At 43.0% G+C, this 144,179-nt stretch overlaps 2 protein-coding genes, 1 non-coding gene and 1 pseudogene across 9 annotated transcripts; 2 read left to right on the top strand and 2 right to left on the bottom strand.

Moving 5' to 3' along the window:
* LOC111168930 (cell division control protein 42 homolog pseudogene) overlaps positions 1-131 on the bottom strand; it is a 1,147-nt pseudogene extending 1,016 nt beyond the window's left edge.
* A 16,022-nt stretch (positions 132-16,153) lies between these two features.
* Positions 16,154-16,226, top strand: TRNAG-ACC (transfer RNA glycine (anticodon ACC)). The gene has a single exon. It is a non-coding gene; the product is annotated as a tRNA-Gly (tRNA).
* An 11,276-nt stretch (positions 16,227-27,502) lies between these two features.
* On the bottom strand, positions 27,503-139,959 carry CTPS2 (CTP synthase 2). Of its 7 annotated transcripts, none has more exons than XM_022562725.3 (19): positions 139,780-139,959; positions 133,152-133,356; positions 127,866-128,036; positions 125,634-125,734; positions 117,569-117,685; positions 117,208-117,291; positions 116,284-116,364; positions 112,828-112,979; positions 108,770-108,902; positions 106,444-106,532; positions 105,218-105,312; positions 103,175-103,237; positions 103,025-103,068; positions 63,592-63,688; positions 52,158-52,213; positions 50,175-50,271; positions 45,223-45,367; positions 33,017-33,127; positions 27,503-32,107 (listed from the first exon to the last, which is right to left on the bottom strand). In XM_022562725.3, exons 2-18 carry the CDS (start codon positions 133,315-133,317, stop codon positions 33,058-33,060), a joined length of 1,761 nt encoding a protein of 586 aa, XP_022418433.1. In that variant the 5' UTR covers positions 133,318-133,356; positions 139,780-139,959; the 3' UTR covers positions 27,503-32,107; positions 33,017-33,057. The 7 variants fall into 7 exon arrangements, 6 of the variants coding, with proteins under 6 accessions (XP_022418433.1, XP_022418430.2, XP_022418439.1 ...); XM_022562722.3 differs by lacking the exon at positions 139,780-139,959 and adding an exon at positions 139,550-139,749; XM_022562731.2 differs by lacking the exons at positions 133,152-133,356; positions 139,780-139,959 and adding an exon at positions 131,506-133,124.
* S100G (S100 calcium binding protein G) lies at positions 75,794-79,813 on the top strand. Its single transcript, XM_022562732.3, has 2 exons — positions 75,794-76,087; positions 79,539-79,813. The coding sequence occupies exons 1-2, from the start codon at positions 75,953-75,955 to the stop codon at positions 79,641-79,643; spliced, it is 240 nt and encodes a 79-aa protein (XP_022418440.1). The 5' UTR covers positions 75,794-75,952; the 3' UTR covers positions 79,644-79,813.
* Positions 139,960-144,179: the final 4,220 nt, after the last annotated feature.

The raw sequence follows: 144,179 nt of genomic DNA, 5'->3' as shown, positions 1-144,179 counted from the left end.
TTATTCTTTTTGTTGCAAATATCACTCATGATATACTAAAAGCAATGTTTAAATCAAACTAAAGATTAAAAAATTAAAATTCATTTTTGCAATAATGACAAATGCCCTGCACCTACCCACATGCACTCGTGTGAGACAAGGCCCATAGCTATGGCCCCCTTCCCCCCTCAATACTAGCTAATTTTGAGTAATAGTGTATTGTCAGAAAAGTGATCAGTAGTAGTTTTTATTTTGTTGTTTCAAAAAAATTATTTTTTGTTTAAAAGCAAGGCATGCTTGTGATGACTCTGTAACAGACTAATTTGGGTTGTTGAAGCTGTTCCTGGGTTCCACTTTGGCGAGTAATCTGGAACATCTAATTTTTGGTTTTTTTTTTTTTTTCCTTTTTCTGGGTGGGGGACTGTGTGTGGGATTTGTTTTTATTTAGTCATGTTTTTTAATTCATTAACCATTGGACAGCCCTTAAGGGGAGGAGGATAGATTGATTCCACATCCCACTTCCTAGATCTAGTTTACAAAACGTGTTCCCCACCTGGTGCTCTTAGGAAGGAGTATAGTAAATGCCTCATTTAATAATAATAAGTCCGTGCGCCACAACTACTGAGCCTGCGCTCTACAGCCCGCATGCCGCAACTACTGAAGCCCACGTGCCTGGAGCCCGTGCTCCACAAGGAGAAGCCACTGCAATGAGAAGCCCGCGCACCGCAAGGAAGAGCAGCCCCCACTCGCCGCAACTAGAGAAAGCCCGCGCACAGCAATGAAGACCCAATGCAGCCAAAAATAAATAGATTAATTAATTAAAAAATAATAATAATGGGCTCTGGTTCCACTCAAGCTGGAGTAAGGACACTCCACCCCATCTAAGACAGGATGAAAAGAGCACAGCCATTTTGGAAAAGGACTAGGGAATGGCCTTGGGCAAAACAGGCCTTGCAAGCTAAAGAACAAAGGCCCTGGAGGCCTGAGCCCCAGAGACAAAAACCAGGCTCCCGGGAATAGAAAATTAACTTTGTCTCTGTTGCACTAGCAAGTATACCTAGTTGCCATAAGACAAGAAGCTCAACTATAATTTTTTTTTTTTTTTTTTTTTTTTTTGCGGTACGCGGGCCTCTCACTGTTGTGGCCTCTCCCGTTGCGGAGCACAGGCTCCGGACGCGCAGGCTCAGCGGCCATGGCTCACGGGCCCAGCCGCTCCGCGGCATGTGGGATCTTCCCGGACCGGGGCACGAACCCGTGTCCCCTGCATCGGCAGGCTGACTCTCAACCACTGTGCCACCAGGGAAGCCCTCAACTATAAATTTTAACCTTACCTACTCCTGTGCTTTCTTGAAGAAAATTCTGAGGCACGCCTTTCCCCTCCCAGAAGCGCTCCCTATTCCCGATAGCCATCTGCTGCTGATCAAACAGTTTGACGACTTCTCAAAACTATCAGTTATAATGAGACAAACCCTCCCTTTTGTTATAAAAGCAACTTGCCCCTTCTACTCCGGGAGCTGGCATTTTTTTCCTGCCTTCTCCCTTGTGCACAAGCTCTTTCTTTTAATAAAAAGCTTTGCTTGCCTAAGAGTCTTGTGGAAGCGATATTCATTTATATCTATCGTAACGCTGTCCAAGAATCTAGAAAGGGCCCGGTAACACATCTCTCCCTCTGATTGTAACAAGGAGCCCTAGACAAAATCCATAAAGCAACTACCAGATGACTCCGAAAGGTGGATGAATTAGTTTTCTTTTGCTGCTTAAACAAATTATCACAAATTTAGTGGTTTAAAATAACACAGATAAGTTCTCTTACAGTTCTAGAGGTCAGAAACGTAAAATGGGTCTGCAAGGCTGTGTTCCTTCCGGAGGCTCTAGAGAATCTTCTGTTTCCTTATCTCCAGCTTCCAAAGGCTGCCTGCATTCCTTGACTCACAGCACTCCGAATTCTGCTTCTGTTATCACAGCTCCACTACCTCTGACTCTCTTGCCTGTTTCTTATAAGGGCCCTTGTGATTTCATTGGCCCACCCAGATAACCCAGGTTAATCTCATCGCAAAATCATTAAGTTAATTAAGTTTGCAAAATCCCTTTTGCCAGGTAAGGTAATATATTCACAGGTGCCAGGAATTTGAATATTGACATCTTTTTGTGTGGGAAGGCATTATTCTGCCTACTACAGTGAATAAAGAGCAGCAGGACTGGGTAAGGAACCCAGGTCTTAAATGATGACCTGGAAGAGAGTTCCTAGGTTTTCTTCTCTCTGTATATCTCAGCTCAAGCTCGAGGGTAGCCCGCAACTCAGGAGAGAGGGAGAGGGCACAGACACAGGGAGCTCTAGGAAAAGCCTGCTTTCTCCAGCCATGGGTGAAGTTGGGGGGGCGGGGGTGTATGGTGGGGCTGTCCTGCAGGACAGAGCACTTGGGACTTTTCCTACTCTATGTCAGGGGAGAACCAGCCATGAAGCAGCATCAGGAAATCTCCAAATTTCTAAACATAAATGCTTTTTTGGAGTCCAGGGTCAAATCAATCCAAAACAACACCGATAGATAAGAGAACACCATTGAGTCCTATAGCAATGGTCTTAGAGGACCAACATAAATTGTTGGGATATCAGGGGTGGATAAAAATCGAGTTCTAAGAAGCCTCTTGGGAAATTAAAAACAAGAAAGAAAAGGAAAGACTCTTCAGGCTGAAAACAAGGATCAATCATGGAAAATGCAGAACAATATCACTCATGAATTTCAGATACAGGCAGAAAATGAATATTTAACAATTATACAGAAGACAAAATAGAATTACGCAGTAGCTGAATAAGATGCTGAAAACAGAACCCCTAGTCAGCTAAGGCCTTGCCCATTTCCTTAGAATTTTTCAAGAAAAATTTTCAAGTAACCAACAACTGCACAATTTCAGGCTCCTTTTGAAACAGGAGGGAAGGGGGCAGGGCACAACCCTTAAAGAATGACATAGCCGTTGAGGATATGACATAACTGGTTAGAACTAACCAGGTCCAAGATGGTGAAAGATTCGACTTCCAGTAGACCTTGAGCCTCATTATACGCTCATTGTAATACATTAGCTAAAAGACACACCCACAGCTGCCATGACAGTTCCAAGGCCAACCATAAAAGGGCAAAAAGTGGGCAGTGGCCCAATTCCTTGAAACCCCAGCCCTTCTCCAAAATGGTTGGAATAATCCTCCCACTCATTAGCCTATGAAATTACCCAGCCCCTAAAAACTAACCACCCCGTGTTTTGGAGCCTCTCGCTTTCTGAGATGCCCCACACTGTCTGTGGAATGTGTTTCTCCCAGGGCCACTCTTGCCTTTTGAGATGGACCACATTCTATGGAATGTGTATCTCTCTAAATAAATCTACTTACCTATCACTTTGCCACTGGCTGAATTCCTTCTATGTTGAAATATAAAGAACCTGAGCTTCATTAAGTCCTGAGACCAGGTGTGTGATTTCAATTAAAAGACAGTGGGTTCAAGACCCAGTCTGGGTTTTGGCTGGGTTCAAGTCCCATCCAAGTTGTGCAGTTTCACTTTCACGGTCATAAATCAAACCAGAGAACATTCCAAAAACCACTTAAACCAGTTATCTGTTCCAGGAAGGAGTAACACTTAACTGACTCAAAAGGAAATTTTAAAGGCATTTTGGAAGGTCAAGATACGACTTCAAACAATGACAAATGTGAGGGAATGATGTTCATTTGATGGAAATATTATTTCAGTATGAAAAGTCCAACTTAGAAAAAATAGCCCCCCAAAGTTAACTAGCAGGACACTGGTTGTTCCCTAATAAATAAGCTAAAATAGAGGTTTACTATTATACTTTCTATTGGCATGTCACTTTGCAATCTCCTGCCAAATCTGCAGCGATTTTGTTTCACACATTGTTAAAAAAAAAAAACGGATCCTCCCAAACCCTTGGTAATTTCTCCAAAACAGTGTTCTTATCACTGGCTCCACATTAGGACTTACTAGGAGTTTTAAAAAAGACCCACGCCCAGGCCCATCCTAGGCCAATTGAGTAAGAACTAGTTGAGGGCTGAGCTGAGGCACTAGCAGTTTCCATATCACCTCAGGTGATTCTAATGTGTAGCCTGGGTTGCGATCCACTGCCACAAAGGAGCCCCACTCCACCTGTGTGACTAGAGCCAACTCACGTCTTGCTTCAATTAAAATATGCTGAAAAGTAACCCTGTCATCCCTTCCCCCCAAAATACCATATTTAGATTTTCCCCTTGTATTCTCATGGCTGCTTCATTTTTGATAAAGGCAACAAGAAAAATATTTTCCCAAAATAGTTCCCTTTCACAGTTTTGCAGTTTCTGGTTTGGGCACTGTCTTCACTAAATAAGAACGGATTTGGAACTTCCCTGGCAGTCTAGTGGTTGAGACTCCGACCTTCCACTGCAGGGGTATGGCCAAAAAAAAGGGCTTCCCTGGTGGCGCAGTGGTTGAGAGTCCGCCTGCTGATGCAGGGGACACGGGTTCGTGCCCCGGTCCGGGAAGATCCCACATGCCGCGGAGCAGCTGGGCCCGTGAGCCATGGCCGCTGAGCCTGCGCGTCCGGAGCCTGTGCTCCGCAATGGGTGAGGCCACAACAGTGAGAGGCCCGCGAACCGCAAAAAAAAGGATTTGTCTTTGGCAAGAGAAAGGAGAGTGTTGATTAGTTCCCCTTCACTTACCTTCTATGTCCATCTCCAAAGATCCTCTGCCTCACGTAAGGATGCAAGCCTGTTGGTGTTTCCAGAATCATTTCTGTAGGGAAACCCAAGCCAAGTAATAAGTAGGGGCTGCATCTGTCATCTTACTCTGCTAGACGAGAATCTCACTGAAACATAAAAGAAAAATAACTGCTCGTGTTGATAACGCCTTTTGATCATTCCTACTCATTGGGAGTCTTGCTATTTGAAAGTAGTCTCTTTCCTCTCTAAGCATCACGGTGGTGGTTACAGGGGGAGTGGAGGATGTTAGATGTCCGTGCACCTTCTTTATTGACTGTTGAATAATTCTGGATGAACTTGTAAACCTGATTCACCCAGAAACTATGAAGATAACTTGATTCAAATCCCAAACTAATCCCCTGTGTCTTTGCTACATGATGAAATGAAAAGCTGCAAAGAGGCATCTGTAAAAGAGACAATGGTGCATAACATATTCAAAAGTTACACATGACTGTCTGTTACGTTATATTAAGTTGATTAATCTAATTCTATTATTTTTAATAATTTTTATTGGAGTATAGTTGATTTACAATGTTGTGTTAATTTCAGGTGTACAGCAAAGCAAATCAGTTATACATATACATATATCCACTCTTTTTTAGATTCTTTTCCCATATAGGTCATTACAGAGTATTGAGTAGAGTTCCCTGTGCTATAATTAGATGCTTATTAGTTATCTATTTTATACATGGTATTGTGTATGTATCGATCCCAACCTCCCAATTTATCCCTCACCCCTACTGATTAATCTAAATTTAATACTTTTCCTTCTCTTCAACCTAATCATGAATCAGAGGTTTTCAGTAATTCTCAGAGCAAGAAGAATTTCCATATTCAAAATGACATACTTGAAAGGTTGGAAGTGTTTAGACTATTAAGGGATTAACTAAATGAGCACTATTTGCTTGTTAAACTGCATAATGTAAAATGAATATTACTTTCAAATATTCAAGTGAAAGACATAAAATGCTGAACATAATTACAGTCAAGTTCTGAAATCTATATTCATGGCAAAGAAAAGGTGACCTGAATAAACGGAAAGTTAGAACATGTTTCTGGAAGGGAAGACGAGTGTCAATTCTTCTAAAATTAAAATACAAACGCCATTCCAATCAGTGTGAATATCAGAATTTTTTAAAGGGTAAAATTATTTTAAAGCTTATATAGAAGAATAAATGTAACAAAATAAAACCAAGGAAAGATAAAAGAAAAATTCTGAGGGGAGTAATTTATCTTCCCAGATATTAAGACTTACTGTAAAACCTGCTGTATAGTATCTGCATATGAAGAGACAAATTCATGGTAGAACAAAGAATGCAGAATTCAGAAACAGATTCAAGTAAATACAGAAACTTAATTTACAAGGGTGGTATTTCAATTTATTTTTAAACGAGTTGTATTACGTTAAATGGTTTTGCATCTGAAAATAAACACTATCGCTCTACCTCCTACTATGTATTTTTAAATTCCAGATGAAGATTACAGTTTTAAGTGTAAAAATAAAACAATAAAAATATTAGAAGGCGGGCTTCCCTGGTGGCACAGTGGTTGAGAGTCCACCTGCCGACGCAGGGGACATGGGTTCGTGCCCTGGTCCGGGAAGATCCCACATGCCACGGAGCGGCTAGGCCCGTGACCATGGCCACTGAGCCTGTGCGTCCAGAGCCCGTGCTCCGCAACGGGAGAGGCCACAACAGTGAGAGGCCCACGTACTGCAAAAAAAAGATAATAATAATAAATAAATAAATAAATATATATATATATATATATATATATATATATATATTAGAAGAAAATTTAAGACAGTAAATGGATAACCTTAGAATGTGAGTGTCATCCCTAAGCAAGACTCTAGTCCCAATAAGAGCTACATTACATCTTACCTGGATTACAGCAATAAACTCTTAACTACTCTGTTTGCATTCACTCAAGTTCCTCTATAATACATTCCCCAAGCAGGGTGATCTTTGGAAAACAAAATCTGTACAGGTAGACATGGTTGGACTTCTTGTAGCTATGTCCTCCTTTTTCATCCTTAAAGTTGTTTATATGTGCTTTTTCCCTTTTTTTGTTTTCTTGACTCAACTTTTGGTCTTTGTTGAGTTTTTTAAATTGTGTCTGTTTTCTATTCCATTTATTGTTATTTCTTTCTTTATCCTTCTTTTAGAAAAGGTTTTATTGCTATATTTGGACACGACACATATTTATAAGCTTTTCTTCTTTTCCAGTGTAAACATGTAAGACTACAAATTTCCCTTATAGTACCACTTAACCTGCAAGTATTGATATGCAGTATTGTCATTATTAAATTTCCATCATGATTTCTTTTCTTACTCATGATCATTTAGACATGTGTTTGTTAATTTCCAAACATATGGCATTTTCAAGATAGTTCTTTTTTTTTTAATATTTATTTATTTGGCTGTGCCAGGTCTTAGTTGTGGCACATGGGATCTTTAGTTGTGGCACGCAAGATCTTTTTTAGTTGCAGCATGTGGCATCTTTAGTTGCGACATGCAGAGTCTTAGTTGCAGCATGCAAGCAGGATCTAGTTCCCTGACCAGGGATCAAACCCAGGCCCCTGCATTGGGAGCTCAGAGTCTTAACCACTGGACCACCAGGGAAGTCCCCTCAAGATAGTTCTTACTGAAGTGTACATAAGTACCAGAAGTACAGAAACCATAAGTACATAATTCATTGAACTCCCACAAAATGAATTTACCCATGTACTCATTCTCAGGACAAGATAAAGAATATTAGTCCTGGATGCCCCCAGTATGTCCACTCCAAGTCATCACCTTCCCCGAAGCTAACTAATCGTCCTTACTTCTATTACCATCAGTCAGTTCTGTCCATTGGGGGATTTTATATATATACTAAAAAAATACAGAATGTTCTTTTTTGTATCTAGTATCTTTCATTCTTCCCCACAGTTGTGAGATGCATCCATTTTGTTGCAAGTATATACAACTTTTGATGGACATGTGGGCTATTTTCAGTGTTTGATTCTGATGAATAATGCTATTACTGACATTTTGTAGGAATTTCTTTTGGGAATGGAATTGTGTGTTATAGCTATGCCTATGTTCAGCTTTAGTAGATACTACCAATTTTCCAGTGTGGTTGTACGGAGATACATGACCACCAGTAGAGAAAAAGAGTTTTTGGTACTCCACATCATTGCCAACACTTAGCAAGATCAGTTTTCCTAGTGCTAGGATTTGGGGAGTACAGAGGAGGCTTCTCATTGTGTCTTAAATGTGCATTTCCCTGAAGAACTAATGAGTGAAACACCTTTTCATAAGTTTATCGGCAACTCAGAAATCCTTTTTTATGAAGTATCTGTTCAAGTCTTTTGCTCACTTTTAAAAGTTGAAATGTCTGTATTTCTCTCACTGATAAACTGAATATTAGTCCTTTGTTCAATATATGTGTTGAAAATTTTCTTCTTATATTATGTGTCTTGCCTTTTCACTCTATTAATGTTATGTTTTCATGATTAAAGGTGTTTAGATACGGAGCAACAAAACTAATACACTGGCGATGGGGAGTGAATATTCGAACAACAACTTTGGAATGTAATACGGTATTACCTTGTAAAGTTGAAGGTAATCGCCATCACCCAGTTTCTTTCCTTCCAGGTATCTGGCCTAGAGAATCTCTGGCACAAATGCACACAGAAATTGGATAGCAATACTATAAAAAGGTAAAAATGACAAATGTCCATTGACAGTAAAATAAACAAATTCTAGTATATACACACAATGGAACAATATACAGCATCAAAAATTAAATAATATACATCTACTTGGATGAATCACAAAATTATAATGTTAAGTATAAAAATCGATTCTCAGAAGTCTGCATGCAAACTACACAAATACATTTGAAACTACATAAATGCCAAAGTCATACAAAGTGTGACAATATATTGTTTAGGAATACATATATATTCTGAAATATTATAATGAAATTATTATCACAAAGGAATGATAATACAGTTTAAAATAATGGTTAGCCTTCATTCAATGGGACTGGGAAGGCACCCACAGCAGTCCTGAAGTTTGGGCAGTGTTCTAGTTCTTAAGCAGGATGATGGGATACACAGGAGTTTCATTCATTAATATATTTATATTAGATAAGTGTAACATCTATGTAAGACTATTTCATAGTAAAAGGCTTTTAATATTATGCAGCCATCAAAGTGATATTTTTGGAAGAGTTTGAAATATCATGGAAATTACCAAGAGCACCATATATGCTTTTGTATGCATAGCATATCTCTGGGAGGCTATATAAGAAAGTGGTAACAATAGTCGTTTTAGATACATTATATGGAAAGGCTCCATTAGCCCTTCTAGACCCACTTTTCACCTTTCTCCATCCTGCTCTGTATCCCAGACTCTTTAAAGACTGCCTCCACTGACTCCCTTGCTCTAGAACTTCCAGGCGAGTTCAACCAATTGGAGGCACCAGGGAGAAGGGTGAGATTTAAGTATTTATCCCTTCAGCTCCTTCCCTGCCTATGATGTGTTCCCTGCCAGGATGTCTATATGTCTAAGAAAGGCCACAGCACCAGTTGCCTTGGCCTTTGTATTAGTCAGCGTCCTCCAGAGAAACAGAACCAATAGGATGTGTGTGTGTGACAAAGAGAGAGACGAATAGAGATTTATTATAAGGAATTGGCTCACATGATTATGGGGCTGAGAAGTCCCAAGATTTGCAGGGTGAGTTGGCAACCTGGAGACCCAGAAGAGTTCCAGTGTGAGTCTGAAGGCTTGAGAACAAGGAGAGCCAATGAAGTAAGTTCCAGTCCAAAAGCCAATAGGCTCAAGACCCAGGAAGAGCTGATGTGTTAGGCCGAGTCCAAGCCCAGAAAAGACTTGTCCCAGCTCAGCAGTCAAACGGGAGGAGTTCCCTCTTACTCAGCCCCTTTATTCTACTCAGGTCTTCAACAGATTGGATGACGCCCACCCACATCAGGGAGGCCAAATGTCTGGCTATCCTATGGCCCAGTCACTCTCTCCTATACCTGTAGCTGCTCTCTGGGTCTCCTCCCTCTTGCTCATTCAAGTCTAGAATATTACTTCACTGAACCTTGTTTTCCTTAACCCATGCTATTGGAAATAGTCCCTTAAGGAACCATTCCTCAATTATCCTATTTGAATATACCATCTCTCTCCTGCTGGGCCCCTGACTGATACTCGTATTTTTAAAGATTACTACCTGTGGTCAAAATTCCTAACATATAATAGATTCTGTGGGCTTATTGGTAAAGAGTCTTTTCAAACACACTGCAATCACAGGCCAGCTGAGTGGTTCAGAAGGCCTTTGACACCCAGTCTCTCTCTCTCTGGCCTTCCACTCTGAATTCCCAAGTGAAACCAAGGGCCAGAAGAAACCTCAAATGCTAACACCTTGACAGCGCTTACTGTCCACAGTATCTGACCCAGGATCTTTCAACTACGGTCTGGCCTTATCTCCTCCTCCAGGACACAGCTGGCCGCTAACAAGCAGTCCAATGTGAAATCTAAAATTCAAAATGTGAAACACAGAATAATGAAGCCATCTGGTTCATATTATGTTGTCCAACAATTATACGTAATGTGAGCTATAAATACAACAAGCAAAAGGAAGCAAACAAGAGACCATTAATCAATACAGACAATTTGCATGAGATATGATGACACAAGTGTATTTACACAAACACAGAAAATCCTTTTTCAGGAGAACCTTTACAAATGGTGCACTAAAGCAGGTCTACATTGAAAAATATGACCTGCTAATGCCCTTCAGTCATATAACTTCTCTGAAGTCAACAAAATCTGCATGGGAATTTCACGCAGAGAACCTTGATGTTGATGTTTAATAACCCACAGCGTTATATATGAAAGGTAAGAGGACCAGTCTTGGTTCAGAATACAGAAAAACTTAAGAGTTACAGCATAAGGACAACTTAGTGGCCGTCACTCGAAGAAATTAGTAACACTTGTCATCAGCTCCACTCATAAAACCTGTAGGAACTTGAGTGAGAAAATAACCACAAAAGTTTCGATTTGGATCTATATAGTCAACAGTCTCCTCATGTCTCTGACTATCCCATAGTCAGCTCAAACTCAATATATCTAAAACTGAACAAACGCTCCTTCCTTCCCAATCTGGAACTTCTCTTATACCCTAGGCTTCTAACATGAGCAACTGAACAGATAACAATGTAATCTGTGGAGAGAGAAAACACATTGAAATCACATGGTGGATTTCTCAAAAGAAGAGGGAGTGTAGAAGAATGGATTATTTGTTCTCAATTCTTCCTTCCTTCCCTTCCGTTACCAGGGTTTACTGTGGGCAGAGAATAAGTCCCAACCCTCGCTGATTTAGCCAATGGCATTACAGCAGAGGCTTTAGTTGTGTTCGCAGGGTTTGGCTTGGCCTCTTTTGCACTTCTGCCACTGGCCATGAGAACAGGCCTTGAGTAGCCGCTGGGGATATATGGAGCAGACCAGAAGCCAACCTGCAGCCAGAAGCCAAGTGCTGCAAAGCCACAACTACTTGCAGACCCATGAGTAAGAAATAAGTGCTTGTTTCTGTGAGCCACTGAGATTTGGGGGTGTTAGTTGTTATGTAGCTTTATCACACCAGAAACCTGACTACAGGTTTCTTCACTGGGAAGACAAAACAACAGGTGTATATACCACAGTCTATCCTTGGTAGTTTATTGTGCGTATACACACACACACACACGCCTTTATTCCTATGCATATTTTTAAATGCTACCACCTACTACAGCTAATCCAAATACAACCAAAAATGAACTGACCCCCTTCCCAATATGAGGCGACTCAAAATCAGTCTCCCCATCCAGCTTCCAAGTCAAGTATCACTTGGTGATGTCCATGACTCAAGCAGGATGAGATGTGACGTCTCAAGGTCTTGCAACTTGTGGCCTGAATGATATCCGTTATACAACATGAGCAGGGAGGGACCAAAAATGTTCAATAAAAAGGAAAAAAGAAAAGCAACGTGTCAAGCATGGACATCATCCTCCTGGAACGTCCTTAGAGTCTCCTTGTCAATTCACCTCCCTGGCCGTGGAGAGACGTCCTTGATCACCTCAGGTTGTGTCCCCTGGATTTCCTTTACCCAGTGTCTTCCAAGGCCCCACCTGAGCGATGTGGCAGGAGGGTTCCCCTGCCGCACATGACACCATCTTAGCAGACTGCTTCCTAAGGGAGCATGACTGACAGACGCTTGGTATGTCAGATCATCAGCCAGGGTATATGCTTTCTTAATGATGCTGTACACCAAAGCTTAGTGCTTTCTGGAAGCACCTTGAGAAAGGCAGAAAAGTAGCCCACCCTGGGAAACATCCAGACATTTTACACGTAAGGTGCACAGTCCCAGGAAAAAAAAATGAAGCACAGTCTGATCAGCAGTTTTGCTGCCCTTTATTATAAAAAACAGGGCAGGCTTTGCCATTCTCAATCAGTTTCACATTCTAGGGTCTGTTCCTTGCAAAAATCCCTCCTGTATGTACAAATTTATGACTTAGTTTTCTTTTGGTTGTAAGCAAACAGAAACCAATGCTGGCAATAAGCACAAAGCGAGGGTGTGGGCTGTGGGAGAATTCATCGGAAGGACACACACTCAAAAGCAAGCTGAACAACCAAGCTGTGGAAGGCAGAAACCAGGGCCTCAGCAACCAGAGTCCCACGGACCTTTCGTTCAGGCCTGTGGGATCAGCAAGGTCACAGGGAGTGCCCAACCTAAACAGGTCTCCTGGAGCTCAAGGAACAGCCACTTTTGGAGCTGACGAAAATGTTCTAAAATGGATCATGGTGATGGCTGCACAACACTGTGAGTATACTAAAAAGCAATGAATGCTTTTTAAGTGGGTAGATTGTATGATGTGTGAATTATATCTCAATGAAGCTAGCATAGATATAGATAGATTTGTTTTTAAGTCAGGAAATCAGAGAAACAAAAACAAAGATTAAGAAGAGGCAATGCACAAAGGTGGAAGTCAGAATGCTAACATCACCAGCAATCAGAGAAATGTCAAAACAGCAAGATACCACTTTGCACCCATCAGACAGAGAAAACTTAGAAAGGTGGGTAATACTTAGCAGGTGGGGGTGGGGGACCTGGCCCATGCCTGACCTGCTGATGGAAATGTGCACAGGCTGCTGCAGCCACTTTCCAGAAAAGCAACCTGGCTGCCTGTGTCTCAGTTAAGTGTGCCTGTTTCCTATGGCCCAGCGATTCTGCTCCTGGATCTCCTGGTACTCCAGAGAAACTCGCAGATAGCTCCACTAGGGCACAAGTTCAAAGATAATCTTTGCAGCACTGTTTGTGGTAGCAGGAAAGTGGATGCAACTCAAGAAATACAAAAGGAAACGTAATGAATGCAGACTGAGGAATACTACACAGCAACCCAAAGCAACGAACTAAACGTACAAATGGCAGTGGGGATAGACTTTAAAATCATGGTGCTGAAAGATAGCAGTAAAAAAACAAAATAAGAATTGTAGCACAATGCCATTTATAGAAATGAGACATAAACACGTGCATAAAACAACACTGTCAATGTTTCAGGGATTTGTACCTTTTCAAGAACATGGTGGGGAGAGGGGATACCAAAAAAAAAAAAAAAAACTGGGGCCTTGGACTGACCACGGAGGATAGCGAGCCGTGAATGGAGATTCATGATGAACTAAGCTCTCTGTCAGAGATCTTTTTTAATTAAATAAACAAAAGTCAAATGTTTCACTGACTCGTTCCAGATGACTCTTTAAAAATAAAGGAAATTAGAACAAGGAAAAAATTCACCTATATTTCCCATCACCCAAAGATAACCACTGTTAATATTCCCAATGTTTTCTCAAAGAATTGCTTCTTTTAAAGTGATTTCATACAGCTATTTTACATATTAACAATTTATACTTTTCCAACTTTTCATGAGCTCTATTACACATAAGTGATTTATAATTTTACCACTTTGATTACTATCATAAAATAGGATTTCCAATGCTTAAATAAGGTATGGCAAATGTGCTTTACAAGATTTCAACAGCCAGATTTGCTCCCTTGCATAATAAGGTCACTATTAGGTATGTCTCTTAAGGGAAAAAAGAGATATAAAAGAAAAAAGACATTTTCAGTTACATGATGAGTATATGCCACCATATTTACCTACTTTGCTATTTTCTTTGCACATCAAATGACTTAGCGCTAAAGAAAACCTCAGGTGTGGACAATAAATAAATTATCTTGATTTGGTTGTCAATTTGTAGGCACTCCACATTTTCTCACAGCTGTGGAATCCCACCAAAGGGAGTTTTGCCTTCACAATAAACCTTATTTCTGGGGTTTAAATTCTAAGTGATTTAACCCCTGAAGTACTATCGTAGTTGCCTTGCTGACTTTCTATGAGCGGCGTATAAGACCGAAGTTGCAGTCAAGGAGTCAAAGAAAATAAGACAAAAAATAAACAGACCTGGGCTTGCCTGGTGGCGCAGTGGTTGAGAGTCCGCCTGCCGATGCAGGGAACACGGGTTCGTGCCCCGGTCCGGGAAGTTCCCACATGCCGTGGAGTGGCTGGGCCCGTGAGCCATGGCCGCTGAGCCTGTGCGTCCGGAGCCTGTGCTCCGCAACGGGAGAGGCCACAACAGTGAGAGGCCCGCGTACCAAAAAAAAAAAAAAAATCAAAATAGATAAATAAACAGACCTCAACAGTTTCCCTGACTTGTACTGTATTTCCATTTGGTATCCTAGGTAACATGTTACTTTTCCTTTGACGCTCTTTCTGAATGCTTTCTGCCTGGGACCAGAATTGAGATTAAACTGGGCTTTTCTATAAGACCAGAAACATATCAAGAGCGAATAACTGCCATTCCCAAACTAGCCAATCCACATTGTATGGCTACCAATTAAACGCAGAGAAAATGGGGGTCGGAAAATGCTACCACACGCTGATTGACAGGTAGTTCGCCAGGGCTGCCACCTTGGCCAGGCCCTTTACCCTTGTCTAGACCAGCGGTATTCTGTGTGAGAATTCAGCCCCATTTCTCTTACATAGAAAAGTAGTACTTCTCCATGAAGGGGCTTTGGCTGTTTGGTGAATCCCAGCTCTGCATGATACAAACTGGAAGTTCAGGTTAGTCTTGACCTCAATTTCCTCTGGCTCATAAACGTGGAAGTAACATTACACATACATTTTTACTAAGGATTATTCTGGACACCAAGCTTCTTGTTTCTGTGTGGCCAGCCACAGAGTCTGGCATACCACAGAGAACCACTGCTGAGCACTGGAAATGTGGCTAGTCTGCACTGAAACATGCTGTCGAGATCAACAGACCCAGAGTATATGCTAAATTTAAAACAAATGCCCAATAAACACAAATCTCACTTCTAAATTAAGAAAGACATCATTTATGCAGCCACTTGAAAAATTTTCTAGTCCAAAATCATAGTTTTCCTTTATTAACTGCCATTTTAAAACTTTGATTGGGTCAATAGCATTAGGGGTTCCCTTCCCTCGACAGGCTTCCTAGCTTGCTTTCATTCTGTTTTAGATTAGAAAAGAATTGTACTAAGATGCAATTATTTATTATCAAGCTAGAAACAGACAGGAATCATGAGAGCCATGGAAAGGGATTCTAGTGCAATTTATAAATTTAATAATTTCCAACTGCAGAGTATGACTGCATTTCCAAATGTTTATCATTCAACAGCTGAAAGCCCCATTATTGTTATTATAAAACCCCTTCACAAAACATGTCACAATCCCATAAATCTACCCAACTCTACCCTAGGTTGGAGGAAATCATCCTTGTGCATGTTCACATGTGTGTACAGCTTCTCTGAGTAAAGCAGAAAGCCTCACATACATGTCATCACCTCCCAAGTAATATGCCATGACACGATTCTATCCCTCCATTAAAGAACTCTTGAAAGACTCAGATGTTACTCACGTGTAAATCTCTTCCTATCTGCCCTAACATCAGACTGAATTATCTGAACATAGGACTTGAAGTCTACTGTCTAGCACCCTACTGGCAAAGTTGACTCAAAAAAATGTTTGATGAATTGAATTATCCATGTGTCTCAAACTTTCTTTCTTAAGAACTCCATTTTCTTCAGTCCTAACGATTAGAAGGGCCAAACTTGCTGATCAACAGTAACTTCCACCCGAAGCTTTGACAGGGGGTCTGGCTATTTTCTAACCTATACCCAAATCAAGGGCAAAATGCAGAAGTACAACACTGGCAATAGGTAGATTTTGCTGTAAATGTTTATTTTCCTTTGAATGCAGAAAATACTCATTACTTACAAGTGTTATTAAGGGGAATCCGAAAGAACCTGCCAAATAAATTTCCCCTACGATGGTCCTGGGTAGAGAGTGGAAAACGCTAGAAAAGCAAAACCAACTAACCTGGGACTTCCCTGGTGGTCCAGTGGGTAAGACTCCGCCCTACCAATGCAGGGGGCCCAGGTTCGATCCCTGGTTGGGGAACTAGATTCCGCCTGCCGCAACTAAAAGAATCTCACATGCCGCGACTAAGATCCAGTGCAGCCAAAATAAATAAATATTAAAAAACAACAACAACAACAACTAACCTGCATTTTTCCTCTCTTTAAGAACACTATTCAGTATCTGGAGACTTCTAAGGAAGAGAGAAGCAAGCACTTCCTCAAAAAACGGAGGCAGGGGTAGGACTCGGGTACCTGGGGAGCCATCAGAAGAAACCAGCCAGATGACCAACTGCCAAACCCAATAGCAAGCCTCACACGTGGCTATACTATACTCGTTTCACCCCAAACACAAAACTATGCATAACTAAATAGGAGATGCTTTATGATTTTAATATGTATACTTGTTCTCTCTGAATTACACCCAGGGATTCCACCATGAGCAAGTAGTGGATGTGCACGTCCCCTTTATACAGCATCCAGAGCTGTGCTATCCAATACCAAAGCTACTCCTACATGTGGCTACTGAGCACGTGAAATGTGGCTAGTCTGAATTAAGATGTGCTTGTAAATGTAAAATCCACACCAAATTCCAAAGACTTCACATAACAAAAAAATATAAAATATCTCATTAACAATTTTATATTGACTACATGTTGAAATTATATATTACTTATATATTGTACTAAAATATATTACTAAAATTAATTTCACCCGTTCCTTTTCACTTTAATATGGCTACTAGAAATTTTCAAATGTGGCTCACATTTTTTGGACAGCACTGGCTAATATTTGCTTTATGTATTTACGTGCTCCTATGTTGGCTTCATATATATTTACAATTGTTATATCTTCTTGCTGGATTTATCCATTTATCATTATAAAATGTCTTTCTTTTAAAGTCGATTTTGTCTGATAGAAGTATTGCTACTCCAGCTTTCTTTTCATTTCCATGGAATACTTTTTTGTATCCCCTCACTTTCAGTCTGTGTGTGTCTTTAGATCTGAAGTGAGTCCCCTGTGGGCAGGATATATGGATCTTGTTGTTGTTTTCGTTTTTTTGTTTGTTTTTTGCAGTACGCGGGCCTCTCACTGTTGTGGCCTCTCCCATTGCGGAGCACAGACTCCGGACGCGCAGGCTCAGTGGCCATGGCTCACGGGCCTAGCCACTCCACGGCATGTGGGATCTTCCCGGACCGGGGCACGAACCCGTGTCCCCTGCGTCGGCAGGCGGACTCTCAACCACTGTGCCACCAGGGAAGCCCTGGATCTTGTTTTTGTATCCTTTCAGCCAGTCTATGTCTTTTGATTGGAGCACTTAGTCCATTTACATTTAAAGTAATTATTGATAGGTATGTACTTATTGCCATTTTGTTCATTATTTTCTGGTTGTTTCTGTAGTTCTTCTTTGTTCCTTCCTTCTTTTGTGCTCTTTCTTTGTAATTTGATGACTACCTTTAGTTTCATCTTTGGATTCCTTTCTGTTTTTGTGTGTATATTATAGGTTTTTGATTTCTGGTTACCATAACGTTCATATATAACAACACACACACACACACACACACACACACACACACAGAGTTATTTTCAATTGACAATTTCTTAAGTTCAAACACACTCTAACAACTCTACACTTTTACTCCCCCCACGCACCTTTAATGTTTTTGACATCATATTTTATAACTTTCTGTTTTGTGTATCCCTTAACTACTTATTGTGGATACAGATGATTTTACTACTTTTGTCTTTTAACCTTCCTACTAGATTTATAAGTGGTTGATTAATTACCTTTACTGAATGTTTGCCTATACCAATAAGATTTTTCCTTTCACAAGTTTCATATTTCTAGTGTGGTCTTTTCTGCTTAGAGAAGTCCCTTTAACATTTCTTGTGAAGCTGCTTTAGTGGTGCTGAAGTCTTTTAGCTTTTGCTTGTCTGTGAAACTCTATCTCTCCTTCAAATCTGAATGATAGCCTTGACAGGTATTCCTGATTGTAGGGTTTTTTCTTTCATCACTTTGAATATATCATGCCAGTCCCTCTGGCCTGCAGAGTTTCCGCTGAAAAGTCAGCTGACAGTCTTATGGGAGTTCCCTTGTACATAACTAGCTGCTTTTCTACTTGCTGCTTTTAAGATTCTCCATCTTTAATTTTTGCCATTTTAGTTACTAAGTGTCTTGGTGTGGACCTCCTGGGTTCATCTTGTTTGGAACCCTCTGTGCTTCCTGAACCTGGATATCTGTTTCCTTTCCCAGGTTAGGGAAGTTTTCAGTCTTGGCAGTATTTATAATACAAAGATGCATTTACTCAACTCCTACTCATGCATCAGGATTTGGTTCAAGCACTGTAGTAGGCCACTCCTCAGCTAGACCACATCTTACAGGTTTTTCCATATTCTCTGCTGCATCAATTCAGGGTGGGCCCACAGCATGTACACAATATCTGTGACAAGCTGAACTAAGAATTGACCTTTCCCTTGTATATTTTTTCTCATAATTACTCTTTCTTTAAAAAATTTATTTATTTTTGGCTGTGTTGGGTCTTCGTTGCTGTGCGCGGCCTTTCTCTAGTTGTGGCGAGCAGAGGCCACTCCTCGCCACAGTGCACGGGCCTCTCACCACGGTGGCCTCTCCCGTTGTGGAGCATGGGTTCCAGGCACGCAGGCCTCAGTAGCTGCAGCATGTGGGCTTCAGTAGCTGTGGCTCACAGGCTCCAGAGCGCAGGTTCAGCAGTTGTGGTGCACGGGCCTAGTTGCTCCACGGCATGTGGGATCCTCCCAGACCTGGGCTCAAACCCATGTCCCCTGCACTGGCAGGTGGACTTTCAACTACTGTGCCACCAGGGAAGCCCCATCTTTTTTTTCTTACTAAATAGAGAAATATAACCACAACTGAAATAAGAATGCTGCTTCAACATAGTAAAACAATAATCTTTGCATGATATGTCTCTGGAAGAACCCAGAACCATTTGATAATATGGTCTCCAGGGAAGGGAACAAGGTGGCTGAGGACAGAGGTTGAAGAGAGATTTTTCTGTAAACTTTCAATTTGTAACCTCATGTCAAGAATTCTTTTAAAATCTTTTTAAGAGAATATCTTCACTATATAGAAAAAAGAGTTTTTTAAACTTAGGTTCCATTGGAGACTTGCAAATATTTTTTCTTGCATTGTACCTTTTAGATCAGCAGTCAACAAACTTTTTCTGTAAAGTCCCAGATAGTAAATATTGTAGGCTTTGTGGGTCTCTGTAGCAACCACTCAGCTCTGCTGCAGTAGCATGAAAACAACCATAGACAATATGTAAAGGAACATGTGTGGCTGTGGGTCAATAAAACTTTAATTTAAAAAATAGGCAGGACTTCCCTCATAGCACAGTGGTTAAGAATCTGCCTGCCAATGCAGGGGACACAGGTTCGAGCCCTGGTCCAGGAAGATCCGACATGCTGCGGAGCAGCTAAGCCCGTGCACCACAACTACTGAGCCTGCGCTCTAGAGCCCGCAAGCCACAACTACTGAGCCCATGTGCCACAATTACTGAGCCTACGCTCTACAGCCCACAAGCCACAACTACTGAGCGCACATGCCACAACTACTGAACCAGTGCTCTAGAGCCCGTGAGCCACAACTACTGACCCACCTGCCACAACTACTGAAGCCTGTGCAACCAGAGCCCGCGCTCCGCAACAAGAGAAGCCACCACAATGAGAAGCCCATATGCTGCAACGAAGACCCAACGCAGCCAAAAATAAATAAATTTTAAAATAAATAAATAAATAATAAAAACAGGCAGAATTTAGCCTGTGGCCAGTTTGCCACTCCCCCTACAACCACCCTGCTTTAGAGAGTGCCTCCTTTGAACAATAAAGAATGTGTAATCATATTCTTTACTTTTTCATTCTTAAACATGTTAAAACAAATCTCCCTTCAACTCAAGTTAAGAATTATGCTAGGAATGTTGGAACAAAAAGATAAAGATAATGCGGAACAGAAGAAAAACATATAGTTTATGATATAAAACCATAAAGTTGTAATACTCACTCGGAAAAACAAAGGTGTTTCAAAAGTCATGAATAACTCTCATCCTATCAGAAATCTTCTGGGTAAGAATCAATGGTGGCAACAAAGAAGTCACATTCTGGGTTGAAAATTACTTCTGAGTCTTCATACGTCTCAAGTTGGACACTAAAATAATATATACTTATGCAAATAAATTCAGAAATTGCTACTCCAGAAATGTAGATAATCTAAATTAACTAAATATTGACTGCTTATCATTAGATTCTCTACAGAAGCGACCATTATAACAAGTAGTCTCGGACCTTCAGGACGGAAGAGGAGCAAGACATAGAGGTGACCTTCCTCCCCACAAATACATCTACATGTGGAACAACTCCTACAGAACACCTACTGAACACTGGCAGAAGACCTCAGACCTCCCAAAAGGCAAGACACTCCCCACGTACCTGGGTACGGCAAAAGAAAAAAGAATAACAGAGACAAAAGAATAGGGACGGGACCTGCACAAGTGGGAGGGAGCTGTGAGGAAGGAAAAGTTTCCACACACTAGAGAACCCCTTCACTGATGGGGATGGGGGGTGGCGGCGGGGAAGCTTCGGAGCCACGGAGGAGAGCGCCGCAACAGGGGTGCAGAGGGCAAAGCAGAAAGATTCCTGCACGGAGGATCGCTGCCAACCAGCACTCACCAGCCCGAGAGGCTTGTCTGCTCACCCACCGGGGCAGGCGGGGCTGGGAGCTGAGGCTCGGGCTTCGGTGGGAGCGCAGGGAGAGGACTGGGGTTGGCTGCGTGAACACAGCCTGAAGGGGGCTAGTGCGCCACAGCTAGCCGGGAGGGAGTCAGGGAAAATGTCTGTGCCTATAGAAGACGCAAGAGACCATTGTTTCAGGGTGCACAAGGAGCAGGGATTCCTGCTCCGTGTGCCCACAGAAGGCAGAACACCGCCTAAGCGAGTTCCAGAAACAGGTGCGAGCCATGGCTATCAGCTCAGACCCCAGAGATGGGCATGAACCGCTAACGCTGCCGCCGCTGCCACCAATAATCCTGTGTGCAAGCACAGGTCACACTACCACACACCCTCGGAGCCTGTGCAGCACACCCCCACCAGGGTCCCGTGATCCAGGGACAACTTCACCAGGAGTAAACGCGGCGTGCCTCAGGCTGTTGCATCTCACGCCAGCCTCTGGCACTGCAGGCTCACCCCGGATTCCAATTATGACCACCGTACACCTCCCTGTCCCTGGCCTGAGTGAGCAAGAGAGCCCTCATCAGCTGCGGCTTTAATCCCCTCCTGTCTGGGCGGGAACAGAAGCCTGAGGGCAGCCTACATGCAGAGGCGGGGCCAAAACCAAACGTGAATTCCAAGAGCTGTTCGAACAAAGAAGAGAAAGGGAAATCTCTCCCAGCAGCCTCAGAATCAGCAGATTAAATCCCCACAATCAACTTGATAAACCCTGCACCTGTGGAATACCTGAATAGACAATGAATGTTCCCAAAATTGAGGTGGTGGACTTTGGGAGCAACTGTAGACATGGGGTTTTCTTTCCGCGTCTCACTTGTTTCTGGTTTTATGTTTATCTTAGTTTAGTTTTTAGTGCTTGTTATCATTGGTGGATTTGGTTATTGGTTTGTTTGCTTTCTTAATTTTTTAAAATTTTTTTATTTTTTAATTACTTTTTCCTTTTTTCTCTTTTTGTGAGTGTGTATGTGTATGTTTCTTTGTGTGATTTTGTCTGTTCAGGTTTGCTTTTGCTATGTGTCCGAGGGTTCTGTCTGTTCATTTTCTTTGTTTTTTGTTCTGCTTTTCTTTCTTTTCTTCTGAGCCATGTGGCTGGCAGGGTCTTGGTGCTCCGGCCGGGTGTTGGGCCTGAGCCTCTGAGGTGGGAGAGCCGAGTCCAGGACACTGAACCAACAGAGACCTCCTGGCCCCACGTAATATCAATTGCCAAGAGCTCTGCTGGAGACCTCCATCTCAACGCTAAGACCCAGCTCCACCCAACGGCCAGCAAGCTCCAGTGCTGGACGCCGCATGCCAATCAACTAGCAAGATAGAAACAAGCCCACCCATTAGCAGAGAGGCTGCCTAAAGTCATACTAAGTTCACAGACACCTCAAAACACACCACCAGACGTGGCCCTGCCCACCAGAAGGACAAGATCCAGCCCTACCCACCAGAACACAGGAACAAGTCCCCTCCACCAGGAAGCCTACACAAGCAACTGAACCAACCTCACCCACTGGAGGTAGACACCAAAAATAATGGGAACTACGAACCTGCCACCTGCACAAAGGAGACCCCAAACACAGTAATTTAAACCAAATGAGAAGACAGAGAAGTATGCAGCAGATGAAGGAGCAAGATAAAAAACCCACCAGACGAAACAAATGAAGAGAAAGTAAGCAGTCTACCTGAAAAAGAATTCAGAGTAATGATAGTAAAGATGATCAAAATCTTGGAAATAAAATGGAGAAAATAAAAGAAACGTTTAACAAGGACCTAGAAGAACTAAAGAGCAAACAAACAAGGATGAACAACACAAAAAATGAAATTAAAAATTCTTTAGAAGGAATCAATAGCAGAAGAATGGATAAGTGACCTGGAAGACAAAATAGAGGAAATAACTGCTGTAGAGGAGAATAAAGGAAAAAGAATGAAAAGAATTGAGGACAGTCTCAGAGACCTCTGGGACAACATTAAACACACCAACAATCGAATCATAGCAGTCCCAGAAAAAGAAAGGGTCTGAGGAAATATTTGAAGAGATTAGAGTTGAAAACTTCCCTAACATGGGAAAGGAAATAGTCAATCAAGTCCAGGAAGCAAGAGAGTCCCATACAGGATAAATCCAAGGAAAAACACGCCAAAACACATATTAATCAAACTATCAAAAATTAAAGACGAAGAAAAATATTAAAAGCAGCAAGGGAAAAGCCACAAAAAAACATACAAGGGAATCCCCATAAGGTTAACAGCTGATCTTTCAGCAGAAACTCTGCAAGCCAGAAGGGAGTGCCAGGACATATTTAAAGTGATGAAAGGGGAAAACCTACAATCAAGATTACTCTACCCAGCAAGGATCTCATTCAGATTTGGTGGGGAAATTAGAACCTTTACAGACAAGCAAAAGCTAAGAGAATTCAGCACCACCAAACCAGCTTTACAACAAATACTAAAGGAATTTCTCTAGGCAGAAAACGCAAGAGAAGGAAAAGACCTACACTAACAAACCCAAAACAATTAAGAAAATGGTAATAGGACCATACATATCGATAATTACCTTAAATGTAAATGGATTAAATGCTCCAACCAAAAGACACAGACTGGCTGAATGGATACAAAAACAAGACCCGTATACATGCTGTCTACAAGAGATGCACTTCAGACCTACAGACACATACAGACTGAAAGTGAGGAGATGGAAAAAGATATTCCATGCAAATGGAAATCAAAAGAAAGCTGGAGTAGTAATTCTCATATCAGACAAAATAGACTTTAAAACAAAGACTATTACAAGAGACAAAGAGGGACACTACATAATGATCAAGGGATCAATCCAAGAAGAAGATATAACAATTGTAAATATTGATGCACCCAACACAGGAGCACCTCAATACATAAGGCAAATACTAACAGCCATAAAACGGGAAATCGACAGTAACACAATCATAGTAGGGGACTTCAACACCCCACTTCCACCAATGGACAGATCATTCAAAATGAAAATAAATAAGGAAACACAAGCTTTAAATGATACATTAAACAAGATGGACTTAATTGATATTTATAGGACATTCCATCCAAAAACAACAGAATATACTTTCTTCTCAAGTGCTCATGGAACATTCTCCAGGATAGATCACACCTTGGGTCACAAATCAAGCCTCAGTAAATTTAAGAAAATTGAAATCGCATAAAGTATCTTTTCCGACCACAACACTATGAGACTAGATATCAAATACAGGAAAAACACTGTAAAAGATACAAACACATGGATGCTAAACAATACACTACTAAATAACCAAGAGATCACTGAAGAAATCAAAGAGGAAATCAAAAAATACCTAGAAACAAATGACAAGAAAAACACGAGGACCCAAAACTATGGTATGCAGCAAACGCAGTTCTAAGAGGGAAGTTTACAGCAAAACAATCCTACCTCAAGAAACAAGAAGAATCTCAAACAAACAACCTAACCTTACACCTAAAGCAATCAGAGAAAGACGAACAAAAAAAACCCCCAAAGTTAGCAGAAGGAAAGAAATCATAAAGATCAGATCAGAAATAAATGAAAAAGAACTGAAGGAAACGATAGCAAAGATCAATAAAACTAAAAGTTGGTTCTTTAGAAGATAAACAAAATTGATAAACCATTAGCCAGACTCATCAAGAAAAACAGGGAGAAGACTCAAATCAACAGACTTAGTAATGAAAAAGAAGAAGTAACAACTGACACTGCAGAAATACAAAGGATCATGAGAGATTACTACAAGCAACTATATGCCAGTAAAATGGACAACCTGGAAGAAATGGACAAATTCTTAGAAATGCACAACCTGCCAAGACCGAACCAGGAAGAAACAGAAAACATGAACAGACCAATCACAAGCACTGAAATTGAAACTGTGATTAAAAATCTTCCAACAAACAAAATTCCAGAACCAGATGGCTTCACAGGTGAATTCTATCAAACATTTAGAGAAGAGCTAACACCTATCCTGCTCAAACTCTTCCAAAATATAGCAGAGGGAGGAACACTCCCAAGCTCATTCTATGAGGCCACCATCACCCTGATACCAAAACCAGACAAGGACGTTACAAAGAAAGAAAACTACAGGCCAATATCACTGATGAACATAGATGCTAAAATCCTCAACAAAATACTAGCAAACAGAATCCAACAGCACATTAAAAGGATCATACACCATGATCAAGTGGGGTTTATTCCAGGAATGCAAGGATTCTTCAATATATGCAAATCAATCAACGTGATACACCATATTAACAAATTGAAGGAGAAACACCATATGATCATCTAAATAGAGGCAGAGAAAGCTTTTGACAAAATTCAACACTCATTTGTGATAAAAACCCTCCAGAAAGTAGGCATAGAGGGAACTTTCCTCAACATAATAAAGGCCATATATGACAAACCCACAGCCAACATCGTCCTCAATGGTGAAAAACTGAAACCATTTCCACTAAGATCAGGAACAAGACAAGGTTGCCCACTCTCACCACTCTTATTCAACATAGTTTTGGAAGTTTTAGCCACAGCAATCAGAGAAGAAAAGGAAATAAAAGGAATCCAAATCGGAAAAGAAGAAGTGAAGCTGTCACTGTTTGCAGATGACATGATACTATACATAGAGAATCCTAAAGATGCTACCAGAAAACTACTAGAGCTAATCAATGAGTTTGGTAAAGTTGCAGGATACAAAATTAATGCACAGAAATCTCTTGCATTCCTATACACTAATGATGAAAAATCTGAAAGTGAAATCAAGAAAACACTCCCATTTACCATTGCAACAAAAAGAATAAAATATCTAGGAATAAACCTACCTAAGGAGACAAAAGACCTGTATGCAGAAAATTATAAGACACTGATGAAAGAAATTAAAGATGATACAAATCGATGGAGAGATATACCATGTTCTTGGATTGGAAGAATCAACACGGTGAAAATGACTCTACTATCCAAAGCAGTCTACAGATTCAATGCAATCCCTATCAAACTACCACTGGCATTTTTCACAGAACTAGAACAAAAAATTTCACAATTTGTATGGAAACGCAAAAGACCCCGAATAGCCAAAGCAATCTTGAGAATGAAAAACGGAGCTGGAGGAATCAGGCTCCCTGACTTCAGACTCTACTACAAAGCTACAGTAATCAAGACAGTATGGTACTGGCACAAAAACAGAAAGATAGATCAATGGAACAGGATAGAAAGCCCAGAGATAAACTCACGCACATATGGTCACCTTTTCTTTGATAAAGGAGGCAGGAATATACAGTGGAGAAAGGACAGCCTCTTCAATCAGTGGTGCTGGGAAAACTGGACAGGTACATGTCAAAGTATGAGATTAATCACTCCCTAACACCATACACAAAAATAAGCTCAAAATGGATTAAAGACCTAAATGTAAGGCCAGACACTATCAAACTCTTAGAGGAAAACATAGGCAGAACACTCTATGACATAAATCACAGCAAGATCCTTTTTGACCCACCTCCTAGAGAAATGGAAATAAAGACAAAAATAAACAAATGGGACCTAATGATACTTAAAAGCTTTTGCACAGCAAAGGAAACCATAAACAAGACCAAAAGACAACCCTCAGAATGGGAGAAAGTATTTGCAAATGAAGCAACTGACAAAGGATTAATCTCCAAAATTTATAAGCAGCTCATGCAGCTCAATAACAAAAAAACAAACAACCCAATCCAAAAATGGGCAGAAGACCTAAATAGACATTTCTCCAAAGAAGATATACAAACTACCAACAAACACATGAAAGAATGCTCAACATTATTAATCATTAGAGAAATGCAAATCAAAACTACAATGAGATATCATCTCACACCAGTCAGAATGGCCATCATCAAAAAATCTAGAAACAATAAATGCTGGAGAGGGTGTGGAGAAAAGGGAACCCTCTTACACTGTTGGTGGGAATGTAAATGGATACAGCCACTATGGAGAACAGCATGGAGGTTCCTTAAAAAACTACAAATAGAACTACCATATGACCCAGCAATCCCACTACTGGGCATATACCCTGAGAAAACCATAATTCGAAAAGAGTCATATACCAAAATATTCACTGCAGCTCTATTTACAATAGCCAGGACATGGAAGCAACTTAAGTGTCCATCATCGGATGAATGGATAAAGAAGATGTGGCACATATATACAGTGAAATATTACTCAGCCATAAAAAGAATCAAAATTGAGCTATTTGTAATGAGGTGGACAGACCTAGAGTCTGTCATACAGAGTGAAGTAAGTCAGAAAGAGAAAAACAAATACCGTATGCTAACACATATATATGGAATTTAAGAAAAAAAATGTCATGAAGAACCTAGGGCCAGGACGGGAATAGAGACGCAGATCTAGAGAATAGACTTGAGGATACGGGGAGGGAGAAGGGTAAGCTGGGACGAAGTGAGAAAGAGGCATGGACATATATACACTACCAAATGTAAAATCCATAGGTAGTGGGAAGCAGCCGCATAGCACAGGGCGATTAGCTCAGTACTTTGTGACCACCTAGAGGGGTGGGATAGGGAGGGTGGGAGGGAGGGAGACGCAAGAGGGAAGAGATATGGGAACATATGTATATGTAAAACTGATTCACTTCGTTATAAAGCAGAAACTAACACACCATTGTAAAGCAATTATACTCCAATAAAGATGTAAAAAAAAAACCCAAAGAAAGATGGCAATACAATGGTTTTGTTCAAGTGCAGTGTGAGTCACAATAGAATGAGCTGTTTTTCAATATGGCTCACGTATTGATTATGACTGATAATAGAAGAAGCAGTGACATGCAGAATGGCAGTTCATCATTGTATCTGGCTTATTAATAAACCCATATTCAAATGTAAACACAAATCAAATAATGGTATCACACACGAAAAGCCTACCTCTGAAAGAACTAAGAGGCTGGTCACTTCCCCAAAGTTCACTTTCTGGCTAGCACTGACTGTGCTGCTCAGATTAACGATGAGTGTAGAGCCTGCTTCCCTACCACTGACCTTGAGAACACAAGTGTGATTCTATTTTGCAGACTTGAAAGAACCCCACATCTCCTCATCCACAAGTGAAACAAAGGAGTTAGAAGGGAGACTCTGAGAAGGGCTTGACGGCCTAGGGAGAGAGCGATGCAGACCTGTTGCTGCTACACCATCTTGAGCTCTTTCTTGCTCCATTCAAGAAATTCAATCAAACCCCAAAGACACTAGCACAGAAAAGAACCCACAGGCAACATTTCACTAACTCTGGATTTCTGGTGTTGTTTCTGCGCATCTCCCCTCATCTTGTACGGCATCTTCGGGGTGCAGAACTTCAACTCTAGGGGAAAACTGTGATGAGTGTCAATGTCTGGCACGGACCTTATCAGAGCACAGATGTGCATATAACTGGTACTTTTTACTTCAACAAAATATAAAGTCCAAGTAAGAAGTACAGCAACAAAAGTGACAATTGGGAATGGAGCTGGAGAGCTTATGGAGAAAACAAAAAAGCTGAGTCCCTTCAGCTTTAGTCCAAATTTCAACCAAGGAAAGGTGTGGGCTGATACCAAGCAGGTGATGACGCCAGTGAAACAGTGTCACCACTCACCCAATTGCCAGCCAGTCTGGAAAACCACAGCCCACTGGTTCTCGGAGCTCTCTGCTCACCATCTTTGCGTTGTGTGACCACAGGCACAAATCTGTGTGAAACATTTACCAGCTTTGCTCAGAAGGCCTTCCTTGGCGGCCCAGTTTGTCATAGGATCCCACTTTACACTCTCTCATAGTCTCTTTGTCCTTCTTCTTTAACACTCATAGCTCCCTGAACAACTCACAATTATGATTAAATGCTTATTTTCCTACAGATTTGTTTAAAGCCTGCCTTCCCCCGAGAGAAGGTCAGGTGCAAGAAGGTAGGTTGCTTCTGTAGGGGAAGAAAAATCATTTTCCCTCTACCCTTCCAGGTTCTTGGCTGACACCTTTCTGTAATAAAAGACAGATTAACAGGAGAAAAACAAACAAGTTTTGTTGTTGAACCCAAGATTGTGTGCCTGTGTGTCCTGAAGCCAAACAAACCGAAATGTTGGAGTTCTGAGTAGAGAAAGGTTATTGATTGAGAGGGCGCCAGCCGAGAAGATGGGAAATGTAGGCTGATCTCAGATCCATTTTACTGGCTGGCCTGGGGGTAAGGTTTTTAAAGGCAAAAGGGGCAAAAGGGTGTGTGACCGGTTCGCGCACAGTTCTCTATTGGTGCGTGGGGAGGTGACGGTAATGTTTTGGGAGTCAACATCATCTACCCTGGTTCCAACCAGTCTGGGGTCTACTGCTTGTGCTCAGCACGTAGTCACCATCCATCACCAGGGTGCGGGTTGTAGTTCCTGCAGAACAACTCAAAGATATGCATCAGACTCATATATATCCCTTGAGGAGGAACTAGGGCTATGTATTATCACTGAACTATTGTTTCTTGACTGCTTCTCCTTTGTTTCTGCATCTGCTCACTTTCCCAATTAGTAACTGCTTGAGTCTACTCTTTGGAACTCAGGGAAAGCTTAGGAGACTAAAGCCTTTTTCTACAAACAAGAAACAGAGGACATGGAAAGGCTTTTGTACCCAGGAGGGCCCTGCAGGGTCCTGCTTGGTTTCAGTTTAATAACGTGTGTACCTGCTGTATACATGGGAGAGACGCAGGAAAACTGAGTAACTCTTCAAAATGGCCCAAGCCACCACCTTCAATACCATCTCCAGCGAAAGACAGAAGATGTTTTTGTGGGGGAGGCAGTTATGGAAGGTGACCAGGCGAAACACAGTAATCAAGGGTGAGGTTGTTATACAGATTTAAGTCCCTGCCTTCTCCACTGAGAAGAGGTTCCAGAGATGTAGAGCCCTCGGTATCTCCCTGGTACAAAGAAGGACTCAACTTTACAAACAAAGGTTTCCCTTATAAATGTAAATGTCTCTTAAAAAGGGCAACTTCTATTCAGTTTTCAGAGCTTTTCCTGTATCTGCTGTTTCTTTAAAATAATCCTTATGCCAAAGAGACATATTTGGGGGGCAAATTCTGCTCCCCTTCACTTCCCCCAGCACCTGACACCATGTGTCGCTCATCCTGGGGGCTCAAGATACATTTGTCGAATGACTGATTTATAATACCTTTCTATGTGCCACTACCACTAAGCAGCCATGCTATTACCATTCCGCACTTCGCTGAATTCCAAGTTCAACAGGTGTCTCCAAAAGAGGAAATCTCGTGTAGCAACAACAAAGAGGCTGCTTTGCTGCTTCTTAATCATTAGCCCGAAGGTAAGCACTCTGTTATAAGTAACTTTACAAGTCATAATTACTACGATTGAAAACTCCCATTTAAGCCAGATTACCTCTTTGTGCTGTTCAAGCATCCCCTCTGTGCTTATATACCTCTCTCTAGGAGGCCTATACCAGCTTTTAGCCTATCTTGTGGGCTTTTCATTTGGAGCCTCCTGTGATCTTCAAGCTGTAATTTTCACAAGTGGAGCCCTGGCGTTCTTTAATATTTTTGTTTACCAGAATTATTCATTTCATTTCTGCATGTGTTTGGTAGATAAATTTTCTGTAGCAGCTCACAAAATAATGCTTTACAGCATTAAGAGAGAACAGTTAAAGGCCAAAGACAACCACAAAAAAATTAACCGAGCAGTTAAAATATTTAAATCAGTTTCAGAAGGCTCAAATGTAAGCAACCACTAAGTCATCTCAAGTACATTCAACAGGGAAATCAGGAAGCATACTGGATGAGAACGTTGTACAACTGGCCCGGGACTACGGCAGGTGAGGGAGGGGCAGGGCTGGATCCTGTCCTTATTTTAAAATTTGCTATTTTGCTCTTTGTAAATTTTTTTAATGAATTTTGGTTTTTTAAAAATCTTATATTAAAATATTACTGATGTTTCCGCCAAAAGTCAAACAGAATTACCACGTGACCGAGCAATTCCACTCCTAGGTGTAACCATTTACCAAAAGAGTTAAAAACAGATACTCAAACAGTTATTTACAGGAATTCCCTGGCAGTCCAGCGGTTAAGGACTCTGTGCTCTCACTACCAAGGGCCCGGGTTGGATCCCTGGTCAGGGAACTAAGATCCCACAAGCTGAGGCACGGTGTGGCAAAAACAAAAACAAACAATCAAACAAAATTTATTTACACATGAATGTTCACAGCAGCGCTATCCAAAAAAGCCAAAAGGTAGAAACAACTCAAATGTCCATCAACGGATGAATGAATAAACAAATTGTAGTCTAATCCATACCAGGAAATTCTATTCAGCCACAACAAGGAAGAACTGACATAGGCCACAACATGGATGAACCTTGAAAACATCAAGCTCAGTGAAAGAAGCCAGACACGAGAGGCCACGTATTATATGATTCCACTAATATGAAATATCCAGGATAGGCCAATCCACAGAAATAGAAAGGAGATAAGTGGTTGCGGGGGCGGCTGGGAAGAGGGATGGAACCAGATGAAGGTGGTGGTTGCACAGCACTGCGAATGGACCCAATGCTCCTGCATTGTTCACTCTGAAATGGTTAATCTATGTTATGTGATATTTCACCTCAAGTAAATATATATACATATGTTACCGATCTTGATTCCTGAGTTTTTTATGCCCCCTTATATTCTGTGCCTGAGGCCAGGACCTTACTTACCAACCCCAGTCTTGGACCTGTTTCATTTTACTTTTTACTACAAATAAACAGAGTGACAAACTGAAATAAACTTGGGCCACATGCAAATCTGTGGCTGAATTCCAGGTGACAGAATGACTCATTTTTGACACAAAATTAGTTGTTGCGTGTGCCCTGCCGGCCTTCCCATATAGCCCAGAGAAGGCTCAGTTACCTGGATCCTTCCTCACCACCTGGACGTCTCCATACACCAGACAAGACACCAACACACTTTCTGCCCACTGAAGTTGCTGGGAAAAGTTTAATTGGCTACAGAAATTTGCAAGAACCAAAGGTCACCTCTGGAGGAAAAAGAAAACTACCCCTTTGATTCTGGTTCATGGAAGTGCATATTATTAGATTCCCCTCGAGGCTGTACATCCCATGTTTGGTGGAGAAAAGAGTGATTCTATGAGTGTGGTGATTTCCTTAGATACTTCCTTCATCTTGGCTTCGGTTACTTCAGAGCCTTAAAAAAAAAAAAAGAAAAAATAAGTATTAGCCACATCGAAAGCTGAATAATATGTCTTGCAAGTGCCTCCAACTAATCTTTGCACCATTTTGGTTTGCTTCTGAAGGTCTCCATGTCTGAGGCAAATCTAAATAGACCCGGATGTGCCTTCCCTGGTGAACAGGAATGTTCTGCCCCTAAGTGAAATAAGAAGAGAAATCACACTGGAGACATTGACTCCGTACGAATTTTCCAAAAGCTGCTGTCCCTGCTAAAGGGCAGGGTTGTCCAGGCAGCAGCTGCCCCTGAGCATGAATGGAATAAAGCCATCCAGGCTGCTACCTTCTCTAATAAAACCTCCAGGAGCCGTGAGGGACATAAGCTGCCCTTGGAAGCCAAGCCAGTCTCTGGCATCTCCCTACAAAGAAAGAAGACACTATTTTATTTTCTACAAATCCAAGGAACTCTGCTTTTCCATGAGTGACCTAGACCAGGGGTCGGCACACTGTGTTTGGAAATCAAGTTTTACTGGGACACAGCCCTGCCCATTTATGTACATACTGTCCAAGCCTGCCCTCCCTCTCCAACGCACTGGAGGGCCCACAAAGCCGAAAACAGTCACTGTCTGGCCCTTTACAGAACAAGTTTGCTGACCCCTCAGCTACACTATCAGCCTCCACGCATCCATTCAGAGGCGCCCGGATATATTTATTCCTGGCCTCAGGCGCATTCCTAACTGCCTGCTTTCTCAGGTGCATTCCAGATTCCCAGAAGCACCATCAGCTGTCAAGTCTGTCCTGCTAACTATGCAAACAGGAGCGTCCCAGGGGAGCAGGATCCTGCGAGACAAGTCCTGTGATGCTCCCTTCTACACCAAGAAGACAGCCTGTCTGTGAAACAAACAAGAACTTAAAGGTTCCATCTCACCCTCTCAGGCAGTCCTGGTGATTCCAAGTCACGTATCACTTTCAGCTGATTTCCAACTCAGCTATCCTTTGCTCTGAAAAGCTGTCATCACTGGCATCGCTGTATCTATCACTAGAGCAAAAGACGAATTAACTTAGCAAGGTGTAAAAAAACTCTGGGCAATTATCCTATTTACAATCCTAAACGCTTTCCATAATTAACCCCCACTAAGAGAAGATACTAAGGAATATTCTATTATTACTTCCTAGTCACTCCAGGAAGACGTGAGTCCAACCACAACCAACGGTCTCCTTCTTTTGTCAGAGGAACTGATCATTTGCTTGTGTCTTAAATTGGAAGTACCTTATTCAGAAAATTTATAAAAGCATTTCAATTTAGACTGAAATTTATAACCTTCTGAAGACCACTAATATAGGTCAACAGCATGAAAGTTTTCCATTCCAATAAACATTCTCGTAGGTCCAAGGGTTTGAGAAATAATTTGCACAATTTTGCTATTCTCAAATTAGAAACTTTATGTGATGCTCCAACTACCTCAAGTTACATGTAGTATTCAAAGTAGGACTGATTATTGACATAGATGCCGCCATCTTGGGTTCCCGAAGAAATACACCTTCTCCATGAGATGGGCCTGTAATTGTACTTTCACTTTGAGCCACAGACTCAGTTTGGGGTTCCTCTTGCTTGGTTCCAATAAGTCAGCAGGTTGATCAACCCCTCAAGAGTTCTACTGATCTACGAAGATGACATTGTCAGGAAGTAAGTGTTTTATGACTGACCCAATCCTAGCCTTGGCCAAGTTTTTGCTGACTTATAGCAATAGAAGTCTGAATTCCATAAGAGGTGAAAATCCACTTATTTTAAAGAGAGGAGAGGGAACAATTGGAAAAACCCTAAGCTGACAGGCTAGAAAACAAAGATTTACCCTAAACATATGGAGTAAATATCAATAAATACATAAACAAAATCATAACAGACAACCTCACTCTCCTCCCTGACTTTTGGAAAAAATACTGGAAAGGGGGAGGGTGGGGCTAGAGTATGGAGAAGACACAGAAAAAGATCAAGAATTGGCAGAAAAGACAAGATTACTTAGGTGAACAAAGAAATCAACATATCCTTAAAGCCAATCAAGTAGAAGATACCTCCTAGTTAGATTTTAATTCAGGAAAACCACTTCTACTGTTACAAAAGGGTTTCTAATAAAGAAAACACAGGAATAACCAAAGAAAATATATTTTTAAAAAACAACCCCCCAAAATTGATATATCCTTATCCATGCACTCTTACTACGCAAACGTTGAGTCCCTCCTGGTTCTCTGCAACTAAAGGGGATTTGGAACATGCACTCAACTCCCTATGTGAGAAGAAATGAAGGTCAAGGATGTTCAAGTGACTCGCTAGGCACACAGCTCGTTCAAGGTGGGACCAGGATCCCCATCGTGCTAACCCAGGCCACAGGCTCAAGTCGAAGCTGTGTGCTGCAGTGGGCCCCACAGGGCATGTACCCTGACACCACAAGTGAGAAGGTCCAAAGGGCCAAGGGAACTCCATTTTCTCAAGTATCTCAAGCTTCCTTCCCCACCTCCGAGCCCATGGAGAAGTGGGGTGGGCCCACATCCTCGCCCCCACACTCCTGGTTGTACTGGTTATTAGCCACATGCCTGAGAGTCTAGAAAAAAGTAGTAACAATACCTACCACCTCATCAAAATGTTATGAGGGCCGAAAGAGAATGCATAAACGCGCTCTGAAATTATATGAAAATATGAGCTGTTGCTGTTTATGGGGGCTATGTGTTTACAACATGGCATCTCTCAAAAAGTCATGGAAATATAAAGAAGCGGCGAAAACTGCCAAGCGCATGATTTTCAGAAGTCTTTCCTGTACCAAGAATAATTCCCTACCCACTTCAGCAAGTGGACTTGGGTGGGTCTAACCTAATGGCTCTCATTTCCTGTCTGCTGGCTGTCAGCCCCAAACTCTGCCAAGGCATCAAAATGGTACAGGTTGAGTCTAACAAAGGGGAGCTCCAAGGCGAATGACGGTTCACTAACTTTCTTCCATATGTGTTCAGGGGCGGAGGTGGAACAACCACATAAACCACAACACTCAAGAACGGAATTCTCAAAATAGGCAATGCTGCGAAATAAACATGCTGCTTTTATGGCATTCATGCTCCAGCAAAACACAAGTGCTAGAAACACAATTCCACATGCAGGACAGCAGTGGTTCCTGCACATCCAATAAAATGTGGGTGCTGCTCTGTGCCATGTAAGACTCAGGGCTTCATTTTCGTTTCACACAGAACGGACTTAAGTCATAAGATACTTATCGGGGCATATTTTCACTTAATTCGAGACATCTCAGCTCTATCTTAAGACAACCTGTCTTTTAAAATAACCTCTGTACATACACACACACACACACACACACACACACACACACACACTTCTCAGTGGGGAGAGTTATTAGATATTAGGGTCTTACGTGTTAAATTTTTTGAAATGCCGCAGAATACAGAACTATTCGTGTGTGCCTTGTTACCTTTGAGGAGCAGAAAATTTTAAACCTGCACTGTCCGATGTGGTAGCCACGAGCCACAGTAGCTATCTAAATTTTTTTTTTTTGTAGCTATCTAAATTTAAATCAACTAAAACCAAATAAAATTTAAAATTCCATTCCTCGCGTGTACACACTGAGCCACACTTCAACTGCTCAACAGCCATATGTGGTTGGCAGCTGCCATATTGGACAGTGCAGATTATAGAACATTTCCATCACTGCAAAAAGTTCTATTGGATAGCATTGATTTAAAAACAAATGAATGATGATTTTAAAAAAAACAAAAAACCATAATCACCATGCAGTGGTTCTCCTTATCACTCCCTAAGAAAGGTTTTTTTTAAGGTCTGGCTATGTACAGTCAAAATCACAGCAACTCTCTCTCATACATGCATGTACCCCCCAAATAACGGAAGCACTCTTTTAAAAAAAGTTTTTTACTGTACTATTTCTTACAAGACAAAATCAAAATCACCAGCAGCAACGCAAGGGAATCGCTATCCTTAAACACTGGCTGGACTTACAAGACTTGACCGCTATGGTCTACATGTGGTTCTTTGACAAACAAAAGGCTTGTCATAGTCAAGTTTGTTTGTCCAAGACTCCTGGTTCCTAATAAATTCCCAATATAAGAAAACATATATTCCAAGGCACCAGGGCAAGGGGTAGAGTAATGTCTCATATAGTCCACCTTCTTTGCTACCCTGATGAAGCCATTAAACCATTTCTTCTCCATTAACAAAAAGAGGTGGTCGGAATTTAAAAAAAATTTAATAGCATACTTAAGATTCCCAGCATGCATACATTCCTATAACACTTTATATCAAAATCCATCTCATATGGAGAAAGCATGTTTTAAAACAGGTTTCCATGCACACAGTTTCCCCCAAAGCATTGTTATTGCTATGCTTCCTTCCTTCTCAAAGAGCCCCCGGAAGCCATAAAATATAAGAGCAATGGAATAAAAACTTAGTATGCTGTGAATGAGTTTTGCGTTGAATAGTAAACGGTAGAACACAACCCTAGCAGGGCGTTGAAAGCACAGGAGTCTATATCTCTATTGACTCCGTCCCTGGCTGGCACCACATCATCTACCGGCAGTGAATCACGATCAATAAAGAGCACCTTTTAAGCAACGTTTAATCCCTGACGGAAGGCATACTCAAATGGGGTTTATCAGCAGTACTTTACAAGAAAAAGTCTCCAGGTGTGGTTTTGGAGTCCAACAATAAGGGAGGGGGGCTGTTTTAAAGATGTTTAAAAGAACTGGCAAAAAAGAAAGCAAAAAAGAATATTTTTTTCCAGTTCACTTTTGCTTGAAATGTAACGAAGGAGGAAAAGTAGTATTTTTATATCAGTTGAAAGTTTACAAAGCACCATCTCAACTGTTCCTCACAGCAACCCTAAAGGATGAAGATCCTGAGGTTTAGGACTGGGGACTTGGAAAAAAATTACCCAGTAAGTGGCAGATCCAGAAAATAAACCCAGAGCACCCGCTCTACTTGCCCACACTGTCCCCACAAAAATAAAATATTTGCACCTTATACTGCAAGAATGGCCCCTGGCAACATCAACCACGTAGCCCAAGAGTTAAAATAAAAAGGAAGGTGATTCCAAGTTTAGAACAGTGCTGGAAAATGCACATTAGATTCACACAGGAGAAAAGGAGTATCTTACTCTCCTAGTCAAATAGAAAGAGACACCCAAAGTGGGATAAGGATGCCTTAGAGGGAGAAATGCACACTCTATATATAATCAGCGGAGAGGCCACACCCACCTCTGATGCCCACCATCAGTAACAATTTGGGGAACCAGCATCCTAACAGGCTACAGATTGGCATTCCCTTCTCGCTAAGCACTTCAGGAATGTATAACAGGAGCCAAGGGAGACGTGAGAGCTGAAGCCAAAGCACTAAACCCTCTGGGGGAGTTCAGGCTGTTCCGTAGGGATTTGTGGGCATTTTATGTTGTGTGAGTCAAGAGAAGCCATTTAGAGATTCAAGCTCCAAAATAATGCAGGAAGAGCATTCTGCCAGCAGAAGATGGACTGAGAAGAGGAAAGCTGGAGGCCTGGAGACCAGCTAGGAGGCTTTGAGTAGGCAAGAGATGAAGGAGACGGGAACTAAGGTGAAATTAATAATAGCACAATAATAATTCCCATTTAATTTCCTACCATAGACCAGGCACTGTGCTAAGTGCTTTCCATTTAGAATAAAACGTACCCTTCATCACTACCATGTGAAGTGAGTACTATTACCATCCCCTTTTTATAAAGACTATCCTAGCTGGGGGTCTGTATCTGAGGACCCCTAGAAGAATATCGATGGATTCGATGGATGGGAGGCTTCTGGGATATGAATACCGTTCCAATTGCTATGTGTGTGCAGTCTTCCAGGAAGTGGGTCCACAGCTTTCATCACTTTCTTGGAAGGTGATTTGTCAGCCTCAAAATGTAGAGAACCATTATACTACCCGATGAGTCCCCCAGGACAGGGTGTGTGTTCTTATTGGACTTGCAGTTGATTCTCCTGCACCCAGCACCATGGTTGGGATGGCGTGAGCTCCAGCACATGTGGCGCATTGAGTGGATGCTGAAGCACGCAGCCACCAAACAGCAAGAGCATCATGCAACTTGGAAAAGTGTGTACGAGGTGTTCAGTTCAAAAGACAGGCTTTTGTAATTAATAAAGACTCTGTGGTGATGCTTTGAGAACATATGAATATCCTGTTTTCCGAAACCTTTCATCCAATGGTTTTGGCATCCACTGATGATCCTTATTTGACTCAGTTATTACATTGGGGGTTGCATCTACATTTCTTTTAATTGGCCTTCTGGTTTTTTTTGAGTATTATTATGGAATTTTTAAAAAATGTAATGTGTTATAATCCAATTTTGTCATTATTGTTTTTGATGTTCAAACTGTCCAAAGTGAGCCCCTTTCAAGTGGCTTCTTTGATCTTATACAAAATCTCCCCCTTGGTTTTTGAACTCTCCCTTCCTTTAAGTCTAGCAATACATTCTGGGCTCATCTTGTACTTTCCCTGACCCAGACCTGAAACCAAGCATTTCTTCCAGGAACCCTAGTTCATTTCAGTGGGGGATGGTATTTTAGAAACTAAAATGGAAAAAAATGTTTCTTTACAAAAGAGACGTCCACACAGTCACTACCTTAACCAGGTGATAAACTCAGCACCATCCACCGTGTGACAACAGAGGGAAGGTTATGTGCCTTACATGTCTCCTGACGTGTCTGTATAAAGTCTAAAACAGCCCCAATGAAATATTCTTCCCAAAATGTCTAACCTGATTCTAATCATGAGAAAACAATCAGATGAATCCAAATTCTGGTCATTGCTACAAGACAATTGGCCTGGCCTCTTTATTAAAGTCAATGTTATGCAGAACTGAAAACGAGAGGGTGATTTACCCAGATTAAAAGAAACTAAGGAAACATAACCAAATGAACCTCAAATTGAGCACTGATTACATTTTTTTGATTTCAAAAAAAAGCTAAAGATACATTTGGGGATAAATGGAGAAATTTAAATATGGACTGGAGGGCTTCCCTGGTGGCGCAGTGGTTGAGAGTCCGCCTGCCGATGCAGGGGACACGGGTTCGTGCCTCAGTCCGGGAAGATCCCACATGCCGCGGAGCGGCTGGGCCCGTGAGCCATGGCCGCTGAGCCTGCGCGTCCGGAGCCTGTGCTCCGCAACGGGAGAGGCCACAACAGTGAGAGGCCCGCGTACCGTAATGGAACGAATATAATGGAAAAGAATATATATATAAAACTGAATCACCTTACTGTACACCAGAAACTAACACAACACTGTAAATCAACTATACTGCTATTTTAAAAAAAAATGGAATTCTGGACAGGGATCCTGTGCTTTGTTTCTAGATACTGAAAAACCTGCAATTATAAGAACCTTTGGATATCCTATTTAGTATAAATCTACAATTTTTTATTACAATTACATGAAGCAGTCTCATTCTATTACATCATACACCGCAAAGCCACGCAAATTTGTGGATACCGTTTAAACATGGGACAAATTATATTTAGACACCAGGGGAGAGACCTCAGCAAGGAATTACAATGATTTATTTAATGGACCATAATTTCCCATTGGATTTCTTTATTCTAAAAATGGTTTATTAGACTTGTGCAAAAGAGTTAACACAGCAGGCCTGAGGCTGCTATCTTTAGAAGGGCCTGCTTGCTGGGGAACTTAGCTTTCAGAACGTTTTCTCCATTACTAACTGATAAGGTCATTTCACTGGGCCTAGGCTGTTTGTACAAGCAAGGTGATTTGTGGTGAGCGCTTGCTATCCTTCTGGGAGCCTGGAATTTGGGTGGTTGCTAGACAGAGAATGCCCATGTGACCAGTCTCCTATAGAAACTCTAAACTCTTAAGTGTCAAATGGGCTTCTCTGGGCATAAACATTACACACTGCATTTTTACTGCTGGAGGGAGGGTGAGCTCTGTGTGACCTCTCACAGGAGGGAGAGAACATAGGAAACCTGCAGATAGATTTCTCCAGACTCTACTTATGCCTCTTTCCCTTACTGAGCCAGCTGTATATGCTTACTCTGTCACTGAAATGAATTTTAGCCATGAGTACAACTATATTCTGATTCCTTCTAGTCAATCATCGAATGTGTGGGTGGTCTTGGGGGACCCCCAAAACAAGACTTAGTTTGATTTTGCAAGTACTTCTGAGTAACTTATAAAAACCTAAAAAAAAACTTTAAATACTATCCTAAAACTACTATGCCTGGGGGCTTCCCTGGTGGCGCAGTGGTTGAGAATCCGCCTGCCGATGCAGGGAACACGGGTTCGTGCCCCAGTACAGGAAGATCCCACGTGCCGAGGAGCAGCTGGGCCCGTGAGCCATGGCCGCTGAGCCTGCGCGTCTGGAGCCTGTGCTCCGCAACGGGAGAGGCCACAGCAGTGAGAGGCCCGCGTACCGCCAAAAAAAAAAAAAAAGAAAAAACTATTATGCCTCTTGAACAGACCACCACAGGTGGTGGACCTGGTCTTCATAACTGCTGCCATTCTATAGATACCAGAGTAGCTGAGAGTTCAGCTCACCAGCTCTAGATCCCAAAATAATATTCTTACTGCAACTTCCCAGGCAATAAAAGATAAATGTTCTCCACGAAGCGGAAAGCAAAGGTTAGAGCCCAGGTGTATTTGCTCAAAGCCAAGGATTTTTTTTTTTTTTCATTGTGGGTTTTAAAGACATCAGCGGCACACGTGCCATACATTTAAATAATATCAGCCAATTTCTGGGAAAGGAAGTCATTAGTCTAGTGTTCATATTTCTTGACACATTTGTTTAGGATTGATTACAGACAGTAATCTTGTTTGACAGAAATACAGTCCCAACTCAGCTCACATTAGAGCCTGGCCATCAAAGCAGTTATTTGCTTTTCAGTGCTCACTAACACCATGGAACCAGGCAGAGAGGAGCTGAAGTGCAAGGTTCCTCTGGAATCCTAGGGTCTGCCACTGGATTAATTATGGGCACCATTCTTAGTTGGAAAACCCCCTGCAAGGTGTCAAGATTATACTAGACTATATCCTCCCCTGCTACCTACATTTAGTACTGTAATGGGTAGTAAGCAACCACTGCATGCTAGGGAGCCAGGGAGACCAAGATAAATAAGATGCTGGCTGCTCTTAAGGACCACACCAGTTGGTGGCTGATAGACAGGAATTCTCTGACCACCATGGAAGCCTGCTAGTCAGCTGTGATCCCAATCCCAGCATCAGAGTCTTGTTAAGAGATCTTTCCTTTCTTTCTGAGACACTGTGCCTCGCTCAGCAGTTGCTGGCAAGCAGTCACTTTTCTCAGAAACTACTGGTGAGCTTTACCCAGAGACCACCAGGCCCCAGGCAAGAACTGGCGGGCCAGCCAGCACACAGGTGGGCGGACCACACAAACCAGACGCCATTTCTATATTAGTTGATGCTTGCAAACAACCAGATAGTTATGCATGAACGATTTTGTGTGCGTTATTTCTCCCAGCCATCTCACTTGTTCCACCGTCATCCTCCTTTCACGTGTGAGCACCTGAAATAATGGAGACAATAAAGTGTTTGGGAAGGGACAGAGCATATATCCAACATGGGACCACACTGGAATGTCCAATCTGCTGTGTAAGCCATGCAGCCTCACAGCACAGGAAGCTCATCTTCATTTGCAATCTCATGCAGAACCAGGCCACGTGAGCCAGGAAAAGTGGAGCTGAAGCTCCACTGAAGTAGGGAAGCTGAAGCAGGGAAGAGCCTGGAAACATCCCCCCCTCCCCGCCCCAATCCCAGTCTACTCCTCATGGCAGCCTGGATTCCAGCTCCACAGGCACGGTGTGAAAACCACTGCACTCGTTCAAGAGTGCAGGGAGTGATCATTAATTCATTAAGAGACCCAACATGCAAAATATGTAAAGCTATTCCCATCTGAACACACAGTTAAAGGAAATGCTAGAGAGCTGTGAGTCTCTCCTAGCAGGTAATATCGCAAACAAGCAGGCTTGTGTAACAAAGCACATGTAGACACACCACACAGCGATCCTGGCAGTCCTCAAATGCAATATCGCCAGGCTCATTTGCTAGGATGAGGGTCCACAATGGTAATCTTCTAAACAAGATGTATCCAGTTATTGTGGTAATAACCCCTACCTAAGAACATGATTCCGGCTAGTTCCTTTCACTTTGAAAGTTATTACATACAATATTCTTAGATGAGAGGAAGTAAAGATGTAAATTCTCCCCAAATCAGTATTTAAATATAAAGAAATATATATATATATATATATATATATATATATATATTTTTTTTTGCGGTACGCAGGCCTCTCACTGTTGTGGCCTCTCCCGTTGCGGAGCACAGGCTCCAGACGCGCAGGCCCAGCGGCCATGGCTCACGGGCACAGCCGCTCCACGGCATATGGGATCCTCCCGGACCGGGGCACGAACCCGCGTCCCCTGCATCGGCAGGCGGACTCTCAACCACTGCGCCACCAGGGAAGCCCCTAAATATAAAGAAATTTTAACGAAAATCCCTAAGGGATTTTTTTATTCAAACTTGGCTCTAAAAATCATTATACAGGTCCTCCAGAAGAGAACAAAACACATTTTTTAAAATGTTGAATAAAAATGAGAGTAGGGTAGATAAGGGCTTGATTTACAATAATCCTATGATAATGAAAAGGGTGGTAAGGATTCAGAAAAAAGAGATGAAATCACCAATGGAACAAAACAGAAATCCCTGAAACAAATCTAAATTACTTCATTGGCAGGGTGGGGCCGGGGGGCAGTGTAAGGGGGATGCAGATTCCCTGCCTCACACAATACACCAAAACTAAAGTCCATATAGATTACAAATTGAAAATATAAAATTGAAACCATATCAGTCTCCCAAGGCAATAGAAATAAAAACAAAAATAAACAAATGGGACCTAATCAAACTTACAAGCTTTTACACAGCAAAGGAAACCATAAAAAAAACCAAAAAGACAGCCTACAGAATGGTAGAAAATATTTGCAAATCATGCCACGGACAAGGGCTTAATCCCCAAAGTATACTAACAACTCATATAAGTCAACCAAAAAAAAAAAAAACAAACAACCCAATTGAAAAATGGGCAGAAGACCTAAATAGACATTTCTCCAAAGAACACATACAGATTGCCAACAAACACATGAAAAGATGCTCAACATCACTAATCATTAGAGAAATGCAAACTGAAACTACCATGAGCTATCACCTCACACCAGTCAGAATGGCCATCATTTAAAAGTCTACAAATAACAAATGCTGGAGAGTGTGTGGAGAAAAGGGAACTCTCCTACACTGTTGGTGGGAATGTAAATTGGTGCAGCCACTAGGAAAAACAGTATGGAGGTTCCTCAGAAAACTAAAAATAGAGTTACTATATGATCCAGCAATCCCAGTCCTGGGTGTATACTTGGACAAAACTATAATTCAAAAAGATACCCACACCTCTATGTTCATAGCAGCGTTATTCACAATAGCCAAGACATGGAAACAACATAAATGTGCACTGACAGATGAATGGATAAAGAAGATGTGGTACATAAGTACAATGGAATATTACTCAGCCATAAAAAAGAACAAAATAATGCCATTTGCAGCAACAAGGAGGCAACTAGAGATTATCATACTAAGTGAAGTAAGTCAGAAAGAGAGAGACAAATACCACAGGATATCACTTATATGTGGAATCTAAAATATAGTACAAATGAACCTATCTACAAAACAGAAACAGACTCACAGACATAGAGAACAGACTTGTGGTTGCCACGGGTGAGGGGTGGGGGGATGGAGAAGGGTGGATTAGGAGTTTGGGGTTGTTAGGTGCAAACTATTACATTTAGAATGGATAAACAACGAGGTCCTACTGTATAGCACAGGGAACTATATCCCATCTCCTGGAATAAACCATAATGGAAAAGAAAATTTAAAAAAGAATGTATATACATGTATAACTGAGTCACTTAGCTGTACAGCAGAAATTAGCACAACATTGTAAATAAACTATACTTCAATTCAAAAAATTTTTTAAAAGAGAAACCATAAAAGTGCTAGTGGAAAACAAATGGGTAATTATTTATATAATAATCTTTTGATAGGGAAAGACTTTAGGCAGGATACTAAAGACATAATCCACAAAAGTAAAAGATTTGACCACATATAAATAAAAAATACATGAATAAGGACTACATAAAGTCTTTATTTAAAACTTTAGGGAAAATAAAAACTAAGATAAAACTAACAAAAAGTAATGAAAGCTATTAACAACTTAGAAAAAAAACAAAATCACTTTGAAAAAGTATGTGTAACCTAACAAAGGATTAATGTCCTTTATATATAAAGAGCTTACCAATCATTAAGAAAAAAGGAGGGGATTTCCCTGGTGGCACAGTGGTTAAAAATCCTCCTGCAAATGCAGGGGACACAGGTTCGAGCCCTGGTCCGGGAAGATCCCACATGCCGCAGAGTAACTAAGCCTGTGTGCCACAACTACTGAGCCTGCGCCCTAGAGCCCGCGAGCCACAACTACTGAAGCCCGCGCGCCCAGAGCCCGTGCTCCGCAAGAGAAGCCACCGCAATGAGAAACCCACACACCGCAACGAAGAGCAGCACCTGCTCGCCACAACTAGAGAAAGCCCAAGCACAGCAACGAAGACCCAACGCAGCCAAAAATTAATTAATTATTTTTAAAAAAGAAAAAGGATAATAGCAAAAGGAAAAATAGGGCAAAGGATATGAACAGGCTATTCATAAAACAAAAGGCCAATAAACATATAAAATATTCATATATATTTATTAATCAAAAAGTCAACAAAAGAAAATCCCTTTTTTAACCTATCAAAATGACAAAAATCTCTAAAACAATACTTAGCATCAGGCTGATTTTGAAAGCTGACACATTACCACTGTAGATGTGATTAAATCATTTTCACTAAGAGAAAAAAGTATGCTTGTTAAGAGGGGAAAAAAATGATTCTCCACTTTTTAAAAAAATCCTACAATGATATTAAATTTTATGAGAAACCTAACATGTTGATAACTGCATCTCAAGTCACTGCTAAGAACTGTAAGCTGGTTACCTGGAAGACAGCTTGCATCCCTGAAGGAGGTAGGCATTCAGAGTCCCAGTTGCCGCAAGTAATAGCCCCAGGTATGGAGGGGAAGGCTTCATTGGCCTCGAAGAAAACTCAGGATGGAATTGGACACCGACAAAATAGGGGTGATCTGAAATGAGAATAATCATAATGCAATTGAAGCAGATAAATGTGAGAACAGCTTTAAAGGTCTTCTTATCTTTACATAAGAAAACTCATTAAACGGTAAGATGATTATTTAACTTGTTACCATCATAGCCAGTTATTTCCATGATCCAACTTGGTAGCAGAATTTCACATTGCAAAACACATCACATTAATAAGAGATCCAGCATTTTATTTGTGCAAGGTGTTAGAGAGTGAGCAAAGTTAAGCAAAAGTTTTTGAATGGGAAGATGATCGGCTTTCTCCAAATCTGCCCGCTATCTAGACCCTTCACAGAGGTACAGTGGTTCCATTTCCATGGGTGGGGCCCAGGGCAGGCCACCCTAAAATATGCCTAAATGGCATATTGATTATTTTGAATTAAAGTTACTTAAGATTGAGCTGATGGGGACTTCCCTGGTGGAACAGTGGTTAAGAACCCGCCTGCCAGTGCAGGGGACATGGGTTCGAGCCCTGGTCCGGGAAGATCCCACATGCCGCGGAGCAACTGAGCCCGTGAGCCACAACTACTGAGCCTGCGCTCTAGAGCCCGCGAGCCACAGCTACTGAGCCCACGTGCCACAGCTACCGAGCCCACGTGCCACAGCTACTGAAGCCCGCGCACCTAGAGCCCGTGCTCACCAACAAGAGAAGCCACCGCAATGAGAAGCCTGCGCACCACAACGAAGACCCAACGCAGCCAAAAATAAGTAAATGAATTAATTAAAAAAAAAAAATTGAGCTGATGCAAGAGGGACGCTTTGACACATACCCCACCTAGTCTCCTGAAAGCAGGAAGTAAATCTCTCTTGTGAAAGGTGTACTTCCTGCCTCTGAAGTGGAAGGATACCCTTATCACCAGAGACAGGGAATTTGGGCAGAGAAGCCTATAGAAACACATCTTGTGACTTCTTAATTTACTACCCAAGCCCAAACTTTGTTTAGATTCTTCACTAATTAAGCACCCAAAGCCGAAGTTTCTTTGTCCTGTTAATTCCTCACATATTTATTGTTTCTTTGTCTAAAAAGTATAAAGGCTGCCTGCTGTGGCTGCTTCTTAGGTCCCATTTCTATGAGACCTCCGTCTGCATGCGTTAAAATTTATTTTTCTCCTGCTTATCTGTCTTGGGTCAATTTTATTATTAGTCTAGCCACAAGAACTCAAGAGGGTAGGGGGGAAAGGTCCCCTCCCAGCACCCTGGTATCCTCATACTTAAGGCTAACTGTAAGTCACTCTTTCTCTTAGATGGCTTCAGGCCACTTTCCACAAGGTCTCCTTTCCCAAGGGATGGGTCCCATGGGAATGCACCATGTATAACTGCTTTTCTAGTCACAGCTCTGGGCTGGATATTAATCATGGATAGCACCATGAAGCTGAACAGGCACTCATGTTTCAGCCGATGCCAACGTATCTCTTGGGATGAAGAGTCTCCAAGTGATAAAAGGATGCCCTTTCAAGATGTTAATGGTGGTTATGGCTCAAGGGGTGAGAGTTCAAGATATTTTTATTTTCTCCCTTATATTGATACTTCTCTGTATCGTGTGAACCTTTACAGTGAACACATATTTCTTACATTATCAGAGGGCAAATAAAGCTATTATACATTGAGGGTTGTAAGAAGTCCCTATATGAGCAATTCAAGTTCTCCTAGACGTAATAGGAACAGAAAAGTAGCTTTTCTCAGGTATCAGAAATCCCTTGTTTGGGAATGGGAAAAATTAAAGGGCAACATTTCCAAATCTGGGTAGAAATTTTCTAGGATTACAAATTCCTCTCCCCACTCAGAACTCTCAAAAACTATGTTTATTCCCAGATTAGGAAGCAACTCCTAATTAGAGATTGGGCAACTCTCTAATCCCATAATTGCTATAGTCAAAGCATGGTCAGTACGTATTCCTTACTTTAAAAATCGTTTTAATGGCCATATACATATCAAACTGAAGATGATAAAATACAAGTTTTATAGGAGGAAGTAAATATAACTTTAAATCTTTCAATGAGATGCTTTATCAAGTGATCTGAAAGTCTAGTACGGAATTCAAAATCACAAATCCCCATCACTTACTACTGAAGACCCAAAGCTACTGCTCAGTAGTAAGGAAATGATGATTGAACGGCAATGTCCACTCTCTTAAGGTTATCATTTAAAGCTTATCCCTCATCCTAATAAAATAGGTAGCAGGCTAGCAGAGTGTTCTCATCTAATGGTTATGGAACTTTAGAACAGGAAAGGACTTCAGAAGTAGGGTAAATGTCCAGGTATAGACGCAGAAGCCGGGAGAAGCTTTGTCCTGTTCCTGGTCGGCTAGCTGGGGTTTCAGCTTCCATCGTCTGACTAGCTCACGCCTCCATTTGCACCCGTGGGGCCAGGCGTGTCCTGGGGCGCTCACTGCCCGCTTCAGAAGCTTTGATGTAAGATCACCATTTGTTCTCTTCTGCAAAGGATTGATCTTTCAATTCTCAAATGATGATAATGATGATCCTTCTCCTATTTTGAGTCTTCTTTATAAAATAGTGGCAGTATCAGAGAGTAGTTTTTCATGTTTGTTTTAATTTTTACTCCTCACTTAACTAAATAAAAGTGGGAAACCTGAAAAAAAATAATAAAGCTTTGCTACACAAAATGGTAGCCCCTGGCCACAGGTGACCATTTAATAAACTCACTCAAATTAACTGAGCACATTTCAAGTGCTAAATAGCCACACACAGCTAGTGGCTACCATACTGAACAGGGCAGAATACTCCCTTATTGCAGCAGATTCTACTGGACAGCTCTGAATCCAGAAAAATCCAGTGTAGAAATCCTCTACATCATATCCAAGAAGAAGCCTCCTTGAATTAGAATAACATTCAGGTATGAAAGCTTGGTGAGAGGAATGCCACCTTCTCCCAGGAAAGTGTCCCCTCAAGAAAAGAAGAAGAGAAACCATCTGCCCTTAGAAAGGAAAACAATACCTCTTTAAATTAAAGATGTGATGAATCTTGCAGCACAGCATCTAGGGATGTCTCTGAAAGAAGCCGACAATAATTGTGTTTTTGTACCACTAGAGACAGAAACTAAGCAACGGATCGTGTCATAGCCAGGGAAAGAATATTTGAACGAACGGATCGTTGCTCTGAATCACTTTACCCAAAAAATCCAATATGAGGAAAGAGACTAAAACTTTTTATTTTGATGATGCTCTATCAGTCAAAGTATCTTTTAAATAATGCTCTTAATTGCTTTGAAACAAATTCTGACATTATACTAATCTCAAGCTTTGTTGTTCCTTTTAGAACTCCTTCAGGAATGTAGTGATTCATGGATGTGATAAGGGTAGCTAAGATCAAAATCTTCTGGGAACTTTTCCTTAATAAAATGAATTCCCTTGCAGTCAGCTTTTTAAAAACTGCAAGGTTTTACAGCAGGTCTCATTTCCTTTCCAACCCACATGAAATTTGAAAGTGTCAGTGGGAAACTAAATCCTTGCGATGAAGAAGCTTCTAAATGCTTGCTGGTAATAATGAGAGACAGGAGAATTAAAGAGAATAAGTACTTGAACAAAGTAAACAAATAGTCATTTGCATAAGAAATTTCTCTGCCCTCTCACATGCCAGCCTTAAGAGACTTCAACACCAAACAGTGATCCACACTATAACAATTGTAAATGATGGGCATTTCCATCAGAAGGACTACAGAAAATACATCCTCATATTCTAATTTAAAACTTCAGGCATGGATTGATAATCTTAAGTGGAATGTCCAATGAAAACAAGAAGAACAATAAAATCCCACAGAGGTGGTGGCAGAAGGAGGCTCCCACCTGGTTTAGCTCCAGCCCCGCCAGGGACTGGCTGGACGGCCCTGGCAGGTTGCTTAACCTCTCTGCACTCGGGCCTCCTTCTCCATAAAGCAGGAATAACATCACCTGCCTTGTAAGTTACATAAGGCACGTAGAGTCCCTAGCAAGGGGTCTGGTGAGAAGTATCTAGTGAGTGCACACTCAATGTCCACTGCTTGCCTTCTTTCTGGGCCCAGGTAACATGCTACAGTGGTCAAAGAAGCCTTTCCCAACTTCAGTACTCCTCCCTGCTCGGGACTTCTGAAATACCTGAACAGTTGAGAGACAGAAAAGGAAAGGGACAGAGAAAAGGAATTTGAAGTAGAAGAACAGTGACGTGGACTAAAATGGAAAAAACAGTAGGAAAGTTAGAAGAAGAGTAAGTAGTTCGGGCTATCTGGAGCCTAAAGTATACAGATTGGAAAAGGTAGGTTCTAGAAAATGATGCTACCATTTTTAGAGTACCCTGTACACACTAAGCATCCAATAACGAGGATGGTTTATCTAACAAACTATTGTCACATGTGCTGCACAGTCAGTCACCAGTAGTGAGGGGGGCACTGGGCCATTCTTCCTCAGAGGAGGGAGAAAGCAGAATGCTACTCAACAGTGGGCTGCCTGCCTTTCCCAGAGCGTCTAACCCAGAAGCTGCAACAAGAGACACCCCAGGGAGGGGGCAAGGACGCTAGGAAGCATACTACTGGTAGATCTGGTAGGCTCCGAACACTACATCATTTTATGGCAGGTTCACTCTAATAGGCCCCAAAATGATTAGTATTATAAGCAATCTAGCTTTTCATGCACTTTATATTTAGTGCATATTATTTCTATTTAGCTGCATATTTATTTCAAAGGAGAGAGGAAAAGGAGAGCAAATAAAATGGGTCTCAAGTTATATCTTTGTATGCTTACAGTCGACAAAGAGACAATAGCTCACCACAAAAATTTTCAAAAATGAAGAGCCCACTTACTTGCCAGTTCAATGATCTCCATCCTCTCCCCGTCGACATCCTGGCCTACAAAACTTAAGTCATTATGCTCAAGTTGGTTGATCAGGCTAGGATTCACCTGGAAAAACAAGAAATTAAGTGTCTTTGGACAGCAGAGCAATACAGACGTATCAGCTTATGAAAATGTCCTCCACCAACTGGGTGGATTTTCCATTTCGGTGATGCTCTAACTAGGAGTTAATTTCTATTTATATTCAAATCTCAAAGCCTATTTTTAAATTCATGATGAACCTGAGAAATAGTTGGATCACAGCCCTTAAATTTGGGAGGCCCATCTTCTACTGTCCAAAGATGAGTTTCAAAAAGTAGGACTGTGAGACTACATCAAACTAAAAACTTTCTACACAGCGAAGGAAACCATCATCAAAACAAAAAGGTGGGGAATTCCCTGGCAGTCCAGTGCTTAGGACTCCACACTTCCACTGCAGGGGGCATGGGTTCAATCTCTGCTTGGGGAACTAAAGTCCCGCAAGCCATGCAGCATGACCAAAACAAACAAACAAACAAAACAAGGCAACCTACTGAATAGGAGAAGATATTTGCAAATCACATATCTGATAAGGGGTTAATATCCAAAATATATAAGGAACTCATACACCTCAACACCAAAAAAAAAAAAAAAAAAATTAAAAAATGGGCAGAGGATCTGAATGGACCTTTTTCCAAAGAAGACATACAGATGGCCAAAAGGTACATGAAAAGATGCTCAACATCGCTAATTATCAAGAAAATGTAAATCAAAACCACAATGAGCTATCACCTCATATCTGTGAGAAAGGCTATCATCAAAAATACAAGGAATAACAAATGTGGGAAAGGATGTAGAGAAAAGTCCTACAATGCTGGTGGGACTGTAAATTGGTACAGCCACTAAGGAAAACAGTATGGAGACTCCTCAAAAAATTAAGAGTAGAACTACCATATGACCTAGCTATTCCACTTCTGGGTACCTATCCAAAGAACATGAAAACACTAATTCAAAAAGATGTTCACTGCAGCATTATTTACAATAGCCATGATATGGAAACAACATAAGTGTCCACTGATGGATAAAGAAGATGTGAGATTATATATATATATATATAGCAGTTGAACTGTTACTGGTTCACAAGTGGGCAGGTAATCTAAATTGACCCAATCAGGTTTAGGAGAGATGCATGTTGCCTCACTTGCCACTGGCAGCCATCTTACAACTATGAGGGAGACCAGCCTAAAGACAAAGCAGACACACAGAAAAGGGTAGGGCCAAGGGACTCCTAGACAAAGCAAGAGCCCTGATTGTACCATGCCTGGAGCCCGCCAAGCCTCTGGACTACCTATTACCTGAGATAACAAATTTCCTTATTGCTTAGGCTGGTATCAGTGAATAATGAGCAGGAATTTTGACTCTTCACAGTCAAAAGCAATGTAATTGGTACACCAATTAATCCCTGAACAGACAATTTGCATTTTGGGGGACGTAGGCTTCTCACGCGGCAATCTCAACAATAACTCCTCTTCATCATGCGACGCTAAGCTTCATGCTCAATGTAGCTTCCAAGAGGCTCCCAAACCAAGAGTCCATCATGTGATACCCAGAGCCACATCCCTAGCCCGAGAGGCATTTGGTTCAGAAGATGCAAGTACCCTTTTCCCAACTCTGCCAAAATAAAGGGCAGGAGGTTCAGGATAAGGATAACAACTTTATCTCGGTCTAAGAGACAGCAGTTAGGGTAACAGAGAGTCCTGAAATGTCCCATGTGCAGATACTTAAAGATTTTGCCTTTGGAAAGCCAAGACCAGAGTCTCCCCACCCCTACCCGCCTCCTCTGGGAAATCTGGCACTTCTCCCCTGAGCCCTATGGACACCAGGCCGGACAGCTTCTCCAGAGGCCCGCTTGTGATCACTGGGGTTCGTCACACTAAGCATCTATATTCCACAGTAATTCAGTGTAACAGCCATACCTCATACCGATGTCTGTGTCTTTCTTCTATAAAAGGAACGTCACCATAAAGTTTCCCTGCAAAGATATGAAAGTGAAATGAATATTGTAGTAATCAGCTTTGGAACCACATCCATGGCATCTGTGTGGGGGAAATCTCTTTGATCTCTCTCCGTCTATCAGAGGCCTAAAAATGAACCAGACTCTAGATAGTAATCTCGATTTTCTTTTCCTATAGGACAGCCATAGCTTCTTTGAAACCCTGAAGCAATTCTCAAGTAAGCCGTCAGCAGTGCACAGAGGGAAGCCCACCATGGACTCCAGCAGAGGCCCTCCTTTCATACGCCTGCCTGCAGAACGGAGAGCCCCAGTGACATCTGCACCATCACCACTGTGCAGATTCACAGCGGGGCTCATGTTACAAAAGAAGAAAATGAAACCAAGGGAAGGGAAACGAAACCAAAGGACTTGCCCAAAGCCCCGCCCCGCTGGCCATGCCGTCCTGTCTGGAGCCCAGGCCTCCTCACTCCCGGCCCAACGCTTTCTCCACTACACCAGCCGCCTCTTCTTTCGCACGTGTGGTACTGGCCACACTGGTTTACACCCCACCTTAAAAATATGACTATCCTTTGACTAAAATTTGACCTCTAAGAATTTACTCCAGTAAACAAAAACGAGGACAGGGATGTAACCACTAAGATGTGACCTGCTGCGTTATTAGCAGGGGACAATCGGAAACCAGCATCACCTCAGGAACGGAGGGCTGCTGGCAGGAATGAGAGCACATCTCCACCCACAGTTCTCAACCAGGGGTGTGTGGCAGAGAATCACACGCGCGGCTGCTTAGACAGGCCCGTGTCGCAGCGGGGGCCACAGCCCAGGGCAGCATCTCGGGCACAGCCTGTCTGGCGATGGACACGGGGGCCAGTGGGACGCCCAGTGACCCCAGTGTGAGGTGGAGAGGAGCGGGGTCTGTCACCAGACACCTCTCAAGAACACAGGGCCCATAGAGCACGTAGAGAAGCAGGATGGCCAAGTAGGTCACAGCACTGGAGCAGGCACAGGGGCCGACGACTATTCCCTCCGCACCGGCTCTCAGCACGCAGACCCCAGGCTCACAGCCAGGGGACGGGAAGACCTGCTGACAGCGCTGGGACACATCGCCGAACCCCAGCAGAATCAGGAGCAGGGCTCGAGTCCACAGGCAGGGGATTGCCAGACTCTCCAAGGTGTCATCAGGCCGCGGAACAGGATGTTTCAACCAAGAGACCGAATGTCTCACATCTCGCTTGAGCTTTTGACTTGGATACAGAAAACTCAAACTGGCTGTATTCTCTATGACTAAGTGTGATCAATTATCATGACTGAACTTCTACTTGCAATTCTGTGCATACAAACTGAGTTCCCTGGTGGCGATGTTAATGACAGTGAGTGTTTAGGTATGTGCCTTGGAAGAAAAATGGGCATAGTGGGGGCAGGGAGCTCCTCTGAGAGAACTCCAACATGCCACTGCCAGGGGGTCATTCAAGACAGAGCCCTTTGTACTCAAACTATCAGTTCATAAAAATGAAAGAAAAAATGGAAGATGAAAGCACAATAATGCCCAGTTGGAAAGAATGGAAACACTGATACCCTGAAGTTACAAGAAAAAGCAGTTGAAACATCTGGACCTAACTTTGAGAGGATTCTGATTCTCCTCTGACCTCTAATTTTGTCATTGATCTTTTCCTCCTAGAGTCCAAAATGTCTTCTCTCCTTCCTTCATTAGGACAGATGACTAAGCAAATCCAATAACAGAGCCTGCCAATACTAACAGAGATGGTGACAGAAATGGCCAAAACCTCCAAATTAGGATATAAGGAATTATATCTGAGTCATCGGGACTAGCAGGATATTGCACGAACTTTTGAACCTGCGTGGCTTGTGCCTGCTGCCTGGCTTAAGGCAAACTTTGTGTTTGCTATGAAATCCCAGAAGTGACAGGAAGAGGGGAGGTATAGTGACTCTGGAGCCAGAATGCCTGGCTTTAAATTCCACTATACCATGTAATGGATGTGTGACTTGGGCAAATTACTGCACGTCTCTGCCTCAGCTTCCTCATCTGTAAAATGGGGGTGATGACAGCCTCTACTTCATAGCGCTGTCGTGAGGACTGAATAAATCAAAACATGTGAAACACTTAAAACAGTAAGTAAACCATGTGACTGGTATTCTTATCTCTAGACTATGAAATCCAAACAGAAAGAATGGAAGCTAGAACACAAGTTGTACAAGGTAGTAGACAAGATAGGGACCCATCCCCTCAATTCTCGAGACCAGTGTCTAGCATATAAGCAGGTACTCGATACATATTTGTTTAATGAATGAAGCATATATATGGGGCAGGGGGTGTACGTGGTACACGATGAAACATGTTTTCAGAACTTTGGAAATGCTGTTTTGTGCATTCAAAATCTTTCTTAATCACTGACAAATCTATCAAGAATGAATTTATGAAATTAATCCATTGCCATATCCATGAAAAAAGAAAAAAATTTAAATTTCCATTAAAACTACATGTTGAGAATCAGCTCAGAGTGTTACCAGATGAAAACACCTTAAAATCGAAAACTAAGAATTCTCACTGCAGGGTCGCCCTGGCACCAGGAATTCTGATTTCGATGCTCTCAGGAGAGTGCCCAGGCACGTGGGTTTTTACAAAGCACCGAGTGACTCCCTGTGCAGTCCTCGTCAGTAACCACTGAACCACAGTATCACTGAACGTGCTGTTGGGGGGACAATCAATGACAAGCGACATGCTGGATGCTGCTGGACGCAGACTGTATCCAGCTGTGGACTGAAAAGACTAAGGGGTAGATATGCCATGTTGTTAGGAGCGCTTCTCTGGACGGATTTATTGAGCACACATGCCATGTGGTAAGCCTAGGCACAGGGGACATCCTCAACGATGACAAAGTGACATGGTCTTCCTTCCTGTCCTAGTCTTTTTGGAGACAAAATAAAATGCAACAGAGATTAACTGCACATAAGCTTAATGTTCACTTAAGAAGCACGTAGCAGCAAAGCTTTAGAGAAAGACCCCTGATAAGGTCTTAGGACCTACAAAATACTCTCAGTGTAGGCAGCAAGACACCAACAACGCATATAATAGCATCGTCGGAAACAAAAACCCTGCCGAATTACACCTTCTCCTTCTCTAATTCGCTACTGGGTAGATTCTGTCTCATATATAATATATATTTAACCCACTAACGGTCCTGCCAATCCCCACCTCCTGTTAATAATCCTAGCGTCTGAACCTGAACCTTTCTCTTTCCTTTTCAGAGCAAAAACTTCCCCCACAAAAAGCTATACAAGCTAGAAGGTGGAAACAACCCAAATGTCCATGGACAGGTGAATGGATAAACAAAAATGGTATATACATGCAATGGAATATTATGCAGCCTTAAAAAGGAAGGAAACCCTGACACATGCTACCATATGGATGAACCTTAAGGACTTTATGCTAAATGAAATAAGTCAGCCACAAAAAGCAAATGCTACATGACTCCACGTATATGAGGCACCCGGAGTCATCAAATTCTTGGAGAGAGAAAGCAGAATGGTGGTTTCCAGGGGCTGGGGGAAGAGGAATCAGGAGTTGTCGTTTAATGGGTAAAATGTCTTAGTTTCGCAAGACGAAAAAGTTCTGGAGGTCAGCTCCACGACAATGTGAATATACCTAACACTTCTGAACTGTACACATAGAAACGGTTAAGATCACAAATTTTATGTTATGTGTGTTTTACAACTAAAATTTTTAAAAGTAAAAGGTAAACAGCCCCATGCTTGCCGCCACCACTCCCTCTTCCTCTGACTCCCCCTTTATCCAACACCCCCATCCCCGCCCTTTGCAACCCAGCTTTCATTCCTGTCATTTTACTGAACTACTCTCTAAAACCCAGCAGATCTGTCCTCAGTGAGGGCTGGAGTAACGCCCCCATCCCCCATCTGTGACCTCTGCTCCTCTCTGGATTCCCCTTGCCCCGCCTCCCTGACCTGCGGCCTCCACTGGGGACAGCCGCCCACGCTTACACCCTCCCTTCCTCTCCCACCTTCACTCCCCGGGAAGCCGTCAGCCTTACGCTCCCATTCTACACCTCTCGATCCTTACCTTTCACCGGGCCTCCACATTTCCTATTTCCAGGGGGCCAGAAGAGATCACCCGTAGTGTGCAATAAAGCTAAAATCACTACCTGATGGCCTTCATTACCTCTCTCTCAGAATACCTGCTGTGCTTTTGCACAAATATCTTTTAACTGCTGCACCAGTGTCTTAATTTGACTCACTTTTAAGACTGCCCAGAACCTTGCCCTGTACTAATTAGGTATTATAGGAGCTAGAGCTCTCTTTGTCTGTGCAAGGATTTGCTGGTGTTTGTCTAGAGATCCCAAGAGGCTGCCCAGAGAGCAGATTTTTGGTGTATTTGGCTTGCACAGTGTCGGCAGACACACACTTTTTTTTTTTTTTTTTTTTTTTTTTTTTTTTGTGGTACGCGGGCCTCTCACTGTTGTGGCCTCTCCCGTTGCAGAGCACAGGCTCCGGATGCGCAGGTTCAGCGGCCACGGCTCATGGGCCCAGCCGCTCCGCGGCATGCGGGATCCTCCCGGACCGGGGCACGAACCCGTGTCCCCTGCATCGGCAGGCGGACTCTCAACCACTGCGCCACCAGGGAAGCCCTAGACACACACTTTTTAATTTTTAAATAAGTTGCCAACATTTAAGAATCAGAAGATTTCTCATAAAACTCTGGATTTCCAGATTCTCTTAAAAATTTAGAAGACTGGCAACAGTGAATCCACAGTCCTTCATGCAACTATGAGCTATAGCAGTTACTCCTTTGATGGGTCAAGTGCTTGTCAATTTGCCCCAGGCCCCACCACTCCCTATGGCCTCTCTAACTCTGAGGCCCACCGTAACTGCCATTGATTGTTGAGCTTAAGCCATGGCATTTCTCACACTTGGCTGTGTAACTCGTTGACATTCCCAACCGGGGCCTACTGGCCCAGCTGCTCAGTCCAGGGTTGATTCAGGGTCCTTCCTCAAGCCAAGCACCCGATTTCAACTGGCTTTCAGAAGCCAGGGGTGGGCTCTTCACTCCCTGTTCTCCTCCACAAGACACTCCTCCTGAAACCTGCGGAAGCCTGTCTTGGGGCTCTCAGTGCGAGGAGGCTCAGCTCTGGGAGCTGTTTGGGGGTTTCTGTCCCCTCTTGATTAAGGTCCAGCCATTTGGCAGAGTGAGGTGGTCAGGAGTTCGGGCTCTGAAATCAGCTCAGTGACTGTCTAACAAGTGACTTCGCCATGCTACGACACGGTTCTCGCGTGCAAAATGCGGCTGGGTCCCAGGGGTGTTGACAGGCATAACTGAAAAGATGCCCATCGTGTCCTAGTGACCGATACTTAGAAAGTGCACGGTCCGGTATCTTTCTCCTTCTCCATTTTTTACTTTTGGATTTTAGCAGATCATTCCTTTAATTTTTAGAAAACATCTCATTTCTTTTAAGTATCTAAACTCCTCCCCTTACCCTAATTTTATTTTTCATGTTCTGCTTTTATCTCAATTTTCTATTATGAAAATGTTAATTTTCTAGTTTAAAAATGCTAGTCCTTCCCTTTAACTCTGCACTGCAGGGTCACATGCTTTTCCATTGCTTGTATCTCCTTTTATTCCCACCCACCCACCCACCCACCCCCTTTTAGTATTCTCATCGCATTTTTTTAAACTCTTTTCTTAGATTTTCTGCATTCTTCTGCTAGACCATATTAGCAGGTTGGGGAGCCAGGAAACCAGAAGGGAGGGGCTTGAGAGAACCTGCAAGACAAAGGGGCTGCCTGCCCCCCACCCTTCGGCTCACCTCTCCTCCCCAGCCACTGGCCCCGTGAGAGCCCATTCTTAACACAGGCCACTAACTGAAGTTTATCCCGAGCTCTGAGAGAATCACAGGTCAATACAATAAACCCTCCCCATTCACGATCCCAGCATCGCACTGGAATAGTGCTTTCCTGTGCCAGGTGCTGTTCTAAGGACCCACATGCATAGCTGATTTAGCCCTCACAAGGCCCCCACAAGGTAGCAGCTCTTCTGATGTCCATTTTCTAGATGCATAACTGAGGGTGAGCAGCTACACAGCCAGCGACTGAGAGCTGGGGATGGGGCGGTGTGACTCCAGGGGCTGGGTTGTAACCACCTCCCGAGTTCCCACAGGTGAAGTGCTCAGGACAGAGCTGGTCCAGTAAGGGGGATATAAATGCTTTAACCCCTTACAATTAAAGGACCTATGTCCCAGACCTGTGAGCCCCCATATCCACGAATACACTTTGCTGGGAAAGCCCCAGCAAAAGGCAAGAAGCAGCCGGGGAGAGAGGGACCCCCAGTGTGGGCTGTCCACGGGGAGGCTGGCCCACTCCTCTCCCGAAGCCCACCACGCTCCTTTCAAACTCCTGTCTCAGCGCAACATGTTACCGTGGCACGGACCTTCTGGGTCCCTAACTCCCTGGTGATCTCTTTCAAACCGTTTTATAAATCACCTCATTAACCCAGCCAAGGTTTTTTGTGCGGCTGGTTTTTTCCTCAAACTTCCTAACAATCTAATCACACACACAAGGAACTAGAAGCTGTTTCTATCAACGCTTGGATAAGAGATAAGAAAGCACAAGCAGTTTTTCTAGCCTGAAAATTTCTTCCCCTTATCCGCCTGTCTTTCAGTTCTTTCAAACGTGAGATTAAACCACTCTGCATTTCCAATGCCATGAATTTTACCCAGATCCTTAATACAGGGACTCACTCAATACCTTCCTAATTGGCCTCTTGCCTCTGTTCTCTCAAAACAAAAACCTCTTTCTCTTACAGTAAAGCAGAACCAAGCCAAGTCCTTCTCCTTGTTATGAGGAAATGCAGACAAGGTCCCCAAAAGGAACTAAGTCTTTTCCTAAACTATTCAATTTTCACCTGCTGCGTCCAGACAGCATCAACTCACTGTCCCCATGTCGCCTGCCCTGAGGATGAGGGTCACGTCAGAACTCTGATGGGAAATCACCAGGACCTGCTCTCCAGCCGCGCGCGCACTGCACAGCAGGGGGCTCCTAATTCCTTCCAAAACATCATGCTGCGTCCGCCACTGGACCGGGCACCCCTGGAGGGCAAAACAGCATCCACTCACCTTTAACGACCCCACGGCCCAGCCCCACCGTGCTCAGGGGCTGGCCCTCTCCCTCCTCTGCTTCCCCGAGTGCAAGGGTGCTGGTTTGGAGGGCAGAGTCACGCGGATTGCATACACAGTTTGGGACTGCTTTAAACTGGGTTTACTCTAGCGTTCCTACCAGCGCACACCCACACCAGACTGTGCAGTATTCAAACACGCTACCTGAATGGTCCCAATAATGTGTTCCTGCTGCTGGTGGCAGTTCGGTTCAAAGACCACACTTGGCACAGACAAAACAGGCTTCTTTTCCTGGATGTCTTAGCAACATACTTGGGACCTGACCAAAAAAATTAAGCCAGGGACCTATAATATTTTGGACACACTATCCAACAGGCTGTCAGCTGTCCCCTGAATGAACTCTGAACCTTGTCTGTATTGCTTTGTACTTCAGTATGTTCCCAGCTCTCACACTCAGTTGAGAGCCACAAGCAAAACAATAAAGTTTCTGAAGTCTTAAAACCCTCTCATACCAAAGTTCCTCGGTGCTCTCCCTGGCTCCCCTCTCACCTGAGCCTGACCCCCTCCATCTCTAGCCACACCTCAATCTAGATTTCTCACTCTTCAAAGCACCCCATTTAAGACTTAACTGCTAATGTAAAACAGATAGCTAGTGGCAAGCAGCGGCATAGCACAGGGAGATCAGCTCGGTGCTTTGTGACCACCTAGAGGGGTGGGATAAGGAGGGTGGGAGGGAGGGAGACGCAGGAGGGAGGGGATATGGGGATATATGTATATGTACAGCTGATTCACTTTGTTATACAGCAGAAACTAACACACCATTGTAAAGCAACTATACTCCAATAAAGATGTTTAAAAAAAAAAAAAAAAAAGACTTAACTGCTTTGTACCATATCCCCCTGCTTTTCAAAAGTCATCTAATGAGTTAATCAACCAAGTAATGGTATCACTATAAGTAGACAAGTCCTACCATGTACATTCCCAGATAAAATGTGTGTGGTTTGTAAACTGAGGTATAATTTACATGCAATAAAATATACACATCTGAAGTGTTTGACAAGTTTCACAATCCTGAAATGTGTGTTTAAAGAGTCACGTTTTGGAGAGTGATCGTAACGGTGGGCTGTGGAGCCAGGGCCACGTGTTCCAGTAGAAGACTAAAAACAACGTGAGAAGAGCAGCCGAGGCCTGTCCCCCCCACCCACCCATGGCGAGCTGTTCCACCTGTGGGCCCTCCGCTTGCTCAGGTGCACAGTACAAAGGCTGGACCAAACAGCTTCTGAAAGCCGTCTTGGCCTTACTCTGTCACTAAATAGGGTATTTAGGCAGGCAAGTGGACAAGTGGGGAGATGTCCTTGAACGCTCCCCAGGAGGGTAGCAGCCTTGCAGCCTTGGCCGCTTGCTTCAGCCTGTGCTTCTTTTGTTTAGACGGGGGTTTCTGTAAGCCGTGGCAACCCAAGGCAGGACAGGATTCCCCTTTGTTCAGCTCTCGAACTGAGAACGGTTTTTACATTTTCAGATGGTTAAAAAAAAAACAAAAGAAAAAGAATGTTTCATGATGCATGAAAATTACATGAAATTCACATTTCAGTGTCCATAAATAAAGGTTCATTGGAACACAACCATGCTCGTTCACTTGCATATTTGCCTATTGCTGCTTTCACGCTACAACACAGAGTTGAGTAGTTGTATCAGAGACCATATGGCTCCAAAACTGAAAATATTTACTATCTGGCCCCTTACAGAAAAAGCTTACCAACCCTTGCTTTAGACCATCTAGGTAAGAGACTCTGGGCTGGTATACCTCTCTCTTCCCATATTAAGTGCTGGTGGAGACTTCAGACATGGGTGGTATACAATCAAGTAAACCAACATCTGGAAAGGGGAAATTTCCACTTTGTAGAAATGAAAACAAATGCAAATTAAAGGACAATAATACAAGGCCCTTTTTGTTCTTGTTAATAGAAAAAGAAGAAAAATAATAAAAATATTAGCCAAAAGACTAGAGAAAGCAAGGACACGACAGTACAGTTAACATCATTATGAACTGGTTCACCTTTTCTTTCAAACAATCCAGCAGAATTATCAGTTGTAAAAGTGTTCATACCCTTTGACATAATAGTCTGACTCCTGGAAATCTATCCTAAAGAAACAATCAAAAGAACAAAAGAACACTGGGTCAAAATGTTCACATCAGCATTTTTCTAACAAAATGACAGAAACAACCTGAAATGCTTAGCAAATGGAAATGAATCAGTATATTATGGTTCCTTAACTCAATTAAATATATGTCCAAATAATAGACATGAAGACTAAACACATGAAAAAGTTTGCTACTATAACAGACTATATAAAAACTAAGGATGATAGGGACTTCCCTGGTGGACCCGTGGTTAAGACTCCACGCTTCCATGGCAGGGGGGCCCGGGGTTCAATCCCCGGTCGGGAAACTAAGATCCCGCATGCCACGTGGTGTGGCAAAAAAAAAACAAAAAAAAAACAACTAAGGTTGATAGATAAAGTTTAGAAAAGACCATGAAAACTTAAAAAGAAAAAGTTTAGAAAAACAAGGAATGGAGTACTGACACACGCTATAATGTACACATACGTTTAAACATTATGCTAAATGAAAGAAGCCAAACACAAATGCCAGAGATCATACCATTCTATCTATATGAAATATCCAGAAAAGGCAAAACTATAGATTAAGGTAATGGGCTCAGGGCTGGAGGGGGCGGTGGTGATAGCTAAAGGGAACAGGGTTTCTTTTCGAGGTGATAAAAATGTTCAAAACTTGACTGTGGTGATGGTTGCATAACTCTGTGAGTTGTACACTTTTAACAGATGAATTGTATCGTATGTAAATGACATCTTAATAGAGCTGTTTAAAATTTTTTTTCAAGGCAGGCAAAAGATGTTAATTAAGCAACAAACTTTGGTGTTATGTTTAAGATTCATAAAAATCATCAATGCTACTTTTAGGTCTACTGTAAAGAAAAACAAATCCTAAATCAGTCTTATTTCCATCAAGACAGGTAAAAAATTTAAATATATTGAACACAATGCTCTTTTTAATAAGCTTAGTACGATTATAACTGAATCTTTTACAGTAGATAACAATTTTAAAAGATGAAATTTCTCACTAACCATTTTTGCCTCTTAGACCACTATTTGAACAAAGTTTCAAAGTATTTAGAAACATCTGAAAGCCAAATAATTGCTGCTAATACCCACAAAGAGAAAAAATTCTTATATTCTTAAAGAAAAAAGTCACTTAAAGAACACTGGCTTCTCACCCAGAGAGAGTAGGGAAATATGTGCACTTTAAAACTTTTCCTTTTTCAATTTCCTTCTTGATAGGAAGCTTTATATTCCTTAGAAGCTGTTTATCAGCCTTAAAGGAGAACCTCATATTTCTAGTCTTATCCTTCTTTGAGTGAAGAAGGCATTTTTCTAAGGTATTCTTATAACTTCACAGGAATGATGCTGGACGCCCGAGATACCTGGGTTCCCTCCTGTGCATCCGGGACGGGCGGGGTGGGGGTGGAGGGGGGAAGGTGAGCAGCGCAGGCATCTGTCCTGGCCACTGCTGTAGTATCTCCAGAATCGAGCACAGTGCATATGGCGCAGAGCAGGCACTGAGATACATTTATCAAATTGAATTAAGGGTTTTGGGGTTACATTAAGTTATTCTCATATCATATGTTAATCTATGGAAAAAAGTTCCACAGAAATTAGAATAACCTTATCGGGACTAGAAGATCAGCAAATATCAGACAGTGAAGCACATCATATTTTCCTTACCCCATGCTGGAGCTACGCGGGGAACAGAGAAATAGACTTCTGAGACATAACTGGCCCCCTTCTCAAGAAGTTCAAAAATCAGCGGCTCAAAGCAGTCAGACATGAAACAGTTAAACAGGGAGCTGGTTTCGATGCAGTGGAGAAAACAGTGGATTGGAAAGAACTGAGCTGGAATCAGAGCTATCCTGGTACAGGGTCAACCCCAGGAGCATCGGTAAAGCACAAAGCAGCCCACTGGCCAGGGTGTGGTGGAGGGCAAATGAGAAGGGGCATCCATGTGTGTTCTACCAACCCTTTCAGGGAGAGGAATGGGGAAGCAGGAGGACCAGCGAGTGCAGAGGCAGGGAAGGGGCGACAGGGACGGGACGGGAGAGCTCCAGGAGGGCTGTGGCCAGGCACGGCCATGTAAATGATGCCTGCCATGTTATAAAACAAATGATCTGAGAAACTTACTTAATATTGAATTTTCAGTTTTGAAAACAGTTCTTCTTATTCCCAGCCTCATCGTTCCTCCCAAACTGCCAGGGTTGTGTTCCGGCATATCAATCACCTTAGAAAACAAAACAAGTCCGGTTTTGCCATCTTGTAAAAACGTAATTTCCCACATTTCAAGCTTTGCTTTTAGGGGATGCTCACTGGGTAAGGATGTTCCTTAAACAAGCAAATCCGATCGTTCCTTCCAACCTTCCTATTCAAACACGGTCATGCTTTTATACACTCCTCACAGTATGCCGCCTTTTCATCTCTGCTTCTCATCTTTCATTCAAATCACAGGTAAAAAACTTATCAGGAGCATCTTTATAAGCTCCCTCCTGTCATTAGTCAAAGTGTCAGTTCCAGGCGATGTTCACACTTCACCTTCTGGGACCTTCCGCTTTGGTCTTCACGTCCCTTATAATAACAACCCTCTCCCACCGCCCACTCCACTCCCTAAAGATTTTCCATAAGCAAATCTGTCCATTTTGGAAAAGGATACCAGAAGTACAGTGGTCCCTCAGTCACCAGGGGGACAGGTTCCAGGACCCCTCTGGATAACAAAATCCTTGGACGCTCCAATCCCTTATATAAAATGGTATAACACAGTCAGCTATCGGTATCTGCGGATGCCGAACCCATGGATACGGAGAGCCAACTGAACTTATTTGCAGAAAATCATTTAGAAGGATTCTTTTTTTTTTTTGGCTATGCCATGCGGCATGCAGGATCTTAGTTCCCCAACCAGGAATCGAACCTGTGTCCCCTGCAGTGGAAGCATGGAGTCTTTAACCACTGGACCACCAGGGAAGCCCCGTAGAAGGGTTACTCTTATTTAAAAAATTAAAGAAAAAAAATATATATATAATCCATTCTACCACATTCCATAGGTAGAAACCTAAGTGCCACCCTGGATCTCTCCCTCTCCCTCATCTCCAATGTGTCAAGTCCTATCCACTTACCGGCTCTAGACTTCCTGCATCCATCCACAGCTCCCACCACCACCCAAACCACAGCCCCTCACCTGGACTGCGGCCAGAGCTCACCAACTAGACATGCCCCACATTCACATGTCCCCCCAACCCTGCGCACTGCAGGCAGAGTGGTCGTGGTGTTTCTCCTGCTTGAAATCCTTGACTGCCTGGTACTGGCCCAACCTAGCCCTTCAGCCTCACTTCCGGTGACTTTCCCCTCCTACCCTGAGCTCTGGTCGCTGAGCCTTCCTTCAGTTCCTCAAGTGCATCTTCCTTCCTCCCACCATGGAGACTTTGAACATCTCCCTCTCCCCTACCCTCTTTTCCTAAATTAATCCGTCCCTAACCTTAAGATCTTAGCTCAACTATCCAATATGAGCTTCCGCAGGAGTTGATATTAACAGGCGCCATACCCTAGTCAGGGTCCTCTATCAACATGCTCCCCGTCACCGTGCTCCCCTCCGTTTGTGTGTAGAGTGCTTTGTGCGCTAGACTGTGAATCGCTAAGAGCTGGGGCACTTTTTGCTTTTACCATCGCATTCCCAGCCCCTAGCACACATGGAACTGGCATCTGGTATGCACTGAACGAATGCAGGGATGATTGAATGAACTCAGACCGAATAATTTCAGATTTATCTTTAGGATTAACTCACAGGAATGCAGACATGTGATTTTTAATGAAAAGTCTGTTCTTGTTAGCCAATGGTCTATTTTCGCAATTCTGTTCACTACAATCTCATGGTTTTATTTCATCTTTAAGTGGTTAGAACAGACTACAGTTGGGTGAGTTAACCTGTTCTAATGGAATTGCTCAAGTTTCCTCTCATAAAACCTTTCTCTCCTTGTTTTTTCTATACCCTAACTGCCACATGTTGCTCTACAGGAATCCTTGACAACTAGGATTTTCCAAGAACTTGTATGATCTTATCAGCGCTCCAGAAGAACTTTCTGAGCCATTTGAACCCTGTGGCCCGGGTACACTCTAAGAGTCACTGAGAGGAAGGGGTGGAGAGAAAACTTGACTACACCCCTTGGCAGATGGAGCGCTTGGTTCTGAAGTGCTTTTGGCCTTGGCGTGTCTTTCCTATCTTCTTGGGTCGGCTAATTACGGCTAGATTAAGTATTACAGGAGTGAGGTGAGGAGAGGGCATCAGCTTCCAGTTCAGAAAGCTGAGCTGTTTAGCTTTCAGCCCCTTGGGTGTTTTCTAGGAAAGGACAGATAAGACTACATTACCTGCCACAGACTCGTAAGAAGTCCTAGGTTGATTCACAGCTACAATTTCCGCTTCAGTTGAAGACAACCTGAACCCTTTAGGAAGACCACAGCAATAAACTCCCCTGGTTTCTTCTTATAAGTGTGCTGTGGTGCTTCAAGTCAGCCTTGCTTCCGGCATTGGGTTTCTCCACTCAGGAAGAGTCTTTTAATGTAGTTTGTTCAGTTATTGGCATGTTTGCAATTCAAGGAATGTTCTGGTATAAACCACTGAAAATGGAGTCAAATGACCCAACGAAGAACAGGAATCCTCCCTTACTGCTTACTTGGGTTGAATCTGACAAACAGAAGGCCAGAAAATATTTCCAAAAGAAATATTTCCAAAAGCTAAATGCAGTGGGCACAGGGCTGCCTAAGGGTCTTAAACACTCCTCCAACATAGAGGGAAGTCTGGAAATTCCTGAAAGAGCAATATGAGAACATTGTTTAAAAACATGAAATATCAGGAGAAACAGCTATAAGAGTTGAGTGTGGTAGACAGGAGGTGAGGATTACTGAATTTTTTCATTATAGGCTTTTTGGAATTGTTGGGTTTTTTCTTTTTTTGGAATTGTTGAACACTTAATTACTTTAATGAAAATACAAATTGAAGGCCCCAATAGTGAAATATATTGTGTAGGCCTTCCACTAGGGTATTAGTTCACATTATCCCTGCTGTTTTCAAAAGCAATAAATCAGACCTTCTCCTGATATGATAGCACAGAAAGAAATCCCAAGGTGTAACTGCCACGGTGACCCTCCGATTAAAATACGCTCCCATAGAAACCACTGGAGAGGCAAAGAAAACGGTAGACAAAAGATGGGGGAGGGCTTCCCTGGTGGCGCAGTGGTTGAGAGTCCGCCTGCCGATGCAGGGGACACAGGTTCGTGCCCCGGTCCGGGAGGATCCCGCATGCCGTGGAGCAGCTGGGCCTGTGAGCCATGGCCAATGAGCCTGCGCGTCCGGAGCCTGTGCTCCGCAACGGGAGAGACCACAACAGTGAGAGGCCCGCGTACGGCAAAAAAAAAAAAAAAAAAAAAAAAGATGGGGGAGCAGATGGAAGTAGCTTTCCAACTCTAAATGATGCCCTGGACAGCAGTGAAAGGAGAAAAGCAGAGCAAGAACTGACAGGGGGCTTCATCCGGGGATGCCCATCACACACTCAGTGGAAGGACGTCCAGGCCATGAAGACCTTCAACATGGCAGAAGAGTAAGACATGGAGATCACCTTCCTCCCCACAGATACATCAGAAATACATCTACACGTGGAACAACCCCTACAGAACAACTACTGAACGCTGGCAGAAGACCTCAGACCTCCCAAAAGGCAAGAAACTCCCCCACGTACCTGGGTAGGGCAAAAGAAAAAAGAATAAACAGAGACAAAAGGATAGGGACGGGACCTGCACCAGTGGGAGGGAGCAGTGAAGGAGGAAAGGTTTCCACACACTAGGAGCCCCTTCGCGGGCGGAGACTGAGGGTGGCGGAGGGGGAAAGCTTCAGAGCCGCGGAGGAGAGCACAGCAACAGGGGTGCGGGAGGCAAAGCGGAGAGATTCCCGCACAGAGGATCGGCGCCGACCAGCACTCACTAGCCCGAGAGGCTTGTCTGCTCACCCGCCGGGACGGGCAGGGTCTGGGAGCTGAGGCTCGGGCTTCAGTCGGATCCCAGGGAGAGGACTGGGGTTGGCGGCGTGAACACAGCCTGCAGGGGGTTAGTGCACCACGGCTGGCCGGGAGGGAGTCCAGGAAAAAGTCTGGGGCTGCCGAAGAGGCAAGAGACCGTTGTTTTTGGGGGCGCAAGGAGAGGGGATTCAGAGCACCGCCTAAACGAGCTCCAGAGACGGGCGCGAAGCTGCGTCTATCAGCGCGGACACCAGAGACGGGCATGAGATGCTAAGGCTGCTACTGCCGCCACCAAGAAGCCTGTGAACAAGCACAGGTCACTCTGTCCACACCTCCCCTCCCGGGAGCCTGTGCAGCCCGCCACTGCCAGGGTCCCATGATCCAAGGACAACTTCCCCAGGAGAACACATGGCGGCCTCAGGCTGGTGCAACGTCCCGCTGGCCTCTGCCGCCGCAGGCTCGCCCCGCATCGTGCCCCTCCCTCCCCCCGGCCTGAGTGAGCCAGAGCCCCCGAATCAGCTGCTCCTTTAACCCCGTCCTGTGGAGAAAAGGGAACCCTCTTGCACTGTAGGTGGGAATGTAAATTGATACAGCCACTATGGAGAACAGTATGGAGGTTCCTCAAAAAACTAAAAATAGAACTACCATACGACCCAGCAATCCCACTACTGGGCATATACCCTGAGAAAACCATAATTCAGAAAGAGTCATGTACCACAACGTTCACTGCAGCTCTGTTTACAATAGCCAGGACATGGAAGCAACCTAAGTGTCCGTCGACAGATGAATGGATAAAGAAGATGTGGCACATATATACAATGGAATATTACTTAGCCATAAAAAGAAACGAAATTGAGATATATTTGTAGTGAGCTGGATGGACCTAGAGTCTGTCATACAGAGTGAAGTAAGTCAGAAAGAGAAAAACAAATACCATATGCTAACACATATATATGGAATCTAAGAAAAAAAAAGGTTCTGAGGAACCTATGGGCAGGACAGGAATAAAGACGCAGACCTACTAGAGAATGGACTTGAGGACACGGGGAGGGGGAAGGGTAAGCTGGGACAAAGTGAGACAGTGGCATGGACATATATACACTCCCAAATGTAAAATCCATAGCTAGTGGGAAGCAGCCGCATAGCACAGGGAGATCAGCTCGGTGCTTTGTGACCACCTTGAGGGGTGGGATAGGGAGGGTGGGAGGGAGACGCAAGAGGGAGGGGATAAGGGGATATATATATATATATGTAGAGCTGATCCAGTTTGTTATACAGCAGAAAGTAACACACCATTGTAAAGCAATTATACTCCATTAAATATGTTAAAAAACAAAGAACGTCCAGGCCAGGCTCCAGCTGGGAGAACAGAAACACTCCAGAAGGGGACAGCTGGGGAAGGCAGAGAACACAGGGTACTTCTGGTCAAGCCTGGCCAAACCAGTTGCCTTGCAGAGTTATCAGGCCATCCTACCAGCTCTAAAGATGACAGTATGACTGCCTCTCGAGTTACGAACAACCTGATTGAGCAACAAAATTAAGGAAACGTCTTTGTTCTTGGCATTTCTTCTGCAAAAAGCCTGAGAGACAGGAGAACATCACAGTTTTAAAACATACCTTTTATCATTACTGGGGTGGTTAAAGAACTTCAGATATGCTTTAGTTTTAATCCCAACATTTTCAAAATATCCTAGATTTTGCATCTAAGAGGAAAATGCCTCTTCCATTGCAAAAGGGTCGCCTCGGCCCATTCCGAGTTTGCCTAAATACAAGCTGTCATCTGATCCCCACTACAGATCTGTCGTTTCTTGCAACCGAGCCATAGCGCAGAAGAAAAATAAAAAAGGATCAATAAGTAACGAATATTGGTGGTGATAAAGCTTTAGGAGATGTAAATGTACCATGTAAGGATAAACACGGCCCTAATTAACCTTTACCAAAGTTTCTGCAGCCCATGATAAAAGTGTAATGGGTTCAAGACTTCAGGAGTCCTGGGTGCCTTAAACAACAAAGTCTAGGGAACTTAGGTTCTCTTATCAAAGATGAAATTCCCCCCCCCTTTTTTTTTTTTGGCCACGGAGCGCGGCTTGCAGGATCTTAGTTCCCCAATCAGGGAACTAAGCCTGAGCCTCGGCAGTGAAAGTGCAGAGTCCTAACCATTAGACTGCCAAGGAATTCCCAAAGATGAAATTCCTAAATGGCAGTGTGGGAAAGAGTGCAAGCCTTCTGACCTACCTGACAGAACCCTGGTAAGGCCAGCTTCTGTCCAGTCCCTTGCCTTTGGACATTTCATTTGGGGACACTAGAGGAGCCTACCTCCCAGCAGACCATCTTCAGTAGCTGGGCAGCTACAGCAGCCTCCATCGTTGCAGACCAAATCTAAACCCTTCCATGTGGCACGCAGGTTCCACCTCATTCAGGAACCATCTATGCTCTCCCCACATATTCTGACCCGTGGTTTCTACCTCAGCTGGATAGGTCCATCACCGATGGCGCCTCTGCTCCCCTCCCCTCAACGCCACTACATACATACCGCCTCTTCACTACTTTCCCTGAGATGGCTTCGCCCCACCATCCCACGAGGGCTTGCGCTTTAGGGGCACCCTCCAGTTCTCCTTACCGTGCCATACTTAATACCAGTGTTATGCTCACCCTACCAAACAAATGACCTACACAGTGTTAATTCATTTCCAATAAGTGGTAGGCTGAATAACAGCCCCCCCAAAGATGTCCTAGTCCCCAGAAACCGTAAATATGCTGCCTTCCATGGCAAAAGGGACTTTGCAGGCCTGATTAAGCCTCTTGAGATGGTAAAATTATCTGGGGGTTATCAGGGTGGGCCCAACGTAACCACGGGGTCTTCATAAGAAGCAGCAGGAGGGTCAGAATCAGAGATGGAGATGTGACAACGAAGCAGAGGTCAGAGAGAGAAGGAGAGAGAGAGACTGGAAGAGGCCACATGGCTGGCTTTAAAGATGGAGGAAAGGGCCATGAGCAGGCAGTCTCTAGAAGCTGGAAAAGGCAAAGAAATAGATTCTCCCCTAGAGCCTCCAGAAGAAATGCTTCTGAGCTCCAGACCTGTAAAAAAATAAATTTGTCACTAAGTTGGTGGTAATTTGTTACAGCAGCAATAGGAAACTAATACAGTCCTTTAACGTATACAACTTTAACCTCCTCCATCATTTCGTATATGCATCTCCTCTCAGAAACTAAAGTGTGGGCTCCTCACGCACAAGGACTAGATCTTCTTCTCTAGCACCATCAGAGTTCAGCACAATGGCAGGTTTGGATCAAGCACTCCATCATTAAATCTCCCTGGATTTTAATCAGAAACTAACAGAGGAGACCCAGGGACTGGTCAGTGGGCCTACAAGAAGTAGAGGGTCTCTGAGACCAAGTCGCAGACGGAAGGGGAGAGGGGCAGTTGCCTGCTCTGAGGCCAAGGTACGCTGTGCCCAAGCTCACCTCTCACCTGATACAGGGCCGGTACTTCTCTGCAGCATCAGGGCAGCGTGAGGACGGAATCTACAATGGTGAAAGCATTAAGCAGTCCTAGAAATATGTAGATATTTTCTAGTTTTTTTGTTTGTTTGTTTGTTTGTTTGTTTTTGCGGTACGCGGGCCTCTCACTGTTGTGGCCTCTCCCATTGCGGAGCACAGGCTCTGGATGTGCAGGCTCAGCGGCCATGGCTCACGGGCCCAGCCGCTCCGCAGCAATGTGGGATCTTCCCGGACCGGGACATGAACCCGTGTCCCCTGCATCGGCAGGCGGACTCTCAACCATTGTGCCACCAGGGAAGCCCCTCTAATTTTTTTAACTTGGTTTTTTCCACCAGTAAAATAAGGTCTATATTACTTCCACTAGGAAAAGAACATTCTTATACCTTCAGGTGTGATCATGACACTTAAGTCCTGCCTCTGAGCCTCACACTAACATTGACCAGCTCTCCTCACAGAAGCCCTACTCCTGAGACGGGGCAGGTGGCATGGTGGCTGACGGTGCGGGCTGGCTCTGGACTTGAATCCCAGCTCTGCCAGTCCCCAGGGACGTGACCTTGAACGGGTCCTTGACTGTCTCTGTAGACTGGAGGTAACAGCGGCATCCACTTCACACGGGTACTGCGGGATTTCTGGAGCTAACGGGTCGGGTAGGGGGGCAGCACACAGCCCATGGTAAAAAAAAGCAGCCCTCGATAGTCCCAGGCTCTGATAAAGAGGCCTCTGCGAACTCTGGCACCCAGGGCAGAGGCTGGAAGCGAAAGGTGAACTCTGTCATGGGCGGGGGGGCTCCCTTTTAGGGACAGCTGCTCTTTAATAGTCACGGTCTCTCCCAAACCTCAGCATCAAAGACAACACAAGCCCACAAACAGCGTTTTACACCCATTTTGCTTCGCAGGGCCTGGCTGCTGACACTACCCTCTTCCCGAGGTGCTTTTTGAGGCACTGCTGCTGTGGCCTTCGAGCACAGTAACCCGGCCACGGAGACCTGTGGTACCCCAAGCTTGTAAAATAAGTTACTCTTGCCTTTCCCAGGAAAAACTGAAGTCTGTCCAAAGATCAAGCAATTGAGCGGTGAGGTGAAATAACCTTTGCCTCTCCATTTTTCCATTACCCATCTTGTGCCTGTCATGTTTTCCCCCTTCTCTGGTTTCAAAATGCACTCTTTTGAACACACCCTGTATTTATCGCCCATCTCCATATATTTTTAGTTAATGTTTCATGAGAGTATCTATTGGTGGATTTCATGTTTCCCACTGCAGGTTTACCCTCACGCTTGAGTCCACAGGTAAAGAGAAAAATAAGAGGCGAGAGATGTGACTTGCAGAGGTGAGCAAGTGAAAACATAAGAGGACCAACGGGGTGTTTTTCCCGTTCTGTTAGCGTTTACCACAAGCCTAAGTTCTGACAACAAGCAGCACTGGGCCTGTTTTAATCAGAGGTCTTCCCTTGAAACTAGAGATTTGTAGCCTAAAAGACTGTTAACCAATACTGTTCCAAACGTTTTTCTTAGGGTTCATTTTATATACACACATGCTCACACACACATGTGTTCATATATACATTTCATGTGTTGTATACAACATATATTATCTCATACAATATATACTTGTTAAAATCATATAGTTATATATTATATTGTTATTAAGATCACATGTAGTTATTAAAATCATTTCTTCAGTAGACTCAAGAAATAAAACAACTGCCATGTTGATTTTAGCTCACAAGCGGTAATTTGAGAGAACAGATAATTTAAGATGCTATTTCAACAACTGGGGAGATGTGAGTACGGGCTGTGATCATGGCATTGTGGTTGTGTAAGAGAATATCCTTGTCCTTACAAGATAAGATGCTGAGGTATTTAGGGGGTTAGTGTCTGGATGTCTGTAACTGATTCTCAAATGGTTGGGGTTGGGGGGGTCATCCATAGAAAGAGAAAGCAAATGTGGAAATGTTACCGATTAGTGAATCTGGGCAAAAGGTGGGTTGGTATTCATTGACTCTTCCTGCAAATTTTCTGTAGACTTGAAATTTTTTTTAAAAGATGTTGGCGGAAAAAGATATTTTCATGACTGTTCAACAAAAGCCTCCTTCCCCCCAGGTAAGACAGAGCATAAGTATAAAAACCCGAGAAATTCTCTAAAATCTTGATTAAAATACATTGCCAAAATCAGAACATTTTTGTGTAAATCTTACAGCTAAAAGCAAAATGCCTGTCTTTACTCTAAGAAGTGAGTTAATACATAGTCAGTACTGATGCATACCAATGTCAAATAATCTGCAATAAAAGTGAGAATAACATACACAAGACAGCTAAGGTGCATGGAATGATCAGGACTCAGGACTGGTGGCAGCTTTTAAGGAACTCTATATATAAGATCTCACATTTGTTCTCCAAGGTGAATAAGGCCTTAGAATTTTAGAATTGAAAAGCCTCAGAGAGGGGCTTCCCTGGTGGCGCAGTGGTTGAGAATCTGCCTGCTAATGCAGAGGACACGGGTTCGAGCCCTGGTCTGGGAGGATCCCACATGCCACGGAGCAACTAGGCCTGTGAGCCACAACTACTGAGCCTGCGCGTCTGGAGCTTGTGCTCCGCAACAAGAGAGGCCGCGATAGTGAGAGGTCCGCGCACCGTGATGAAGAGTGGCCCCCGCTTGCCACAACTAGAGAAAGCCCTCGCACAGAAACGAAGACCTGACACAGCAAAAATAAATTAATTAATTAATAAATTCGTACCCCCAACATCTAAAAAAAAAAAAAAAAAAAAAGATTTTTAAAAAAAAAAAAAAAAAAAAAGAAAAGCCTCAGAGAGAAATACAGTCCAATATTTTAATCCTGAATTTGTCTGCAATATAACAAAGGGCCATAGAAAACTAAATATAGAAAAGGTCCATAAAAAGTGTGGACATATACAAGTATTTAAAAGCTGATAAGTGCTTTTAAAGTTGATCTGGAACCCCCTTTTGTGAGTTACAATCAGTATCGGATCAATGTTCCCAGGAAATGTCCTAATTCTTTCATAGAACTCTTTCTAAGAGAAATAAATTTAGTCTCCAATTTTAAATCCTGGCAGTTCCAAAAGTTTGAAGTAATTCCAATTGAATAAAAGTAAGTCAAGTGTTTTCACGAGTTTTTAGAATGATTAACAAAATAGATTTGGCAAGGAAAAGAAATAAAAAGCACATATGCGAACAACAAATAATGAAAAAGTTGAAAAATGACCATGCTATTTGGCAATCTTGCTTTGCCAAATGAAACCACAAATTATTGTGTATCTTCCCCCGACTTCTTAAACCTGCTTCTCAATGATATTTTATTCATTCATTCAGTTATTCAAAAATTTAACCACCTAGGGACTTCCCTGGTGGCACAGTAGTTAAGAATCCACCTGCCAATGCAGGGGACACGGGTTCGAGCCCTGGCCTGGGAAGATCCCACATGCCGCAGAGCAACCAAGCCCGTGCACCACAAGTACTGAGCCAGCACTCTAGACCCCACGAGCCACAACTACTAAGCCCGCATGCCACAACTACTGAAGCCCGTACACCTAGAGCCCATGTTCCGCAACAAGAGAAGCCACCACAATGAGAAGACTGTGCACCGCAACGAAGAGTAGCCCCCGCTCACCACAGCTAGAGAAAAGCCCGCGCGCAGCAACTAAGACTCAACACAGCCAAATTATTTATTTATTTATTTATTTATTTATTTTTAAAAAGTGGATGTTTATTAAAAAAAAATTTAACCACCTTATATGTACAAAACATCAGAGGGACTTCAAAGGCTATAAGGCAATTCTTTAAACTACGTAGTATTTGATTATCTATTTCAGCATTTTTTTCTTGATGTGCAGAAAATTATTTTTTTCAAGCCTAAATATGCAACTAAATTGAAAAACAACAACCCTCCATATTTGAGCTTTCTGAAATGTGAACAGTGAGCAAATATCCTAGTTCCACATTGTAGGGAAAATGTAATCTAAGGGGTAAAGAATCCAAGCTTATACTTGGGACTCTGAACCATTAAGCAACTGTTGAGGTGGCCCTTTATTGGATCTTGCCCTTAATTATGAAGCTCATGCAGTCTTAGGCTTGGGTTTCAAAAATCATTAATAATTACCCTTAAATGGCAAACAAAAGGAAAATTTCATAATCAGGGTGGTGTAGGTGTAAAGACTATAAATGTCGCAGGATCCTGCTCAGCTTCTCACACTCCTATTTGATTCTTCCAGCTGCCTCACTGCTGGACGACCAGGTAAGTGTGATTTTAGTACTACCTGTAGCTGCTTCTGCTTCCTTTCAGAATGGTGTGAAAGATCACGGTCTAGAGAAAAAGTGGGTTTGTGCCATCTAAAGATATTACCAGTAACTTAAGAGGCTAGAAGCTGTGGTCAGGTTTCTTCAAGACCACAGCCTACAAAGTGCAGAGCAGGTACCTAAAAAGTGAAAAATGTCATAATTACTAGTAAAAGTATTTGGCTCCAAAGACTATCTTCTAACAGATGTACTCCAAAAACAGACATTTAACAACCTATCTAAGATGATTATTTTTATTTTATTTTATTTTTTTGCGGTACGCGGGCCTCTCACTGTTGTGGCCTCTCCCATTGCGGAGCACAGGCTCCGGACGCGCAGGCTCAGCGGCCATGGCTCACGGGCCCAGCCGCTCCGCGGCATGTGGGATCTTCCCGGACCGGGGCACGAACCCGCATCCGCTGCATCGGCAGGCGGACTCTCAACCACTGCGCCACCAGGGAAGCCTGATGATTATTTTTAAAACATGTTTTCAGTCACTGGTACATTGTGATTCCCACAGTTCCCGCCCCCTCTCTCCTCCTCCTCCTCTTTATCTTCCCCTCTCCCCTTTTCTTTATTCTCTCTCACCTATGCCAAGGAAACAGCCCCACAGCACTCAACTCCTGCTGGAAATCATCAGTATAAAACACGTCACCTTTTTGGTAAGTTCATTTCTTTCCCAATTTACAGGACACCAAAATGAGTACAAACAAGTTTCCTGAAGAACTGAAGAGCATTTTTGAAAAATACGCAGCCAAAGAAGGTGATCCAGACCAGCTGTCGAAGGAGGAGCTGAAGCTGTTGATTCAGACTGAATTCCCCAGTTTGCTGAAAGTGAGTATGCCACCACAGAGCCCGCTGATGGGGCGGCGATGGTGGGAAGGGAGGAGAGAAGAGAGGAAAGGACGCGGGGAGAGGCTGAGGTCCACGACGAGACGGATCGGAGCTCCATCTGAGGCGGAGCGCCCAGCAGCCTAGGCATGGGCATCACCGGAGGGAGGGCGCTTGAATGTGTGCTTTCCTCCCCTGAGGGCAGGCCACATTTCAGAAGGCAAGCTCCTAGAAAGCACGGACTACGCCTCCTATTGCCCACAGCCTTGACTCAGAACTCCCCAGGACCAGCCATAGTAAACGGAAGCCATGATAGCACTCTTACCGAGCTAGGCCTGGAAGACCCGCAGGTTGCCAAGCAAACACGCTAAGGCCTTCAGCCTGGATTCAGCGCCCCTGTGCCAGGCTTTAGGAAAACAACGAGGCCTGTATGGTTATAGGAGCTGGACTTGGATGTGCTCCTCTGTAATAGGTAGGATCTCTCAACTAGACCAACACTTACTTGGCAGTCTGTTAAGAAAACCGGCCTCATGCTGATAAATTGCCCTCTGGCGACACCCATTTCTATTTCAAAAGCATTTACATTTGTGTTAAGCACCTAAATTTGTGCTAATGAGCAACCACAAGTTTCTAAACAACTTTCAGGAAAGGATTACATTTCCTCAGCCATAAAGTTTCTGATCAGAACCATCCCAGAGTTATCAACATCAAAATGCATCTAGAGGCAATAAAGAATAGGGGAAGGTTGATTCTCTTTGCTCCAATACACTTTCTTTCCCTTGGAACTAAAAACCATCTTCAAAATGGAAGCAACTGTGCAACTACCTATTACATTTGACTTGGTCCCTACTTAGCTCTAACTTCAGAATTTGGTTCTCAGTTTTTAACCAGAAATGTCCCTTCTGTCAATATGACATATGAGAAGGTTTCTAGTTTTAGTTGTTGAGGTTTCTGTTTTTAGTACTAAAAAGTGAAGTAGCTGAATTCGATGACCTTATAATCGATATTGTCTTATAGTTAAAATGTGAAATAACTTAAAAAGTTAAAGGTACTAGCAGAAAAAGAGACTTTCTAATTAAAAATAAAAACCAGTGTTTCTGAGAAAGATTCAACTTTTCAAAAAAAAAACAAAAGGAAGAAAAATAATAGTAGGAATAATAGAAAATAATAAAAAGAAGAAAAATAATAATCTGACAGGAAAGCCTAGGCAATCTATTCAAACAAGTTGTTTTTAAATAAGGTAAGATTGGTGAATTTTTCTGTATTTTTCTATATTTTATGTATTTCCTATAAAAAGCACATATGGGGCTTACCTGGTGGCGCAGTGGTTGAGAGTCCGCCTGCTGATGCAGGGGACACGAGTTCGTGCCCCGGTCCGGGAAGATCCCACATGCCGCGGAGCGGCTAAGCCCGTGAGCCATGGCCGCTGAGCCTGCGCGTCCGGAGCCTGTGCTCCGCAACGGGAGAGGCCACAACGGTGAGAGGCCCACGTACGGCAAAAAAAAAAAAAAAAAAAAAAAGCACATATGACTTTTCTAATTTGGATAAAGGTAGGAAGACTAATGGTAAGTTGTGAAAAATCTACTTATCAAGTCATGTACTGATTATATTTCCATATGGATTTCTAAGGTTTTCTAAGCTATACTCTGTTTACATCACATCACCTTGTACGGTTTAGAATGTAGCAAATGCTTCAGGAAAACAGTCCTTGGTATTTATAAAACAGATGCTAAATAACTAACACAGTTTGGTCTTGTGAGCATAGCTAAGTGCCAAGTGTCTTCACAGGAATCTCAGGGATTAAAGCATACCTTGATATAGAGATTTGTTGCACAACAGTGTGAACATACTTAACATTACTGAACCGTATACTTAAAAATAGTTAAGATGGGGAATGTTATCTTATGCGTTTTTTACCACAATTTAAAAAAAACGTTTGAAGCTGACTTATAAACTAAACTGTTATTTCAATAGGTTTCCTGGGTACTATTTTGCCACAGAGACTCCTAACCTGAAAGTCAGAGATGTGGCTCAGAACAAGTCTCCCTGAAATATGCCACTTTAGCATGAAGATTACTAAAAAAAATCAAAACCCAAAGATTCAGGGAAAGCTCTTTACCTCCCACTCAGCTGCCTAAATTTATACTGCAAAGAAGAGAGCTCTTCTTTTACCAGGAAGAGAGGTCTTGCTAGAGATTCCTTTTGTCCTAAGAAATTTATCTGTATAACAGGCCAAACTTTTGTTTTCCAAACATCTCTGCCTACATCTCTGCCTACATCTGAATGGCCTTCCTTCCTTTTGTAGCCTTAGCCCAGGATGTTATATAAGCCTCAGTTACCTGGCTGCCCTTTGGGTATCATACTTTTATGGGGTACCCTGTACGTATGTAATTAAACTTGTTTTTCTCCTGTTGATCTGTCTATGTCACTTTAATTAATAGACCAGCCAAAGAACCCAGAAGGGATGAAGGGAAAATTTTCCACCCCTACAGCAGAGACAAAAATTAATTCTGCTTAATTCACTACAGGAATACCAGTAGTCAAAAGGGAGTTGAGCTGAACATGACCTGATGTAACAAGCAGTGGTTCTCTGAGTAGTCAGTCCTGGACCAGCAGCATCCACACCGCCCAGGAAACTGTTGGAAATACAGATTCTCAGGTCCCACCCCAAGCCTAGTGAATCGGAAGCTCTGGGAGTAGGACCACCCATCAGTTTGGGTTTACTAAGGTCAGCAAGCCCACCTGGTGATTCTGACGCATGCCAAAGTGTGAGAACCACTGAGCCAAAGTCATCCTGCATAGCATAGCAGTGGGCTGCAACCCGGGGTTTGGGAAAAAACTAGGGTGGTTGCTAATTAAGGGGTTGAGCTCTGGAGTCAGTGTTTGAACCCCAAGCCCTCTACTTACCAGCTGGGGGCGCTGAGCAAGTCAGCGGGTGTCTCAAAGCCTCAGTTTCCTCATCTGTAAAGTGGATCTCCCCCACACGGCAGCTGGGAGAATTGCACAGGGTAAGGAAAAGCTCTGGCACGGGGCTGGCCCATGGCAAGCCTAGGATCACATGCTGGTCCAGCTCTGGGGCTGGATGCCAAACCAGCTACCAGGGAAATCTTGGAGCAGGGCCCCTCGGCAGTCAAGTAAAGCCCTGGGACTTCTTCTCAAAAGAATAATTTAGATTTAGTTTACATAGGAAACCAATTATTTTAAAATACACATTAGCAATTTTAAAATAATAAATGTATGATATAGTTTTTTTTAAAAAAAGGGTAGGCAGTTCTGTGACATGAAGCAATACTACAATTAAGTTGGTTTTTTCATCTCTATCAGTAACATACGACTGAAAACTCGGTTGCCTTCTAGGAACGCAGACCCAGTGTCTCTAATTCGGAGAATGTGCAGCAGTAACTGAATCATTTTCTCTCCTCTCTTCTATCCCATCCTTTTTGTCTAAAACCAGGGTCCAAGCACCCTAGATGACCTCTTTCAAGAACTGGACAGGAATGGAGATGGAGAAGTTAGTTTCGAAGAATTCCAGGTGTTAGTAAAAAAGATATCCCAGTGAAGGAGAAAACAAAACAGATCATTCTAAGAACCGAAAGAAGAGTGCCTGGGATGTGGCCCTACTCTGTACGAAACCACCATTGTCTCCACTTAATTCTTTGCAATTGTAATGATCAAGCAGTGAGGTCTAATTACTGAATAAAGAAATCCTTAGACATGTCTCACCTTGTCAAGTACTGACCCCTGTAGCTTACTAGATTTGAAAGTAACCTTAATTTGATGCATCTAATTTATGGATTTATAAAGAAAAAAAAAAAAGGCCCAGAATAGTTCCACGATCTTGACCAAGACCACAAAGATGGTGGCGGAGAGTTAGGAAGAATTTTGACGAGTCAAACCACCTCCCTCCCTCCACTCGTCCACCAGAATAACCCCCTCCCTGCTGTCCCTCCGCAGCCACGCAGGGCTCACATCATTCCCAACATCAACTCGTATTTCACTCTAGTCAATGGCTATGGAGAAACAGACTTCATAAAACAGACACTTGTCTTTAAAGTCATCTCCCAGCACCGGCTGAGCCTCTTGAATCAATGACCTTTTGGGGGAGCAAAAGGAATGTATGTCCAGAGAGTCAGTTCCATTCCATCACTGAGGGGATGGCCTTGGTTCTAGTATGTGATGTGGAAAATAAAAGGGACAGGAAGGCATAGGGCCCTCCAGCTCTGGCATCCTGCGATGCTGGGACGCTGGGTATCTGAGAAACAGCTAGTCCTCAGGTTCTACTAGTTGAATCCAGCTGGGGGGAGGGAAAGAGGGAGGAGCGTGGGAGAGGAGTAACTTTCTTCTGCCCCTTACCAGACAGTTAAAATGGCAAAGTCAAATCAGTCTAAGTTGGCCACGGCAGCCCACCACAGCAGTGCCCTGGAAGCCAGGTCTTTATCCTGACCACCACTCTCCCCTCCTCGGAAACACCCACAAATCATCAGCACTGCACCCATTCCCTTTGACCAGCATCTCAACCTTTCTGTTCATTATCACCCTCCTAATGAGCCTTGTTAGACATTCTTTTCCCAAGTGCCCCTCCAACAAAATTTTAATTCCACATATACATTGTGTGTATACCTGTTTATGTACCACATTCATATCTGCGCTTTAGACATGGTGCAAGATGGTTTTTTGACCCACCACCGCCCCCTCAAAAGCAATTTTAACCCCTGTGGTGTAAGCACATAGGGTAGCACGTCCCCAGAGGAAGAAAACCAGGCATGGCTGGTTTTTTTGACATAAGAGAACCCATTTTTGGCCTAAGCCATTTTGTGATCTAAGCCTGGCCATAATGCTTGTCCTTGAACAGGTCTCAGTAATTAATTACCTTAAGGAAACAATGAAGGAACAAATGACAGTTATCAGGCAAGAGAAGTAACAAGAGCAAAGATAATATATCACTTGTAAAGACCCCCAGTTCTGTTTCAGCAGTAAAGACTAGCCTGAAGCACTCAACCACCAGATCAACTGGAACCTAAGGGATGATAATGTTGACCTTTTCTGACCCTTGTGACTTCAATCAACTAAAGCTTGGACTGTGTGGACCACCCAAACCCCTTCGTGAATATGCATGTACCCTTAGCTTAAAACTTCCCCAGTTTTCAGGGAGACGCTGCTTTGGGAAAGATCCCCGCTGTTCTCCTTACTTGCTGCAAGTAACAGATCCTTCCTCCTCCCACTCTTTGGCTTGGTTGCATCTTTTGGCTCAACACCCACGAAGAGGTGAACCCAGTTTGGGGGGTAACATTGGGAGCAATAGCGCATGCCTTTGAACAATGTCCTTCGATGCTTTTATTTTTAACTCATGCTCTAGAGCCAAAATTGCCACACGTTACTTTCTGTAGTTGACATCAGGAAGGTATGGGATTATTTCCACTTTCAAAATGCAGGAAATGACAACATTGAATGGTTTAAAAACTACACAAGCCCTCCTGAAGATTCTGCTATGACCTTACTCTCAAGCTGAGAAAAACTGCCTGAAAAGTACTGCCTTTGAGTCAGTTTTCTTAACCTAACACATTTGAAGTGTGTGCTGGGTATGTCAGTCAAGTTGGCTGCTGTAATTTTCCCAGTGGCTTCAACTGTGCACTTGAAGGCACTCCAAGGTGGGCACACACCCACTCCCCACCTCGTTCACCCTGTAGGGGAGCAGAATTTGCCCCCCTATGTCTCTTTGGCATATTAATTCTTTTAAGCTGGTTATTTTCTAAGAAACAGCAGACATGGGAGAAACGCTGAAAACCAAGTAGAAGTTACCCTTTTGTAAGAAACATTTACATGCATAAGGAAAATCTCCATTTGTAAGGGTGTCTCCTTGACTGTACCAAGAAGTGGAGGATGACCAAATCTCTAGAAACTTAATCAATGGAGAAGGCAGAGGCTTACATCTGCATGAAAAGCTCACCCTTGTTTACCATGCTTTTCCTGGTCACCTCCCATAACTGACTCCCCACTGTCCATACCCTCTTTTGTCTTTAGCCAAAGATGGTATTCAAGGTGAAAGCCTTCTCTCCCATGTATTCATGTTATTCAACTTTTGTGTGATTTTCTCCTGTTAATCTGTCTCATGTCCATTTAATTCTTAGACCAGCCAGAAGAACCTAGAAGGGTAGAGGAAAATGTCTTCCTCCCCAACAACCCACAGAGCGGGCAGGGGGCTGTCCATAGGCTGAGGAGTTGCATCTCAGATAGGCAAGTCCTGGTGATGTAAGAATCTAGAACAAGGCCAGCCAGGGTGACCCAAAGTGGGCCAGGCATAAATGAGTTAGGCATTAGATAGTGACTTGAGGGCAAGGTAGGGGAAGATCATATATTTAAATTTGCTTGAACATGAGCTAAAAAAAAAAAATCTCTGAAAGGACACAGAAGAAACTGAGGCAGGAGATAGGTGGGCTCCAGGCTAGGCATTTACAACTGGCCTCCTATTCACACTTCCTGGGGTAAGAAGAAGATGAGCTCCAGGCCAGACAATCATTACCAGCCCCCGGTTTACATTTCCTGGGGCAAAAGACAAACGGGCTCCCGGACTACATATTTATGACCGGACTCCTGTCTATATTTCGAGATCTGCACCTCGATATAAGAAACAGGAACAGGGTAGATAACCAGACACTGGACACTTTTATGGCAGAGACAGAGAGGGGCTAAACCCTGTTAAAAGATCGAGAGGTCATACATTTCCCATCCTTGGGGCAAGGGAGACACTACGCATGCACAAAAGCCTTCACAGGGTCAAAAAGGCAGGAGATGCCAGACCATAGTAAGTCCTGCTACCTCCCTCCCAGAGGCCTTTGCGATGAAAGCCATCTTGACTGAGGGGTGCGTGTACACCCAGGGGAAGGTCCAGAGACAAATTAGCCATGGGGTCAAAACAATACGATTGGCCAAGAAGAAGACAAAGACCCGGAAGACTACCCCCTCATAAAAGGTTTAAACTTCCCAAAGGCCCGACTCTCGTGACTCTCTCACTGAGTTCGCCTGTGCTTCTTTCCGCATGTACTCTGCTTTTCCAGTAAACTTTTCACTTTTCTCTTTACCTTCTGCCTCCTCACCTGAATTCTTTCTTGACAAGGCAGGCAAGAACTAGGGACCCAGGCCCTAGCTGCTGGCCCCTGTGGTCCAGTGGTTAGGACTCCCAGTCCGGGAACTAAGATCTTGCTTCCAGCTACTGCTCGCTGCTGCTTGCTGCAAGCTGCCGCTTACTGACGCCTGTGATCAAAATCAAAACTAGTATCAGTGGTCACATGTTAGTATGAAGCTGAGTCCCCCTAAAACTGAATTCCCCTGCCGAGTTTATGATTAACCTCTCTATTAAAACCTTTTCCCCCTTTCTCATCCCCTCTGACCTCAATCCTGTGCTAACTGAACAATGATCAACCAGAGTCAGAGGACTAAAAGTGCTCTTGTCAATAACATCCTTAACATACCCAGGCTGTTTCTCCAGGGCAGGATGAGCTAACAGACTGCCCCCTCCCCAGGTCATGGACAACCTGGCCAAAGACTCATAAACCTTAGGCATCCTGACTCTTGAAACTGCGATTAACAAATGTCACAAGACAATGATTAGCCCCACCTTGTTTGTCCTTCCCCTTTAAAAACCCCGTAACTCGAAGACCAAATTGGAGAGGATCTGAGGCTCACCTCCCACTCCCTTGCTTGGCACCCTGCAATAAACCCTTACTTTGCTGCAAATACCCGCTGTCAGAGTTTGGCTTTCTGAGCAGCGAGCACTCAACCCCTTGCTCGGTTTCAAGGAAAGGACTGGGCAGATGAGGGACAGAGGTGTGAAAGCCACTTCTCACTTCATATTTTATTGTACATTTTTGGGTTTTCAACCCTGTAAATGTGCGTCCCATCAAAAAGCATAAAAGAAAATATTAAATAAAAAGAAAACATTTGTAAAATACCATATTGTTGCTTTTCATAATGAGCCTCTTTTCACCCTCTTTCTTATTTGGAATAGTCAGAACATACAACCATCTAAATTTTGGGAAGTGCATATTGGAACCTATTTCAAACACTCAGAAATTTAACCAGAAAAAAAGAAAAATGAGTTCTAACCCTTCCATCAAGAAACAAAGGAGATTTTTATACACCATCAGGGAATGTTTAAACACAATCTGTATCATTCTAATTCATACAAGAGCATTCTCATAGCATCAAAAGCCTTAAACATTTCTAATGACTAGTTATATTCCACTGTAGGGATACCGCTTAATGGTCTCAACTATTTCCCCACCGTGGGGCATTTAAATTACTATCATTTCTGATTCTTCTAACTAATGTTATAGTGAATACCTGTTCACTTCTTTGTCAACATATCAGATTCCTTAGGAGAATTTCGGAGAAGTAAATGTCTGAGTCAGAGGGTATGAATATTTTTATGCTTTGTGAAAGAGACCACCTAGTTGCCTTCCAAAAGGCTGTATTGATTCATATAGCTACAAACAGGCAGGAGGTCACCAACTTCACTCCCCAGACAGCATTCATCAGTCTCATTTTAACTACTTCATTAATCGCAACAGTACATACCTTTTATTATTTCTGGTTTTTATGGGAATCCCCCACTACAGATGGTACCCAAATTACAATGCTTCAACTTTCCATTTTTCAGCTTTAAGATGGTACAAAAGCAATGTGCATTCAGTAGAAACTGTACTTCAATTTTTGAATTTTGATCTTCTCCTGAGCTTGAGATATGCAATATGATCCTCTCGTGATGCTGGGCAGTGGCAGCCACAGCTCCCCGTCAGCCGTGCAATCACGAGGGGAAACAACTGATACACGTACAACCATTCTGCACCCAGACAACCATTCTGTTTTTCACTTTCAGTACAGTATTCAATAAATTATGAAACAGAGCAGGACCCTGCGAGGCCCTCCTGGGTACAAGCCCCTCCTTGTCTCCTGTTGCTTGTCTGTAGAAAAAGCTTTTGTCGCCTAGGCCTTCCCCAGGTTCCAAAGAGCAGACCCAGTTAATGATTAGAGAAGTGGAAAATGTAGAAACAAAGGAAAGCAATCAAACAAGAAAAGTACTACTAGCTTAAACAATAGAGTCACAGGACTCCTAGTTCCTCCTGAAGGGATATAGACAACAATCTGACACATATCTTTGAGTTGTTCTGCAGAAACGAAGCGGAAGATGTTGACTTCACAGGGTCTGCACACAGACCCCAGACTGGTTGGAACCAGAAGACTGATGATTGAGATTCCTGAAACACCACCCTGTTACCTCACCACCAACCAATCAGAAAGCATGTCCATGAGCTGCTCAGGCACCCTACGACCCTCTCCCATAATGTTGCCTTTAAAAACCCTTGCCTAAAAGCCACTGGGGAGTTTGGGTCTTTTGAGCTGTCCCGTCCTTCACCACAACCCGATGTCAGCAGACTGGCTTTGCTGTGCATCGGGCAGATGGACCCAAGTTTGGTTCAGTAACGATTTCATGAGATTTGTAACACTTTATTATGAAATAGGCTTTGTGTGAGATGGTTCTTCCCAACTGTGGGCTCATGTAAGTGTTCTGAGCACATTTAAGGTAGGCTAGGCTAAAATATGATGTTCAGTAGGTTAGGTGTATTAAATGCATTGACTTCCAATATTCAGGACATAACCCCATCATAAGTCAGGGAAGATCTTTATTCTCCCACTGAGTTTATGGTTGGGTACTGTTTTGTAAAAGATATTCTTTCTCTTGTTTGAAGCACCCTGTCAAGTTTGTTATGAGATTGTGAGCACCGGGGTGTAGATACTGTACACTGCCTATTGAGTATCTATGGTGAAACGGGGGTTCACTCTTTTGTTTGAACAGTATGATGTGTTAATCAATTTAATTCCCGGGATAAACACACCATCCACTCATGACTCATTATCCCTTAACACTATTAAATTAGACATTCGAAAATTTTATTTAAGGTTTTTACATCTTTACTAATAACCAACATTAGTCTATAGCTTGGAGTTTTATTTTTTGTTGTATGTGCTTTCTTGAGTTCTAATGTTTAGGTCATGCTAGCTTCCCATTTTCGCCTATGGTTTCGAGCTCAATCAGCCTCTCACAAAGTAAATATACACTATCTCTTTCAATTCCAACATACGTAAAGCACCTACTACAGGCAAGGTATTATACAAGATGCCATAAGAGGTACAAATTGTCAGACCTCTGAGATCCTAGGTCAGTGATTCTGAGATCAGGCGAGGGAAAGGCTTAATCTAAGAAGTAGTATTTCAACTGGGATTTGTAGGAGCAACGTTGAAGACAACGTGCAGAAAGGGGGCAGCACTGGGCATTGAAAAAGAGAGGAAACACAACAAATAAACATCATGTTGTTGAGAAGGAAGACATTTTCCTCTACCCTTATAAGGTCTTCTGGATGGTCTAAGAGTTAAATTGACATGAGACAGATTAACAAGAGAAAATCAAAGTTTAATAACATGTATACATGGGAGAGACCCAGGAAAACTGAGTAACTCACCAAAATGGCCAAAACCCTAACCTTAAATACCAACTTCAGCCACAGACAAGAGGGTGTTGAAGGTGGGTAGAGTCAGTGATGGGAGGTGACTAGGAAAAGCACAGTCAACAAGGGCAAGACTGTGATGCAGATTTGTGCACTGCCTGAAGTCTTTTCTCCCCTCTCATCCTTCCGTCTGCCACGGCAGCTGAATCCTCCTAAAGCACCCATTTCTACTGAAAAGTCTTCACTAACGAGTACAGTATCAATTACATAATATGTCAAGGTTGGCAGGTATTATCTTACTCATTCCCTGATTCTTCAGGATTAATTTTGACACTGACACTCAAGGACCTCCACAAATTCATACCAATCTCCTTTATTTCCTTCCACTTCTGTACATGAGAGATGTGCTTTGGCCACGCTATTTTATGACAAAATCTTGGACATTCCAGCCTAGCATAAGCTTCCCCTGCCTTCAATGAACGCTCCAAGAGTGTCACAATCTTCCCTTCTTACTGTAACCCGCAGTATTTCCCCCCTCTCACCACCCCGGACCCTGAATTCTTTTTTTTTTTTAATTTTTATTTTTTTTTCCACCCCGGACCCTGAATTCTTAAGTATCCAAGGTCTACCTGTGCTGTGCAATACCTGGGCCACTACACTAGGTGGCTATTGACATTAAAATCAATTAAAATTAAATAAAATTTAGGGACTTCCCTGGTGGCAGAGTGGTTAAAAATTCACCTGCCAATGCAGGGGACACGGGTTCGAGCCCTGGGCCGGGAAGATCACACATGCCGCAGAGTCACTAAGCCTGTGCACCACAACTACTGAGCCTGCGCTCTAGAGACCACGAGCCACAACTAATGAGCCCGTGTGCCACAAGTGCTGAAGCCCACGTGCCTAGAGCCGGAGCTCTGCAACAAGAGAAGCCACCACAATGAAAAGCCAGAACACCGCAACAAACAGTAGCCCCTGCTCGCCTCAACTAGAGAAAGCCCGTGCACAGCAGCGAGGACCCAACACAGCCAAAAATAAACTAATGAAATAAATTTTTTTTTAAATTAAATTAAATTTAAAATTCAGTTCCTTCACAGAAGAGAAGACACAGAGACATAGGAAGAGGAGGAAGCAATGTGACCAGGGTGATAGAGATAAGAGTGAAGTAGGCCCTGAACCAAGATGGCGGAGCAGAAGGACACGCTCTCACTCCCTCTTGCGAGAACACCAGAATCACAACTAGCTGCTGAACAATCATCGACAGGAAGACACTGGAACTCACCAAAAAAGACCCCACATCCAAAGACAAAGGAGAAGCCACAAAGAGACATAAGGAGGGGCACAATCACAATAAGATCAAATCCCATAACCGCTGGGTGGGTGACTCACAGACTGGAGAACACTTACACCACAGAAGCCCACCCACTGCAGTGAAGGTTCTGACCCCACGTCACGCTTCCTAACCTGGGGGTCCGGCAACGGGAGGAGGAATTCCTACAGAATCAGACTTTGAAGGCTAGCGGGATTTGATTGCAGGACTTTGACAGGACTGGGGGAAACAGAGATTCTACTCTGGGAGGGCACACACAAAGTAGTGTGCACATCGGGACCCAGGGGAAGGAGCAGTGACCCCATAGGAGACTGAACCAGACCTACCTGCTAGTGTTGGAGGGTCTCCTGCAGAGGCGGGGGGGGGGCGCTGTGGCTCACCGTGAGGACAAGGACACTGGCAGCAGAAGCTCTGGGAAGTACTCCTTGGCATGAGCCCTCCCAGAGTCCGCCATTAGCCCCACCAAAGAGCCTGGTAGGCTCCAGTGTTGGGTTGCCTCAGGCCAAACAACCAACAGGGAGGGAACCCAGCCCCACCCACCAGCAGTCAAGCGTATTAAAGTTTTACTGAGCTCTGCCCACCAGAGCAACAGCCAGCTCTACCCACCACCAGTCCCTCCCATCAGGAAACTTGCACAGGCCTCTTAGGTAGCCTCATCCACCAGAGGGCAGACAGCAGAAGCAACAAGAACTACAATCCGGCACCTTTGGAACAAAAACCACAATCACAGAAAGACAGACAAGATGAAAAGGCAGAGGGCTATGTACCAGATGAAGGAACAAGATAAAACCCCAGAAAAACAACTAAATGAAATACAGACAGGCAACCTTCCAGAAAAAGAATTCAGAATAATGATAGTGAAGATGATCCAGGACCTTGGAAAAAGAATGGAGGCAAAGATCGAGAAGATGCAAGAAATGTTTAACAAAGACCTAGAAGAATTAAAGAACAAACAAACAGAGATGAACAATACAATAACTGAAATGAAAACTACACTAGAAGGAATCAATAGCAGAAAAACTGAGGCAGAAGAATGGAAAAGTGACTTGGAAGACAGAATGGTGGAATTCACTGCTGCAGAACAGAATAAAGAAAAAAGAATGGAAAGAAATGAAGACAGCCTAAGAGACCTCTGGGACAACATTAAAGGCAACAACATTCGCATTACAGGGGTCCCAGAAGGAGAAGAGAGAGAGAAAGGACCCAAGAAAATGTTTGAAGACATTATAGTCAAAAACTTCCCTAACACGGGAAAGGAAACAGCCACCCAAGTCCAGGAAGCGCAGAGAGTCCCACACAGGATAAACCCAAGGAGAAACATGCCGAGACACATAATAATCAAATTGGCAAAAATTAAAGACAAAAATTATTGAAAGCAGCAAAGGAAAAACGACAAATAACATACAAGGGAACTCGCATAAGTTTAACAGCTAATTTCTCAGCAGAAACTCTACAAGCCAGAAGGGACTGGAATGATATACTTAAAGTGATGAAAGGAAAGAACCTACAACTAAGAATACTCTACCCAGCAATGATCTCATTCAGATTCGATGGAGAAATCAAAAGCTTTAGAGACAAGCAAAAGCTAAGAGAATTCAGCACCACCAAACCAGCTCTACAACAAATGCTAAAGGAACTTCTCTAAGTGGGAAACACAAGAGAAGAAAAGGAACTCCAAAAACAAACCCAAAACAATTAAGAAAATGTTCAAAGGAACATGCATATCGATAATTACCTTAAACACAAATGGATTAAAGGCTCCAACCAAAAGTCACAGGCTTGCTGAATGGATACAAAAACAAGACCCATATATATGCTGTCTACAAGAGACTGACTTCAGACCTAGGGACACATACAGACTGAAAGTGAGGGGATGGAAAAAGATATTGCATGCAAATGGAAATCAAAAGAAAGCTGGAGGGCTTCCCTGGTAGCACAGCGGTTGGGAATCCGCCCGCCGATGCAGGGGACATGGGTTCGTGCCCCGGTCCGGGAAGATCCCACGTGCCACGGAGCGGCTGGACCCGTGAGCCATGGCCGCTGAGCCTGCGCATCGGGAGCCTGTGCTCCGCAACGGGAGAGGCCACAACAATGAGAGACCCGCGTACCACAAAAAAAAAAAAACGAAAGCTGGAGTAGCAATACTCATATCAGATAAAATAGACTTTAGGGGTTTCGCTGGTGGCGCAGTGGTTGACGGTCTGCCTGCCAATGCAGGGGACACAGGTTTGTGCCCTGGTCCGGGAAGATCCCACATGTCGCGGAGCGGCTGGGCCCGTGGGCCATGGCCGCTGAGCCTGCGCGTCCGGAGCCTGTGCTCCGCAACGGGAGGGGCCGCGGCAGTGAGAGGACCGTGTACCGCAAAAAAGAAAAGGACTTTAAAATAAAGAATGTTTCAAGACACAAGGAAGGACACTACATAGTGATCAAGGGATCAATCCAAGAAGAAGATATAACAATTATAAATATATATGCCCAACATAGGAGCACCTCAATACATAAGGTAACTGCTAACAGCTATAAAAGAGGAAATCGACAGTAACACAATAATAGTGGGGGACTTTAACACCTCATTTACACCAATGGACAGACCATCCTAAATGAAAATAAAGAAGGAAACAGAAGCTTTAAATGACACAATAGACCAGATAGGTTTCAATGATATTCATAGGACATTCCATCCAAAAACACCAGATTACACTTTCTTCTCAAGTGTGCACGGAACGTTCTCCAGGAAAGATCACATCCTGGGTCACAAATCAAGCCTCAGGAAATTTAAGAAAACAAATCATATCAAGCATCTTTTCTGACCACAACGCTATGAGATCAGAAATGAATTACAGGGGAAAAAAAAGGAAAAAACACAAACACATGGAGACTAAACAATACATTACTAATTAACCAAGACATTACTGAAGAAATCAAAGAGGAAATCAAAAAATACCTAGGGACAAATGACCATGAAAACACAGTGATCCAAAACCTATGGGATGCAGCAAAAGCAGTTCTAAGAGGGAATTTTATAGCTATACAAGCCTACCTCAAGAAACAAGAAAAATCTCAAATAAACAATCTAATCTTACACCTAAGGGAACTAGAGAAAGAAGAACAAACAAAACCCAAAGTTAGCAGAAGGAAAGAAATCATAGAGATCAGAGCAGAAATAAATGAAATAGGAACAAAGAAAACAATAGCAAAGATCAATAAAACTAAAAGCTGGTTGTTTGAGAAGATAAACAACAGTGAGAAACCATTAGCCAGACTCATCAAGAAGAAGAGAGAGGACTCAAATCAATAGAATTAAAAATGAAAACAGAGGGCTTCCCTGGTGGCACGGTGGTTGAGAGTCCGCCTGCCTATGCAGGGGACACGGGTTTGTGCCCCGGTCCAGGAAGATCCCACATGCAGCAGAGCGGCTGGGCCCGTGAGCCATGGCCACTGGGCCTGCGCGCCCAGAGCCTGTGCTCCGCAACGGGAGAGGCCACAACAGTGAGAGGCCCACATACCTCAAAAAAAAAAAGAAAAAGGAGAAGTTACAACAGACACTGCAGAGATACAAAGCATCCTAAGAGACTACCACAAGCAACTCTATGCCAATAAAATGGACAACCTGGAAGAAACGGACAAAATTTAGAAAGGTATAACCTTCCAAGACTGAACCAAGAAGAAATAGAAAATACGAAGAGATCAATCACAAGTAATGAAGTTGAAACTGTGGTTAAAAATCTTCTAACAGTGACTTCCCTGGTGGCGCAGTGGTTGAGAGTCCGCCTGCCGATGCAGGGGACACAGGTTCGTGCCCCGGTCCGGGAAGGTCCCACATGCCACGGAACGGCTAGGCCCGTGAGCCACAGCCACTGAGCCTGAGCCTGCACGTCCGAAGCCTGTGCTCCACAACGAGAGAGGCCACAACAGTGAGAGGCCCGCATACCGCAAAAAAAAAAAATCTTCTAACAAACAAAAGTCCAGGACCAGATGGCTTCACAGGTGAATTCTATCAAACATTTAGAGAAGAGCTTACACCCATCCTTCTCAAACTCTTCCAAAAAACTGCAGAGGAAGGAACACTCCCAAACTCATTCTATGAGGCCACCATCACCCTGATACCAAAACCAGACAGATATACTACAAAAAAAGAAAATTACAGACCACTATCACCGATGTATATGGATGCTAAAATCCTCAACAAAATACTAGCAAACAGAATCCAGCAACACATTAAAAGGATCATACACCATGATCAAGTGGGATTTATCCCAGGGATGCAAGGATTCTTCAATATACGCAAATCAATCAATGTGATACACCATATTAGCAAATTGAAGAATAAAAACCATATGATCATCTCAATAGATGCAGAAAAAGCTTGTGACAAAATTCAACACCCATTTATGATAAAAACGCTCCAGAAAGTGGGCATAGAGGGAACCTACCTCAACATAATAAAGGCCATATACAACAAACCCACAGCAAACATCATTCTTAATGGTGAAAAACTGGAAGCATTTCCTCTAAGATCAGGAACAAGACAAGGATGTCCACTCTCACCACTATTATTCAACATAGTTTTGGAAGTTTTAGCCAGAGCAATCAGAAAAGAAAAAGAAATAAAAGGAATACAAATTGGAAAAGAAGAAGTAAAACTGTCACTGTTTGCAGATGACATGATACTATACATAGCGAATCCTAAAGATGCCAGCAGAAAACTACTAGAGCTAATCAATGAATTTGGTAAAGTTGAAGGATACAAAATTAATGCACAGAAATCTCTGGCATTCCTATATACTAATGATGAAACACCTGAAAGGGAAATTAAGGAAACACTCCCATTTACCACTGCAACAAAAAGAATAACATACCTAGGAATAAACCTACCTAGGGAGAGAAAAGACCTGTATGCAGAACACTATAACACACTGATGAAAGAAATTAAAGATGATACCAACAGATGGAGAGATGTACCATGTTCTTGGATTGGAAGAATCAATATTGCGAAAATGACTATACTACCCAAAGCAATCTACAGATTCAATGCAATCTCTATCAAATTACTAATGGTATTTTTTACAGAAGTAGAACAAAAAAATTTTTAAATTTGTATGGAAACACAAAAGACCCTGAATAGCCAAAGCAGTCTTGAGGGAAAAAGGCGGAGCTGGAGGAATCAGACTCCCTGACTTCAGACTATACTACAAAGCTACAGTAATCAAGACAATATGGTACTGGCACAAAAACAGAAACATAGATCAATGGAACAAGATAGGAAGCCCAGGGATATACCCACGCACCTATGGTCAACTAATCTATGACAAAGGAGGCAAGGATATACAATGGAGAAAAGACTGTCTCTTCAATAAGTGGTGCTGGGAAAACTGGACAGCTACATATAAAAGAATGAAATTAGAGGGCTTCCCTGGTGGCGCAGTGGTTGAGAGTCAGCCTGCCGATGCAGGGGACACGGGTTCGTGCCCTGGTCTAGGAAGATCCCACATGCCACGGAGCGGCTGGGCCCGTGAGCCATGGCGACTGGGCCTGCGTGTCCAGAGCCTGTGCTCCATAACGGGAGAGGCCACAACAGTGAGAGGCCCGCGTACCACACACACACACACACAAAAAGAATGAAATTAGAACACTCCCTAACACCATACACAAAAATAAACTCAAAATGGATTAGGGACCTAAAGGTAAGACTGGACACTATAAAACTCTTAGAAGAAAATATAGGAAGAACACTCTTTGACATAAATCCCAGCAAGATCTTTTTTGATCCACCTCCTAGAGTAATGGAAATAAAAACAAAAATAAACAAATGGGACCTAATGAAACTTCAAAGCTTTTGCACAGCAAAGGAAACCATAAACAAGATGAAAAGACAACCCTCAGAATGGGAGAAAATATTTGCAAATGAATCAATGGACAAAGTATTAATCTCCAAAATATATAAACAGCTCATGCAGCTCAATATTAAAAAAACAAACAACCCAATCCAAAAATGGGCCGAAGACCTAAACAGACATTTCTCCAAAGAAGACATACAGATGGCCAAGAAGCACATGAAAAGTTGCTCTACATCACTAATCATTAGAGAAACGCAAATCAAAACTACAATGAGGTATCACCTCACACCAGTTAGAAGGGGCATCATCGGAAAATCTACAAACAACAAATGCTGGAGAGGGTGTGGAGAAAAGGGAACCCTCTTGCACTGCTGGTGGGAATGTAAACTGATACAGCCACTATGGAGAACAGTATGGAGGTTCCTTAAAAAAACAAAAAATAGAATTACCATATGATCCAGCAATCCCACTACTGGGCATATACCCAGAGAAAACCATAATTCAAAATGACACATGGACCCCAATGTTCATTGCAGCACTATTTACAATAGCCAGGTCATGGAAGCAACGTAAATGCCCATCGACAGACGAATCGATAAGGAAGATGTGGTACATATATACAATGGAATATTACTCAGCCATTAAAAAGGAACGAAATTGGGTCATTTGTTGAGATGTGGATGGACCTAGCGACTGTCATACAGAGTGACGTCAGAAAGAGAAAAACAAATATCGTATATTACCGCATATATGTGGAACCTAGAAAAATGGTACAGATGAACCGGTTTGCAGGGCACAAATTGAGAGACAGATGTAGAGAACAAACTTATGGACACCAAGGGGGGAAAGCGGCAGGGGGGTGGGGATGGTGGTGTGATGAATTGGGCAATCGGGATTGACATGTATACACTGATGTGTATAAAATTGATGACTAATAAGAACCTGCTGTATAAAAAAATAAATAAAATAAAATTCAAAAAACGAAGAGTGAAGTAGCCAAGGAAGCTAAGGGTTTCTGGGAGCAACCAGAAGCTGGGAGAGACAGGGAGTGATCCAAAAATAAATAAATAAATAACATAAAAATAAAAAAATTAAATTCAGTTCCTTGGCCACCCTAGCTAAATTTCAAGTGCTCCACAGCCCCATGTGGCTCGTGGCTGCCATAAAGGATGGCACAGATCCAGAACATTCTCTCATGGCAGAAGTCCTGGTTGTCAGAGCTGGTAGCATTACTGAGGGCGTACTCACATACTGCCACACATTTGGTTGTACGTCTCAGGCGTCTGTGTCTTGTGTCTCCAACTAAAGTGCATGCAAGCAGGGTTGTGGCAGCTGCTCATTTGTAATACACTACAGGTAGGACTGCACTTAAGTGGACGAGTGCCAAATGCACAGTGAGTTTTTTCTTAATAATCTCTTTCCACTAGAATCCAGCTATTTCTACTACAAAAAAAAAAAAAGAAAATCTTTGAAGTTGTTGAAATACCTATTCCTAAGGCATTTCCCATTGAGCTAAATGTATAAAAGCTTTCAAATACATTAGCTTTGAAGTACTCATTTAGTCATTCAGTTATTGTTAAAATTATGGGCTACCCTTATTGATTCACTAATGGGGGCTTACTCCCAGCTGTGCTGACTCCTTTTAAAAAGTAGACTCCAGTAACAGCCTGATATCAGCTCTGAACCTATGGTCCCCACAGAGACAGGATTAAGTGACTATTAGGCTCCCTGACTAGTCCATAGAAAGCTATTTTACCCACAGTACAGCTGTCTTCCTCACCACTGCTTTTATGAGAAAAAAGTTCTTTAGCCCAAACTAAGCTCCAAATGACTTCTTTAAGATCATTTTGTTAGTTGGGAGATGCTTACTACAATGTTCTAAATTAAAGCAGTCTTCAAATTTATAAAAGTTGCCTGGAAGGTTACTGTAAGTGGCTGTCTGGGTTTTTTAACCCTCTTAATTTGCTTTCCATATGAAATTGTTGAAAAATAAATGAAAGTAGAAAATATTTAATTTAACAGGGCTTCAACTAAAGGTAGGAAAATGTTATGCATTAATTATGCTTAGTATATAACACAAATTACCCTTCACCTGAATGCAGTTTTAATTATATGTGACTATCACAAATCCACTGTGTCAGATGTAAAATTAATTTTGACCTTGAAAATTCTTGGATCAAAAAGGGGTAGGGGCTTCCCTGGTGGCGCAGTGGTTGAGAGTCCGCCTGCCGATGCAGGGGACACGGGTTCGTGCCCCTGTCTGGGAAGATCCCACATACCGCGGAGCGGCTGGGCCCGTGAGCCATGGCCACTGAGCCTGCGCGTCCGGAGCCTGTGCTCCGCAACAGGAGAGGCCACAGCAGTGAGAGGCCCGCGTACCACAAAAAAAAAAAAAGGGGGTAAAAGAAGTCACATCTATGATAAATAACCAAAACTGAAATAATATCAAATGCCACAATCTCAAATCTCCATTTGCATCTGCTTAAAATGCTTCACATTTCTCACTCTTCCTTACCAATAGCACCATCCAAGTGTACATATGTGAAAGAAAAAATCCAAATGGACTCAGTATTGCTAAGAGAACTCTCTAAAATGGAGCCAGGAGGCCACTAAGGAAGTATGACTTAGGCACGTGTCAGCCTGGATGGAATCTGACCTTTTGACCCAATGAAGTCATCAGAACTGATATCAAGCAGGACCCTGTGAGGCTCCTGAGCACAAAAGCCCTTCCATGTCCCCCATTTCTTGATTACAGGCAATAGGCTTCATTCAGGCCCCCTGACCTTCCCTGAGTTCCAACAGGTCGGTGCTAATTAGGGAAGGGAGGGGATGCGGAGACAAGGGAGGAACAGTCAACAGAAACAACAGTGCCGCCTTGGGGCAGGGTCCTGGTTCCCCTCAAGGGACACACATAACAATATCTTGGAGCTGTTCAGCAGATACTGAAACCCCCGCCACGTGGGAGAAGTTAACCGCATGCTGCCCACAAGCACGTAGACCCCAGACCAGCTGGAACCAGAAGGTTGATGATGCTGACGCCCACTTACCTCCCCACCAGCCAATCAGAAGAACGTCCACGAGCTGATCACGCCCTCTGTGAGCCATTACTATCAAACTCCTCCTCCTACTACCCCCTCCAGGTCGGGACACAGTTTCGAGGGCATTAGCCCACTGCTTTGCCTGGCAAAGCAATAAAGCTAGTCTTTTCTACTTCACCTAAAACTCTGTCTCTGAAATTTAATTTGGTTTCGGGGTACAGAGGCCAGATTCGGCTTCAGAACACCGGCCAGAAACTCAAGATACTTACTGGACCCCTACCCTAAAACAACTCATGATTCCTCAGGGCAAGTATTCTCTGACTCGCATCACAGTCCATCACAATTCCTACCAGGCAACTTTTAACAACCTCTTGGCTTTCTGTCTTTATTAGCCCTGACTCTCTCTTCCTCAGAACACTCTTTTAGGGTTACCCAAATCTGTGTCTCCCAGATTTTTTTTGGCCATGCAGCGGGGCTTGTGGGATCTTAGTTCCCCGACCAGGGATCAAACCCGGGCTCCCCCGCCCGGCAGTGGAAACGTGGAGTTCTAACCACTGGCAGGGAATTCCCCCAAATTGCAATTCTTAAGATTCCAAATAAACTCTTTTCCTATTTGCAGCCTCCTGTATTATTTTTTTACTTGACACCAGTCTGTGTAGATGTGTTTGAATGTGGAACATGGATTCTGTTTTCAGATTCTGTTTCCATATCTAACGTAAATTCATATTTTTAAGTTACTATTTTCAGTAAACAGAAAAGAAATGCTAAAAATTATGCATATCCACATACCTAAACATCAGATGGAGATCATTCTTCCTACATATATCTCAAAAGCCAAAAACATTCTAAGTATAAACTCTACAATGCCATGAGCTATCCTCCACATGAACTGGAGAGATCTGAAGCCAAATTCAAAGTCAAGGGTGTCAGCAGCTACCACGTGATTGATAGAGTCAGAATACAAGTCAGCTACAGCTGTGCTCCTGGTACGCATCATCTAGAAGGTGGGTGAAGCTGCTTTAAAGCAGGCCAGAAAGTCAGACTTGCTGTAGAACCTAAATATTCTGCAAAGTTCCAGAGCCTTCTATTGCACCTTGTGGATCAAGCAGAGAAATGGCACAATAAAACAAATTTTACTCACTCTCTCCTGGTACTTCCAGACTCAGAAAGACTCGACCTTCACTCTTAGGAAAAAAACTATTTCTCCTTTTATGTGCATAAGAGACGCCCCCTCTTAGATATCTGTGCTGTATGCCAGTATCTCTACTGATTTAATAAGCAACCATAAGACTAATCATGCATGCCAAAGGAGGGTCACGATGGCCCACGAAGGGGAGCAGAATTTGCCCCGCACACACAAAATATGCCTCTTTGGCATAAAGATTATCCTGGGCTGATTATTTTTAAGAAACAGGAGATATAGGAGAAGCTCTAAAACAGAACAGAAGTTACCCTTTTGTTAGAGACATTTGCATTTATAAGGGAAACCTCCATTTGTAAGGGTGTCTCCCTTTCTGTACCAGGAAGAGAAGGGTGACTCTAAATCTCTAGAAACTCTTCTCAATGGAGAAGGCAGGGACTTAAATCCGCATAACAAACTCACCCTTGTTTACTGTGCTTTGCCTTGAAAACCTCCCATAAATACCTCCACCCCCAACATCCTCTTTTCTTCTCTGTAGCTGGAGATGGTACTTAAGATGGTGGCTTGGGCCATTTCTGGGAGTTACTCAGAAACTCTGTATACTCCTGGGTATACAGGAGGTATCCACGTTATTAAGCTTCTGTTTGTTTTTCCCTTGTTATTCCTTTATTACAGGGGGTCTCAGCCAAGAATCTAGAAGAGTAGAGGGAAATTATTTTTCTCCCCCACACCCATGAAAGAGATTTTAGCTGCAAATATACCCTTTAGGAGGCTCCTGGTTTCCAAAGCTATTTACTTTTTTAGCAAGAAGGGCCAGAATGGCCATTACCCACTGTAAGTCATTGTTATTTGCTCAAGTTTAAGGGATTCCCCAGGCTTCCTGGTGTCTGCTCCCTGGTGATTCTATTACCTTAGTCTTCTCCTTCAATAAGACTTCTCCCCATCCTCATAAATGGTGGCTCTTAAGGCTATTTTTCTCCGACAAACTGAACGCAGGACATAAAGATGTTCAGTAGCAATTAGGTTTTATTGTTCTCATCTCACTTATGAGTATAGAAACTATCAAAATGTAAAACGCACAATTCCTCTGACTTCGCAATTCCCCTTCTAGGAATTCATCCCATAGAAGTGTGTATGTGTCGCTATGAGAACATATGTACACATACTAATTTGCAGCAATGATTTAAAGCAGCAAATAATGGACACAACCTAAATATTCATCAATATGAGACTGTTTAAATAAAGAATGATGTGTAGAGCAAGGCAAGCACGTAGAAGATCCCTGTGCACTGATGTGGAGTGATGAGTACAAAAAGCAAGGAGGGGGCTTCCCTGGCGGCACAGTGGTTAAGAATCCACCTGCCAATGCAGGGGACACGGGTTCGAGCCCTGGTCCGGGAAGATCCCCCATGCCGAGGAGCAACTAAGCCCGTGCGCCACAACTACTGAGCCCGCACGCCTAGAGCCTATGCTCCGCAACAAGAGAAGCCACCGCAGTGAGAAGCCCGCACACCGCAACGAAACGTAGTCCCTGCTCACCGCAACTAGAGAATGCCCACACGCAGCAACAAAGACCCAACGTAGCCAAAAATAAATAAATAAAATAAATAAATTTATTTTTAGAAAAAAAGCAAGGGGAACGATGTCTCAAGCATGGTAGCATATGTATTTTTTTAAGGGAACATATGTCCATATATGTTTGTAGGTAGGCATTTGTACACATACACACACACAATCTCTGGAAGAATAACAAAAGAAATGGATGAAGGTAGTCACCTCTGGGTAAGGGAACTGAGGTAAGGTAGGGGCACATGAGAGGCAGTTTTATACCTTTTCTGTAGGGCTTAACTTTTTTATCCTGTGTATAAATGTCTTAAAAATATGCAAACACACACACAAAGAGTGAAGTATAGTCATCAACGAATTAACCTTGCCAAAGCTATCTAACAGTGGCACCTACTGGTAAAATCACTTCCTATCCCAAAGTATTCTCTAAAAGAAAACCCAAGGTTCGCCTGGCACAGCCATTTCAGCCATTAGTCAGGACATATGTTTCTGTTAAAGCCTTGTAAGGAACTCTTCACTTGTATTAAGTCTTCTGAGCATAAGACTTAGAAGTGTCATCTGGCTGGGAAGTTACAATTCATTGTAGTCTGAATGGCAAGCTATAAAAATGAGTGAAGTGGACTTCCCTGGTGATGCAGTGGTTAAAAATCCGCCTGCCAGTGCAGGGGACACGGGGTTCGAGCCCCGGTCCAGGAAGATCCCACATGCCACAGAGTAACTAAGCCCGTGCACCCTAACTACTGAGCCTGCGCTCTAGAGCCTGTGAGCCACAACTACTGAGCCCATGAGCCACAACTACTGAAGCCCGGACGCCTAGAGCCCATGCTCTGCAAGAAGAGAAACCACTGCAATGAGAAGCCCGCGCACCGCAACCAAGAGTAGTCCCCGCTCACCGCAACGAGAGGAAGCCCGCGTGCAGCAACAAAGACCCAATGCAGCCAAAAATAAATAAATAAATTTATTAAAAAAAAAAAATGAGTGAAGAATATCTCTATATCCTTCCACGGAGTGATCTCTACTCCAGCATACAGAGTTAAGTGAAAAAAGCAAGGCAGAAAAAATGGGCAGAGTATGCTGTCATTTATCTAAGAAGGGGAGGAGGTTACAAGCAGACATACAGGTTTACTTATATTTTAAAAATGGAAAGATACCCCATTTAAAAAAATGAATTAATGGTTGCCATAGGGAAGGAAGGGACTATGCTGGAGGGGAGAGAACAGAACTAGATTTCTCTGAATCAGTGCTTCTCAACGGGGGGGGCTATTCCACCTCTGTCCCCAGGGGATGTTCGGCAATGTCTGGAGGTAGTTTTAGTGTCACAACTGGGGTTTGGGAGAAGTGTACTACTGACATCTAGTGGGTAGACGCCAAGGATGCTGCTGAACATCCTACAATGAACAGGACAATCATCTGGCTCCAAATGTCAATAGTACAAATTATATATCTAATAAGGAACTTGTATATAGATTATATAAAAAACTCTTACAACTTAATAATAAAATGACAAATAACCCAAATTAAAAGTGGGCAAAGGATGTGAATAGACAGTTCTCCAAAGATGATATACAAATGGCCAATACGCATACGAGAAGATGTTCGACATCCTCAGACATCAAGGAAATGTGAAGCAAAGCCACAGTGAGCCACAACTTCACACACACTAGAATGGCTACACGGTTGACCCTTGAACAATGCAGGGCTTAGGGGCACTGACCCCCAAGTAGTCAAAAATTCGAATATAACTTTACACTTGGCCCTCTGTATCTGCAGTCCCATACCCGTGAATTCAACCTACATGGATCATGTAGTACTGTAGTATGCATTTATTGAAAAAAAACAACAACAACAACAACGTATATGTGGACCCATGCAGTTCAAATCCATGTTGTTCAAGAGTCAACTGTAATCAAAAAGACAAGTGTTGAGGATATGAAGGAATTGGAACCCTCACACACTGCTGGTGGCAATGTAAAATGCTGCAGCCACTTTGGAAAACAGTCTGGCAGTTCCTCAAAGAATTAAACATACAGTCACCATATGACCCACAATTCCACTCCTAGGTATAGACCCAAGTGAAACAAAAACATATGTCCATACAAAAACTTGTACACAAATATTCATAGCAGCATTATTCATAGTAGCCAAAAAGTAGAAACAGCAAATGTCCATCAAAGGATGAATGGATAAGAAACAAAGTACTAATACATGCTACAACATAGACAGACCTTGACAATGTTATGCTAAATGAAAGAAGCCAGTCACAAAAGGCCACATATTGTATGATTCCATTTACAGTTGACCAACACAGGTTTGAACTGAGCAGGTCCACTTAGACATGCCTTTCTTTCCATAGTAAATAGTACTACATGGTCCATGGTTGGTTGAAGCCGTAGATGCGGAACCACATATACAGAGGAACGCATATACGGAGAGGCGACTAGGAGTTAAAGGCAGATTTTTGATTGCGTGGAGGGTCAGCCCCTGACCCCTGCATTATTCAAAGGTCAACTGTATATGAAATGGCCAGAATAGGCAAATATATAGAGACAGAAAACAGATTAATGGTTGCCTAGAGCTAGAAGGATAGGCGGCTTGGGGATGTCAGCTAAAGGGTGTGGAATTTCTTTTTGGAATAATCAAAATGGTCCAAAATTGACGGTGGTGATGGTTGCAGAGATCTGTGAATGTGCTAAGTCACTGCATTATACACTTTCGATGGCTCAATTTTATGGTATGTGAATTATATCTCAATAAACTGTTAATAAAAAACCAATCACAATGGTGAGGTGTACACTCTGATAGAGGTGGTACAAGGTTCAGAAGGCAGAGGCCAGGAAACAAAGGAGGTCAGAAAAGGCTTCCCGGGATGAATAGGAAGTTGTCAGTAATCAGGTTTGGTTTATTTTTGTAATTAAATTCTTCATCAGTTTTATTGAGATTCCAGGGGTAAGGAGGTTGCAGGACGCGGACATCTCAGGTGTAGGGAATCTCAGGATACATCTAAAAAACTCATTCAGATAGTCCAACTATAAAACCCCAAGTGCAGGAGAGAGGGGGATGCCATGGGATAAGTTAGCAGAGCAGCAGGTGACAGAGCACGATGGCCTTCACTCCCAGCCAAAATCCTGGACTGAATGTTTTACAGGAAACGGAATCGGTGAAAGATGAGAAGCAGCAGAAGAACAGATGCGGATGGGTCTAGAGACAGGACAGCCCGTGTGTTTACATCAGCTGTGAGCGACTGTCGTCACAGTCAACTCAACCCTTTCCTAAACATTCAGCTTGAAAACTATTGCAAAGAGAAGCCAATCTAGGACTGTGTCTTCCCTCAAGGCACAACCGACAAGATGGACAATTGAAAACAAAGTGGTTTGATATAAACTAATAACAATAAGAGGAATAAGAAAAATCATATATAATTAAAATGTCCTGATGTCAGAATGAAAAAAATAGTAATAATAACCCCTCATGAGTTTATGCCGAGCCAGAACCAAAACAATGACCTAACCCAGAAAGTTAAGCCACTTACCACAGGAACATGGGCATTTGGCTCAAATTCTGTGGAATCAGCATCTGAAGATAAAGAAATGAGTTCAGCAACTCACCAATACTGCTGAAAAATACTTCAAGCAATAAGAATGCTTTTTACTAAGAGGTTATTAGAAAATCTCAGACTTACCTTTCAAGTTAAGGCAGTTTCTCGCAAATTCTATCACTGCCAGTTGCATCCCAAGGCAAACTCCTATTTTAAAAAGCACATATATAAAGCAAATGAACGTTATTTTGTACTGCTTCGTATTTTCTGTTCATTTATTTGCTGTCTATCTCCTCCATCTAGAATGTAGGCTCCAAAAAAGAAAGTTTGCTGCTGTAGCCTCTGCCCTCAGAACATGTGTGGCAGGGGCAGGGAAAGGACTGGACAACCCAAACTCGAGAAGGAATAAATGTGAGGTCAGAAAAGGGCAGGAAAGGAGAAGGCAAGGTCCAAAAGGCAAATCTGCCTCCCTGCAAATGTGTCTCTAGATCGAGGCACACTTGTGGGCTGCAGGGCTGCCCCAAAGCGCCCGACTCCTTCAGAGAATGTCTAACAACACCTCAATTCAAGAGGGAGTCTCCGTGGGCTGGGACCTCACACCCCCTCTTCTCAAGGTAGATTCACGGCCTTAAATGCGGGCTCTGCTTGCGGGCAGCCCCCGGCTGGCCAGCAGGCTGGGATCCAAGGAGCACCTACAGGCGGGCAGGGGAGCAGGAGGTCTGTGCCCAGCTGCTGAGCCCAGAACAGCCCTAAACCTCACTGCAGGGAAACAGCAGCAGCTGGGGGAGCTGGTACCTCCCCCGCAGGCTGGAGCGCGACGGAGAGGCCAAATGGAACTGAACAGAGAGCTCAGTAAGGAGAAAAGGGGACCTGCGTAGGCCCAGGCCTGTTGCCACAGGGATGTGCCCCTCGCCGATCTCCACATTCACTGCGGCCCATCGATTCTCTCCAATAAACAAATGCCAAGGAGCATTCCAGATGCTTTTATAGATATACTGAAGGTACACAGGGGCTCAAAGGAGAGAGCAATCAATATACCAGGCACGCCAGAACAAAAGTCAATAAGCATGAAACAGCTGAGTGCTTTGGGGGCACTTTAGAAAGTTCCATAAGTCTAGGACATAAAGAGACGGTGTGTTAAAGAGAAATTTAAAGAGCTGCAAACTATTCTACACAGTGAAAATTATCCGAAGAACGCTAACCACATTTAGACAGAAACTAAACAAGATTACTTCAAAAGAAAACAGTGGCCCAGATGAGCTTAGATGGATAAAACAAAGCAAGGTATCAAGGTAACTACTCCTGGCTTCTCTTTTGAAAATGGATCCCAAGTGGAGAGCGTCTAGGAAGCTAATCAAAGAACAGGCAAGGGGGAAAATGAACAGTCTGCTGTTATTAAGTAAAGAGTACCAAAGCTGGTCCACTCGGTTCATAAACCCACCAGCCCATGCAAGCACAGCATGAAACATGGCCTCTCCCCACTCCCTCTTCCGCCTGAATCCCCAGCTGCAGGGCTGCCTTTATCCCATCAGTGTTCCATTTCATCTGGTTTCACTGCTCCAGAAGCCATGCTTTGCAATTTGAACAAACACATTGAAAAGACCCAGCTCTACTAAATCTTAACAGAGCTGTCCCTGTAACGTTGGACGGTCTTTCTGTATTATCTTTTCTAGAAGGAGCATATAAATTTCAATTTAAGCTTTTTTTCCTGATGCGAAATAACATTGTGGCATTCTGTTGAGATGTTTGCTCGAAGTGGTGAAAGGTGGAATCGGAGAAGGGCAGGTATGAACAGAGGTTCCTCCCAGCCTCCTGCTACACAACCGGAACAGTGGTAAGTTCTCCTGGGCTGGCAAATGTTTCTGGTCAAGGGCCAGAGAGTAGAGATTTTAGGCCTTGCAGGCTGTAGGGTCTCCAACTCTGCTACTGTATCGCAAAAACAGCCACAGACAATATGTAAACCAACTGGTATGGCTGTGTTCCAATAAAACTTTATTTACAAAAATGCTGCAAACCAGGTAAGGCTTGCAGAATAGAGTTTCCAGACCCTGTAGCAAACTATTTGGCACCTGAATATTCAAATTCAAGATCACACTTTTCACATTAACAAACTCTATTACGTGTTACCCTACTAGGTGTCAAAAATCTAAAAAACTCATAGTTAGGATTCATAAACATCAGTTTTACCCAGAAAAGGAATCTTCCTTGACCGTGCCCAAGAAATCGCCTGGAGTTTTCCCAACGTTCCTCTGATTCCGAAGCCCCCTGGCACAAGAACACCACTGCAAGCAACACAAGAGGAGGGGAAATTTGACATTATTTTTATTTGTAAAACTCTTGTTTTCAGCCATTCATGCTTATTGATCCCAAATCCGACACTTGGCACAGCTGCTAGAGAATACGCTTGGAGTCTATTTTCAGAACTGATTACATGATTTCACATCCTGAACTTTCTTCTTGAAATCCTCCCAGTGTTATAAAGAAGTTGCAACAATTTCTTACAACTGACCTTGATATATATTTTCTGATAGGTCTTTGCAGCACGTGAGCATAGTGACTGAGCAGCTCAATTCAATTAAAAATGCCACTGAAAGAATTATCTGAATAAAAATAGGTTAAGGTTCTTTTAAAAGTACTTTTATACAAATGTTAAGACCTCTGGGGCTTCGCTGGTGGCGCAGTGGTTAAGAATCCGCCTGCCAATGCAGGGGACACGGGTTCGATCCCTGGTCTGGGAAGATCCCACATGCCGTAGAGCAACTAAGCCCATGTGCCACAACTACTGAAGCCCATGTGCCTAGAGCCCGTGCTCTGCAACAAGAGAAGCCACCGCAATGAGAAGCCCGCGCACGACAACAAAGTAGCCCCCGCTCACCATACCTAGAGAAAGCCCACGTGCAGCAACAAAGACCCAACACAGCCAGAAATAAGTAAATAAATACATTTTTAAAAAAAACCAAAAACACAAGAGCTCAAGAGAAAAACCCAAGGGCCATGCTACCCTCACAACACAATGCCACCCCCAAAATTTTTATTGATTACTTACAAAATAAAACCTAGAATCAAAGGATGTGGAAAAGAAAATAAAACCAAGAGAGGAGGGAGGATTGTCATTCTTGCACTTTAACTTTTTATATGTAAGGTCCATCTCTGCATCTTTCAGTAGCATCAGCTCACTTTCCCACCAATACGGTATCGTCATCCTCCCCAGAATAAAACCATCTCCACTGCACGTGCCACTAACATTGACACGGCACGTTTCAAAGCACATGCAGCGTGAATGCAGCACAACCATCCAGAATCACCACAAGTACTCCAAACTACACTTCAAAATGCACAAAAATTAGTAATTGGGGTAAATCGAATCATGGAAAAAATCACAACAGCGTTCTCCTAACTGGCGTGGTACTTACTCAGCTTTGCAGAGTTTCTGCCAAGCTTCGTGGAATTTCACAGGGTCCTCAGTTTCGGTAGTCTGCTCCAGATCAATGGAGTCTATGTACTAAAAACATGCAACAAGCTAAAGGAACATTTCAGAAAAATAAAAACTGGAAAATACTAGAGCCATCTGATACTGACACAATTATTCGATGACTACTTATTATGCAAACACTGTACTGGTCACTTAGCATAGAAAAGCACCATCTCTGTCTTGTGGCTCTTACAATCTTTCAGGCAGGTTATGAAACCAAATAAACAGGCATCCACATCACAAGGAGGTAATGGCTACGATGGGCAAAGAAGAGGACGCTGCGGAAGGAACCAGGAGCCGCAGCTGATACGTATGCGGACTGGAGACAAGAAGGGCAAGAGCGCCTTCAGGGAAGTCCTCTGGGAAGGGGATGTCCAAGAAGCTAAGCCCTGGAGGATGAGTGGACGCGAGCCGAGCGCGCGTGTGCAGTTCGGGGGCAAGTGGGAAGGGGTGCGGGGGGTGGGGGAGGGCTGTGAAGGAGCAGCTTCAAAAAACAGAAAGAAAAAACAGAAAAAAAACAGAAAGTGGTGACCGCTCTGGGGACCTCAAAAGAAGCTCCATCCGGTGAGAGAAGTTTATACTTGAAGCCACTGAAAAATCTGAAAGAACAGAGAGCGATTTCAGAAAAATCACTCTGGCTCAGTGAAGGAAAGGGAGGGAAAAATGAAAACCAGTCAGGAAATTACTGCAAAAGGCGGGCGAGATAAACACAGCACAAGCCCATGACTCAAACAGTACTTAGGAGAAGCCACCGTCAATGAATTCTACTACGTGAAAAACACGTACAACAATTCCTATGTACATAACAGTCCCTATATGTCTATATTATTTTAGAATTTCTGTTGTAAAAATTACTATCTGAATATATCTTAAGATACAAAATTTTACTTTATAAAATTAGTATTATAACAGATTTTCTATTTTCTTTTTTCTACGAGGGACTGGAGGACTAGGAAGGAAGAGGAAGAACAGGAAGGGAACGATTCCTTGGAAAGTCAAAAATAAAAAGTGATTAGAGAGGAAGCTACAAACAGGTGAGAGAAAACTGGATAGGTCCTAAGCTGAAAGTTACTAAATTTCTTGAACATATAAGTGTATCTTTTGGCTCATTATATTAAGGTTTTACCATTTAAATCAAGATAATAAGACCTCCCTAAACTGTGATATACCCAGAGAGAATAACATTAAATATAAACATTTATATAGGGAGAGAAAACTCTAGAAAGATATGCATCAAACTGGGAACGACAGGTACATCAAGAGAAGTGGGATTTCACTGAGGAAGAATCTTCCACTTTCTGCATTTTACATTATGCTTTGCTTAAATTTTCTATACTGAGCATATACTACTTCTGTATCTAACAAAGAATATACTCAAGCTATATATAACTCCACCTCTGCTATCCCATAATACTGTTTGAAAAACAAACCATCACTGTTTGCCAGATATCAGTCCTCCGAGTTAGAAAGGGAAATGTATATAAATATGGCATTTAAAAACTCTGCGTTCAATTCCCACACTAAAGGGGAAAAAAAGTTCTATTACTTTCTCATTAGACAAACACAAAATAGTTAAATGAGCATGAAGTATATATGTCCCTGAATGTGCAAAGCCTAATTTCAAAAACTGTGCCTTAAACCTGTATGCAGAAAAAAAGTTAACAGACTGAAATCCTTGGAAATGCCTGCTTACAAGGTTGGCCCTTGTCTGGCATCTGGAAACTTGGATTTGGGGAGGGTTCCCACCATTCCCAAGAACCAGTAAGAGTGGCTCAGTGTGCCTACAGTGTTTGAAGAAACAACATGATTTAAGTTGAACACCTGCTTTCCTCCTGGGAGTCTGAGATTTTGACACTCAGGAGGCTGAGGGTATCTGTGTGACCAGCCCCCAGTAAAAACCCTGGGCGCTGAGTCTCTAATGAGCTTCCCTGGTAGATGGCACGTCACCTGTGTTGTTGCAGCTCGCTGCTGGGGGATTTAAGCACGTCCTCTGTGACTCCACTGGAGGAGGGCTGTTGGAAGCTTACACCTGGTTTCCCCCAGACTTCATCCCACGTGCCTTTTCCTTTGCTGATTTGGCTCTGCATCCTATCACTGAAATAAGTCATAATCGTGAGTACAGCTGTATGCTGAGTCCTCTGCGTCCTCCCGGTGAATCATCAACCCTGGAGGTGGACTTGGGGATCCTTGAACACAACCTGCCTCTCTGCAACACGAGATTTCACGATGAATGCCTGAAACATGCAGAAGACCAGGTGGGGGCTCACCATCAGATTCAACTTGTGGTTGATGGCCAACGCTGAGTGTTCCAGGGCTTTGAACACGGAGGCATAGCAGTCCCTGAGCTTGGTGTATTTGCCAACCAGGGCTATGGAACACGTTTTCTGTAACCTTTCATACCTGGGAAGGAAAACAAGCTTAAAGGTTATATGCATGTAACATCATATCACAAGCATAATGACAGCCACTGTTCTTATCCTGAGGCACTTTTTAAAACCTGAGGAGCAGATGTGCCTTGAACTTGGTGTACTTGACTCAAATTCCCCACCCCGCCCCCAAAGAATAACAATCTGTACCCCAAGAGATTTGAAAATCATGAGAAAGCCCAACATTGGCTTACATAAGCAGGCAAAGATATAAATCTGAGGAGAGTATATCAGAGAAAAAGTTAAAAGCATTAAAAATAAAAAAGCTCTCCCCAGGCTTCCCTGGTGGCAGTGGTTAAGAATCCGCCTGCCAATGCAGGGGACACGGGTTCGAGCCCTGGTCCGGGAAGATCCCACATGTCGCGGAGCAACAAAGCCTGTGTGTTACAACTGAGCCTGTGCTTTAGAGCCCGCGAGCCATAACTACTGAGCCCACGTGCCACAACTACTGAAGCCCACGCGCCTAGAGCCCATGGTCCGCAACAAGAGAAGCCACTGCAATGAGAAGCCTATGCACCGCAATGAGGAGTAGCCCCCGCTCACCGCAACTAGAGAAAGCCTGCGCACAGCAACGAAGACCCCAATGCAACCAAAAATAAATAATAAAAAAAAAAGTTCTCCCCATCTCATAAACATGAACTGTCCTGAAATTCATTTATAAGGTGACACTGTATAAGAAAATGCATTCTCAGTGTCAACAGGAGACATTCCAATATTAACTTTATAAGGTGATACCATATAAGAAAATGCATTCAAAGTGTCTACATTAAAAATTGTTACATTCCCAGCTGGCCCACAAACGCCAGGTTATTTGTGGCATTCCTGAAGAATGGTGCTGAGAGAACTATTTAAAACAATATAAGCCACTTAGATCATTTTTATGAGAAAATTCCATTCTACATGAGACACTCAATCACATTTTACCATTAGAGACATAATCTTTACCGTTGCTTTCGTCAGGAGATCTGTTCAAGGAACATGAAAAATGCCTGGTCTGGTACTAAGTATGCAGGAATGTCACTTGGGGCTGAAGATCTTTTAGGGCTTTGAAGCAAACTGTTCCCCAAACAGCTTAGAACAAAAATGTTACCGGGATGAGGAATATTCCTCCTTTATAACAACATCTGCAAAGAGTGAAAGAGAAGCCTGATGGAAACAGGCTGGGAGGAGAAAAAGGCACGAGGGGCTAAGAAGTCAAAACTGGCAGCAGAGCTGACTTTCTAGGAAGGTGACTGAAGAACGTGAGAGAAAGATGCTAAACCTCTAACTTATCAGCTAATTTTATGTCGCTGTGGAGACTGCCTGCCTGCCTGCCTGTGATTCGCCCCAGCTCTAGGGAAAGGACTCAGGTAACAAAGCAAGTTGGTATCAAGCCAAGATTCCAAGACGATGTGCAGTCGGGGGGCACATCCTGTCCCTCCGGGGAGGGACGCAGGGCTGCAGTCAGCATGGCCAGTCCCTCCTTGCACCCACTCTCCTTCCACTCACTCGTTGCTGGTCTTCCCGGCGCGGGGTGGGGGGGAGTGGTGGAGAGGGGAGGCCACTGGGTCAGTCCAGCCGCCATCCAGGGAGGTATACTGAGCCCACGCCCCTGTGCTCTCTTTCCCTCTTGGCCCTGCGGGCTGGGCTCATGGAGCACTGCCCGGACCAGCCAAGCACCTCCCTCCCCTCGTGCTCTCCATTCAGCCATCAACTGGGTGTGACACAGCAGCTGACACTGCAGTCAGCTGGTCGGCTTTGTAGGCCCATCCCCCAGCAGGAAGGTTCCCAGGGAGGCAGGGTTGTCCCCACCTCAGGACCCAGGCAAGTTCTTCCACCCAGCTCAACCAGGGACCCCTGGCCTCTGGGCAGCACTGGACCTCCACGATCAACGCTGTCCCTTTGACCTCTGTGTGCCTCCTTGTATCTCTCTACAGGCTGTACTGAGGGGACAGGGCCTAAAGAATGGACACTTCACACTGCCATGACCAATGAACCAACATCACGGCCAACATGATGCAGAGGGACTGATGCTCAATATCCCCTTTGCTTGAATCCTGAACTGAATGGTGGCCCCAAAAAACGTATGTCCCCCAGAACCTATGAATGTGCCCATATCTGGAAAACAGGGTCTTTGCCGATGCAATTAAGTTAAGGATCTCCAGTTGAGATCACCCTGGATTAGAATGGACCCGAACTGCAAAGACAAGCATCCTTATAAAAGAGAAAGGAAGAAGACACAAAGGAGAAGGACATGCGACAAGAGAGGCAGAGATTGGAGTGATGCGCCCACAAGCCAAGGAACACCAAGGAAGCTAGCCCCCAGAAGCCAGGAGAAATGCATGGAACATATTCTCCCTCAGAGTTCCAGAAGGAACCAACCCTGCTGACACCTTGATTTAGGTCTTCTAACCTCCACAACTGTGACAGAACAAATTTCTATTGGTTTAAGCCACCCATTTTGTGGTAACTTATTACAGCAGACACAGGAAACTAATACAAAAACCAAACACTGGCTTTAAAAAGCACAGAGGCATAGAGTAAAATTTAGAACTATTTCCAGCACGAAGAGTTAAAATATTAAAGTTTCTAGTGCTTAAAGAGGATCAACCCCAAGCTACTCAGAAAATTCCTACGAAGAGACTGATTCCTTAAGCATTCTGGAGGACAGGGGCTTAGTTGTATCACCAGTCATGGGGGCACCTAAGTTCAGAAAATGTGCTTTGTTCGTGATTCTTCTTGCCCCAGAAATTCTAAAACGCTTTTAAAATTTTAAAGTGAAAGGGCAAAATAACTTTCAATCTACTAGTCATCTACCAAAGGTCAGTGCTTTTGTCATCATCAAATCATTTAAATTATTGTTACCGACATCAGTAACCAATAGTGCCTGATGTGATGTTAAGGCCTGGTGTATTTTCTCTCATAAGTGCCACAACGTGGTACCAGTATCCCCCCAGTTATATATGGATGGGAGAATAAGCCCAGAGAGGTTAAGTAATCTACCCAAACTCAAAAACAGCTGGTGAAAGGAGAAGCTGGGCTCTGAATCTATGGTGCCTGACACCAGAGCTTACGTTTTTTCATTGAGATATAACTGACATACATTACATTAGTTCCAGATGTACAACCTAATGATTCAATATATTTATATATTACGAAATGATGACCGCAATATTCTAGTTAACATCTATCACCGCGCACAGTTACAAATTTTTTTGTGTGATAAGAACTTTTAAGATCTACTCCTTAGCAACACCAAAGCCTTCATTTGCAACTACTGCGTCTACTGCCTCTACTTCAGCTGCAGGAGAAGTCAAGCAGCCGGGACTTTATGGAGTCACGCCTCAGCAACATTTAGTAAAAGAAAACAGGCGATGGGGATTTAATCTGTATATGACATCAAATTAGACAAACCTTGCTGAAATTAATATGACCGTCTTAAAGCTAAAACCTATCAGGGGTTTTTAATGCCGATACTGATAGTTAATAACTGCAGGATAGAACAACAATGCCATAGCCAAAACTTCCCACTCAGAAGGATTTTCTTTAAGAAATGTTAGCCAAATCTTAAAAATAAGCAAAACAAAACAAAACAAAGCCTGTAGCATTTTAAACTGTTTAAAACATTCAGAAACGAAATAATAAACTAATAAATAAATGCTTCCAAAAGTTTTTTAGAATGCTGGAATCCAAATGCCTTCAATTCACTTTGCTTTAGTAGAGCAAAATCAAAGGCCCCAGAAATCTTCAGAGTACAGCAAAACACCCTAACAATATGCTAGAGCTTTAGACATTTCCAGAACCAAACATACCCATGTGGAAAGTGGAACGCTACATAGTTACCTTTCAAGGTACACCTCAGTGCTACCCCCAAACCTAAGAATTATGAAAACTTACATTAGTAATTCCTTTCACAGTACCTGTCAGCCATATTTTTCCACTTGAAAAGCAAATTGCTTGCAGAATCCCCAATAGGCAGATCCAATCTCTCTTTGAAATATTTAACGATGCCTTGTTCCTCCAAAAGCACAGGTACTCGGTAGGTGGAAGAAACATCGTGGATACATATAACCTGATCAATGATGATAAAACACCATATTTAATGGAACAACTCAAGTATGCCACAAAAATGAACGTAGGAATGAGGCAAAACTCAAGAGAGATAGCAGTTTATTATTACTGACAGAAGAAAACCAAGAACACAGCAACCTAAACAGGAGTCAGAATTAACACAAGGTGACTTGGATCTAATTACAAAACACTTTGAAGTCATTATTCTACATCTGGAACCATGGATGTTATGGTAGAATATATATATATTTTTCCCCATATACACATTCTTTGTTTGTAGTTCCGGGCACAGGGCTTCAAAAACATTCAAAATTTCCTGAGTTATAGGGGTAACTTTGTTAAGTTAATGAGGTGACGCAGGGTGGCCCCTAGATGACTTCAGGATGGGAGCTGGTCACCAGAAAAACCAAGCAGGTCATTAGAAGGCTGGAACTTTCAGCCACCTGACCTCCACGGAGGGGACAGGGGCTAGAGACTGAGTTCAATCAGGTGACCAATGATTCACTCCATCATGCCTACGTAATGAAACTCCAATCAAAAGGCTGAACATCAGGACTCAGGGGAGCATCCTCGCCAGTGAATTTACAGATGTACTGGGAAGGGGGTGCACCCTGACTCCACAGGGATAAAAGTTCTTGTGTCTGGGACTCTCCTAGACCTTGCCCTATGTGTCTCTTCATCGGGCTCTTCACCTGCACCCTTTACAATTAAACAGTAATCATAAATATAGCACTTTCCGGAGGTGTGAGTCATTCTAGAGAATTATCAAACTTGAGGTGGTTATGGGAAGCTTCAACTTTGTAGTCAGCCCGGCAGAAGTGTGGGTGGCTTGGGACAATAGAAACCTGCGGCGAGTGTCTGAAGTGCACGGCAGTCTTATAAAGACCTGCGGAGTCTGATGCTCACTCCAGGTAGTTAGTGTCTGAGTTGAACTGCAGGAACCCCAGGGGGTGTCAGAGACTTGGTATTGGAACATGAATGCTTTATGTCAGTATCAAAGACACACGGCCCAAGGCACCATCTTCTAAGCCTAGGTTAAGACAGTAGCAATGAATACATATACCTTGTCTTCTAAGTGTGGGTATGAAGTTTGTTTGTTCACTCATTTGTTGTTGCTGCTGCCTCTGTAGTTGCTTTTGTCTGTGCTCCCTTCATTTGGGTAAATTTAGACGCACACATTAACACACTTAAATTAATTACACTTGTGAGGGGAAAAAGGCTCTTTTAAGTGCCAGGTGGTGTGGTTGTTTTTCACACCCTAACGAGCTTTCACCACCCTCTCAGGTACATGCAAAGGGCTACTGGCAGGCATTTAAGGATCTGCCACATCCTAAATAAATGCCAAGAAATGTTCTGCCAACTCTATGTGTTCAGTCTTTCCCAATCCATAGCTATCCAACCAAGGGTTCCTAAGCTGTTTGGACATGGACAACTTGATACTTAAGACTATTGTGTCTCACCCATGCATTCCCTGATACAATTCAAAGTGCCAAGATGTCACTGATATGACGCTCCATCCCAATTAATAATTAAAATTATTGATAAATCTATGGACAGCCACAACTCCCACAAGTGGAAGGCATGAGGTGTGGAGCTATTTACTCATTTATCCTCCAAGCCAGAGACATTTTTTCAAATATCATGGTAACAGAGAACATCACAGAGACACCTGTGACTTTCCATTCCCTCCTCAGCAATCCAGGTGAGAAGAGCTCTAAACGCAAGTTCACCAAGAACTAAGAAATGGGAGAATTAACTCATGTGAGAAAAAGCAATGTGCTGACAGATGTAGAAAACAAACTTATGGTTACTGGGTGGGGGGGGAGTAATGGGGGGGATATTGGGAGATTGGGATTGACATATACACACTACTGTATATAAAATATAGATAACTAATAAGAACCTACTGTATAGCACAGGGCACTCTACTCCATACTCTGTCATGACCTATATGGGAAAAGAATCTAAAAAAGAGTAGATAGATATATGTATATGTATAGCCGATTCACTTTGCTGTACAGCAGAAACTAACACAACATTGTAAATCAACTATACTCCAATAAAAATTTTTTTTAAAAAAAGCAGTGTGCTAAAAAATGGCTAACAGACTAGCCTGTGGACTGATGAGATAGAACATTCTTCAGAATCTATACTTATAAAGAAAATAAACTCAAGAATTCCCTGGCGGTCCAGTGGTTAGGACTCAGCACTTTCACTGCCGTGACCCAGGTTCAATCTCTGGTCGGGGAACTAAGATCCCGCAAGTCATGTGGCATGGCCAAAAAAAAAAGAAAAGAAAAGAGACTCCATACGGTTGAAAGTTTGGACTGTATCATCTGTTCGCAGAGCTCTCAGCAACCCAACTCTAAAAGCTGTATCCTTCTACTTCGGAAACCAGGTTAAATGTGTGTGATACCCACACCAAGTACTATTTACAAAAAACAACGGAACAAAACCAAAATGGCTTGACGACACACAGATATAGGAGAGTGCTTTAAACCTGCTATCACATTTTTCAAAGGAGTTCAGACTTGTGCACTGACCGTGAAGCATCAGGCAGTGAATACATCAGCCTGCCTCCTGAGACTCAGAAATCTGATTAGGTGGTTTTTAGGCTTCAGAGAACCCCGAGCTAATCTGAAGAAGACAAAAGGTTTCTGACAAACCTCGCCCTCTTCCTGAGCACACGTCATATCACTTTTTAAACTCCAATCCCTTGTGCCTGAGCCTTCTGGCAAACAAGAGACAGAGATAAGCAGATGAAAGAGAAAAAGATGAAAGAGAAAAGAAAAGCCAGCTCTTGGATATCCAGGTGGAAAGTCCTGCAGAACAGAGGACCTGAACCCACGTCACAGTGGTTTTTGTAGCAGTGAACTGAGCTGAGGTCACTGATGCAATCAGAAGTGACAGTGTGAATGTCACCGTAATGTGTGGTTTGGGGTGAGTTAAGCTGTAACAAGTACAAAAGAGAAATCAAAGTAAAAGCCGTAAGTGTCCTGGAAAGACAAGATAAAGAGACGATAAGCAGGCTTCAAATGGTTCTCTCTCTAGAGGTTGGACTGCGAGTTAAAAAAAACAACCCACCTGGTTTTGTACCTACAATTAAAACTTAAGGAGTGAAACACACAATCTATTTCAGGAGTCTCAAGACTGTTCCCTTAAGGGCAAGGGAGCCGTAGTTGCATATGAGTCCCCCAAATCTTTTATAAATGTTGTGAAAAGTAATACGATAACTTAAGAGGTGTGAAATGCTGGCATCAGCAGAAGCGCCTGCAAGGCATTCAAATCTAAAGAGCAGCACTAACCTGTTCAGGGTTCACGTGACAAAACATAGAAATCTTTTCCTTCACAGCCATTTCGATGGGCGTTGAACTTCGGCAGACAATCTGTCAAAGTCGATTACGCATGGGGTTAGCAGACAGGAATTGGGCTGTTCACACCGCCACTGATTTTCAGGAGGACGCTACATTAATTTTGCTCCAGAAGATTTGACCGAGTGGGCATTTCTCCATCCTGGGCGTTCCACTGGGCTACTAGAAATTGGTCTGAGCACTAATATAAGCAAGTGTAACCAAACTCAACACAAATCCACCGGTAGGAAATGTCAAGGCATTTCTAGCGAACAGACTCGAGGCTCACATATGTTACTTCTTTAAAACTACAAGAATAGAGCCAGACCAAGGGTTGGCAAACTTTTCTCTAAAGGGCCAGATGGTAAAAGCTTTAGGCTTTGCAGGTCGTGCAGCTCCTGCCCTGACTCCTCACGGTACCGCCATGAGCAAAGGCAGCCAGAGATAAATGTGGACAACTTCCTTTACAGGAGGCAGGTCTGCAGGCCCTTACTTGCCAGCCTCTGATCTAGACTACTGGCAATAACTGGATTACTGCTATAAATAAGAGCAGGGATAGCCCCACCTAGCAGGCTCATAGGAAAATCTCCCAGGTCCCACCTCCCTCTAAGGGACCCAGGGACCACACAGATGACAGGACATTGCACTTGCCCAGATGTCAGTGTGGCCAGTCAAATGAGGACCTGGAGAAGAAGAGATGGCCAATTTAGAAATGTGTGAAGCGACACTTGAGGATGAGGGAATAAGCCTTCCCCAGCTCCCAGATACAAAAAGCTCAGTCATAGAAACCATTTGAGAGCTAGGAAGGACTTAGATGATGTTATAGTTTAAGAAATGGAGGTCCTATTCCAAGAAACTTACCCACTCTCTTTAACTCACCAGATCGGGAGACAGGCCTAACCCCCTCAACGCACGGACACTGTTTTGTGTGGGTTTGGTTTTCTGTTCTCCAGTAGCACTGGGCTGAAAAGAAATGGGTCACTGTCAGTACACTGGACATCTAGCTCTTCTGGATAATGAATGGCTTCCTGGTTTAAAATTTGGAATAGGGGGCTTCCCTGGCAGTCCAGTGGTTGACTCTGCGCTTCCACTGCAGGGGGCGCAGGTTCAATCCCTGGTCAGGGAACTAAGATCCCACATGCCACACGATGCGGCCAAAACAGAAAGAAAGTGGAATAAACAGAGTATCATAGGAAGACCTACAGGAGTTGCTGACTACACACTTATCTGGAAAGCTCACCTGTGGGACAAGGCTAACATGGATATTACAGAAATTCTCTCTTTTTGCTTTAAACTGGAATTGTCTGAACGCTTCCACAAATGGCATTCCTTCAATGTCTCCAATGGTGCCACCCAGCTGGGAATGGAAAAAAAAGACACAAGAGATCAAATAGCTTCCGTGGTACACAGACTAACAGAACAATTCTTAATACACTAAGCGTGAGAACTGAAGTCCCCCAAAAACGGGGATCACTAATAGGCTGTGAACGCTTCACCTCATCAAGACTGAAAAAAAATTTTTTTAAAGAAAAGGAGTGGGACTTCCCTGGTGGCACAGTGGTTAAGAATCTGCCTGCCAAGGCAGGGGACACGGGTTCGAGCCCTGCTCTGGGAAGATCCCACATGCCGCGGAGCAACTAAGCCCATGTGCCACAACTACCGAGCCTGTGCTCTAGAGCCCACGAGTCACAACCACTGAAGCCCGCGTGCCTAGAGCCCGTGCTCCGCAACAAGAGAAGCCACCACAATGAGAAGCCCACGCACCGCAATGAAGAGTAGCCCCGCTCGCCCCAACTAGGGAAAAGCCCGCGTGCAGCAACAAATACCCAACGCAGCCAAAAATAAATAAATAAATAATTTTTTTTTAAAAAAGGGTTTGTTTAAAAAAAAAAAAAGAGCACTTTAAGAATAGAGAAGGGAATTCCTAAGCAGATTAAAAGATCCAGAATATACACCACAGAGGAGTGAGATCAGTTAGTTTCTACCAGTGGTCCCGTTGGAAGGGAGAATTGAAATCCGGTGACAATATGAGAAAAGGGAGAGCCATCTGGTTCTGCCCGGTGTGAAACAGTTAGCATTCTCCCTCTCTCTGTCTCTCTCTCTGTCTCTGTCTCTGTCTCTCTCTCTTCATGAACACACATACACACATACACACACACACACACACACACACACACCTGTATGCAGCTGAACAGTCTCCTTGTAATGGTGGTACTACCAGAATTAAATCACTTGTACTAAAACATGCTGTCTCTCTGAAAGAAGTAGTACCAAAAGCCCCGAGAATATTCCTGACAGTGTAATCCTTTGACAAATGTTAACTTAATTTACATTGTACTTCCAATAAAGTTACTTAAGCATTTTACTTTAGACAAGGATAAAATTTCACCTTAACGCATTCATCCTCACCATATTTAAATACTTAAAGATTATCACCCAGATTTTTAAATTAATTCTTTAGCATTTGAGCATCTACTATGGGCTCAACACTTTAAATGAGCTGCTGGGAAGAACTTAAGACAACCTGCTCCTGAGGAGCTCGGAGTTTAGCGAGGAGAATAAGGCAGAGCTAAAGAACAATAAAGCAAGAGCAAAACTTGAGCACGAAGTGGAATAATCGGGATGCTGAGGAGGAAGAGATCATGGTGGGCCCAGGCCCAGGATTCACCACCTTTCCTGGCTTCAGCTACTCGACTAGGTCCAAAATCTACTTGCAGCCCGGACCTCTCCTCCCAGTGCCGCTGGGCTTTGAAGCCAACGTGTCCGTGACATCTTGGATGGATCAGTAAGTATTCAAACTTACCATGGCCCAAACTGAACCCCTGGTCCCACAGCCCTGGGCCTGTTTGTCTGGGGGCTTCTCCCTCATCTCAGCAACAGCATCTCCTACCACTAATGGGTTCAAGCTAGAGGTCTGGAAATCATCCTCCATTCCTGCCTTTTCCTTACCCAACCCTGTCCAGTGAGCTGTACCTCCAAAACATTCTTGAAAATCTCTCCACTGCTATTTCCACCACTACCACCCTAGACGCCCAAGCCAACACCATCTTTTGCAGGGATTATGGCAATCGTCTACGCCTGCGGTGGCTAAGATGGCCTGCTGTCTATTTTCACACATGAAGCTATACTGGCACACGGCCACGCCCACCCACACGTCACCTAAGGCTGCTTGGGCACTGCAATGGCAGAGTGGAGTAGCTGTGACAGAGACTCCCTGACCTGCAAAACCAAACATATTTACTATCTGGCCCTTTACAGAAAAAGTTGGCTGCCCCCAATTTTAATGGCCTCCCAGCTTCCACCCTCTCCTGTCCTACCAACCGTCTGTCATATAGCAGCAGAGTGACCTTTTAAAACTCAGAATACATCTCTCCCATGCTTATAACCTTCAGCAGCTCACTGCTTGACTAAAAATAAAATCTAAACTCCTTTAGGCAGCCAACAAAAGGCCCTACATGATCTGACCCTGAAACGTATCTCTAATCTCATCTCATGCCCCACTCCCACCTGCCCCCTTCCCATCCCCCTACTCCCCCAGCCTCCACCTCTGTGCTCCAGCCCCACTGGCCTTTTAGGTCCTCACATGGGTTACGGTCTTCCTTCCTGCCTCTTAGGCCCTCCTACCCACCTTCATCATCTACACCTTACTTCCATTTTATCCTTCAGCCCGGGGAGCTGTGTCCCCCCCAGAGAGCCCAACCCTGACCACCCACCTGAAGCACCCTGTCTCTCCCCTTCCTAGTAACACAGTACAAGGTGCCATTATTTTATTTGAGTCCTTGTCTCCTGTCTCTCTACCCCACTGGGCTGTAAGGCCCATGAGGGCAGGAACTTGCCTGCCGTATCTCCAGCACAAGTCCAGAGCCCTGCACACAGCACTGGGAGTTTAGGTTAGTGGTCAGGACAGGACAGAACGGTCTTGAAATTCAATATAAGCCCTAGGTCACAGCATTCTAGTACCTGTTACCATAATTACAACAGAATCAAACTAAGAAGTCTGAGGACTTCATTGCTACAGAAGAAATTATTCTTTACTAACTTTAACTAAGATAACAAAACATAATTAAAATTCAATTCTCCTGGCTATGGAACAGATAGAAATGTATGATCATTCTGTAAATGAATGACAAACTTAATTATGAAAATCCAAGAAATAAAACATGAAATCAGGAAACTGCCAGGGGGTGAGGAGTGTAAGTGCTCACCATACACCAGAATCCAATGGGGGGGAAAATATGTAGGAAAAAAAGAGGTCTGCACTTAAACTAAACCATAAGGACGCATTTTCTGGTTTTTGATGGGGGCTATTCTGGAAGTAAGCAGGGAATCCGGAAAAGGAAGCAAAAGCTTTAAACGTTACCTGCTTCCACCCCCACTGCACCCTCTCTGCCAATTTGGAAAGTCCCATTTCTCCTCTGGTTCACCATTATCGTCATTGTGATCAGAAACTTTCAGTGTTATTCCTAGAGTAGCCCTAAGTTAATTCTTTCCTCACACAACAGGGAAAATATCACCCATAACAACATGTTAAGATCTATCCAAACCAAAGCTGAAGCAGCCGTCAAACAAATTTATGGGATGTGCAATGTCCATTTTGCCTTTAAGGAAAGGAATCTTCTCTGAAAGTTGCTGAGAGAGTAAATCTTAAAAGTTCTCATCACAAGAAAAAAAAAACTTTGTAACTACGTGAGATGATGGATGTTGACGAAATTTATGATGCTCATCAATTTACAATATAGGGACTTCCCTGGTTGCAGTGGTTAAGAATCCACCTGCCAGACACTACAAAACTCTTAGAGGAAAACACAGGCAGAAGATTCTATGACATAAATCACAGCAAGATCCTTTTTGACCCACCTCCTAGAGAAATGGAAATAAAAACAGAAATGAACAAATGGGACCTAATGAAATTTCAAAGCTTTAGCACAGCAAAGGAAACCATAAACAAGAGGAAAAGACAACCCTCAGAATAGGAGGAGATATTTGCAAATGAAGCAACTGACAAAGGATTAATCTCCAAAATTTACAAGTAGCTCATGCAGCTCAATATCAAAAAAACAAACAACCCAATCCAAAAATGGGCAGAAGACCTAAATAGACATTTCTCCAAAGAAGGTATACAGATTGCCAACAAACACATGAAAGAATGCTCAACATCATTAATCATTAGAGAAATGCAAATCAAAACTACAATGAGGTATCACCTCACACCAGTCAGAATGGCCATCATCAAAAAATCTACACATAATAAATGCTGGAGAGGGTGTGAAGAAAACGGAGCCCTCTTGCACTCTTGGTGGGAATGCAAATTGATACAGCCACTATGGAGAAAAGTATGGAGGTTCCTTAAAAAACTAAAATTGAACTACCATATGACCCAGCAATCCCACTACTGGGCATATACCCTGAGAAAACCATAATTCAAAAAGAGTCATGTACCACAATGTTCATTGCAGCTCTATTTACAACAGCCAGGACATGGAAGCAACCTAAGTGTTCATCAACAGATGAATGGTTAAAGAAGATGTGGCACATATATACAATGGAATATTACTCAGCCATAAAAAGAAACGAAATTGAGTTATTTGTCGTGAGGTGGATGGACCCAGAGTCTGTCACACAGAGTGAAGTAAGTCAGAAAGAGAAAAACAAATACCGCATGCTAACACATATACATGGAATTAAAAAAAAATGGTTATGAAGAACCTAGGGGCAGGACAGGAATGAAGACACAGACGTAGAGAATGGACTTGAGGACACGGGGTGGGGGAAGGGTAAGCTGGGATGAAGTGAGAGAGTGGCATGGACATATATACACTACGAAATGTAAAATCGATAGCTAGTGGGAAGCAGCCACTTAGCACGGGGAGATCAGCTCAGTGCTCTGTGACCACCTAGAGGGGTGGGATAGGGAGGGAGGGAGGGAGACACAAGAGGGAGGAGATATGGGGATATATGTATATGTATAGCTGATTCACTTTGTTATAAAGCAGAAACTAACACGCCATTGTAAAGCAATTATACTCCAATAAAGATGTTAAAAAATAAAAAATTAAAATTAAAAAAAAAAGAATCCACCCGCCAACTCAGGGGACACAGGTTCAGGCCCTGGTCTGGGAAGATCCCACATGCCGCGCAGCAACAAAGCCTGTGCGCCACAACTACTGAGCCTGTGCTCTAGAGCCCGTGAGCCACAACTACTGAGCCCACGTGCCACAACTACTGAGCCCACATGCCACAACTACTGAAGCCCGTGCGCCAAGAGCCCGCGCTCTGCGTCAAGAGCCTGTGCTCCACAACAAGAGAAGCCACCACAATGAGAAGCCCGTGCACCGCAACAAAGAGTAGCCCCCGCTCGCTGCAACTGGAGAAAGCCCGCATGCAGCAACGAAGACCCAACGCAGCCAAAAATAAATAAATTAAATAAATAAATAAATAAATGGGAAAAAAGCAAAATTAAAGTGGAGAAATTAATTTTAACACTATATTTTATGTAGCAGAGTGTATCGAAAATATTATCATTTCAACATCACCAATTTTTTTTAAATTATGAGGCACTTTACATTCTTTTTCTTTTCATACTAAGTCTTTGAAACCCAGTTATATTTTAAACTCACAGCACGTCTCAGTTTGGATGGGCTACTTTCACGTGCTCAACAGCCCCATGTGGAGAGTGGCTACCATATTGGACAAGGTGGTACTCTGCAACAAATAACCACTGTAAACCAAAGGTGTGAGGGCTTGTCCGACCCTTTGCTGGGCTTGAATAAAATCAGTCTTGGGCTGATCTTTAAGATTTTGAAATTGCTAAATGGCACCTTCAAGTTGACATTAATAAGTTTTTTTCAAAAAGTAAAATAATGCATGCACATGGTTAAAAACCAAATTGTACAGCAGAGCTTACAATAGAAAGCAAGAGTTCCCTGCCCCACTCTTCCCTCTCCCAAGTCTGATTCCCCAAGGCAAGCGCTTTATTTTTTTATTTACTTTGTTTATTTATTTTTGGCTGCATTGGGTCTTCGTTGCTGCGCGTGGGCTTTCTCTAGTTGCGGGGAGCGGGAGCTACGCTTCGTTGCGGTGCGCGGGCTTCTCACTGCGGTGGCTTCTCTTGTTGCAGAGCATGGGCTCTAGGTGCACGGGCTTCAGTAGTTGTGGCTCGCAGGCTCAGTAGTTGTGGCTCGCGGGCTCTAGAGCACAAGCTCAGTAGTTGTGGTGCATGGGCTTAGTTGCTCCGCAGCATGTGGGATCTTCCCGGACCAGGGCTCGAACCCATGTCCCCTGCACTGGCAGGCGGATTCTTAACCACTGTGCCACCAGGGAAGCCCGGCAAGCGCTTGAACTTCTTTGTTGGGATTTCTTCTGGTAGTTACCTCCATATCTCTAAACCAAAGCTCATCCATCTCAGCTCTTCCTCAACTTAGCTATTTCAGACACCCTGTAATGAACGTAGGTGTACTTCCTGCTATGACAGATAAGGATGCAGGTCTCTGGTACCCCCATCCCCAGATACCAATCTCAATTGTTAATTCTACTGGTTACTTTCCTAACCTGAGATACTTTTGCTTCTTTTTCAGCCAAATACTAACAGTATCTGTAGACCCTCGCAGTGTAAAATGAGGTTCTGCCCACCACCCTTCCCCTCCAGCACTCCTCCACCCCCTCCACCTCACGATCCCTCTTTTCAAAGTTGATGACACATTCCTGCTTTTAAGGTTTCTCTGATTCATCCTGGAGATGGGTCCTAAAAACTGAAAATCAATAAAGAGAGTGACCGTGCAAGTCTCCTTCACCGTAGAGTCAAGCTACGCCCCGGTTTACATCTTTGTTCCCATATCAGATGTTATTCTCCTGACACTTTTCCTGCCTTTCTCTTTTCTCACACTATTTGTCTTTATCATTGCCTCGATTTGTTTGCAAACTATTCACTGTATTAGATATTAAATTTTTTTAAAGGAAGCAAGCCTAGTTATGCAGACATGGTCAGTTTATAAAACTTCACCAAGCTATACATCTGTGATATGTGCACTTTTCTGTGTTTATGTTATACTCCGATTTTTAAAAATTATAAAGGAAGCATCCTCTCTTTCCTCGTAAATTGTGAAGGAAGAAATACAAAGGGAGAGAAAATTTTATATGGCACACTTATACATTTACATTAAGTTTATCAATCATACCATTACAGTAGCAAAATATATAATTAATATATGATAGTACAGTGCATTTACGTTAAGATTATCAGCTCTACTATTAACGAAATGGATATTGTGGGTAGCATAATATCTATTTGCAAACACTGATAACGCTGACAATAATAGCAGCTAACATGTTTATTGAGCACCTCCTAAATGCCAGACATGGCCAAGTGCTTTTTACATTATTATATTTAATTCTTGCAACAACCCTGTTATTATTATCTTGTTGTTATTACAATATTACACTATCGTATTGTTATAGATGAGTACATTGACACTTTGAGAAGTAACTTGCCAAGTCATACAAGCATCTTAACAATGGTTAATAATTTTCGAGCACTTAGTATAGATCCAACACAATCTAAGCACTAAACGTATTGGCTTATTTAATCCTCAAAACATTATCCCCACTTGGTAGATGAATAAATTGAGGCACAGAGTAGTTAAGCAAACTTGGCCAAGGTCACCCAGCTGGTAAGTGAACCAGCTGGGCTATGAACCCAAGCACTCTGACTCCAGACTCTTAACCACTAAGCCATACACCACTTGGGGGTGAGGGCAGAAATGTGAACTTGGGGAGTCTGCCTCTAGGAACCAAAATGTTCATTATTCTGCTGTCCCGTCTGGCAATTAGGTCAACTGACCTTTAGATAAGGAGTACATGGATGTTATTCTCATTCTGCATATTGAGAAGAAGGGAAGCAGTGAACAAGCGGCAAGTTCAAATACTAAGCTCTTTCTTTAAACAGCTAGTACTCACTTCTCACCTCCAAATCACCTCTACAGTCGGACTTCCCTAACTTGGTCTCTCTCTACTTCCAAAGCACTTTGCAAACGGCACTCAGTAGAATGCATTCTGTGACTGGTCAGTCCTCACTTGCAGACTGCTGCACGCCCACCCCAGGAGTAATCACCCAGTTTAAGCCAATCTTGCCCACTGACTTGTGACCACAAAAGCAGGGGCCATCTATGTCGCTCCCTGCTGTAATCCCACCTCCTAGGCCGGTGTCCAGGACACATGAGGCCATCTACACATATCTGTTGAATGAATGAAGACCAGCTGCTTAAAAACCCATAAGGATATAAAATTATAACGAAAAGTTCCATGCTTGCCTCAATAACACATATTTGGGGCTCTTCCTTATGACCATCCACAGGCACCATGGCTTGATTCATAACCCACTCCTGGACAGCATCAGTAATGTGAGGGACAACTGTAGAAAGAAGTAATAATTAGCACAAAAGCTTATTTCATGGTCATGGTCATGAGAAATGAATGTATTAGTGTCTTTAGACCTCCCAAATAACCTGAAACCCACCTGGCAAATTAGACAAGCTACAGTCCTCACATTATTATCCATCTCACTGAAATTAATACTATCGATGCAACATAGGTTTAGTCATTTAAATGTTATGCCATTTCCCTTGAAATCGACCAACCACAGAGAGAGAGAAGAAATGCCATCTTTGATGCTATCTATAGAAAACACCTATAATGCCAACTAAAAACTGTGCAAGGAGGGCTGCCAAGGGTGCTGAATACTGGACTCCAAGGGGAAGAAGGTCTCAGAGTGCCCCAGCCCTGCAGACCCTGGGCAATTCGCCAGCCAGTGTGGAAGGGTCACTCAGAGGGTATAGACGAGGCCTGCATGCTGACCAGGGGCCTGAGGCTGCTAATCTCAGCCGAAGAGACAAAAAGATGCAGCCAACTAACCTAATGTGATGTACAAAGCAGGAATGTTGGCCTCTGGGAAGCTGACGCGAAGAGCGCCTGTCATCTACTCCACTGCCACCTGCAGCTCCCCGGCCCCAACTGCTCCCGCGAGGCGGAAGCCGTCTCTGATTGGTGCGTTTGGAACGACCCACCACACATGCCCAGCCCGACCCCTTTCTGGGAGGGCGGGGTAGGTCTGGCTCTGCCTCCACGTGGGCAGCTCAGGGATCGGGGTCAAGGCCCAGGTCTGGGGCCTTGCCCTCTCCCCAAGTTTGGGACGTGGCAGGTATGAGGCAGCAACTCTCCCTCCCCCGGGTCTTCCCAATATCTACACTTGGGGGAAAACTATTAGAAAGTACAATTGTAGCTAAGATCTAAACCACACTGTCCAGTGTCAGCAGTAACATAGCTGATCTTTTGATCTCCATCTGTCCAACTTCTTTATCTACTTCTCAGCTGCTTTCCAACATGAAGGTGATTTAAAGGGGATGGGGAATTAGCACCTTTACCCTACCACGTAGGAACTTATGAATACAAGCGGGGGGGGGGGGCCTGCGGGTCTCTCTTCAAGGACAAAAGAGAATAAGAATCATACCCCCCATGAAAAGGGTTGGTGAAAAAAGGGTCATATCATGCTGCCCTCCAGTTCAATCCCTGCACCCCCCACGTCCCCCCCATCACTGCTCTTCTTCAAAGGGGAGTAATCATCATCCATGCAAAGATACAAGAAAAATGTAGAAAAAGAACATATTAAATAAAGGACAGACAAAAACAAACCAAAATAAATCTATACCCCAGTCAGATGTGTGATGAATAAATGGTTCCCCATGGATTTTATAAATAAAAGCTAAAGAGAGAAAGAGAAAGAGGACAGAAACATGGACTAAAGGAAACAATGACATTAGTTAAAAAAAAAAAAAGACTGATGAAAATACAATCAATCAGGAACATGGAGGATGAACTTGAAATCTTTGAGGAAAATGAAAAGTAAAAGTTTGTATGGTGACATCGCGGTGATCATTTTGAAATGTATAAAAACATCAAACCACTATGTTGTGTAACAGGAACTAACATAGTGTTGCAGGTCAGTTATACGTCAAAAACAAACAAACTCATAAAAGAGGCAGATCAGATTTGTGGTTATGGGGCAGGGGGGACTGGATGAAGGTAGTCAAAAGGTACAAACTTCCAGTCATAAGATAAATAAGTACTAGGGATGTAATACACACCATGATAAATATAATTAACACTGCTCTATGTTATATATGAAAGTTGTTGAGAGTAAATCCTAAGAGTTTTCATCACAAGGGAAACATTTTTGTCTGTTTCTTTAATTTTGCATCTATCAGAGATGATGGATGTTCACTAAACTTATTGTGGTCATCATTCCATGATGTATGTAACTCAAACCATTATGCTGTACACCCTAAACTTATACAGTGCTGTATGTCAATTATAGCTCAATAAAACTGGAGAAAAAAAAAAAGGAAGGAAAGAAAAGGAGGAGAAAACAGGGATCTGAAAAGGATTGGAGCTTGTAGAGCACAGGGACCCCCTCATCTTCAGGTCTATTTTGAGCAGGGTGTGAGTGCTCAGCACATAGGGCCCCTAATGTTTGTGGAATATAATACCTTGTACTGTTTTCCCCAGGTAATCGCCACGCCTCTCTTTATTGATCACATGTTGATATATCTTCCCAGTGGTGATGTTGTTGTCTTTATAAAGATTAATGTCCAAGAACCTTTCATAATTTCCAAGGTCTAAATCAACTTCTCCACCATCGTTTAAGACAAACACTTCACCTGGGATAAAAAGGCAATGTAAAAATTAAAAATTTGCTTCCAGTAGATTATTTTTCAAAGATGAGCACAATATATTAAAGGGCTAGTAAAAGACTTATTTATAAGCCATAGTGTATCACCATTTCCATATTTCAATGGGAAAATTTAGCAATTCGATTCTATCCATGAAAGTGCACTGGAAAAATTCTGGTATTCTATTACGGTAGTTTTAAACGCTTACTGAAATTCTGTCCTCAAGATTTAGCTTTTCCAAACTCATCATATACCACATGAAAAAGGGACTTTAAAACAGCAATTTTTAAAACAAATAGCAATTGACTTCAAAGCATCAGTATCCCGGACTCTGAAACTGGCGTAAGAAAATTTTCATTGATTCCAGTCTTGGGTAAAGTCACTATTGAACAGACAGTAGATGAAAAGCAGGGCCTCCACTAGCCCACGGGGCGAGTTGGTGAAACTGAGGCCAAAAAGAAAGTGAGCAACAAGCCACCTGCACAACAGCACCGTGATGAAGGATACAGATGAAGACTTGGGACTTCCCTGGTGGCGCAGTGGTTAAGAATCCCCTGCCAATGCAGGGGACACAGGTTCAAGCCCTGGTCCGGGAAGATTTCACATGCCACAGAGCAACTAAGCCCACACGCCACAACTACTGAAGCCTGCGTGCCACAACTACTGGAGGCCACGTGCCTAGAGCCCAAGCTCTGCAACAAGAGAAGCCACGGCAGTGAGAAGCCCGCGCGCCACAATGAAGAGTAGCCCCTGCTCACCACAACTAGAGAAAGCCTGTGGGCAGCAACGAAGACCCAACACAGCCAAAAAAAAAAAAAATTAATTAATTAATTAATTAATTTTTTAAAAATGTGTATAGATGAAGACTTAATCACACGACCGGCAACTGTGCTGACTACTAGGCATGCCTCTGGGTCTCCAGCGTTACTTGAGGGCATCGATTGGGAGTCCAATGTCCTAAAGCCACCTGTCAGAACTGAACCTCTCCCTGATTAAGGAAATTCTATCATTTACTTCTATAGCTAGATGTTCACAGCATAAAAAGAAGGTTGGCTAGCTTCTGAACCTAATCAGAAGCCTTTTATAGTCTCATTTATGTCTCCCTCATAAGGTACCTATGTGTGACCAGAAAGATCTCTAACTTTAAGGACAAAAGAGCAAAATGATGAAATTGCAATATTTTCATGTTTCCCAAATTCCATTTCCAGTTCAAATTCTACTTTCTCATGTTTATCAGGAATTGCCAATCCATGGAAAAGTCTTTGTACTTTGATCATCTTAACTTCTGCCAAATAGGGGAAGATCTCTGAAATCTCTCTAGTTAATTCAGGCCCAATCCAGTTTGGCAATTCTCCAGGTATACGGCAAAGGTCTTGAAATTTTAGATTCCTAAATTTAAAAATTTTAGATTCCTATTATGTTCCTAGAAGAAAAAGAAAAGCTGTAGATCATGTCTTCAAGAACTTTTTTTTTTGATTTAATGCAATTATAATAAAAATGCCAACAGATTTTTTTTAACTTGACAGTGAAATAAAGTTAATTTGGAAGAAAAACAGGTGTGGTTACCAAAACAAAACACATGAAAAATAAATTAAAATAAAAGCCCTTAAAAAGTAACAGTGAGTAAAGGAAAATTAAAATATATATGTGTTAAAAAAATAAATAAAATAAAATTCAAAAACAATGTGTATATATTTATATATTTCAGTATATACAAATATGGAATAAGACAACACGAACAAGTACTACACAAAATACCCCAAAAAGTCCCTATTACATAAAGGAATTTAATACATGACTAAAAAAACCAAAGATATCATTACAAATCAAAGTAGGTAAAATACACAGAAATAAACTTCAAAGAAATGTGTAGGACCTATATGAAGAAAACTTTACTTCAGAGACATAAAAGAAGGTATGGATAAAATGAAAGCCACTTATACAGTTCCTGAATAGGCCAGTCAATATTTGCAGTGTTTAATTCTTCCCCAAATTAATTCATAAATTTAAAGAGTGATTTCTCATAAACTTTGATAAAAGGACTCTGAAGTTAACCTTGAAGACAACTAACATTTCAAGGTTTAAAAAAGGAGAAAAGGAATAATGAGAAAAGTCCTGATAATAAAAGCTGCAGCTATTAAAATGGTAGGCAGGAATAATCAAAGAGATCTGGAACAGAGCAGAATACAAAGACAGAAATTTAGTATATACTGAAAGGTGGTATTTCAAGTCAGTGGAGAAAGGATGCGATCTTTGATAATTGCAATTAGGAATAGTGGCTAATCAGAAAAAAATTTAGAGAAAAAATTATGTTACATCCTCAACTCCCACCAAATTAAATTCCAGATGTATTAACAATATTAAAGTAAAAGCAAATGGTGGTGATCATTTAAAAATGTACAGAAACATCAAATCACTATATTGTGTACCAGGAACACAGTGTTGTAAGTCAATTATACTTCAAAAGCAAACTCATAGAAAAAGAGATCAGATTTGTGGTTACCAGAGGATAGGGGTGGGGTGAGGGGAATTGGATGAAGGTGGTCAAAAGGTACAGACTTCCAGTTATAAGATAAGTAAGTACTAGGGATGTAATGTACAGCAAGATAAATATAATTAACACCGCTCTATGTTATACATAAAAGTTAAGAGAGTACATCCTAACAGTTTTCATCACAAGGGAAACAATTTTTTGCTACTTCTTTAATTTTGCATCTGTATGAGATGATGGATGTTCAACTAAACATTGTGATAATCATTTCATGATGTATGTAAGTCAAATTATTATGCTGTACACCTTAAACTTATACAGTGCTGTATTTCAACTATACCTCAATAAAACAGGAAGAAAAAAAAATAAAGTAAAACCAAATGAAACTCTAAAAGTGCCAGAAGAAAATATAGATGAATATTTAAATATTCCTGGCACAGAGAAGCTTACAGGTGACATCAAAGGCAGAAACCATAAAGGAAACAGCTGATACATTTAGTCACACAAATGGTAAAATGAAATTTATCAGCAGAAGTAATATTAAGACAAATTGCAAACAGAGTAAAAATATATACATGTGGTAAGTATAGGTTAATATACTCTGCACAAAGTATTCTTGAAAATCATTTTTCAAAATCCAAAGGAAAATTGGCATAACACATGGCGTTAGTCAATTCTGCTGCCTACCAAACAACCCTAAAATCTCAGCGACTTAGAAAACATTTACTGATTTCTCCCTCATGTTACGTAGGGGTTGTGGGTCAGTTGTGAGTCTACCTTGTGCCTTCTTATTCCAGGACCCGGGCTGAAGGAGAAATCCCTATATGGGGCATGCAGCTCTCACAGCAGAGGGCAGAAAGACTGGGTGATAGTTTCAAACAAACATACAATCTTCCATAGACTTGAATAAGCCACTCCACCGACAAAATGAAAATCAAAGAACTCTAAATTAACATAATGAGATACCCGGGAATTCTCTGCCAGTCCAGTGGTTAGGGCTCCACGCTTCCACTGCAGGGGGCACAGGTTCGATCCCTGGTTATTCCTTTTTTTGGTTGTTTGGTGTACTCTCAGGTTAGTAAAGTTTAAAAAGAATAGTATTCAGCAAAGGTATAAAGAAAACTGAAACACCTGAAAAACATACCTACCCACCAAATCAGAAATTCTGTACCTAGGCATTTATGTTAAAAAAATAAATTTTAAAGTTTCCCTTCACAGTGTTGTTTATAATATCAATAAATTGGAAATGGTTTCCTATTATTGTATAGATTCTGTGCAGCCTTTAGAAGTATAGAATCTATTAAAATGTCTACAGTAGATTAAGTTTTAAAATTTTGATTGAAAAATAGTATGACTAGGGGAGAGATAAACTGGGAATTCAGGATTAACGGATACCTACTACTATATATAGAACAGATAAACAACAAGGACCTACTATATAGAATAGGGAAGTATATTCAATATCTTATAATAACCCATAATGGAAAGGAATCTGAAAAAGAATATATATATGTATAACTGAATCACTTTGCTGTACACCTGAAACACTGTAAATCAACTATACTTCAATTAAAAAAAGAGTATGACTAAGATTCAGTTCATTTAAAGTTCAAAAATAAGCAAAACTGATCTATAATGTTAGAAGACAGGATAACGGTTACCCTGGTCGTTTCAGATGGGGAGAGACTGGACGGGGCGTAAAGAGCGTTTCTGTTTCTTGAGCTGGAGGCTGATTACACATTCTGTTCATTTCACTTACTGGTACTTATGATTTATACACTTTCTTGCTTGTATGTAAAAAGTTTAAGAAGAAAGTATATAAGGGCTAGTGCCTTTTTTAAGATAATTAGTATAGGGACTTCCCTGGCGGCCCACTGATTAGGACTCTGCGCTTCCACTGCAGGGGGCACAGGTTTGATCTCTGGTCAGATAACTAAGATCCCACAAGCCACGCGGCATGGCCAAAATAATAATAATAAATAAATAAATAAAAATAATTAGTATAGGGCTTCCCTGGTGGCGCAGTGCTCGGGAGTCCGCCTGCCGATGCGGGGGGTGCAGGTTCGTGCCCCGGTCCGGGAAGATCCCACATGCCGCGGAGCGGCTGGGCCCGTGGGCCGTGGCCGCTGTGCCTGCGCGTCCGGAGTCTGTGCTCCGCAGCGGGAGAGACCACAACAGTGAGAGGCCCGCGTACCGCAAAAAAAAAAAAAAAAAAATTATTCCAAGTGGTGGGAAATGGACGATTTTTATTTTCTTCAGGTCATTCTGTATTGTCAATATATTCTATATTGTCTGAGTTTTTCTCTTAACAATGAAATGTTGAGAAATATATTACCTTTATGATAAAATAAAACAAAACATAATCCATACTACAAAAGGTACAGTGAGAATGGTATCCTCACACACTGTTTTCCAAAAGGGTGGACTAATTTAGAATGTCATCAGCAATCAGAAAAAATGTATCAATAACCATGAGAACATTCACAGATCCAAAATGTATAACCCAGCAGCTCTACTTCTGGAACTCTATCCTAAAGAAATTACCCAAAATACAAGAAAGAACCTCAGTTTAACCCAGTGCTTCATAGGGGGGAAGTGGTCCTCCCTCATACCGTGCTCATAAGGTGAAAAAGTGCCCGCATCGATGTTTATATAGGGGTCGATTTTGATGGCAGTAACTCGGAGTCCACATGATTTTAGAATCGTCCCAATGCTGCTTGCTATGATCCCTTTACCGATGCCCGAGATGACCCCACCAGTGACCAAGATGTACTTCATTGGCAGAGGAGTGGCTGAGTGCCAGCACCCAGATAGAATCTGAAAGGTAATGAAATTAAGGGTCAGGGAAGAGAAACATGTTCTTAAACCAGTAAAGTGGAGAGTGTGTTGGACCAGAATTTCAAATGCACACAGCACTTTTTCTAAGTATTTGAAACAAAGTCTTATCGTCTAGGTTTTTCTTTCTTGTCGACATGCAGGAAGCTCTGGATACAGCAAAATGTCTGGCTCCATTACCCTGATTTTACATTTACCCCAACTCTGTCGTGTGACAAACTTCATCATAAGAAGCCAAAATCCTCTGGGATTCAGAAGCATGGTAAAATTTTTAAGAGATCAGGCTCTGGAGTCAGATCTGTAGAAGCTATACCTGGGCGAGTTACTAATCCTTTCTGTACCTGTTTCTTCATCTGTGAAATGGAATGAAAAGTACCAATCCCAATCCCTTGGAATATTATTCAGCACTAAAAAGAAATGAGCTACCAATCCATGAAAAGACATGGAGGAAACTTAAGTGCAGGTTACTAAGTGAAAGAAGCCCATCTGAAAAGGCACATACTGCATGATTCCAACTATATGACATTCTGGAGAAGACAAAACTATGAAGACAGTAAAATGATCAGTGGTTTTCAGAGGCTAGTGCGGGAGGGAAAGATGAATAGGTGGAGCACAGAGGATTTTTAGGGCAGTGAAACTATTCTGTATGATTCTATAATGGTGGATACAGGTCATTATACATTTGTCCAAACTCACAGAATGTATAACACCAAGAGTGAACTCTAATGTAACCTATGGACTTGGAATGATAATGATGTGTAGCTTCATTGACTGTAACAAATGTACCTCTCTGGTTCAGGATGTTGGTAATGAGGAACACTGTGGGCATGGGGCAGTGGGTGTATGGAAACTCAGTACTTTCTGCTCAGTTTTGCTGTGAACCTAAAATTGCTCTAAAAATAGCCTATTTGGGGGGACTTCCCTCGTGGTGCAGTGGTTAAGAATCCGCCTGTCAATGCACGGGACACGAGTTCAATCCCTGGTCCGGGAAGATCCCACATGCTGCGAAGCAACTAAGCCCATGCGCCACAACTACTGAGCCTGTGCTCTAGAGCCTGCAAGCCACAACTACTGAGCCTGCATGCCACAACTACTGAAGCCCACGCGCCTAGAGCCCGTACTCTGCAACAAGAGAATCCACCGCAATGCGAAGCCCGCGCACCACAAGGAGAGCAGCCCCCGCTCGCCACAACTAGAGAAAGCCCAAGCACGGCAACAAAGACCCAACGCAGCCAAAAATAAATAAATTTTTTTAATTAAAAAAATAAAATAAAATAAAATAGTCTATTTTTTAAATCAGTATTCAAATATGCCAACATTTTAAAAAAATCTTGGGACTTCCCTGGTCTCCAGTGGTTTAGACTGTGCTCTGAACGCAGGGGGCCCAGGTTGAATCCCTGGTCGGGGAACTAGATCACACGTGCCGCAACTAAGACCTGACGCAGCCAAATAAATAAATATGTTAAAAACAAAACAAAATAAAAAATCTTGCAGATGGTTGTGAGGATTAAATGAGCTAAGGTACAGATCAGAGGTCAGGAAACCAGGGCCCATAGGTCACATCTGGCCCACTGTCTGTTTTTGTATGGTCGCCAAGCTAAGAATGTTTTATATTTTAAATGACTGAGAAAAGATCAAAAGAAGAATATTTCATGACACATTAAAATTGTATGAAACTCAAACTTCAGTGTCCATAAATCAAGTTTTATTAGTACACAGCCATGCCCATCATTTACATATTGTCTCTGGTGGCTTTCTGGCTACAATGGCAGAGTTGAGTAGCTGGGAAAACACAGACCTCTGGCCCACAAAGCCTGAAATATTTTCTATCTTTTATAGAAAATGTTTGCTGATACCTGGCTTAGAGGGGGTCAAAGTTGACCCCTATATTAACATACAGTAAAAACTTAGTAAAAGTTAGCTACTAATGTCACTATTAATAATAATAAATGTATCCTCCTTAACTATGCATGTGGAAGACTGAATCTGTTCCTTACCCATCCATTTCACCATGCAGAAATATTCAAGCAGAAAAAAAAAAAGAGAAAATATTATGTCATAAAGAAATTTTTTTTTACTTTCCTGCTGCTGTCTGATTCAAACCCTTTTGTTTTAGAGGCAGACAGGAAGCCCAAGAGCTACTTGGGCTACTCTACTCTGAGAACTATTGTTTTCCTCTTGAGCCTGCGCAGGGGCCTTCTGCCCTTGCCATTTCACCATGCACGTGAAGGTGAGCCTTAACGGCATTATTCGTGTGGTCCTGACATGCAAACAAACGGCCAACTAAGACTATTAATATAAAATCGCAACTACAAGAAAAGAGAGTAACTAACAAAAGCTAATAACTACAAATCCCACTTTCTATTGTAATTCACAAATGTTTTAAAATACCTGGATATCAAGTTCAAATGCAATCAGGTAGGAATGATTTCAGCTACCTGCTTATCCTATCTGCCTGTCTTTCCCAAAGGAATGCCTATTCTGATTTTAGTTTCCTCTACTTTCAAAACCAGCTAGCTTGGGTTTCCCTGGTGGCACAGTGGTTGAGAATCTGCCTGCCAATGCAGACGACACGGGTTCGAGCACTGGTCTGGGAAGATCCCACATGCCGCAGAGCAACTAGGCCCATGAGCCACAACTACCGAGCCTGCGTGTCTGGAGCCTGTGCTCCGCAACAAGAGAGGCCGCGATAGTGAGAGGCCTGCGCATCGCGATGAAGAGTGGCCCCCGCTTGCTACAACTAGAGAAAGCCCTCGCACAGAAACGAAGACCCAATACAGCCAAAAATAAATAATAAATAATTTTTTTAAAAAAACAACTAGCTTAACTTAAAAGGTGTAGAGCCCTTTCACTTCAGAGCTGTGAGTTCAATTTGAATTAGCTGACCACCGTCAAGGCGAGTAAACTGAAGCCATCCAAAATATACAAGTCCCATCCCAAATGGCTTCCTTAAGTCCCTGGGCCTGCCTTTCTCTACACAGCACAGTTGATCATGTTCAATGTCACCGTTCCTCTTTACTACCCACCTGGCCATCCACTCACCTGAGCTATATTTAGCCTAAAAGATTTCCAGTCCAAACCCAGAATGCTCCTCCTATAGATCCAAAATGTATCTGAATATTCATCTCTTGTCACTTCTACTAGCTGAGGTAGTTGTTAGAGTGGGAATTTCATCACAGTCTTCCCTTACTCAACCCACTGTTGATTTTTTTCTATTTTGATAAGTGTCCCTCCTCTGGAGTCAGACAGCCTGAGCTCAAGTGCTGTCACTTAATAGCTATGACCCTGGGCAATTTCAACTTCTCTAAACATCAATTTTCTCCACCTGTGCAGTACACAGAAATAATACCAGTGCCAGCCTTATAGAGCTGTGTGGGTATTTACAAAGAGAGCGCCCAAGTGCTAAGTCAAGGTTAGCTCTTATTTTTCAGAGCCCTCTACTCAATGATTCAGTCAGCTCATAAACGTTTATGGAACAGGCAGAGGAGGAAAATCTGCCACACCAAAATGTGCCTCTTTGGCATGAGCATTAATTTAGTTTGATTATTTTTAAGAAACAGAAGACTCAGGAAGTCCTTCTTTTTTATTGCCCCCTTTGCTGCCTAAAGAATTTAGATAAAGGGCCTGTTCCTGGCATAGAGCTATCACCAGAGATATCTTCAGAGAATATGAGCTACATGTGGTCGGGGAAGCTCTTAGAGATCAGAGTCCACTCTGTGTACCACTGTCTCTGCCTGACCTAGCAAACATTTGTTTACCAAAATATTTGCCTTTCCATCTCCATGTTAATTGCCTTCTTCCCTTTTTTTTTTTTAACTATTCATTTATTTACTCTTGGCTGCGTTGGGTCTTTGTTGCTGTGCGCGGGCTTTCTCTAGCTGTGGTGAGCGGGGGCTACTCTTTGTTGCACTGAGCGGGCTTCTCATTGTGGTGGCTTCTCTTGTTGTGGAGCTCGAGCTCTAGGAGCGTGGGCTCAGTAGTTGCGGCTCGCGGGCTCTAGAGCACAGGCTCAGTAGTTGTGGCACACGGGCTTAGTTGCTCCGCAGCATGTGGGATCTTCCCGGACCAGGGCTCGAACCTGTGTCCCCTGCATTGGCAGGCAGATTCTTAACCACTGCGCCACCAGGGAAGCCCTGCCCTCTTCCCTTTTGAAGTCCCAAACTACTACCCACAACATCTTCTTTTGTCTTGAGCTGAAGATGGTATTTAAGGCAAGGGTTTCAACCATTTTAGCAAGTGACTAAGTTTTCCTGGGTCTCTCCCACGTATACACGTTATTAAACTTTTATTTGATTTTCTCCTGTTAATCTGTCTCATGTCAACTTAATTCTTAGACCAGCAGAAGAACCTAGAAGGGTAGAAGGAAATTTTCTTCCTCCCAGACAAATTATATGCTTGACGTGTTCCCAGGTCCTGCAGATATGGGGGTGAACAAAAAGTCAAGGTCCCTGTCCTCTTGGTCTTCACCTCTCCTGTTGGATAAAGGGGCAAATAAGCTGTTCTGTAACTACCTTACTCTGGCACTGTCACACTACTAAAATGACTTCCCATTTGTAAAAGTTAGCAAAATGGAAAAATGCCATAGAAAACTGGAGAGTATTTACGAGAAGGCACATTATGTGGTTGTCAAAAAGCCTAAGAATCTTTCATATAAGGTATGCTTATGTTACACAACAGAGCAGGATATAAAATTAAATATATTATTATCTCAACTGTTTTTTTTAAATTAAGACTGGTCAAATTACACCAAAATGCTACATTTTAATATATATTTAGGTGGTTGGGTTGCAGGCAATTATTACTTTTCCATATTTTCAAAAGCACAAGATACCTTTTTAAGCATATCAGATATTTTACAAAGTCCTTTTCGAAAATGTAACAATATCAAGGAGACACCTAGTCCTTTCTATTTTAAGCAAACAAGTAAGTTTGAAGCAAAATTTTAAAACAACAGGCAAAGCAGGTTCTTCAAGCTACTTCTACAATCGGGATTTTTTTTCTCTTGTGAAGACCATTATTTACATTTACTCTTATATGCAGTGAGCAGACCCAATTGTCTGTAAAAAAGGCATGTGTAGGGCTGTCCACTGTCCAATAAAAACATTAAAAAAATTACACTGTGTAATTTTAAATTTTCCAGTAGCCATATAAAAAGTAAAAAGAAACAGATTAAGTTCATTTTAATAATATCTTATTTAACCCAAGGTATCCAAAATACCCATAATCAGCCCATAATCAATGTAAGAATATTTGGGTGAGATAATTTACATCCTTTTTTTTTTTTTGTAATGTCTTCCGAAATTAGGTGTGTCTACGCACAGCACATCTCAACTCACACTGGACAGTGCAGGCCTAAAGCAACTAAAAACAGATGCACCAAGAGATACCTTCTCAATGACGGCCATTTAAAAGTAGTCAAAAACAAGAGTACTTACTGCATGAGCCCACCTTATGAAGTTCTAGAACAGGCAAAACTAAGCTCTGATGGAAATCAAGGGGTGAGGGCGGTTGTGGATCGACCGGAGAGGAGCACGAGGGAACTTTCTGTAGTGATGGAAATGGTCTATGTCTACGTTGGGGTAGTGGTTCCACTTGTGTATAATTTGTCAAAATCCCCGATCTGCACGCTTAAAATGGGGGCATTTTACTAAACGTAAATTAGACATCAAATGTGGAGAAACTGTTTTAGAAAGAAAGCTATGTTGTAGCAGCAGCGGACTCGGGCTCGGAGCGCCCTAACCAGCTGCGACTCGGGAAACGCGAGGGTCGCGGTTTAACTAGTGCCCCGGGCGGGGGAGGAGACAGAAAGGCCATCTCACTCTGCGCGGGGCTGCACTTCTTCTGCCAACGCCATCTCGGGGCTCCCGGGGCCCGGGGGGAACCGGGCGGGGGCCGCGGCGGGCCCCAGCGCCCGGTTCCGAGGCGGCGTGCGCGCCGAAGCGCCGCTCGCGTACGCGGCGCTCCAGAGCCCGGGCCGCGGGCCGCCGCAGGGCGGACTCCCACGGCCCCGGCCCTGCCCCGCCGCTGTCTGCCCGCGGGCAGAGAGCACAGGGTGCTGGGACGCGTGCGGCGGCCGCCCTCGGAGGGGACAAAGGCTCCCGGTCCCATGTGTGCGCCGGGCTGGGGCCGCGGGCTGGAGGGCGGCCCCGGCGCTGAGGCCCTGGCGGGGAGTTACCTGTGCTTTGGCGGCGGCGGCGGCGGTGGCGCGGAGGGTGGTCGTTGGAGCCGGCGAGCTCCGCCCCGAGGCCCGCCCGCGCTCACCTGTCGGGCTGGGGAGGGGTCCGCCGGCAGCGGCGTCCCGAGTCGCCCCCGTGTCCCTCCCGCCGCCCGCGCGGGCCTCGGGGTGCATGGCGCCCTCCTCGCCCACCTCCCCCTCTCCTGCAGCCGCGGGCCCCACTGACTCACGCCGGTGAGCTCGGGGTTGGCACCCGGGTTTGTGCAATGCTCCGAAACAAGCGCCCCAAAAGTGACTCCTCAGGCGTTGGTGGCTTCCCGTCACCCTCCGCCCTGGACGCACTTGGCCCCAGGCCAGGCTCAGCCCGGGGACTGCTCCTCCCCTCCGCGGCTTGCTGAGCATCGGCACCTCGGAGACTCGGGTGAACGCCAGGTCCCGGCGCCCCGGCCCCTCGGCACGCCCAGACCCTGCTCGGGTCCTCGCGTCCCGCTCTCGGCGCCGGAAAGAGCTTCTCTCGGTCACGGAGAGCAACTGCGGGAGCGCCGAGCAGAGGACGACGATCAGATGGGATGCCGGCCTTTGAAGGGCTCACAATCTGGGGTGAGGGCTACACCTCTACTGGAATCAGTAAGGTTCCTGGAACAGTACGCGTGTAGCAAAAATTAAAATTTAAAATGCGAGGGGCAGAAGGACAATCAGGGCTTCGCCGAGTGACTTTTTAAAGAGTATTTGGAGGATGGTTAGTGCCTTGGTGCCAGGAAAGGACACAGGAGGTTATTAAGGCGAAGGGAAGAACATAAACCACTGAAGGAGAAAGGATCTAACTAGGGACAATAGGAGGGTTTGGAATCAGACGGAAGGGTTAAGAAAGTGGTGAAAGTCACTAGAGGGCCGAGTGAGGAGAGCATCATTGAAGACCCAGTGGAGTCTAGAAACCATCATTGTGTAATGACCTCCAGCTATAGTTGTGCAAGATGTCTATGGGTCGGTATATAAATATTGATATTGATAAAAACCAGAGTTTGCTGGTTGAGTAGAGTAGAAGGATGAGAGTGAGGAAGTTAAGAGCACTGAAAGAATGTGATGGTAGTGACGCACCAGGGGTCTAGTCCCCAGAGGAAAGGAAGGGAGAGGAGCAGGGAGCCGATAGACTGGAAGAGAGAAAAGAGATGGACCAAAAGATGAGGGCCTGTGGGAATGAAGGAACTGAGGAGTTGTCACCACAGTGTGGGTGTCGGCGATGTCAAAGGGGAAGCAATTCCAGGAGATGATCCAGTTTAGGGTCTGACTCTGGAACGGAGTCAACTGAGATGGGCATCACTGGAATTGGGTCTAGCGCCCACCAGGCCAGTGTGGGGGACATTGAAGGCCCCCGGAAGGATGAAGGAAATTGGAGGAGTCAGTTGAGGCCAAGGAACCAAGTCTCCAGTGAATGTGGAGAAGCAACCCCGAAGCTAGTAAATGACAGCAACAAAGAAGGGTAGAGGGATGTCTGGCAAAATTCGATGAGTTTCAAAACAAAAGGGAGTTTCTCCCTATCAAGAATGACAGAGCAGTGCCATGGAAGAAGCAGTAAGGAGCTGAGGATTGTGTTGTCAACTTCTGGGAAAATGAGAAGAGGCTCCACTCAGCAGGAATGGTAGGGGAGACCCAAGTCTCCATGGAGGCCAAGAAAATTTTTTTTTTTTCCTTAAGGAGAAAGCACCTTGTAAAAAGGCCGGAAGCACAGAGGGCTTTCTTGTGAAACAAGTCTTCCAGAGGACCCAGTGGGAAGAATGCTTGTGAAACAGGTTGACATGGACGGTGACACTTAATACCTGCCACATATGTAAGGCTTCCCTCCACATTTCGGTACTTTGTTTCCTTTTTACAACCAGGACAACTATTAAGATCCCCTTTTTATAATGAAGAACCTGAGGCTTAGAGATGTGAAATGCCCTGACCAAAATATCTGTCCCCAAAGTCAGACTCTCCACCACAGGATATAAGGCCTCATCCTTATTCTATTAATCTACGAGGTCAACAGATGAAGGATACTTTGTGAATACAAAGGGGTTATGATAACTATTGTATCATTAATCCAAAATGGGAAAATATTTGAGCAGAAAAACAAATTTGATAACAGGGTCCAGATTGATTGATTTTTGTGGGATCAGAGTGTACACTCATTCAACAGGTGTTTTATTCATGGACTATATAGCATTGAGGATAAAAAAAGAAGAAGAAAAAGAAAAAGAAGACTGTCATTAAGTTGACGGCTTGTGTTCTTTTTTACTTTTTTTTTTTTTTTTTTTGGGCGGGCACCGAGTGGCATGCGGGATCTTGGTTCCCCTTCCCCGACCAGGGATTGAACCCATGCCCCTGGAAGTGGGAGCGTGGAGTGCTAACCACAGGACCACCAGGGAAGTCCCTCGTGTTCTTTTATAAAATCTTTTGTTTTGAAGAATTCTAACCTTCAGGACGATTGTAAACCCTGGGGAACATGGACTTCGTCATGATTTTGGGTGGAGATAGAGCAAAAGTAAGGCTGAAAGGGATGGCCCCCACCTCTGCTATCAGAAGGGTCAGCACTGTATTCCTTTCATAGGTGAAGAAACTCGAAGGGGAAAGGATGAGTAATGAGTCAAGTTTACTCACCCATTAGATAGTGGAGTTAGCACCCCTGTCCTAGGCTTCTGACTGAAATTCCAGGCTCATTCCAATCACCCTTGAACCAAATATCCTTTTTCTGGAAAGTGTTGACCACTTTCAGGTTCTGACTAAATCCTACAAAGGCACTGGTCCTAAGATATCTCCTGACTTTCAAAGGTTAATCAATACCCAGACTCTAAAAATAGGTTGGAATGTCATTGATGCCACAGAATTGTACACTTAACAATGGTTAAAATGGCAAGTTTTATGTTATATATATGTTTACACAGTTTAAAAAATTAATGGGGCTTCCCTGGTGGTGCAGTGGTTAAGAATCCGCCTGCCAATGCAGGGGACACAAGTTTGAGCCCTGGTCCGGGAAGATCCCACATGCTGCGGAGCAACTAAGCCCGTGCACTGCAACTACTGAGCCTGTGCTCTAGAGCCCGCTAGCCACAACTACTGAAGCCCATGTGCCACAACTACTGAAGCGTGCGCACCTACAGCCTGTGCTCTGCAACAAGAGAAGCCACTGCAATGAGAAGTCCACGCACCGCAACGAAGAGTAGCCCCCGCTCGCCACAACTAGAGAAAACCCGCACACAGCAACGAAGACCCAACGCAGCCAAAAATAAATTACTTAAATAAATTTTAAAAAATAATAATGGTGTAATACAACAGGAACCATTGAATTGTACAGTTTCATCAGGTGTGGATGGCATGTGAATTATATCTCGATAAAGCTGTTTGGAAAAAAAAAAGTAGGTTGAGCCTGTTAAGCTAAAGTCCTGGAGCACCCTCTTACACTGTTGGTGGGAATGTAAACTGATACAGCCACTATGGAGAACAGTATGGAGGTTCCTTAAAAAACTAAAAATAGAACTACCATATGACCCAGCAATCCCACTACTGGACATATACCTGGAGAAAACCATAATTCAAAAAGACACATACATGCACCCCAATGTTCACTGCAGCACTATTTACAATAGCCAGGACATGGAAGCAACCTAAATGTCCATCAACAGAGGAATGGATAAAGAAGATGTGGTACATCTGTACAATGGAATATTAGCCATAAAAAGGAATGAAATTGTGTCATTTGCAGAGACGTGGATGGACCTAGAGACTGTCATACAGAGTGAAGTAAGTTGGAAAGAAAAAAACAAATATAGTATATTAACACATACATGTGGAATCTAGAAAAATGGCATAGATGATCTTATTTGCAAAGAAGAAATAGAGACACAGACGTAGAGAACAAACGTATGGATACCAAGGGGGAACGGGGGGGGGTGAATTGGGAAGTTGGGATTGACATATATATACTACTATATATAAAATAGATAACTAATGAGAACCTACTGTATAGCACAGGGAACTCTACTCAGTGCTCTGTGGTGACCTAAATGGGAAGGAAATCCAAAAAAGAAGGGATATAGGTACACGTATGGCTGAATAACTTTGCTGTGCAGCAGAAACTGACACAGCAGTGTAAAGCAACTATACTCCAATTAAAAAAAAAAAAGTCCTGGACCAGAATTGTAAATATACCTCAGGCTGGAAAACTGGAGAGCAAGGAAATCAGAATTGTAATCTGTCGCCCACATACTCACACAGGTCACTGGAACTAGGCTACTCTTTTCAAGATGGTGGGGGGTGGAGGAATACCTAATGCTTAAGACTGTGCTTGGGAAATACATTCATGAACTCCCTACTCTGAAGGGGGAGTTTTTCACTTGGCCAGTTTTTTGTTGTTGTCCATTTGTTTACACGTTATTGTGGGAAAAGTTGAATATATAGAAAAGCAAACCTAAAACTCGAACTTCAACAATTATCAATTCATGGCCAGGTTTGTTTCATCTGTATCCCCACCCATTTCCCCCATCCTGTATTAATTTGAAGCAAATGCCAGGCATCCTATTATTTCATTGGTAAATATCTCAGTATGACTCTAAAAGATTAGAACTCTTTTAAATACACACACGCACACACAATT

This window comes from Delphinapterus leucas, chromosome X (genome assembly GCF_059928025.1).
Source record: "Delphinapterus leucas isolate spDelLeu-1000000601 "Yukka" chromosome X, BTC_Dleu_Yukka2, whole genome shotgun sequence".
NCBI classification, from domain to species: Eukaryota; Metazoa; Chordata; class Mammalia; order Artiodactyla; family Monodontidae; genus Delphinapterus; species Delphinapterus leucas.
The sequence above is the reverse complement of the archived record's forward strand: the minus strand, read 5'-3'. Positions and strand labels throughout refer to the sequence as shown.

Coding starts and splice junctions, on each gene's coding strand:
- S100G (XM_022562732.3), top strand. CDS start 75,953: ATGAGTACAAACAAGTTTCCTGAAGAACTGAAGAGCATTTTTGAAAAA. Junction 76,088..79,538: donor AATTCCCCAGTTTGCTGAAA/GTGAGTATGCCA, acceptor GTCTAAAACCAG/GGTCCAAGCACCCTAGATGA.
- CTPS2 (XM_022562722.3), bottom strand. CDS start 139,723: ATGCACCCCGAGGCCCGCGCGGGCGGCGGGAGGGACACGGGGGCGACT. Junction 116,365..117,207: donor TAGGCCTGTCTCCCGATCTG/GTGAGTTAAAGA, acceptor CGACTTTGACAG/ATTGTCTGCCGAAGTTCAAC. Junction 106,533..108,769: donor ACCACAAGTTGAATCTGATG/GTGAGCCCCCAC, acceptor GCATGTTTTTAG/TACATAGACTCCATTGATCT.